Below are 115,530 nucleotides of genomic sequence, written 5' to 3' on the forward strand. Positions count from 1 at the left end.
GAAAATGTACGGTGGCTTACCGAGGGAGCTGTAAAACAACTTGTGAAAAAGACAAATGCTAGCAGTGCGGGGACGCGATGTGAAGAATGATAATTTGGATTATAATTTCAGTGCCGATATGCTGACGTAATATGAGTACTTAGAGTCAACAAACCTTGTAGCTGGATTTTGAAGTGGCTCGAGTTTTTGATGAAATATTGTTGATTAGGGCTCGCAATGGGGGATGCTTAATGTAATTTCCAAGTGATGAGAGACTGATAGGCGAGTAGTGTTACATCTTGATGGGCATGGCGCAGATGGCGCTTTAAAAAAACGCGAGTGTAACGAAGTCAGTGAGTTGATGCCAGCCAGTGAGGCATTGAGGACACATGTAAAAGCATTTGGAGGTCCTATTACGATGGTAGAAGTGTATCAGAAAATCATGTCAGTAAAAGGACAGATGAAATATCACCTATCAAAAAGTGGGCTGCGTAACACGCACAACTCAAACACTACCTTGCAACTTTTCCCGACATTATTGATGCGCACAATTTACAGGTGACCGGAGATATCACAAGAGTTTGCCTCGTACGGCGCCAACATTTACTATATAACCGTTGTGACATCAGCCCAGCGCATGGAATTTACGAAGGGGTCGCTTGCGTATATGTCATAAGCTTCACAATGACGTCGGTACGGGAGCGTGTTTCAAAATGTGAACATTTACTAAAATGTTGAAAATTGCTTCAAAAATATTTTTGCTTCTGAGAAGAAGGCTGCTTATCTGATGGTACGGCTGTAGACGCCCCAGGTGGTTTCCCAGTTTTGTTTTACTAAAAAAAAACAACTTGCGAGCCCGGGGCGTAACATTCAATGAACGCTCTCATACCGAGATTTTTTCTTCGTAGTACACACAAAGCGAGAGCAAACTCTTTATTTTGGGGAGGAACAATCTCATTACTTTCGCAGGTGGGAGGCCACCTCATTCCATGTATGCTTGCATATGTGCTGGTATGACAGCTAACATCCCCCACTTTAACTGGCACTCAGGACGTGGGACTGGTACTTGTCCCCCCAACTTGTGCATAGTTTACGGGTGCATAGCCGCCTCAATCAATTCTTATTGCACCGTTCCCAAGCTTCATTGATGGAAGGTTTCCGAAACATATAGAATGGGCAGTCACCTTCCTTTTTTTTGCTTTTCGCGATTCATTGCATGTAGTTGAGTGCAGTAGAGATAAAGTACCACATCGGTTAAGCCCCTATCACAATAAATTATCCGGAAAACATGCTACCTGATATTAGATCGAAATGCATGGTTTAAATTCAGGCACGTTGTTGTATAATGTCATCAAACACTACACTTGATGAACAAAAGCTGTTTGTGTGCCCTCTTCTCGTGCCCCTGCCCCACCATGGTGGTCTAGTGTCTAAGGTACTCGGCTGCTGAACCGCAAGTCGCGGGGTGAAATCCCGGCTGTGGCGGTTGCATTTTCGATAGAGGAGAAAATGCTGTAGACCAATGTGCTCAGATTTGTGTGCGCGTTAAAAAACCGCAGGTGGTTGAAATTGCCGGATCTGTACACTACATCGTCTCTCATAATCAAATAGTGGTTTTAGGACGTTAAACACCCCGTATCAATCAATTATTCAATCTTCTCGTGACCCTGTTGACCTTGCGCCACTTTCGTTGACGTTATGGGTGTATCTGCCTATAGCTTCTTCTCCATGTTCAGTCTACACATTGTGGCAGGTAGCGTCCTGTCGACGTCCCCTGGTGCTCAGCATGTACTTCGTGATGGCAATGTGAATCACCTAGTTTTCCAGGAAGTATCAATGACTTAGTGTGCAGACAGTAATTTATGCATGCCTTGAATTTAGGCTGAATCGTGAAATATGAGACGTCACGAAATATAAAAGCAAGACCTGTTATTTCGCCAACATTAGCTTATCTCACAATAAAAAATTCACTGTGCGAGTAGCTTGAGTGAATGTGTGCTCACTTAACATTTGCCAGAGTTACTAAGTGTCATTTTCTTTTCTCTCTTGTTCGTGTTCATTGACTCGTTTTAGTGACTCCTATCGTAAATCTCGACAAAATACGACGTATAGCTCTTAGTCTGGTGCCACAGGATATAGATAGCTGCCTAATAGCACGAAAATATGAAATATGTTCACATGAAATGCCTTGGATCATTGGAAAACAGTTTTCCAAAACATGTTCACATGCTTTCGATATTCCGATTACTCGCAACATACAAAAACGTATTGTTCAAGACTGCGCAAAAGATGGCACTTTTGTGTCCACGCCAGCGCAGCTGCTGACCACTAACGTCTTTTGTTAAAGCTGAAACATATTCGTTTTTACGAACAGCCAGCAGCCCGTAAATATAGCCAGAAAGCATTACGTGCCAGAGTGTTAAACCTTTGCTAAAGCTTCTATATGACAGCTTTTAATTTTTTTCCAAACCGGTATCTTAATCATAGAAAAACCTGTGATTGTTCAGCAGCAATTGACCTTCAGACCACCTGGAAGAGCTCTTATACTACGTGTTCCTTGTATTACGAGCGTATGTTTTGATTCAAACATGAAAAATATAAATGTGTTGTTGCCTTTACCACAGTTCTCACTCTAATCCTACGCTCTAGAAATTCGTTTTTTTTGTGTGTAGGGAAGTTAATTGTACTGTGTGTGCTTGTCATTATGTGTCGTCCTTCTTGCTATTATTATTATTTTTTCGCGAGGTAATCTTAAAGAACCATGTGATGCTATAGCAAACAACTCTGCTTTTTCGCCTATTTGCATGTAATGGGATAAACCAAGGCTAGGCAGAACGGCTCAAAAAATACTCCGTGATACAGATATTCAAATACATTGCTTGGAAGCCCAAAATACAAATGCTGAGATCTATTCCCGGGGCGTAGCAGGATATTCAGGAGATACTATTGTAAAAACGCACAAAAAATATTCTAGAATGCATATACAGCAATGAAAGTACTAAATGCTTTTTTTTAGTTTTAAGGATCCTAATACTCCGCAAGGGCATTTACCAAGTGCAGCTAAATGTTGTTTGAACAGTTTCACTATATTAAAATTTGCAGTTTATGAAGTTCTTTATCAAAGTCGCCTCAGTGCCATGAAGACGTTACAAATGGGGGGGGGGGGTGGCCAAGTACTGATTTGGTCATAATGGTAGTTATATATTATATCAACTTCAATAAAACAGTTCACAATTACAACTTGTGGAACCAACATTGGACACCAATACTTACTTAGCAACAATTATTTGAGCTATCCTGCAAACACCATCAGGTATGCAAATTACAAAACGAGGTTGGGAGCCCACGGATGGAAACACGTAGTGGGATAACAATGTTGAATAGTTGAAGTGCCCCAGACAGGCTGGCCGACGTTTCGATAGACCTATCTTTCTCAAAGGCGCCGTGTCATCCTTGGCGTGTTAGTTTAAAGGGGGTTTGTAGTGACGTCCACTCTTGGTGGTGGCGCGTCTCCCTGTAGGTAATCACCATCCGAAAAGAAAAAAAATATAAAGCAGAGGAGTGCAGTCCTCGCTTGTTTTCAAGTTAGGTTGTAGGGATTCAAAATGTTCTCGGTGGGTGGAAGAAAAAGGAAAGAGAAAAATATATAAATCAATAAAACACCGAAAGTACTGGTGGTGTGCTGCAGAGTGGTGGCCGCTGTAGACACAAAAAAATGGAAAGAGCTTGAAACTTCAAAGCCGGCAGATTGTCGCCGTGTATGGCCACCACAAAGGGTTGCCGTCGATAGCGGCGTACACCTATTCCCGAACACCTATGAATGGGACGCATAACAAGGCAGCAGTTAAAAAAGGGAGAAGCAGGCGGCCTACTTTTAAATGCCAAGGTGTCGAAGGTAAGCGATATCCGATGGGGTCTGAAGAGCATGTGTTTAATGGGGAAGGTCATTGGCAAATACATGCTTTCAACATCTCCGTACATGGCCCGCTGAGCGGAATACCTCCGGAATGCTGCCTGTGGTAATACTGAAAGCATATTTTCGACATTTTGCTCGATGATTAGCAATCTAGCAATCTTTTCGGCGGACAAAGAGCTATGGCGCAGCCGGGCAACCGAAAAGGCTACAAGTCCCAGCGGACCGTGCCATGGTGATCAACAGGCCGCAACATCGCCTGCTGCCGACCATTCAAGTCAGAGCATGTACTGCTACAGGCCCCCAAAGCCCTGGACACAACGGGAGACGTTTGGCAGTACTGGAACGCGTGGAGGTAAGCTCTTCGCGACTGCAACTTACCTGATGCAACAGCCAAAAAATGTTTAGGCAACCACTTTTTTTATCAGTATTTAGAACAAGTTTTAGAACAAGAAAAGTGAAGGCAAGTTAGAAGCGCTCTATAAACCAGTGCTAAACATAGCACGCTACGAAGTTTTTTTTAAAAGTCTGACAAGAAAAAAATGAACAATTTAATGACAGCCTAACCCAACTTCGTGCGCTTGCAGAGAGCTGTAAATTCGGTGAGTTGGAAGAACGCATGCTAAGAAGCAGAGTCATTCTGGGAAGGAGAGACAAGAAACTCCAAGAATGACTTCATTCGGAAAGCACGTTATTTGCCAGAACTGTAGAAATGCGCTGAGCTCGCGAGCAAAGTAATAAGCAAAGCCATAAATTCAGCCCTGCGTGAACAGTCAGGCAGAAGTGAACGCAGTTTGCCGAATCGGTCGGTACTGTAACAAATGGGCCAAGTCTACAAACACCAGGAAGCATTTCCAGCTAGAGGACACATGTGTGAGAACTGCAGCAAAAGAAACCATTTCGAAGCTGCATACAGAACTGCGAAAGAGCAAAATGTTGCACTGCTCGAAGCTAATCAAAGCAGACAAACAGGCTGACAGGCAGAAGACTTCTGGACAGAAGCATCGCACACAGCAGAAAAAAAAAAGATGATTGCCGGGCTACAATGGTTAAAATGAAAAAAAAAGAAATACAACCCTTATCGCTGCATGCTTGACGCAGGCGCACACAGGTAAGTGTTGTCGTGCAGTCAACTGAAAAATATAACTAAAACATTTGGCAGATTGCACGTACCTTGGAAATCAACGTTATGCCTAGCATGCGAAGGGAAGGTGATTGTGTTCAAATTTTTTACTAATTGTGCGATGGCTGTTGCGTAACCATGCCAACAGTGACATGGGTATGAGCAGCACCAGGAGCAGTAAGCTGATATGTAGCACTTGTGGCCATCATAGCGGCCCTGGACGTTGCTAGATAATTGAGCTTCAATGCATGGCGCTTCACTACAATTGTCCTTTACCAGACGTGACAGCTCTATTGAAGGAGTAGGTATGTACTGTTTATAAGATTAGATAGCTAGCTCTGCAACTACAATTGTCGCTTCACGAACATTATGGTCTACTTTCAAAACACTGTTGAGACCTGGCGGGGCTCTTTATCAGAATACTTCATTGCCACGCAGAATGCTGGGGTCCGATTTTTTTTGGAACCATGATATTCTGTGTTTTCGTTGAGACAACACCTCCTTCATTTCAATGCCAGTGCAAACGTGAGTCGTCGGTCCGCCTTAGTTCAGGGAATGGTCGTGATGTGGCGCTATGTGAGGGGTCGCGTTGCCTGCGTCACACGTGCGTCTGAGCGCCTTGTCCCCGAAGACGCGGTAGACGTGTCTTTCACACCAATATCTTACGTCTGTCAGATTCGTTCTTTGAAGTTGCTTCTTTCTGGCTCGAGACAATGCCACCGCCAACTCATCACGGTGCAGCGCATGCAGAAACGTTGCAGTGACGTTTCGCTATTAGTTGCCTGCTTAGCACAACCAACGGGGACATGCTATCTCAAAACACCGAATATTTTACAGAGCTAGCGCGACTGCCAATATTTCTAACACGAGGAAAGCAAGACACCGCCCTACATATTTGTAGACAACTGAATAAAAAATTACTTCATATGATTTACGTCATGAGGCACTGCATGAGGGGCTACTCTACCTCTTGACCGCAAAGCACACCTGAAGGCTAGAGCGGGAAACGACTAGAGGAGAAGGTGGTGAACAGCTGTATCGGGCGCATCTGGCTGGCATTGATAAAATAGAGGATGTGTTGGTTGGCACAACGCTACCAATGATATGTCTTAAAGGCAAATATACTTTGGGCCCACCTAGTTGGCGTCCATCACGCCCCACAAAACCCAAAATGAACACCTTCACGATGGCAAACGGAAAACATGTGTGTAAAACCACCTTTAGCTGTACATCAATCAAGTATGCGGCAACGCGATACATAATCACTCTGCCGAGCGTTCATCCGTCCGTGTGTTCATTTGTTAGTTCATTATACTAGTTGTTGACTGCGACATAGACGTTATGGACCTTAGAGCCTATAGCTTCACCCACTTATCGTGAGTCACTTCGTGGAGATGCACTCCGAACGCCCTTGAGCTAAATTTACCAATGTCTTTTCGCGCCGTTCTTTGGTTGATATACGCAGTCAATCACCTTCAGTGCATTGCATTTAACTACAGTTCATGTTAATTCGACGAGATGTCGGTATAGCAGGAGTACACCGCGATGTTCATAAAACTGTATAGCCATCACGGCTCCGCTGTGGTAGTCTAGTGGCTAAGGTACTCGGCTGCTAACGTGCAGGTCACGCGATCGAATCCTGGCTGTGGCGGCTGCATTTTCGATGGAGGTGAAAATGCTATAGGCCTATGTGCTCAGACTCTGGTGCATGTTAAAGGTTACGGGTGGTCGAAATTGCCGAAGCTCCACACTACAGCGTCTCTCGTATTCATACGGTGGTTTTGGAACGTTAAACCTCACTTAGCAATCGATTTCTGGATAGTCATCACTGCATCTCCACTGGACGCTTCACGAAAATTAAGGTCTAATTGAAACATAGCTGTGAGGCCTAGGATGGCTCTGTGGTAGAATACTTCATTGCATAGATGAATGGATGGATATATGAACTTTATGAGGTCCTTCGGAACGTGCTTTAGCACGTTGCGGGGCATTCCCACGTCGGAACAGAAAGACCAAGTCTGTCTGCTGCGTCGCCACTTCATTGCCACGAATAATTCTGGGGTTAGATTCCTGCTGAGGCCCTGTCACGTTTTTCTAGCCTTTGTCAGGTCAACGCTGCGAATGTAATCTTTGTCTCAAAGCTAACGTGTAAAGGTACCCAGGCTTGTCGTCACAGTTGCTGGGTTGATATAAACTGTCAATCACCTATTGCACATACCCGCATACCAATGGCACATGAGTGCCCATAGATATGTGCTACTCGTATGGCGGAAAAGGTTTGACGCTCTACGCGAATAGACTGTGACATATTCAAGTCATGACCAGCGAGTCATATGCGTCCATCCATCTTAGCTTCCCATACTAATATTGGTTTACACCAAGTTAGGGGTTGATCATGAGAGCACCCGCACGTAGAGGGCAAGATAGACAGATAGAAACCGAAATAGTAGGCAGGATGGAAAAAAATGTTTCGCATTCGAAATAAACAAAAATCGCCTTCACTCCAAAGACATTATTCAGATTTCAGAAAGAAGCAGTATGGTGCATTTGCCTTCGGGTGACTGGCCCTGGGGGAACGTTTGAGATAGAACTCTTCGTCGCGGAAGATACCTATCAGTGACACTGAGCCCCTCAGTCACTGAGAAACTGCGCTTATTTCGTCGAATTGCTTCAATGAAGCAACAAGACAATGACGACGTAGTTAGGCATTATGAGGATGTTTTTATCCAACGGGGAGCACTTTGGATATTGTTTGCCCTCAAGGACTTAGTACATATGGGAAACTAGACCACAGGAAAGCAAGTGGAGCGATTTTCATTGTGATGCCAACAGAATGTACCAGCAACCATGAAGGCATTATTTTAATCACATGTTCTGGTGCCTGATGGCAATGTAAGCTTGTACAATGGAATATTACGGCCATATTACGTATCCCCTCAATACAGGACGCGTGCGTTCGTTAAGTATGGAAGTTTTTTTTAGTGCATTTCTAAACAGACGCGTGGCTGTGTGGTAGCACACCTGGTTTTCATGCAAATGGCCCTAGTGCCTCACTCGGACTCACAAATATTTATTGCTTGTTTTATTTCCTTCTCTCTCAATTTTTCGGGGATTGACAAGACATTGTGCTCACAACCTATCACGGCCACGCCAATGACGATGCGAGAATTTCTGCGAAACGAGCTCTTTATCGCTGTCGTGTTAATAAAACAATATATGAAAATTATTAGGCAACCGGATTGCTACAATCACTCAAAGAAGCGTTACACCTGCTTCTCAAAAATATAGCAATGAACGGCATACCGACTGCGCTGGCAGGAAGTGCAGTGATTAGGCCTTCCTAAATGATAGGAGATATTGCCCTGTATTTCCAGACGTGGAATCATTCCCGCTGCTTTTTCCATGACGAGATCTAAAACGGGATTTTAAATATTTAGGTCACTAGTTTATCGAGTGAGTGACCTTGTATGCTGACGTGTTTAGAAAGAGGCAAGTTGAGAATAATGGTAACGTGCGCCTTGTGATTGTCAAAGTGTAGGAAAAGCAGCGCTTCACTCTGACTTATATACCGAATATGCTTTAGCAGAGTGTGACGATGGGCGAGTTGGTGCATAGCCTAATAAAATCTTTTTGGCGCAACAGATACAAGCAAGCAAAAAAAGCAGACAGGACAGGGCACCACATTAGCGCCCTATTCTGTCTCCACCTTTTTATAGTGCTTGTATCAGTTGCGCCACCATTACATTATTATTGTTGACCGAAGTTTTCAACCTAAGCATTGAAGATTGGCGCAGTTTCTCGCATAAAATATGTTTGCTCGAGCTGAGCTTGTATATGTTCGCTTATTCACACGTATATAGCGCCGTCGGTTATTCGGGGTGGGTACTTGTGTCCTGCAAGTGCAACAAGTGTCTTCTCATAGCTAGTGTGAAACTCGGCCCCTGGAGAGCACAACCTTTTAAATCTTAGTGCTGGACTGAATGGGATGTTCGTCATGTGGCTGGTTACAAACTGCAGATGCCTGTGCCTGGCCGTCAGTTTTTTTAAAGCTCTGTTGTCAGATTAGTATTAGACAAGTACACCAAGACGTCGAGAATTGTTACGGTATATTGTGAGTGGGCTGGCGTGAAAGAGATTGATAGATGAGCGTCATTAAAGTATGCGATGAAAGACACGTTCAGCCTTTATATGGTGTCATATGAGGAAAATTTCATCGATGAAACGCTTGTAGTGCTTCGGTTTTTGTACTCTTTTTTCGAAAAACCTCTAAGTTGGGTCTCGAAAAGGTTAGCAAAACTTCTCTGAATTCATTGACGTTATTTAGTGTGATGACTAACAGAGAGGCATGAGGCATGTGCCGGACTCGGAGGCCCGGCGACGGTGCACAAGGAGGATAAAGTCACCCGAGGACACGCACACCAGCCACGTCGATGCAGGAGATTGGTCGGAAAGAGGCTCATGGCACGCGACCCAAACTTTGATGAAAAATTCCAGAGGATGAACTCTCAGAGAAGGAGTACAGTGTATTTTCACTTATCCGAAAAAAGGCGCCCACTTTGTTCTATCGGTGCCCACTTTGTTTTTTTTTTTGGTGCCGCTTGCGCGCCAGTGAAATAAAATGCCAAGAAATAGAAGAGATTGGCTGCTCATGCGATGTAAGTTGAGTATTCAATTTCATGAAGAATTTTTGTTCACTTGATTGAGTTTAATAAGTGAATGTTGTTACTTCAACGGAACGAAGCAATGAATGATGATGGTTACGCAACAAATAATACGAAACGATCTTTCTGTGTTCGCAGTGAGTATTTTTGTGCGTTACGTTTTAGAGCTGTTGAATTTACTTTTCTTGATTTTTCATAATCAGTATTGGTAGTTTTGCACTTTCATGGACTACATTCTGGCAGTAATCATTGTAGATTCCGCGTCCCTTCTGTGGCAGTTTTTTGAATTTTCTAATACAGTCAGTGTAACAATGGGATTCGATAGAAGAGTTCCAAACACGAACATCGAACGAGATCCACCGCCCTGTAAAAAAGAGAAAAATGTGCTATCTGAAAGCCAGGGCAATGATGAACGCCTCTGTGTTGCAAAACCTTGATACTGTATTAGGTATTGTTACCTTTTTAAACATGACAAAAACAAAATCACACGGAGAAGAGAAGCATAACTGAAAAAGGTCCTGAGAACAGTTGCCACTTTCAATATACACAACATAACACGATGATGTGTGGTTGTAAGTACCAAAACCATGCTATTGTTGTGAGAGACACCGTAATAAAAGTCTGGAAATGTTGACAATTTGGTGTTCTCTAATGTTCTGTGTCGCGTGGACTTATCGTTGCGTATGACTATGGTACCGAGTCGTCGGGGTCTAGCAATTCAAGCTCACGCTTTGTGGGGAGTGATGCAGACACGTCTTAACTTCGTACCAAGTTTCTTACCTTTCATCGCTTTCTAGAACTAGAAATGTTTCCCTCCTCACCTTTTCATTCACCATTTAACGTTATTAGGCTAACCATAGATGTAATCACTGGTATGTGTATCTGACTGACGACGGGGGGCGCTGTCTACCTCTCTCTCTATATATTTTATTTCTATATTTCTTTTTCTATATTTCTACTTCTATGTTTACCAGAGTTTTAATTACTACTCCAAAATGCCAACAAAATAGAAGACAAACTTAAAGGCAGCGCCCATTTATTCTCTAGCAGTAGAAAAGTTCCGGGTTTAATTTTTATGCACTCCAACCACCCGCGACCAGAAACGCCAAAGTAGCAGTGCTACTCTTCGAAATCAGCAATACTCCGATGTTGAAGCTAATAATGTCAAATTTCTGTGAGACAGGCAGAAGTTAGGAGAGGATGAACGTGTGAAAAGAAGGGTCATCCAGTGCGCTAAGCGGGCCTAGGATTGTAAGGTGAAAAGTTCAAAACTGCATGTGGGTATTTTTAAAGAAAAAAATAGACTTTAAAAGAGGTAAGAAAGAAGTCCACTTGAGCTACAAGTCAGTTGAAGTTGAAAGCTGATAGGCGGTCAGGTAGTGTTCTTACACTGCTAAGAAAGTGCAACAGAACCCCTACCTATAGATAGCGCAGCATTGTAGCATGAAATGGCAAAAGTGGTTTGAATGCAGGTGCCGGACTATTCATAATTGCATATTTACTTAAAACGCGTGATAAAGGAACCATTTGAAGAAAGAAAAAGAGGTCTTGGGGAAGCCTCACTGGCGACCACCAGTCAGTAATGCACTTCCTCACCAGAGCAGGATGGGCCGCCCTGGTGCAGTACTTGGCCACTACCTCTCATGACTACCGCAATTAATCCTTGCCGTTTGGTGCCCAGCGGCTGCGAAGACTGCCCAAAGCAGTGGTGGGACCTGCAAACCAGCGGAGGGGGCTAAGATGCTCTGTTTCCGGACAGGCCACCATTGGAATCTGAGCTTGGCTCTGGTCAACGCTATAGAACGCCACCTAGTGAGTCTAGTCCAGCTGACCCATTCGAGGAATCAGTGGGTGTTCAATGGGATAGATTAAGCTCAGTGAGTTTAGGAGGACCTGTGGGGCTTATACATGATGAACAGACACGTCCAATGCTACAATAGAATAATTGACCGAAAAGAACTAGGGCGGGGATTCTTATACCCAAGAATATTGCTGGCCACAAAGAGGAATAGAATACTATCGCATGAATGAGAGGGTGGCAAGTATGATTATTATGTTTAACAAAAGGTGCAAGATAAAGGTGGTACAGGCCTACGCACCTACATCAAGCCATGATGATCATTCGGTTGAGCGCTTCTATTAAGAGGTAGGGTCAGCCATTAATAAAGTCACAGTGCAATAATCTGATGGACTACTTTAATACCAAACTAGACAAGAAACAGGCCACAGACCATGCAGCTTGGGAATATGACATCGTCTCTAGAAATGCCAGAGAGGAATTATTAGTGACGTTCGCAGAACGTAATATTTTCGGGATCTTGAATACCTTCTTCAAAAGTCGGGTTAACCGTAAGTAGACGTGGCGAAATCTTACTGGCAAATCTAAAAATAAAATAGACTTCATTGCCCCACTAGGGTGTTCTAGTTACCAAGATACCCGGCTGCTGACCCGCAGGTTGCGGCATATAGTCCCGGCTACGGCGGCTGCAATTCCGATGGAGGCGAAAAAGCTTTAGGCCCGTGTGCTCAGATTTGGGTGCACGTTAAAGAACCCCAGGTGGTCGAAATTTCTGGAGCTCTCCACTGCGGCGTCTCTCATATACATATGGTGGTTTTGGCACGTTAAACCGCACATATCAATCATCAATTGAAACAGACTTCATACACCTGAAATTCTTTTTGGTCCAGAGTAAAACATTCTGGCAATACGCTAATGGCAACAATCCCATTTCACTAAATATTGCCGTGCTATGAAAAATCTTCTATATTGGTTATATTCTTCATATTCGAGGCCATATAAAATTCACGAAACAATAAAAGCTCGTAAAATTTGATTTAGGTAAAACGCCTACGATTGTTGGAAAGGCAAAAGTTAGTGTTCACCTAATTTGGCAAGAACAGATTTTTCGATACCCTGTTTAACAAGCTTGGTTTTGAGCTTAGCAAATTCTTTTCGCTAAAAAATGTTTTGGGGGAACACTTTTGGCTTTAGGCGGATAGCTTGAAATTTTTCACGTAAAATAATTGCAGATACTCGAGCGCCAATGTTGGGCAGTTAGCGTAGAACGACCCAAATCGATAAGTTTAACGAAAAGGTCCACTCTTTGTCATGTTCATGCAGTAAAAAGCATATGAAAATTATAGGTTATATACCAGGCCATTCGTCAAGAAGCGAATCAGAGAGGAAGGAAATTTCGGGCTGCACAGATTGATGTACAGGTTGCTACGCAGTTTGAGGAAAATAGTTGAAGGTGCCTTCAAGGCATGCGAAGTTGAGATTTTGAACTGAAAGTGCGGAAGAGGCTACGAAACGGGTTAAGTATTACTATGCGTGTTGTCAAAATGCGATAAATACTGCACAAAATTCACTCTTACAATCAACACTACGAAATACAATTCCAGGGCGCTGTATAGTGTGCTCTTGCCGATAATAACTGAAGACAAGGAATGCCCTAAGCGCATATCTGCTGTTCACAGGAAATTTTCCAACAGTGAGCGTCGGAAAGCTTTAAGCCACATGAGCCACAGTGGGTTGCTCATTGCCGAAAAATGCATGGAACTAGGTGCATATACTTCCTTTCACTTCAGCGGGAGGGCGCACATTGGTATTGATGATGCTGTGTTCGATTTTCTCGTCGCAGAGACGCTGAAATATAGACCGGCCTACGCCTTATATAAGCTACTAGTGCTCTGTTTCAAGAAAAGTGGCAGGAGTAAATGAAATTTTAGCTTGCGGTCATAAATTTGTGACAAGAGTTTTCGTGCCGGACAAAAACTTTCGACAAGCGGGTTGTCTACGCCACGGCTGCTAATGCAACTTGAAATTTCAGCCTTGAAGAAGACAAGTCCGTAAGGGGAAGCGTCAGCTTCATCAAACGAACTCTGCTTAGAAATTTTTCACAGTGCTATTTTGTCGATGTACGGTACACCTGGCAAACCAGAAGTGGAAAATATTGTTAAGAAATTCAATGGCAAGGGCACTTAATGTATGATTTTCAGCGGTTCGCTGGGAGTCTCAGGAAACTGTAGTTGATATTTCGTTAAGAGATGCACTTCGTAAAGCAATATTTTGAACCAATCCAGATGAGCTGAGTAAGAGTGCTAGCTTGGTTTTCAACCTTACAGGTTGGCACAATTTGAAGGCCGAGAACATGCAAACAACTACCAATAGAGAATTTGTAGGAGACAGATGTTAAGAGGGGAGGAAGGAAGTAAACAGAAAGGGAGAAAGCTGGTAGTTTAACCAGCAATATTTCCAGTTGGCTACTCTACACTATAGGATTAGACAAGCAAACTGGAAAAGTGAGAAACAGAGAGGAAGGTTGAGAACGAAAATAAAAAGGGAGGGTGGGCACCAAGTTCACTGCAGCGTGTGGAACTCCACCGCAAGTCACTGGCGTTCACACAAACTCGTAGTCCTCACAAAAACACAAGTGGGCTTTACTTGCGTTTTGGCTATCCAGAGATGTGAACGGTGATGTAATAGCACCGGTACAGAAAATGCCCGACCATCTATTAGCCGCAATACGCTGGCAACTACTTTCTATTCCATGCAAATAAAGGACAGGGGCACAGCAGGTGTTCAATATTGTTGTCGGTGCCGCCAATATCGCACGTCGCAATATCTGTCATTGTGATAAACGAGATATATGCTTACGTGAAAGCAACTCTTGGCCAAAAGTCATAGAAAAGCGAGGCTTCATGTCGATGTAAACCATATGGAAGCTGGAGTTGTAGTGAAGTGCCAAGTTCATATAGTTTGGTACGTCGTAGGTTTGGTGCGTTTCACTCAGTGAAGAAGGAATCGTATGAAACATGAGGGTGCCCGGTAAGACGTTGGATTCAACTGGTAGCATGTGTGATGTCACATATAAGTATAAAGAGTATACTGCACCCTCAGGAACACCTAGTCCGGAAAATCTATCACGTGAATTTTCGGCTGAGAGCCAGAATGACGCCGTATGCATCATTCCCTCAACAGCGACGGTGGTGCATGAGGAAATGTAGAGTTACTGCTAGAAGATGAAGCTGTAGTGGCAGGTGCCATGTATACTAGGCCATAAAGACAATATCGACTGGCATCATACGGTGCTGAAATAATCAAAATATATTTTACAAGTTGTTTGATGCTTACAGCTCACATTTACGTACAACAGAAGTTTACTACTATTCACTGGCACTATATTATGCTCTACTTTGTTTTTTTTTGCAGCTTTCTAAGAGCAGACTTCTTACAAACGGAATGTATAAAATGTGCGTTGAGATTGTGCGGCTGTACGTGGTACGTTCATTATTAAATTTCGTGGATGTTCAGCATGACATGTTTCGAAACATGAAGTAATAAACATATTTCTATGTCCCTAACTTATTGCTTTATTAATTAAGGTAGAACGTTCTCTTGGTGTGTAAAAGAGATCATTTCTTTCTGAAGTACTCGCCGTAGGATTCAGCAAGGTTCAGTTTTTGAGCAATATGCTACAAAAATCTTAATTTGAATGTAAATTATTCTAGCATATTTGAAAATTAAGTGAGAGTAAATCTAAACGTCTGATTAGCAAACTCACCGGGATAAGGTGCAGTGATCATAAAAACAGCACATTTTTGGATCCAGTTCAAATAGACAATTTCTTCTGAAATGTTGTAGTTCAGTTCTGCAAGTAAAAGTATAAGGCTATAACTTTTTTCTGTGTGTGTGTGGAGGAAAGCACACAAGGGTTCATGCGCCAGTACCCTTGTGTGCATTGAAGGTCCCCAAGAAATACTATCGCAATATTTTCATCGAAAGTCCCCAACAAAGACTATAATAAACCCGCAGAGATATCCACCGCTGCCAAAACTAGCCATCTCATACCAACAGCGTTCGTGGACACGCTGCAATAGTGCCAATTCTTAAGTGTAGTATAGTTCCAGCTTAAAGGGGCCTTGAAATATTTCTTGAGCATGGTCAGAAAACGTTGCCGATCGGTAATAGAGGCTCCCTAAAACACGCCAACCAAATATTGCAGCGCTGCACGTGGCCTGGAATTCACAACAAATTACGAAAGTCGCCTAAAAAAGGCTTTCTCTTCTCTCGAAATAATGACGGAAGACGCTAAAAAATCACTCGTAGAAAGCCCATCTATCAACCATCGGCTGATTTGAACATCGCGCGCTCGGTCGTTACAGAGATCACTGCAGGAGGTTGCGACTTGTCCACGCGTGCGCGTGCAATCACACTAAAAAACCGGGCTATTCAAGAAAAAAAGGAGAAAAAGAGCTCAAAATCACGAGGCGCACACTGCCGTCCCTCCCTGCTTAGCTTCCAGCTCTTTCATCTGGACGAGAGAAGCGAGAATGCGATTGCGCATGCCATGAATCTTTGTAACTCCACTCGCATTGATCGGGTTATAAAAATTTTGGCGGCGTGGAGTTCATGAGGCCATAAGCTTTTTTAGTGAATTTATTCCATAGTTACTTGAAAAAGTGTTTAAAGGCCCATTCATCATTCAAAAAGAAATTTGTTTACCAGCATTTTTTTAAAGCTCCATTGTTTCTGCCAGTGAAAATTAGTTTGACCAAGTGGCAAGTGATAGCTCCATTGAAATACGTCGCTTTTATTGAAGTATGAAAGTAAACGCAGCGTTCCTATTCAAAAAATGGGGCGAAGCTTCGGCGCAGTGCTCGCCCTCCCTTTAATGCCAATCCATGGAACTGACTTTGCAACCCCTCCAGCATTTTCGTGTAGGTCAATGTATGGAGCCGGCTTTGTGCCCCCCCCTCCCCCCCATATTGCACCATGTGTGCACGCCTATCGCGCCTCACAAACATAATTTCCTGCGTGTGGAATGTGCTTAGCAGATGAATGAAGATGTTGTAAGCTTGATGTTTTGCCAGGGTTCGTGAGAAACGGAATAACGTATTTGATTTACCTTTTACATAAATGAACATGCGGGTCTTTTTGTTCTCGTCAAACCTTCCCGTTATTCTGACTTTTTTTCTGCAAAGCAATTAAGAAAATCGTTAAATGAGACTATGACTTAGTGCAGTAGCCACATTTCTGTACATCACCGTACTTCATCCACTTTTCGTACCACAAGTGAAGGTACGTTATATGAGATTTGCTAATAGTCATCAGCAGGTCCACTTCACATTGTGGCTTTCCCACTTTGTCTTCGGTTGTGTTGGTTGTCCATATGGGTAGCGGAGTTTTTAAAAACTGAAAAGAAAAGTATGTGCTTCACTTAGAGCACTATCAGTCTTATAATACTTAGAGCATACATGATTTTCATATCATTTCTCTAAAATGTGGTAATTGCATTGTGGAGTGGAAACACATGTGTTTAACTTGTATGGTCACATTTCTTTTTCTTAGGGTTCCTGTTGCAACTGTAATGATCGGGTGGGCATCATATTTTGCGAGCACAACTGCGTGCATTGTACGTGTAGCACTACGTACGTCCTGATCCGTTTACAAAATACACGTTCTTACACAAAGCAAGAAAAAGAAATCGAACGAAAATTGCTGGTTATTCACATTTTCGGGATATTCAAGCATATCAAAAAATCTGAAAAATTAGGGGACAAAAAAGCTTCGTCCTTAGGAGTGCAACGCAACAGCGATATTCTTTTTCTTGTGCCTACTTCAAACCCTTAATGCATGAAACGTTTTTGAACATGCTCTGCACCTACTACGGGGAATTAAGGGAATAGGTGCCGTAACGTGTGCCGTTTGTTGTGGACGACCGGCTTTAAACCACGGAGCCATTATGATAATCACGTGTGCTGACGCCCGCTGTAATCGAACACTTGTACCACGCCCTCTTTAGTGCAATATTTCATGTTGCAATGCGGAGCATATATCCAGGATGCGTGGGTTTGTAAAGCATGAATGCTACTTCCACCGCATTTTTCAACCAGAAGATGTTGTTTTCATTGTATTCATAAGCAGACGCATGAACGTCTGAAAGAACATCTGCTTGCTACGCGACTGACCCAAGTTCCATCCCCACTCGGACCCAAATAACCCTGGTTAGGTCTCCCCCTGTGACCCCGGATTTTTTATCAACCATTATTTAATTTGCATCGTTCTCAATTATTCGCTCACGCATGAGATGATGATTTTTCGCTCACAACCAACGAAACCTACGCCTACACCAACGCCGACGCCGGAATTTCTGCGAAAGGAGTTCTTTAACGCTATCGCGTTAACATTCACTAAGAATATCTAGAAATTGCGGTTTTGTGATTTCAATTCAGTACCACTAATGATTCTAAACTTAACATAAAGATTGTGTGCAGCTTACGCGAAGAGAAAGAGCGGCTTAATTTGCCCCTGTGCTGATATGGAAAGCATAATTTCGTGGTTGTCGTCATTACGTCAAATGAGCAAGATCGAGAAGTACCTCGTAGGTAAAGAAAAAAAAAAGCTGTGTGTAGCTGCTCCGCTGAAAGCGATAAAAACGTCACTTGAAGAGAATGTTGTCATCACCACATCGATCACTCAGGAAAATGGCTTGATATTTAGTATTTGGTATTCGCAACCATACTACCCAAAGAAGAAAATAGTGTAGCGAATACAAATTTTACGAAATCTCTACTCAAACACAGAGATTTTCCTAAACTAACGTCACTTGCGCTGCATGGTTCTATATTAAGGTACTCCAATTCATAAAACCAAAAATCGCTACCTTTCTGATGCCGTGTGTCATTGACAGAATGTTCCAGTCACAATTCATCATGACGAAATGAGTGCTGAAGAGAAACAATGTTATGAACTTTGTTTCCGTCATCTTTCCATACTGTCAACAAGCGTTATTGCATAGACACACGAACAGTAAAACAGACAGTGCCGTTATCGAGAAGAGTACTGAACACCGGGCGTGTTGTAAATTAACACCTAAGCAGAAAGGCGGAAAAAACAATAGACTAGAAGTGGTCAACAAGGCTACCAACTTATATTTCTGCATTTTTTTTCGATGTGTGACTCGTTCTTTGTCTTTATTTTTAGCGCTCACGAAATTTATCATGTGCTACAGATGGTGGGCGAAAGAATACTGTGGTATGCAATATAGGTTATTTGATTGTGGTTCGCTTGAGTTCTTATGAATGCACCTGCTACAGTTCTTATCATTGTAGCCGGCAAAAATATAGGAGCAAATTTAAATGCTTTTATAAAAGTCGATTCTCCTTCTTTCGGTAGAACGTATAATTCAGACGTGTTTTCAAGACCAAGCCACGAAATACATTGCTCCACGAAAAAAAAAGCTCTCGAGTAATTAGTACTTACTGGAAAAAAGGTGAGCGGGAAGCGCCGCAATTGTGGGGTGAAAGAAAAAAAAATTGGTGGACCCTTAGGCTTCGCCTTTAAGAGTTGAACACGATAGCGAAACTCGGCCCCCAGTGTACCCTTCAACCGCTAGGTGCATACTCCATAATATGTTTTGTTACATACACACGCACGCACACAAACACGCACAGAGTAGATTGGACCAGCACGCGCTATTATCGCCGAATGGGCTCGCTTTCTTCGTGACACCTGTCGAACAAAATGCGTTAAAGGAGCTATAAAACACTTTTTTAGGTAACCAAGGGTGAATTCACTAGAAATGCTTAATGCCTCACAAATTCAACGTTGCAAAAATTTTAAGAATCCGTCCAGTGCGAGTGGAGTTACAAAAGTTTGTCGCATGCTGCAATTGCACTATCTCTTCTCTCGTCCCGACAAAAGTGCTGAAAGCTAAGCAGGGAGGGGTGACAGGGCAAAAAAACTACCGTGCCTCGTGACCTTGAGCACTTTTTTCTTTTAATGCGCGACTTGTTCAGTGTGATCGCGCGCACACGCGTGGACAAGTAGCGGCCTCCCGTGGCTATCTCGGTAACTTGATTTTTTTGTCACAGACGCACAGACGATTTTTCGCTCACAACCGACGAGGCCGACGCCGGCGGTGGGTTTTCTGCGACTCGAGCTCTTTAACGCTCTCGCGTTAAACAGGCTTTTGCGAATGACCCTCGCGAGGTGGCGCAGCCTGCATCGACAAGGTCATCATTGCGAACAGCCTGGTTAGAGTTTCTAGTACACTGTAGCCCGGTAAAGAACAGCCAGAACGCTCAATGCCCGCTTTATTTTGCCCCCGCGTGTGACACCTCATTTCATACAGGGATTCGAAAAGAAGTGATTGCTATCCAAAGTTGCGTTGTTTACGACCTGAATGGCGGCGCAAAATTTATTTTGTGTACCGCTGAAAAAAAAGTACCGCCTTGCAGTCATGGTGCTGGTGGCTGTAGTAAATAGTAGGAGGTGCATAATTTGTCTCAGGCGAATTATACGTGGGTAATTTTGTGCTGCAAAATTAGTCGCAGGAAAACAATAATGGCAGAGTTTAGGCTGCCCTCATGCAGAATAAGTGTAACACTGGCGTATTCATAAATAAGAGGGAATTGTACTGTTATGATAGGCAATTATTTATTGTTTGTCAATACTTTAATTAGTTTGGAATTTGTTTCAATTAGACTACTTTGGCGGTCTCGTGGAATGGCTGTTTACTGTGTATTACAATTCATGTACGTATTGTCATATTGTGAGCCTCGAGTTCAACCATGTCCACCCCCGCATTTCCAGCAAAACTGCCTCTCTACCATCGTCGTCATAGTTCATGTAGGCGTCACGCTGGTCATGGGATTACAGTACGGTGAACAAATGAACATCCTTGGCAAGTAGGTGCTTGAACCATGTTTCAAATGATCAGGGCGGGTATATGGGCACTCCATAAAGTGTTTCTCTTTTCCGTCTCTACTCTCTTCAACTTTAAATAACATATGGCTAATCATTCTGTCGGTGCAAAATACTTGCAAAAGCAGTGCACACTTTGCTAAGAGACTTCCGGGTGCACTTTAAAAAAACCCCAGGTAGTCGAAATTTCCGGATCCCTCCACGAACGCGTCTCTCATAATGATATCATGTTTTTGGACGTTAAACCCCACACATTAATTAAACTGAGAGACTTCCACAATGAGCAATAGAAGACGTCAAGGCACCAGTGCGCTTTTGATGGTCAGGGTGGACGGAAATCAACCACAGCGCTTCTATAATTGCCATCGTTTATCTGATACTTCTGATATAATATTGATTGCAGGGGTCCAGTGTGTGACTATCACGGTCTTCCATTATCGGCTGTTTCTTGCCAACGGCTCCAAGTGAAAAGGGTACGATAGCGTAATGCAACAAAACGCTGCCAAGACACAACCATGGCCAGGCGTTTGTTCGAATTCACCTTACCAGTAACAACATACGCTGCCTTGTAGTAAGGCGGCAATGGGGGCTAGTTGGTACATCTTCAAGCATAAATACGCTGCCTTGTCGTTCGCTTGCTGCAGATATGAGAATCTGCCATGCACTCAATTTACGGCCCTAATCACCTCCTAGACGTGGTGGACTGGAAACAGACGCACATCGACGATGCTTCTATTCGGCGTAGTCGTTCAAACGCCGTTGGCGACAGTGCCGGTCAGTTCTTAGTACCACATTATGTCCAAGCTATCTGAATGTATATAGGTGGGTGCTCTTTCAGGTGCAAAGCTGCAGGGCCTAGCCATACCCGCCATTCTCCCTCAATGACAATAAGGCTGAAGAAGAACAAGCGCGTCACAGACCACACATTCTCTTTCTGACATTACGCCATAGCACATGCAAGGTAGCACGCGCTATACACCAGGACTCATGACGATGACGCTGATGATGATGAAGAACAAGCAAGTTCCAGACCAGGCCTTCTCTTTCTGTCATCGCGGCACAGCCCATGCAAAGTATTCGCTATACGCCATAACATTGACGCTGATGACGTTAATGATCTCGGACAATGACTGGCTTGTGCATTGTATGACGTCTCGATATGCTTTACGATGCGTTTCGTTGGACCGGAAACAACCAACAACCACCAGGGGAACGTGCACCCACCTCGTCTTTACCAACTTCAGGCTAGATGCCATACTAAAAAGCAGTAATATTGAAGGCGAAACAGAAGTCACAACTCAACACAACATGTCAACAGACCAATCAAATTTGTATATCATTGTAAACAATTTTGGCACTTATTTGCAAGCGCGAGTGATCAATGTCGCGAGTATTTTGTCTTAACACTGAACGATCCAACGGCTTCACCCACTCATCACCATTCGCTTCACGGATATGCACAGATTTCCTTTCCTGACAACCACTGCATTTAAGCTATTGCTTGGCAATATGCCAATTAGCATACAATGGCTCACGGAAGTCCTCCATTATTTTCTTTGCGGCTTCATGGCATTACATCAACCTTCATAGCTGAAATGCAACGTCAAGGCATTCACGTTTATAGGAAAGTTAATGGGACACACGCTCCTTGGAATGAGCTCACGAGTTTTAGGGGAAAGGTATTTGTGCTTTCAATAGGATCAAATTAAACCTGTACGGGACATTTAAAACTCATTACTTATTTTTTTTTTGAAAACGTGGGTAGTATAGCGTTCAGTCATTTAAGTGTAACTTCAGTCATTTTAATAAGGAAGTAACGTGCCCTATGTTGCCAGTACTACTACACAAGCGGCTAGCGTAAAAAGTATTATGCCATTCCCGCTATACGTTAGAAACACGCTGTATTCTGTTTATATCACTGGATGGCAAATGTTCTGTTCGCTCCAGACAGCAGAGTACAGATTTATTTTTGTTCTTTTTATTCCCCGAGGATCGTGATTCTCAGTATACTTCGCAGGCTGGAAAAAAGAGAAGTCGGTACAGTGCGTTTTTTTTTAACATTTCCTGAGACATGTTTATGAAAGCAAATGACATGAATGAGGTCTCAATTTTCTAAAGAGAGTATGCCTTTTTTATTTTTGCAAATAGGACTGAAAGGCAAAAGGAAAGAAGACACCACCGTGATTTCTGCAGAGTATACAGCCTACTAATTTTATTCGGACAACTATTGTTGTTCAGTATTTTATTCTGTTCCGGAGTGCATGATATGTAATATAACAGCTCATTTCTCATATACAAAAGGAAGCTATTGCTACGGGGTGCTTTTTTTATCAAACCGATATGTTGCAAATATTCTTTAATTGCCTGGGTCTCGTTACTCGCACGTGTGGACCTTTTATCAAAGCGGGAATGAATCACTGTAAATTGTGTGACCCTCAACGTAACTATGAGCAAAACGCGCTAAAATACTTTTTAATTTACCTCATGTAGCTGTCAATGTGGCAAGGTTGTGACAATTTCTGTCACACACCTCGCAAGTCGCACAACTTGCATGCAATTTCGCAAGCTATCGTGCAATTTTAATGAATATATTCAAGATGGGTGCAGCCGGCGTGCAGAGTGCACTAGCGCTGTTTTAAGTGATATCAAAGGTTACTATGCTGACCAAGCGACGAATTACAATCAAGCAATGCCACAGCCCCGATGCGCCAGAATGGAGTTTATTAACTAATTCGTTGTCGTACTAGGATGGTTGTCCAGATGAAAAGAAAAAAACGAAGGACATGAACTCGTGCTAGCCAATACGTTTATTCAGTAAGCACAATGATTCACTGATACATTGCAAAGCATGCCAAGCCACTTCGATTTATCCAGATCTCTAGGTCTTTTTATAAGTTTTTAGCGGAACTCAATACCCAAGGTACCTTGTTTCTGATGAAAAGGCCACAGCATAAAATGTCACACGCTGTTCTTGGCTGTACACTGGATGGTGCATTGGCATAATTGCTAAACCACGCTTGTGTTTCAATTTGAGTTTATACTTTAATTGTAGCACAAACAAAACCTACTAAACCTAGCTCACAGTATACCAAATCTTTATACAGAACTGTTATTGACTTCAATAATGAATCCAAATATTACGCATAATCTTTTTTACAATAATTTCCGCTCTTGTTTGGGAGACGAAACCAGTAATGGCAGTTGTGCACTCCTATGAGCTAAATTTTGGCAGTCTTCGTCATAAACACCTCTTCCGTAGGGCTCTAATTTCTTGAATTTTCTAATGCAGACATGTGCATTGTTCAATGCAGTAGACAGGTTCCATACTCTCACCTCATACCAAGAGCACATGCCTGCAAAAGGCAAGCAGCAAGTGATAGAATTAACCAGAGACTTTCTTGTAAAAGTCTTTTGAGTTTGTTTTCATAATGCCTAAGACAATATTTTAGAACAAACACTGTTAAACTGGTCATAACTCTGACGTACATCAGGGAGTTCAAAAACTAACGGAGTTCATATGTGATTTTTTTTTTCAGAAAGAGTGAGATGCAGGAACCGAACAAAAACCGAATTTCGTGATAGCGTAAAGCGTGCTTAATTAGTTTTATTTTCAAAACTGTGGGAATGAAAATAAGATAATACTGTCTGTACCGTGATCTGAAAGAGGAACTTTCTCATCAAAAATGGGCCACAACACTTACATTCATTAGGTCAAGTCTGTGTCATCCGTCCAGCTCAGAAAAGCTAACACTATCCCATTCTATAAGTTTCGTTTCTGTCCTAGTTACGTTGCTCTCGTGTCTTCGTCCCACAATTTGTTTTTCAGGGCAAGTTGCCACATATTGATGGACGTCATCTTGTAAGTCAAAACACAAATATAAAGTGGCCAATTTTACTACTTCTCTGAGCTTCGTAGTGTTTCGTTCTACTTATGACACTACTTTATTGTGTCTTTTTTTCGCTTGAAGACGGTATATTTGAAATGAAAGACATATGAAGTGATATCTACCTTAGTGCTTTACGTAGGCTTTAACCACAATATACAATTGAGGTGTTCAGAAACCGGCTACGAACAGGCGAAAAATTGTTGGAGCAGCCCCAACAATATTGTTAGTATCAGAACGTTTGTTTTACTCAGTTTAAGTTCACACTTTTCCGTTCACCATTTGCGTTCACAAACGGAAACGGCAACGTATGAACTTGCCTCAGAAACTTCTAGAGCTGATCTTTCGCACTTGCCTAAATATTGTGAGAGATATACCACAAGTAAAACTATTCCATGGTCGAGTTACTTTATGCAACCACGAGTCACGCGCACGCACATTGCTCTGTGAACTCTTCTAGTAAACCTTTCAAAATGCAGCACTGGATCAATTGCAACGCTATATTTGCACAGGATTCAGAAAAATTACTTATCTCTGAAACAGAATCACTTTTCATCAGGATTGGCTCCCACAGGGACGTTGTTATAGTAGGTCCCATGTGCTTATTTGGATTAACGTGATGTGAATCTGTCACAAGCAGGAGCCCTTACAAAAAAAATGACGAGCAACAGTCAAGATTGGAAAAGGCGCGAGCACACGCACCGTACCACCAGGCCCGATGCCCGTGACCTGAGTTGTGACTGCGCGCGAGCAGCGATGCGCTGACATTGTCGACATAGGCTTGTAAGGAGAAGGTCACATCGCCATCAAACGCACTAGTGACGGGAGTCGCTGGACATCTACTCGGCAATCTGTGACGCGGGCGTCCCGAGAAGTAGATGAAGACTTCGACTTGCTTCGAGGGAGGCTGCTCGGGATGCAGCAACCACTCACAGCAAGCGTCAACCTTCTGGGCGCAAACCTAAGTTGGGCCACTGGGCCCAACCTAGGAAGCCTCCGCCACGTCGCCGACGTCAGGCGACGACGACAATGAGCGACCACGTCGGCATCGACAGGGATGGTGACATTCGTCGAGAGCGTCTAGAAACCCGACAGTGATGCTGCGTGATCGATTCCAGACATTGCGGACTGTCTCCGTGGCGCAATTTGCTTGCCCCGCCGCGGTGGTCTAGTGGCTAAGGTACTCGGCTGCTGACCCGCAGGGCGCGGGTTCGAATCCCGGCTGCGGCGGCTGCATTTCCGATGGAGGCGGAAATGTTGTAGGCCCGTGTGCTCAGATTTGGGTGCACGTTAAAGAACCCCAGGTGGTCTAAATTTCCGGAGCCCTCCACTACGGCGTCTCTCATAATCATATAGTGGTTTTGGGACGTTAAACCCCACATATCAATCAATTCCAGACATTGACAAGCTGCGTATCAGCTGGGTGAAGTGAAGTCGGAGCGAATCGTGAAGGTGCAGTTCCCTGACGCTGTTTAGGGCGGTTGCGTTAGTAGTCGGGTTCGTTGGTAACTTTTGTTTCAGTTTGTGGTTAGTTGCATCTCCTTGTACATTTTTATACTACTATTAGAGAACCACGCCTATCTTCATTAAATGTGGTGTGGTCTTAAGGGAGTCCTGTCTCTGTTCATCACCCACAGGCACCCGTAGTATATGGCAGAATCACTGTGTAAACGAAGTGGTAATAGTAAACGTACGTATGACCTCAAGTTTTCTTTTTTCTTTCAAGGTAGGCGTTGAAACAAAACTTCTTGAATACAGCACATGTGCTACACTTTCTGTGTGACTTCAGCTTTGTGATTTGCTTGCACGTTTAACACCACCTTGCGTGGAGAATAGCATCAACATTTTGCCAGGAAGGTTTATTTATCTGTACGTTGTAGCACCGAGAGAAACCACTTATGAGGAACAGTGCTCATGGAACGTATTTCTGGCATACTGCGATACTGAGATCAATCTTAATTTTAACTGCTACCAAGCAGTGAAACTCACCATAGCACGGGGTTGTGACTTTGAAGACCGCACACTTCCATCTCCAATTCAAATACAGCATTTCGTCTGTGACATTGTACACAGAGCCTGGAATGAAGAGTGGCTTATACTCGTAGGCTTTACGTGAAAACACGTGATATTGCGACTTAAGACTAAAGCCCCATGTGGAATTTCATCATAATTGAGCAGATCTGCTTCTCAACGATGACAGTGTTATTTACTTTGCTTTACCTATAGTTTGTGTACGCTTAGTTTATTTGTAAGTGTGGCGCTCTTACCCCTGAAAAAAAAAGCTGGCTTAAATTTAAATTTCGTAAAAATAGTTCTCACAAGCGAAACATGTGTGTAGCTCATATTTGTAAAGCGTACCCTCAAATGCTGTAAGAAAGGTTCGGGCTTACCCAGAATCTCATGGTAAAAATACCCACTGGTCAAAGTTTAGTTGCGAGAATGCAGTTGTGCGCGGATCTAAACACATGTTCATGGAGCTGCGTGCACGCGCCTGAGACCCGAAACATGACATAGTTCGTTTTGTCACTGCGCTCCTGTCATGGGCTCGTTTCTCCGCGACTTCAGATGGAGGCGAAAGTCCTTGAGACCCCTATATTTAGGTTTAGGCACACGTTGAAAAACCGCAGCTGATCGAAATTTGCAGAGCTCTCTACTACTGTGTCCCTAATAATGATATCGTAGAACTAGAACGTTTAACCTCAGCAACTATTATTAATAATAATAATAATAATAATAGTAATAATAATATTATTATTATTATTATTATTGTATTTCTGTTATAGTAATTATATTAACCTGATAATCCCACCTCTCCAACTACTGCCCCTGATCCGTAAAAAAAGAAGGGCAGGGACAACGCGTACCTTACAGCACATCGACTGGTTCTTGTTCGCCGACTAGATGGCATTTATTGCGCTTGATTTCACCTAATCAGGTATATATCGCTGCAACGGCTGCAGGGTATGCAAAAAAAAATTCGCGGGGTTTTCAATTCATTCACTTAAGGCAACGACAAGTTGACAGCCATCATCTTTTTTTTTCTCCGCCGTTGTATTGATCGTCCCAGGCCAGCCTGTGAAAGTTTTCGGTGCCTAATGTGATTGTTCACTGCCTCCAAGATCAGAAGTCCCCCACCTGATTTTAAATCGCTTCCGTTGTTGCGCTATCTTCAGCTGAGCTAAGGTACCGTAGGGTGACGTCACTATGCCACGTGGCATCATGATGATTTCAAAAACTTCAGAGAACTGTGATATCATTGCGAAGCTAAATTGTGACGTCATCATGGGTTGACAATTTCTCGCATGCCTTTTCACCGACGCCGTGGAACACCAATGGTGCACATTCGTGTTTGGTGACGCATCCAAGGTTTTTGCTCCGATGAATTAACAGAAGCATGTGAGCGTGTTTTGGAGATTTACATGCTGTGATGCCGTGCGTGATCTGATTGGTGACAGCAAATTCAAGATACGAAGAGGGTACGCTGTACATGGCGCAAGGGAGACGCTCAACTGATGAGTACCCATCATGGTGCTAGAGATACAAAAAACGGAAGTAGCAGGGCAGGTGGGGCCGGAAAAAGATGGTATCCTGGGTGCGGTAGTAGCAGCCAGCCGCGTATCTAGCCGATGCTCGCTGCAGGCTCCTATCTGACACTACATCAAGATTCTTTCCGATGGGTGGCATTTCCACATTGTTGCAAAAACACGCTCTCCAAGCCTACCTGCATCTCCACGATACATATCGTGCTTCGTCTGGCGAATGCCGAAAGAGTCTCCGGTCATTGCCCTCCACCGGGTCTAGCATCCGCAGTCATATATGCTGTTGTTAGTGCTGCTGGGCCGACACACCATATGCCATCACTGTCTGCATTTAGCCTTCATTCTACAGCGTTTGTGACTTTTAGATGCGAAGCAGCTTTTGGACTAGCCTGAGCAACGCTGTCCCTCCGTGTGTCCGTATGAACGCACCGCTACTGCACTCCCCTCGCCATAGGTATTGGAGCAGTGCCAAGTAGGGCACGCTGCCCCTGCGAGTTGACAACACGCTCCCCTCTCAGTGCGCACTGACTTCCCTCTTTCCCTCGCCTGCCACGTGCTCGCCACAGCGTCCGCAGTTGCCACCTTGTCCATTCGGCCATAACACCTGCCGGTACCGCAGCTCGCTCCACTACCGCGACCGCCGCTCGTTACACCACCAACTCGTCGGTTCAAGCGCAATAATCCTTTTGCGCCAGCTATCGCCAGACCTAGGCCAGCCATCGCTTTAAAGAAGTCTTCCAGCGTTCACCATGGATGGATGGAAGGATGAATAGATGTGGCTGTACTCTTTAGATTGGGCGGCGGCTAACGCCACCTAGCCGTAATACTTAGTGAACTAACCATTAGATTTATCTTTTTTTTTCTTTAAATATTGAAGTTGAGGATTCGTATTTTACAGTGAATGGTTTAATTTTTACTCGTGCCTTGACTTTAGCCACCAATCAGATAACCTCCTTCAAGTTAAGTCTACCCGCTTAAAGTCTATTTTGCCCTCGCTGTCCGTAAACCCCAGTGCTTTGAAAAACTCTGCGCCATCACTCTGAACGATAGAGTGAAGCCCTTTACAGAACATTATCAAGTGTTCGGCAGTTTCTTCTTCCTCTCCACACGCACTGCATACTGCGTCTACCTCTTCGTATTTGGCCTGATATATCTTGGTTCGCAACACTCCCATCCTGGCCTCAAACAGTAGAGAACTACCCCGAGTATTATCATAGATCCTTTCCTTGGCAATTTCCAGCTTAAAAGTTTGATAGATCTCTAGTGCGGACTTCTTAATCCTGCCAATTCTCCACATGTCAGTCTTCGTTTCGTTCACTTTCTTCTTAACCGATAGGTCTTTTTGGTTTAGCTACCTGCTGTTTTCTAAGTATTTACCAGTCAATTTCCTGGTTCGCTTCCTCCATTTTGTATCAACATTCTTCATGTACAAGTAGCTGAATACCTTTCTAGCCCAACGCTCCTCCCGCATTTCTCTCAATCGCTTCTCAAATTTTATCTTGCTGCTAGCTTCCCTGCCCTCAAATGATGTCTATCCCATATCGCCTTGTACTCCCTGATTTGGTGTATTCCCGTGAGCTCTTAGAGCAAGCCTACCTATTCCACGTTGCTTAATTTCTAATCTTGATTGAACTTCTGATCTCATGCACAAGACCGCATTGCCGAACGCCAGCCCAAGAACCACGACCCCTTTCCATATTCCTCTCACAACATCATACCTATTGTAATTCCACAGTGCCCTATTTTTCATCACAGCTGCATTCCTGTTACCTTTAGTCATCACGTATATTTTATGTTCCCTTAGGTACTCGGTCCGATTGCTTATCCATACGCCCAGATATTTGTATTTATCTGTTATTTCTAGCACGACCTCCTGTATTCTAAGCTCCCTACCTTCGTTATCATTGAAAATCATGACTGCTGATTTTTGCGTACTGAATATAAAATCTAACCTTTCTCCCTCATTATCGCAGATGTCCATCAATCTCGGCAAATCTTCCTTGTTGTCGGCCATTAGCACTACATCATCTGCGTACATTAATGCTGGTAGTGCTGATCAATGCGTTTTCCTTGTTTGACTAAAGAGAGCTTGAAGCCCACTCCACTTCCATCTAATTTGGCCTCTACTCCTTGTAGGTTCACCATGAATAATAAAAGTGACAGGAGACACCCCTGTGTAAGCCACCGTTTTACCCCTGCAGTCCTTGATACCGGTTTTTCCCACTTTATAACTGCCTTATTACCTTTATAGATATCCTTTAAAAGATTAGTGCCTACATGTTCTATGCCTAGTGTCTCCAGTATTCCCAACACTTCCTCTTGAACCACGCTATCGTACGCTCCCTTGATATCCAAAAATGCTAGCCACAGGGGCCTGTGTTCCTTTTCAGCTATTTCGATACACTGCGTCATTGAGAACAGATTGTCTTCCTACTCCCTGTGTTTCCGAAACCCATTCTGCAGTTCCCCCAGCACTCCCTCATCCTCTATTCACGCCTGCAGTTTTTCCTTTATAATCCGCATCGCCAGCCTGTAGACCACTGATGTCACTGTTATAGGACGGTAGTTGTTTATGTCAGCTTTGTCCCCCTTTCCTTTATAGATCATGCTCATCCTGCTAACTTTCCATTCATCGGGAATTTCACCATCAATTACTAGTTTGCTCACTGCCTCTCTTAAAGCCTGCTTAGACTTCAGACCTAATGCCTTTATCAGCATAATTGGAATGCCATCTGGGCCTGTTGATGTACTACTAGGAACCCTTTTCTCAGTCCTTTCCCACTCTCGTTGTGAAAATGGAGCCATTGTACCACTTGATTTACCCTTGTCTATTGCGGTGCGTAAAGCACTTCTTTGTTGAAATTTTTCTGTCACCCTTGTTTTTATATATTCAGTAGCTCCATCCTCTTCGAGCCTAGCACCTTGGGCTGAAATTATGAACCTCTGCTCTAGGCTCGTATCATTATTTAGGGAGATTAGATGGTTCCAAAATTTCACAGCTGCCTTTCTATCTTGTTTATGTACTTCTGCCAGCCACTGAGCTCCCTTTCTTCTAATGTTTTCATTGATCAGAAGGAATGCATCCCTTCTACAACTTAGAAAGGTTTCCCATTTTCTCTCAACATCATCTGTCGGTTGACTCCGCCTTTTAGCATGTCTGCGTTCCCTAGAGGCTTCCTGACGTTTTGCTATGGCTCTCTTAACTTCCTCATCCCACCAACTTTTGGGTTTGTGCCTTATTTTCCGGGGTGACTTGTCACGTGTCTTAGCAAGCTCTAGCTCAATTAGTCTAATTAGATTCGTGTATGTTCACACTGTTTTATTATCCTCCGTGATTACTTTCACAGTTTGTTTAGTGGCTATTTCAATTTGCCTTTCTGGATAAAAATTTTCCTGTAGTTGCTCATCTTGTCTCCTTTCCACTTTCACTGCTCTTCCAAAACTTAGCTTGATACGTTTGTGATCACTTCCCAGACTTCTGGAGCCACCTTGATCTATGTGCATTCACCTGACCTTATCATACATCCTATATGACATCAGTGCATAATCTATGGTCGACTGCAGCCTTCCTACCTCCCATGTTATTTGCCCTTCACACTTCTCGGTACTGTTGCAAATGATCAAATCAAGCCTTTTACACACATCCATGATCATTTCGCCTGTCGGGTCGGTATGCCCATCTATATCTTCTATGTGCGCGTTCATGTCTCCTAGTATAATTATCTCGCACTCTCTTCCTAACTCCTGAATGCCCTGTGATATACACTCTACCATTGCCTGGTTTTCCTCTCTGGCCTTTGTTCCCGTCCGCAAGTACACGAAACCAAGGAGTGTCATTTGACCTGCCACTTTCCCTTTGAGCCATAATTCTTCCTTGCACTCCTGCTTGACCCTTTGCCAGTCTGTACTTTTGTGAATGAATGCCCCAATACCACCCCCCTTTCTGCTGCCTTCTGTTCTGCTGCCTTCTGTTCACCGCAGCACCCGCCTCAGCGCCGTTCAATTCATGGCGCCATACGTGCACAACGCTGCTGCCTCGCATCCAATCAGAGTTCTCTTTGGGAACTTGGTGTGAAATTTTTGCCCCCACTGCGAAACTTTCATTTTAAATTTCTTGCACCGTGTGTTATGCCAGGTTTCTTTTCCCTCCTTGTGTTCCGTGTTTCATACTTGCCGCTGTATGCTCTTGTGCTATGTAATTGTGAGTGTTTGTCTTTTTGTTAACAAATGGCCTCGTTTCTTTCCGTCATCGCGTTCCTTCACAAAAACGAAGCGTCGTAAGGTTTGCGACGCCCTAACCTAGTGCTGTGGTAGTCCACCATGGTGGAGCTGTGCATATGGTGTGCAGCTGCTCTCGCGAACGTCGCTAATGCTATCTCGTCCACGGCTGTCGTATTTAGAAGCACGCGGAAGTGTAGAGGCCTACGTACTTTGCTACGTAAATGCACGTAAAAACATGATCGAAATTTTGGGAGCCCTTCAGCGCGGTGTTTCTCACAATGATATCATGGTTTCGGGGCGTAAAAGCCCAGCTAATATTATCTGTTACGTGGTAATGCAGCACTGAGCAGGGATAGCTTAGCTGGGCTCCAATTACGAAGCGCATTACGTGGCTTGGCGTTATGCTGGCTACACTAGCGCCACAGTTGCTGAAGGTCATTCAAACAAACTTAGTTATTTTGGGAAAGCCTACTAGAGAATTGATTATTGATTTGTGGTGTTTAACGTCCCAAAACCACCATATTTTTATGAGAGACGCCATAGTGAAGGGCTCCGGAAATTTTGACCACCTGGGGTTCTTTAACGTGCACCCAAATCTGAGCACACGGGCCTACAACATTTCCGCCTCCATTACTAGAAAATTCACTTGTAAACATTTTGCTCTGAATATTTGTTGCAAATACAATCCGTGTTCTACTAGAGTGCTAGTCAATTCATTGTTTGCGTTAGCGGGTGAGCGTATCTAACTTAGGATACCTTTGGCTTGGACAAATATTCGGTTCTCATTACGTGGATCAAATGTTCCTAACATTCTGACGTTCTTCCTGTAATGAGAACAGAAAAAAGTTAACAGAAGTGACGTAATAATATCATAATAACCATATAACAATAGTACATATGAATATACTTTTCCAAATTTTCGTAACACAAGTGATGATAAATTATATGAGTTTTGCTTATAGTTAGCAGAACGTCAACGTCACATCGAGTCTTCCCGACTTTTCCTTTCGTTGTGTTGAATGTCCATATGGGAACAGGAGTCTTTAAAAACTGTAAAAAAAGCCCAAAAGGGTAAATATTTCATTAGGAATCAATATACAACAAGAAAGATGTAATTTATTTATGGACAATAAACATCAACATGAATTAAATTGCAATTAATTGTTTCATGACTTCCTTAGTACTATACATTATTATCACACGCAGAAGCGGTTTTAATACGGGACTAGCGGTGATGTTTTTAATGCAAGCGTAAGCGCTGGAGTATTATTATGATGATTAATATTGCCATCCTAGCTCTATCAATATGTCGCACTCAGAATTTCAACGCTGGTATCACATATTCATAAAAAAACATCTATGCCTAAACATGTGCTTATTCCGTAGTCTGCGCTTCGTAGGGAGGGTTAATTTGCACAAAATAAAACGCTCATAGAGTAAGCATATCATATTTAGGCAAACTTATTGGGAGAATGATATGTGGTTTTTTACCAAAACGAGTCACTTAAACTTCGCGCTATAAATGACTAATGATAAATTGGAGTGCGACTTTAGGGGTGCACGTTCTACGAAGAACAGATTGTAATGCCTTATGCGAATTAGAAAAACAGCATGAATGTTTGTTCATCTGTGGTTAAGGTACCATGTGATTTTAATATACAGAGCTTTGACTAAAAGTAACTGTGGGAATATACTGTTTGGGATCGGACTAGTTAGCATTCTATTGTAAACCTGGTTAGCACAAAAAATACATAGAGTACACATAAAAAAGTCGAGGACCTTGTCCTTTCTCATCCTTTCAGCATGTGCATTGTCTATTTTTTGCGCGCTGATCAAAAACCAATGCAGGCTTGCATAACTTAAAATGTTTGATTGGATCAAGTTCTCCGTGAATTGAAGGTGCTATCTGAACATCGTCAACATATGAACATGACGAGGTGCCATAAATGTCGATAACGAGTCCGTGAAACGTTTGCTGTGACGTTGTATAGGTGAAAAAAATCACCATTTGCGAATTCAGGCATTAGTGAAATTGCAAAAGAATGATACAGGTAAATATTGCAGACCCAGTAAATACAATAAAAAGTAATGCAGCACCGCATTTATCAATAATCGTTCATCATGCAGTACAATCACATGCAGCCGATTCCTAGAAACTAAAGGCAATGACCTTCTCCTAAGTCATCGTAGGATTTAATTCGTATAAAACAGAGAAGCAAATGTTGTTCACAAGTCTGTACGCTCTTTTTACCACAAATAGCATAAATGTTTGTCTCCTCTGATCTAGTACGCATTCTTGGACTTTCGCAAACCACTTTCAGCACACGACAGCTAATTTACCTCGTTCGAACGAGCTGTGGTGTAATTTTTGAGTCTTGCGCTCACAAATATTCTTTGTATGCTTCTTGAAATCACTGCCTTTATGACTCGATGATACGGTAGTGATGCTGACACCTCACAACTCAAGCCGTACATGATAAGTGGGGCACATTTAAATTAAATGGGTGGCCAGGATTTTTCATTTCAGCGGTGGCTCATTAACAAGAATATATTTGGCAGCGACAACACCATAGATGTCGAACGATTAGTACGTCAAGTGTCATTTCCGTTTGAATAGAATTCGAATAACTTCAGTAGGCTGTGTATGGTAGTGTGTCAAGCTCCATCTCACCTTGGTGTGTACTGAATATAATAGTTCTTCAGCCATGTATGTACTTCCACTTCATGCAGGACACGAGCGTGCAATAATAACTTACTTTAGCTAGTATACGGCCGTGCACAAATGAGCTCACATCACCCTGACTGCAAAGCATGGGGAATGGGTAAAAGTACAAAAGTATAACATTGCCATTGTAATCTACAGGACACCTAGTTTATCAAAATATACATCTATTTCAGTGTTTCTCTACTAATTGGAGCTACGTCAACCACGGCGCACGGTTCGTACACATAAATAATAAAGCTCAAATAACTCTGCGCAAGAAAATACTTGTGGTTCACGTACATGGTTGGGTTGCCGTAAAAAAAGCGTGTACTACCTTTCTGACACCGTAATTCAGTGGGGAAAATTTCAAATTGCATTCGAACGTTGCTAAATAGGCGCTGAAAAGTATGGCCGTCAGCAGTTTCCTTTCTTTCATGCCTTGTACTCTTAAGATAACGGCAAAGTGACTTTCATACAAAATGTTTCGCTTCGACAGACTCAGAAGCAGCAGGTGGCAGTTTCAGAACAATGCCTAATGCATATAGCTCTTCCTTACTGTTCCCTGAACGAGTGTTTGTAAAGCCAGCTGCCTACTGTCTGGGTGGTACTTGCCACGGTTAAAATAAACAATTGTAATTTTCAGCACTGTGCGCCCAGCAGTTGCTACGCTGACTTAAAAAAAAACTATTTATGGACCAGATGACGAACTTTTTTAAGAAGCTGTAGCTGCGTCTTGAAGAGTGTAATGTGGTCGCGTTATTAGGCCAAGTTTGCAACACACGCTCATTGGCTTGCAAGGCTTTTCTTTTGGCCAGATAAGAAAACTCTGCCATGGGCAAACCAATGGCAGTGCTCATAAAATTAGCCCTGTCTAAATATGTGTGGATGCCCGCTGAAATAGTAGTGATAAAACCCACCAGGCCACTTTAGTGGTTGGACGAAGTACCACTAGGTCGTTAGATAATGCACGCAACTACAGAGGCGCATGCTGTAATTTATACTGCGACGGAGGATAATGAGTAATCATAAATTTGCGTTTTGTAGGAGTTCATGCTCTGAATGAAGCCTTGGTTGCGCAAGTCCCATATTTTTACGCCTGGTACCAGCACACGCAAGAGATATAAGGGAACGACGTTAATCAAGTATTATATGATACCGTGAAATAATGAATGTACGGTTTGGCAATATTGAAACAAATCATTTTGAAAGTCACCCCATTAATAGAATGCGCTGTCCACACATTTTGCGTGCTATCATGTTATTTTTCTGGGAGAATTCTTCTTTATTCTTTCTTTTCAAAGACGTAATTTTATACGATTGTATTTTCGCTGGTACCAGTTTAATTTTACGCGACTCGTGATAGGTGGATGGCCTATCATGAGAAAAAGAAAAATGTTTCTTTTTAGAGTGAAGCTTTCGATGTCTAGATGAAATCGGAATTTCTTACATGCCATTATTACTGCTGGTGCGTGAGTGCCACAGAAACCAGGCAAACAAAGCTTCTCCCCACTTTTCCACTAAAATAAGTTGTTCGCAGTTGGAAACGTACGCCTACATACTATGTGGGTGCATGCAATAGGCGAGTAATACATATCAGTAATTAGCTAAGTAGACACAGATAATTCCACTGAATGAGAGTAAGGTAGCTTGCGTGGAACATCTGCGTTTCCATATTGATGTCTCAAGCCTGTGTGCTGCGTTGAATTCTTTAGTTTTAATGCAGGTTTCGTTATGAGACTGTTGTGAACCTGCAATCTCAAGGTACCTCTAGATGCGATGTCTATCAATCCAAGAACCCCCGGGCAGCAATCGCATCCCGGGTGCCGCGACATGAGCGGTCGGTTGCCACGCATGTTCCGGGAAGAGATTTTGACCTTGTTGTTCTAAAAAGTTTGGTTCTTAGTTGTATAATAAAGAATGAAGCCTTGCGACTGGCATGGTGTTTTTGCGTATCTACATTCGGCTTTTGTAATTTCTCTTTTGGTGATTTGCGGCCTAAGTAAGACATAACTATTTCATACACGGTTTGACTTTATTATTGGAATATTTCAGGCCTGCGTTGGAATATTGTTAAATATTGCGCTTCTCATTTTTATAACTTTTGCCGTAACGCACTTGGTTCGGCAGTTCCAGTTGCTTTGCTGGCGATGTGGTGCGAATTATGTTCTCGCAGGAGCACTCTAAGCCAAAAGGGAGCAACAGGGGTATAGGGGTTGCTCCTTTCAGGGAGCAATTGCATTGCCACTCCCATTACTCCCCTAAAAAGAGTAACTGCTGAGGGACGAAGCGTTGCTCTCCTTTCAGTTCCTCCTTCGGGGGATGAACAGTTACTCCCTCCAGTTCCTCCCTGCAGACGAACAGTTACTCCCACCAGTTGCTCCCTGCGGACCAACCATTACTCTCACCAGTTGCTCTTCTAAGAGCAACAGTTACTCTTTACCGTTCCTCCCACGTGTTCACAGTTACTCTCTCAAAACCAACTGCACATGCTTCCAGTTACTCCTTGGGGAAATGACTATCTGGAGTATGCTTGTCACACGCTTAACACATGGCGAGAGCTCCTTGGAAGAGCACTGCTTGGGTGCTTCCAATACAAAAAGTGGACAATATTGAAAGGAAAATAAATGCTTTATTGTTCTTTTTATGAGTCGACGTGTGAGCACACGTAAAAGTATACTCCGCCACACCACAGCCAGCACTAAACAAGCACCATAATACTTCAAAAGTTTTCTGTGTCATCCGTGGAAAAACAATCTTTAATTTCTAGCATAGGGCAGTCTGTGTCATCATTGGTGAGAGAAGGGCAACTTCTCCAATTCTGAAGAACTCAAGTTTCGCAGCTGGTGTTTCCATCAGGCTAGCGCAGCGGAATGTCACTGCAGGCATATGTGAAGCATCTCATTGCTGCAAGAAAAAAAAAGTATAAGTGTGAGGTTAAACATGCCAGAATCAATACATAACAACGAGTCACACACACTGCAGCAGCGCTTGCATTCTAGGATGTCTACTGCAAAACGAAATGTGAAAAAAAATGAAGGTTCGGCCAAACGTTACTTGGCAAGCTATATAAATGCTGATGTGGTAGACGCTCTTCACATGATGTCTCAGATAGCAATATTCTGGAAGAAAATGTGCAGCACTTCAACAAGGCATATTTGTAGCAGTTAAAGATACCCTTAGATTCAGTTACCTTGTTTCCTATACACAGCTGAGTGACATTTCTATGAGCCCATTCACCAATGGGCATTCTAAGTGAGATCATATGTGTGGCAACTAACACGTACCGTCCGCTCATGTTAAAATACTTATTTAGCTCGTGCACATAGTTGCTCTCGATTCTACTGTTCTATCATACGCTGCTGCGTCTTGAATTGTGCAATACCTGTAGGCACAAGCCAAGCATGCAAAGCCTGCTTGAAAGCAACCATTTACAGAGGCTACATGCATGATAATCTTCAGTATATTTCTTTGTACCTGATGCAAACGGCTGGACAACACTATAGACAAATAAATGTAGATGGTGCTACCTTCAAAAAATGCTTTAAACTGAGTAAACTAGGGTGCGTTTGTTCACTCGGTTGACAAGTCACAGCCATGAGTTATGTGAACGAAGCAATGTATTTTAAGGCATGTACAGATATTCTGATTCTTTGTTTGACAGTGTCACAGTTAGCTTGCCAATACATATATATCTAAGAGCAAGATGTTAAGCTTTTATTAGTTCAACGTCTTGTTGGTTCACAGCCAAACAGGTTACTGCTTTGTTAGACAAATTGGAATAAGCGCACCGCGGTTTCCAAAAAAAAAAGCATTATTAGAAGTTAGCTCCCGGTGTGAATGTCTGCCTATTTATTTTGTACTGTCTTCTACATGTGCCACAAAGACATTTGTTGAGAATGTGCTACCATTCAAGCCAAGATCGCGTACTTTGTCAATGTGGTGGAAATACAAACATTAGAAACACTGCCACCTCTAGTAAGAGCATAACACTTCAGGATCTTGGAACAGCAAGGAGGTGCACAAGAAAGTTAAGCCCACTCTTGCAGAACTTTGAACGCGAATTTTTCAGAGTGGGGGAGGTCAACATGCTGTGGCACTTTTAAACCCACGAAACATCTGCAGAAAACAGGGTAAAGGCAAGTCAAGAAACGATGTTATGAAGGCCTGCTCATGGACAGCTTTGTGAATCTAGGCCCAAGTGTTATGCTTTGTGCAAGCCAAAATCCATGTAAATAGGGAAAGCGTACTTTTAGGAGCACCAGCGTAAACAAATCTTGGCAGTTGGCTTTCTAGTACAAACAGCAATCCCTGCAATGAAAACATAAACATTTTATCTTAACGGTAACAGTGTGAGCACACACACGGGCCAGCGGAGCCATGTCAAATTGTCAGTGCCAGTGTAACCATGTGGCATGATGAACTATTCTCTGGCCAACACATGCACAGTTGGCCCCTAAAAAGCGATGCTTTCATATACGTAGTACAAAAAGTCTACACTTACCAAAATTCACTTGCTTTATGTACTTTAGCACCGTTGGGAGCATCTTTATCTGCAGTATAACCAAATCTGTGTCATATCCCTGAAAAAAAGTAGTAAAAGACATGCATCAAATATTATTTCATTTGGTAGCAGTGAAGTCAGGTTAAGAACAGCCAAGTGGGAATCAGCCTAATTATGTGCATGCGGCAAATCCCAAACAGCGTTATTGAGGTTGCCGAAGTTTTCGTCGATTGGTATTAACGTCGATATGTGACTTTAACGCTTGCCAACTTTTCACAGCGCATAAATATTTCATGATGCAGAATAATGACAACGCTAACGAGAACATACAACATTTATGATTGTCTTTTACAGTATTCAGTTTTCCAAAGGTTTTGCATCACTAAAGAAATCTGAAAGATTTGGGTCATTCCTCCTCCAATTGTTCTGTCCATATGTAAGCTGCTCGCTTGATGGTGCGCTTATAAAATAGTACGTTCAGCGCGGAGGTGAAGCAAGTGACGCAGTGATGTGGGCAGATTTTTTTTTTTTTTGAGGCGTGCGGGGAGGGGGGGGGGGGGGTCCGCTTATCTGAATCGGAGGCCGGGCAAGCGAATATGGTCGTCAATTTGGGCTCCCTACGCCCGGCCTAAACAAATTCCGTGCGCAACCGCCTGGCTATGCCAGTGAAGTGATGCGACAATGATTTGTTCACTTACTGATTTAAATACACTTTACAGCTCTAAAAACTGCGGCCCAAGGCCCCAACACTCAGCCGTTAACGTTACATAATGGTAGAAAAGTGCCAGTATGAAGGCAGCTACAACCCCGCCCCAATGTTTTTTTCAAGCGAGGTAGTGTTGCGGAAATGAACTTTTAACTGCAAAAGTACACTGGCACTGCAGTGGTGACAGGGGAAGCAAGAGGGTATGCAGGCGGTAATAATAGAGGTAATTTAGTCCGATACGGCTAGCAATGGATACGGTAAATAAGAAAGAGCAAATCATTTCTCTTTTAATAGCGCGACCACTCAACAATGTATTGTAAGAGCATTAAATGTTGCTGGAAATGCCACTCACCTGCACGCTGATGCATGCACAGTCCTTTGTCCGACGAGCGAACAGGCTTGCAGATAGCTGAAGACGTGTTTACGATGTGTTTGTTCCACCCAGCAGCAAAATCCACAACAACTTCGTGCTCCATAAAGATAAATATACACGAACCTTCATCACGAATAAGTAGAAACGCAAATCTGGCACACACACACGATCAAAACATAGCTCACAAGCTCGCATGTCCATGTGCTCGCCGATCACAGACCATATGAATATGAGTAGTGCGAACGCGAACCTAGTTGCGCCGAAAAAAAAAAAACGTCAAGCAGTGGCAGCACAGGCGTCAGCGCAATGCTTTCAGTGTGTTCTCCTAATAGACTTATAAAAAAAACTGAGGTACACTAAAACTCATCATTAAATATAAAAAATTGAGTGTAATTTTTATTTAGTGCTAGTAAACACAAACACTGAATAAAAATTGATTTGTAAATTGCATCGCTTGCTACACTAGCGCCACACTTGTCGTGCGGGCGCAGATGGCGCAGATTTGTCATTCTGCCCTCAAACTACACGGTGAAGCGTGCTACTATAAGTGTACGGCTGATGAAAAGCGCGTCTGGGTCCGCTTTTTTTTTCTTCTCCGATATATTTGGGGGGGGGGGGGGCTCCTTATGCACGTGTTTCGGTGCTTGATCGACTTTGACGCCCTTCCTTCGCGAACGAACGGCGTGTCTAGGCTTTTTTTTTTATCGTTGTTTTGCACGTGTTTCGACGTTCGGTCCGCTTTGACGTGCCAATTCTCCATTCTGCTGCTGCGTGTGTTAGGTACTTGCCGTAGCTGTATTCTCAGGCCTTCTGTGTTCAGCCAGCGCTGCTATCTTATTATCTGCGGATGCTAAAATAAATCACTGTTTTGGTTCGGTGAAGTTTGGCACACAGAACAAACAATAATCTGGCCGATGAATATCAATGTGGGCGGCATGCATATTTGTGTGCGGTGTCCTGCCGGGGAGTAACAGTTGCGTGACGAGAGCATTTACAGCGGTTCCTCCTTCCGTTGCTCCCTTACAAACTTAAGATGAATACATTTGCTCCCCCATTCTCGAACAAGTCGGCCATCTTGTTCCGCTTGGTCTTTTCGGAGAGTAACAGTCGGTCTGAAGGAGTAAAAACAGCCGTTGCTCCCATTTCGGCCGTTTTTGGCTTAGAGTGAGGTATTATAAATGCTTTCTCCCCTGGGTTCAAATTTGTTAAATTTTCTAATGCACTTTGATATATCTTTGGATGCAAGAAACTTGTTACACACTCGCAAGTCATACAAATGACGAGTGGCTGTAACAGCGAAAACAAAGCAAATGAGCATTGCAGTAGTGGCGTCAGTGATGTTTATGTATATGCGAAGGCATTTTGAGAGAATTATTGTGAACGAATTGACAGCAGAAGAAGCAACGAAACATAGCACTTTTGCTGAATCTTCGTATTAGAAATAGACAAGTATTTATTAGAAAGACATATATGAGCACAAGAAAGGTAGGTACTATTCAATTTAGTTACTTGACCGTTACTGTAATCATTTATATAACTTAGAACGTTCGATAAACTGCTACAAAATCTCATAATATATGTGAGTTTTAGTGCACTTGAATGTGTCCCTTTACTGAAAATGGGTGCAAAACATGCTGTGTTAGAATGAATGGAATGAAAAAACTTTATTTCGGTCCTGCAGGACGCGCTTAGCGCGTAGCGGGCATCTCCCACGTAGGGACCGACAGGGAGTACCTGGCGGCCGCTTCGTGGGCCTGCTGGACTGCCCATTGCTGGTCGGCGAGAAGTGAGCTCCTGAGGGACCTCTCCCACTTGCTTGAGGTAGAGTCGGGAGGAGTTGTTCTACACTCCCAGAGCATGTGTTCGAGTGTCGCTGTGTGTCCACATGCTGTGTTAGAGATGCAATTCATTCTGGATCTTTTTGAACATACTCTACACCGCATAAGCCTACACTGATCGAATGCCTTTAAAACCAGAACTCCCAGTAGACTGTAAATAAATAGAAAAGCTATGCCTTTAGAGATGTTTTTCTAGGATCGGTGCAATTTGAGCGTATCTGAAGCAGGTGGTGGCCATCAAGAATTTTTCGTTCAATTAACGAACAATTTTAGCGGGTGTAACACAAGACAGTATAGGAGAGAGAAGTAAACGTTTATTTTCGAAACAGTGCACCGAGCAACGCCCGGTGTCACCCTGGGGTGGGAGGGCTCCTTAGTCCAGGAACCTTCTGGCTTCTACTGCCCTCTTGGCCCTGGCCACGAGTTGTTGTTGGTCTTTCAGGTCCTCGAGGGCGAGCTTCACCGCCCACGTTTCTGTTAGGTCTTTGTTCGTCCGTCCGGCTTCATTATCAGTCGTTTGTTATTGCGGATAACGTCTGGCAATACACTGACATGCAAGAAGCAAGTGTGCCAGGGTGTCCAGTACGCTGCAGAGTGGGCACATAGAGCTATATCTCTTTGAGTAGAGACGATGCATTAGAGCATCATGTGTGTATGTGCTGCTTTGCAGGCGTCTCAGTATCCCGCTTTCCCTTTTTGTCAGTTTTTGGGTGTGGTGGAGCGTATACTCGTCGCTCCAGTCTGTAATGCTGGAGTAGGTGTTTGAACAACTTCCGTCTCTTCAACGACGGGTTGGATGTTCTGTGGGCAGGGGGCAGCCCGGCTGACATGCTCGCGGGCAGCTGTGTGGGTCGCTTCATTTCTCTGCAGACCCTTGTGTCCTGGTACCCGTAATATACAAGTGTATGGGAGTGGAGTGCTTATATAAATAAATATTTTTTATTCGAGTTTGACCCGCCGCGGTGGTCTAGTCGCTAAGGTACTTGGCTGCTGACCCTCAGGTCGCGGGATCGAATCCCGGCTGTGGCGAATGCATTTCAGATGGAGGCGGAAATGCTGTAGGCCCGTGAGCTCAGATTTGGGCACACGTTAAAGAACACCAGGTGGTCGAAATTTCCGGAGCCCTCCACTACGGCGTCTCTCGCAATCATATTATGGTTTTGGGACGTTAAACCCTACATATCAGTCAATCCATTTTTATTCGAGTGTAACTAAATGTTGTTGTAAACTTTCATCCAAGTGCAAAAGTAATGTGTGTGAACCTGCATCTATTGAATTGGTAAAAACAGGCATGAGTTCGATGTATTTCTGTATTATTTGATATGAAACTCATGAAGAACATTAGTATTTTGTTGCTAACTTAGGCGCGAAACTTGGTTTTATGGCATTTATTCCCAACAATCCAAGAAAGGCAGCTTCTTAAATTACCGAAACGTTTGTCCCGTTAAAATTTTTTTCTTTGTAGTTGGAGACTTAAGCATATCTAGGCCCTTCGTGTAAGCGAAAAAGTTCGACATCGGTGTAAACAGCCGCTTAGCATCTTCATACACAACCAGTGCAGGATATGTTCAGCTCGTTCCTCGCCGACTGATCTGCAATCTTTACCTTGCTCTAGTAAGCACTTTGGTCACGTTCACACTGATTTGGATAGTTTCCTTCCCACGACAGGTGCTGCGAAACGCTGAGTCACGGGGGCAGTTGACCACCTCTCGCCATACGCCGAGTCTGCTGTACTCTGACAGCTACAGCCCGCGACATTACTTCCATTGTGCTTCATCGATTTATTTTCCGTCACTGGCCTGCTCAGGATCTGCACAGTGACCTCAGTCGTGTCTTCAACTTCTAAGTAATTAGGCTATTCGTAATGTGTGCCAAGGGGTTGATCGCACGAGCATGGCGTACCACCCTCAAACTAAAGGGAATAAAGACAGTTTCGACCACATGCTCAGTGAGGTGCGCTCAATGCACAACACATCCGATCCAGTAAATCGGGACGCTATTCTATACTTCGTGACCTCTTTCGGAACACTGTGTATTCCCTATTTCTTACACTGTGGTGAACACCACTCGACCTAATTCGGCCACACTGGTTTATGCTTATAAGTATGCGCCCATATATGACACAGTGAGGCACGCTGAAGAGTGCCGTCACCTTGAACGGACCTTTACCACAATCGACCAAGAGTTCCAGAAGAGAATGGTCAGCGTCACCACTTCCGCGCCCACCCGTCTTTCCTCTTTTATTGCTTGTGTGGTTCTGATTTCCTACCACTGTATCTCGTCTCCAAGTGCGGTTAAGTAGAAATTGCCGAGCGCACTGACCCATAACCTATCCGAGTGAACCCGGCAAATCATCTTCGAGCATGCACAGTGGTAGCACTGTCTTGGAAACTGTCAATATCAAGCATCGCAAGCATACTACAATCCACAAATTGTGACGAGCTACCTAGATGACGCTTGGCTCCTTTTTCTTCCATGACACCATTGCATCAAATTTTTTTTCAGTGGTCTGTCTGTACCGTGCATGGTTCGTTGATGTTGTGCGCTCTTAGGTTTCGAAGCCCGTCACTTTATATAGTTGCCAACACGTCCTAGGCACGCAAGGCATTGAGAACAGTGGTGCGCTTCTTGCGGGCTAGTGGTCTGTAAAACAGGCTGTAAGCAGCGTCATGGATCGAACGAATACAGGGCACTCTATTCCCTGACGAAGGCAGGCCCTCCTGTCGAAACGTACGAAGTATTGAACAATTTCGCACGTTCGTCCGTCGTTTCTCAAAGCATACACACCTCTGGATCCGCGGAATAAATTCTCTCTCTCTCTCTCTCTCTCTCTCTCTATATATATATATATATATATATATATATATATATTGTAGCATTCATTAAGCACATCTACTTTCTTTACACATGTTCATAATCACGAGTAGCCATCATCTTCATCTGCTGTGGGGACTTGGCTTGCCTGAGTTCTGTGCCTTGGGTGTGGTCGCTTCATCGTGTCTTCTGGGCCTAGTAAAGGTTGCCTTCACCGTTGCATCACAAGAGGTGGAGTGTGCTCTGCGATCTTCCTTCCTCGCCCAGCCCGCTCTACCTCTTGGAGCTCCGCTCATGTCGTCGTCTGTGCCAGGTGTCCGGTTACATGCCTCCGGACGAGCCAACCGGAGCTTCTGCATCTACCTCCACGGCCCGGCTGCCACGGCCTATCCGTTTTGGATTATCACCGCGCACCAGCGTGAGCCACCCACGTTCGCCAGATTTCGAGGTGAAGATGTGGAGCATTGGTTCAACCACTTCAATCAAGCGAGTTCCACTAACAACCAGGATGATCCTACCAAGCTTCTCCGTGTTTCCTTTTATCTGACAGGCGTAGCGAAAACATGGTATTTCAATCATGAAACAGAAATCACGGACTGGACACATTTCAAGCAACAGCTTCGCCAAATTTTTGGCACCCCGGCGGTTCGTTCAGCTCTCGCGAAGAAGACACTGAATGCTCGCAAGCAACAATGCGGTGAGTCTTACACCTCGTACATGTAGGATGTGCTTGCTCTCTGTCACCGTTTCAACACGTCCATGTCTGAATCAGAGAGTGTTCGTCATCTATTGAAAAGGATCGGCACCGTCGCGTTCAATGCCTTAGTCATACAAAACCCGACCACAGTCGCTGACGTTGTTGCCACGTGCCAATGCCTAGAGGAACTTGAGTCCCAACGGTTACCGCCGGGCAGCTCTGAAAACACCACCATGACTGATGCCTCAATGCGTGCTATGATCCGGTCGATTATACGGGAAGAGCTGCAATCTTTCGGCCTCTCAACGACACCAAGTCCACCTCCCCCCTCCAACACTGCTTTGCGTGACGTTTTAAAAGGCTTTTGGCGTCCATGACCGGGCCAGCGTATGTAGACTCTCTGGTAACTCGAGTCCAGCTGACGTACGCACAAGTCCTCGGTCGTTCACCACCTGTCGTACAACCGATGCCCGCACACTCGACGCCTGTCCCACTGGCTTCGTTAACTCCGAGTGCACCTAGCCAGCCCTTTCACCCACCATGGCGGTCATCTTGTCCGATCTGTTATTACCGCGGCTACCAGGGCCACATTTCACGCTTCTGTCGGAAGCGTCAGCAGGACGAGCGTCATGTATTCGACCCCTACGCATGAGATGATGGGACAAGTGGGTCCGCTTTCCAACGTCGTCCTTATGATCCACTGCTACGTCGCTCACAGTCTCTGACTGCGACATCTGAGCCAACTCCTTCTTTATTGCTCTACTAGACGCCGCTCATTATTACCCCTCCACCGCTGCACGTCTCCATTGCGACCTGTCTCGCAATTCACCAACCAATGCACGGAAAACTAACCTCTGCAGCTTTTAGAGGAAAAGCTGCATCGAACGAAAAGACAGAAATTTCTCCAGTGCGTCCATGTAATACGATATCTGTTTTAATAGAAGGTGTGAACGTGGACGCTTTAATAGACACTGGTGCTTCTTTGTCTGTGATTGATCGTTCCTTGTGCTCACGTCTGCGAAAAGTCCCCACCCCTTATGATGTACCTGCACTGCTCGCTGCTCCAGGGGACGTCATTAGACCTGTCGCTATGTGCACCACTTGTGTTTTCATAGCTGGTCTTCTCCATTTTGTGCAATTTGCCGTGCTTAGTTCGTGTACCCACCAGCTTATATTAGGCTGGGATTTTCTGTCTATGGCGAACGCTTCCATCTGCTGTCGTGAAAATGTTGTTCATATGATGGAAACTGACTATGCCCTTTATGAGAATGACAAGCCCGTTCGCTTGCTCGCTGCGGAAGATACCGAGCTACCACCTTGTCATCAGCGAATAGTTACCATCACTTCTAATGTGATCGACTCTGGTGACATGTTTGTCCAACCATCTGCACGCTGTGTCGCAAAAGGTATAGCCCTTGCTTCAGGTGTAGCGCGGTACCACAATGACTCCGGCCTTCTCTACGCTACAAACCAGACGTCTGAGAAAATTCTCATTCCTAAAGGCACCACAATGACTTGCGTTACCGAATGCCAACCTGTCTCTGTTGAGCCGCTTATGCCAGCGTGTTCTGACCTTCCTTCTATTGGACGTTCATCATGCGTTTCTGTTCTTGCTGCGACTATTAGTCCAGAGCTGACCTCTTCACAGACAGATGAGTTGCTTGCCTTGCTACAAAAGCATAAGAGATTGTCTGATGACCATTCCTCATTTCTGGGACAGACGTCCATTATCACGCATCGTGTCCAGACCAATGGCACTTCCATCGTACGCCGTCGACCATATCGCGTCTCTTCGTCCGAGCGTGAGGTCATTGAAGAAAATGTGGCCGATATTCTGCAACGGAACAATACACGTCTCTCCGCGAGTACTTGGTCATCCCCTGATGTTTTAGTGAGGAAAAAAGATGGCTCGGTGCGATTTTGCGTGGACTACAGAGCACCTAATAAGATTACCCAAAAGGATGTTTACCCCATGCCACGCATAGACGATGCTGTTGATTCACTTCAGTGTGCCGAGTACTTCTCAAGCCTAGACCTGCGTTCGGGTTACTGGCAAATACCTTTGCCTTTGCCTGAAAGCCTCGGGTGACAACATATACTATCTCAAGAGCACTTCCTTAACCTCGTCATAGCTATCAAACGCTTCCCTCGACATGCACGTTATTGCGTCGGACACTTCGCCGGGAAGAAGAGCTAACAGGTTATGCGCCCAAAGAGATCGCTCCAAAGCATTTCGCTCAAAGACGTGTTCAAACTTGCCGAGATTAGAGACTTGCTTCACACAGCCCTTCTCTAAACTACTATAACCTAAGCTAGAGTAGTCTGGTGAACTGAGGGAAAAACATCAGGCACTTACCGCATCTATGTCTCTAACGCCAGCTGATCCCGCAGCTGCCAACCACTGTTACGATAGACGGGGACGCCAACACGGACCCGAAGGCGCCACTGCTCCGATCTCCGCCGACATAATCACCAGCCGTTTGGTAGCGTAGGTTTCTTCGTTCACAACAACTTCTGCGCAGAGCTGATAGACGAGCGGCGGGACAACGGTGAGTTAAAGCAAGGTTTATGTACAGCATAGAAAGAGAGGCGTTACAAATTCGACACTGGGGCCGACAGTTTAGAGACTCGAAGAGCCAAGCTCTCTTCTCTGACACATAGGTGTACTGCTGGTGACGCGCCGCAGGGCTGTTTTTAAGGCACCGGGTGGATCCTTTGAGTAACCAAATGTCCAACCAGAAGCGCTGCTGGCCGTGAGGTCAGAATCCTATAATGGGGCTCGCCGCTGGGCCGCGTCATTCTCATTAAATCTGGAGCCACTGCGCGTGGTTGCAGCCAAGGAAGAGTGACGTCGCCACACATTGCGTAAGACTCGCCAGACTGGAAGGCGCCGATTGCTTCGACGGTCTCGTGGGCTGAGAGGCTCGCTGTGCGTTGCGCAACAGACCGGCGCCGCCGCGTGATGACGCCGTTCGCGTCAGGCGGGCTCGCATGCTGGCCTTGACACAGATTGCCTTATATATATATATATATATATATATATATATATATATATATATATAATAAGGAAAGAAGTGTATACCTAAGGGCTCGTTTTTCCGTGTTTTAACACAATATTATTGAGATCTAACAGACAGTAATGCCAAGGAATGTACAGGGGAAGTAATTAGAACCAATGGAATGTAAATAAGAAGAAAGAAGAAAAAAAAGTGGATGAAAAAATAACCAGCCGTGAGCAGGAATCGAACCTACGACCTTCGAAGAGCATCGAACGCGTTATTCGAAGGTCGTAGGTTTGATTCCTGCTCACGGCTGGTTATTTTTTCATCCACTTTTCTTTCTTCTTTCTTCTTATTTACATTCCATTGGTTCTAATAACTTCCCCTGTACATTCCTTGGCATTGCCCCGCCGCGGTGGTCTAGTGGCTAAGGTACTCGGCTGCTGACCCGCAAGTCGCGGGTTCAAATCCCGGCTGCGGCGGCTGCATTTCCGATGGAGGCGGAAATGTTGTAGGCCCGTGTGCTCAGATTTGGGCGCACGTTAAAGAACCCCAGGTGGTCAAAATTTCCGGAGCCCTCCACTACGGCGTCTCTCATAATCAAATGGTGGTTTTGGGACGTTAAACCCCACAAATCAATCAATCAACATTCCTTGGCATTACTGTCTGTTAGATCTCATTATATATATATATATATATATATATATATATATATATATATATATATATATATATATATATATATATATATATATATATATATATATATATATATATATATATATATATATATATATATATATATATATATATGCCTCTAAAAGCACCATCTACTGCACTCCTGGCCTGTCTAGCTTGCAGAGCTCTACGGAGCTGCCATGCGCCAGATCTTGTTCCGAACTTCGCCGCTAAGGGGGCTCTGAACTTACCACAGCTGAGCGCCGGTGGATGCATGTCAATGCACGGGTTGTCGCCGGTTGATAAGAGTTTCATCACGTATCGTACTTTAATGTGCCACGTACCTTCAATCGTGTCATTTATTCTGATTTGCAGAATCTTCCTTTGCATCTTAGTGGACGTATCAGCGCATCATTTTTTCAATTAAAACCAAAAATCATATTGGAACTTATGCATCAGCGTGCAAAACTAGAAAGGACAATGAGAGAGGCAGGTTGGAAAAAGTTCTGACCACTAATTGTTTATTGAACTCGTAATACCTGGTAGATGTGTACGCAGTGGTAGACTTCTTACTATAGGCGTACACTAAGCTGGCCTGCAGGTATTGTTGGGGCAAGAATGGGCAAAGACTCTGACATTTGAAAGTGGCCGCGGCCTATTTTCAGCGAGCATTGAAAACAAGCGAATACAAATAGAGTATTTTGCAAATAAATATCGTTGTCCCGAACGGCAAATGTGGATCCCTGGTGCATGAAACATCAATGAAAGAAACTCTGCAACTATTTCGAAACGAATCAGCGCTTACAATCACTTATTCAACACCTATTATTAGCACAGGTTATCCTGTGGTGTAAACGAGCAAAAAAGATTCGTTATGTCTGTTGAAAAGGCTGACTGATTAAATTTTTTCTGGAGTCATATACTTAACCTTCTCAGCATTCCTGAATGAGAATTGGGCCTAGGTTCTTTGAGACAGTTTGCTTATCTTGATTTCAGAAACATAACTAGAGATATTTTGGCAGATAAATTCCTCAATAACCACCAAAAGATGCATAGAGGTTTATAGCTCTTTGCAAACAAAAATAGATTACTAAACTTTCTTGACAACTAATTGCATTCCTGAACGTTTAGAACTTTCGTAACTGGTTCCTAGGAGCCCCTAAAGCGTACGCAGAAATCGAGATTTAGTTGTGGTGTTGCCTACAGTGAATTAACTTATGACCGTGCAAATGTTTTGAGACGGTGACTTAATGGAGCAGTTACATGCGTTTGATCATCCAAAAGAAGTTCTCCAGTTTCGGCGTTTGATGATACGTAAGAAGTGATCACTCATTCCGTTCTTCCATTTCTTCGCTATGCTCCATTCATCGGATCGTTTCTTTTTCTTGGCTAAGTGCGACTCTTCGCTGTATGAGAAGCGAACGCGGCGAGCGCACGCACCTCTCAGATTTAGGCTAACATCACACAGTGAAAACTTCCAGAACCCTTCGATGTCCCTAGTAATAATGTTACTGCCAAAGGCAATGTGACCTCTGCCATAGACAATGTGACAAAAAAATAGTCACATTGTCTTTGGCAGAAGGATGAATGATTTTGTCTCTCACCAGAAAATGGATAATAAACGACACAAGTGCGCCATTGTTTCGTCGGGAAACTGTTAGAACGTCGTCGGGAGATGAATAAATGCTATGCGGACGTGGAAGAAGAGCGATGAAGTGGAAGAAAAGTGATCCACATGCGGAAATCACTAGGCACCTTCATCTACGGTGAAACTGCTGCTGTGACTGTGGCTAAATAGTGCATATATGTTTGTTTATCCTCATGTAACAACATAACGACACAAAATGGCACTGGGGAACCTTGTATTACATTGATAGTCCCAGTAACTGGAGAGAGCGTGGGTGCAAGGACAAATATGCACGGATAAAGGCTGCAAATAACAACGCTGTTCAAATAATGCATTCGCTCACCCGTGATCACCGCTTCGCAAGCATAACGTAGGTTTAGCTTCCATAAAGCTTCGGAGTTTATTTTGCCTCATACTGCTCGCTTACCATTGATGACAATAGTGACTAATCGAGATCGATGCTTTCTGTTGCGTCGCTTGTAGTTGTCCCCTTATTGTATTTATGCGCCCTTCATTTTACAAGAAACAGATGCACAGTTAAGAAAAAAGGTATGTAACTTTATTGTAGCCAAGTTTTTTATTCCATTCTGTTTTGAATATTATAAGGTATTTCAATTTTCAATTTTATAACTTTTCCCGTGGTGGTTGTGGATTCGGCAGTTCGAGGTGTGTGGCTGCTGCACTGTTGTGAAATACATTCTTGCAGGAGGCGTTGTAAATTTTATGACCATGGGGTTCAAACTTGCTAAATTTTTTAATACAGTCTTCTAAGTGAGGGGATACAACGGACTTGCTCCACACTCGCAAGTCATACAAGTAGCGAGTCCCTGTAAGAGGAAACAAAATGCGAAGTGGAGTAGAGTGCAGTTGTATGCGTAATTGAAATGTTAAAGCCATATAATGACATCACGGTGAAGCAGGAAGAATCATGGGACAGTGAAAGAGCCATCAGAAATAAATTGTTTCTATTCTACCCTGTGTTTTGTTCGATATAGCACACTATTTGTCCGAGAAAGAAAGAAGCAAAGGGAAGGTGGGCACAACGCTATGTGACTCAATTGGCTCCCAATATAGTCATTGTGGCAATGGCGAACTCGTCATACACGACGGTAAAATTACATAATAGCTGTCATAAATTCAACAGCACTAAGTTTTGGGCTGTTTGCAGTTTTACATCTAATATGCGATTCGTTTTCAATAAGGGGTCACAAAATCTGACACGCGCACTGCTGGTACTTTTCATCACAGGAGATGATTCGGTTGTAGCTCATGAAAAAAAAAAACACGTAGTATACAAGGGGGGTTCATGGTTGCGATACATTTTCGGTACCAAGAAACAAAGATGTCGCCACCAATTCTACCACTTCAAAATGTATTGCTATCTCACTAGCGTGTTTGTTCGTATGCAGGAGGGGTTGCAATGTGGAGTGGAAACGCGTATGTCAATGTGATGGTCAAGATCGCTTCTGCGCCATTTGAAGGAGGCTTGATGAGGCAAATTGTACGGTGCAGTGGCTGCGTCGTCGTTACATGTTTATAGATCTATCTATCTATCTATCTATCTATCTATCTATCTATCTATCTATCTATCTATCTATCTATCTATCTATCTATCTATCTATCTATCTATCTATCTATCTATCTATCTATCTATCTATCTATCTATCTATCTATCTATCTATCTATCTATCTATCTATCTATCTATCTATCTATCTATCTATCTATCTATCTATGTATCTATCTATCTATCATCTGCCTGCTTTCATGTCAATCGGTAGGTGGTCGGCCGGTCAGTCGGTTGGTGCAGATGGGATTAGGAAGTTTGCGGATGTAATGCGGCCGCACGAAGCACAGGACCGATTGACAGGCGGATCATGGGAGGAGCCTCTGTCCTGCAGAGGACGTAGTCAGGCTGATGACGATAATAATGATGATGATGTCTGGGTGCTCTCAAGCTCACCTTCTTACTTTGAATAGATTAAGCCTACTATGGAGGGTATGAACGTTCGCAAAAATATCTGGCCTGCCATGACATGAATAACGTCCAAATCCCGTGGTGTACGTCGTCAAACTCTATCTTTCAAACACTTGTGGCACATACACGTATACCATGAGCCGTGGTATGCAGGCATGTTCCACAGGTGATTGACACCAGGTGGGCAGATAACTATATTAATATCCAGAGGCAGCACTCAGCCCCTTTATGAAGCTGATCCCGGTGGGCCACTATCAATTATATCTTGCCAAGTAACAGCGAAGACATTAAGAATATAAATGCGAGAATATAAAACAATTAAATCGGCAGCATTGACTCGCCGAATGTAAAGTATATATAGGAGGGTTCAAGCAGAAATCAAAGCCAAATGCTCTGCGTTGCAATCAAGCATTTTAGGATGGAGCCACGCCAAGTCACAAAACTGCTTTTGAAAAGAACCTTGTACAAGTGTAAAGGTGAATTGTAGTTGCAGGGCTAGCTGTTTTTTTTGATAAACATCTCATTTGTACTCCTATGATGCAGGCGTCACGTGGGGTAACGTCATTTGTAGTTAAGCGCCATCCACTGAAACAGTTTGTGTAGCAAAGTTCAGCGCAATCTTCTTAGCAAGCACAAGCCCGACACATAAGCTTATGCACTTCCGGTGTTGGTGCTACCAATGCTGTTCTCGATATTGTTACGCAACTTAAAAACAGCTGATTATATAAAACTTATGCGGTTTTTGAAAATATATCTGTGCTTGCAACATTGGTATATATTTTTAGTGTCAATTTGTAACATGTTTTTCCATAAAAAATTTAACAACAGTCACCCTCCATTTTGCATGTTACGAATATTATCAACTGCAGTAGTGTGTCGGGCCCGCCGAGTTTTTGCAAAAGTTTGTCGCATTGGTAGATGCGTTGCCGTGATTACAAAATCAAGAAACATTCTCAATCAAGAATTGATTCTCATCCGTAAGGTCTTCTTTACTTGGTATTCCGCACTTCCTTTAAAGCGATGTAAAAAAGTGTCACCAGTTCGCGAAAAATCTACAACTCACTAGTACTATATTTCGCTATGTCGCTATGTTTAACAAAGAAGTTTCTGTAGCAGCCAATGTTTTCGATAAAGGCTCCTAGTTAATTCACAAATGGCATCGAGAATCAATTGAATCGGTTACATGAATAAGTGTTTTGTTCTTTAGCTATTTCGGCAATACTTCATTGTCTTCAACCCACGTGGCTGCCACATCTGCTGTCGTAATCCTTCCTGATCAGGACAGTCCTTCATGCTCTTTGCATCATCATCATCCACTCTTACCCACGCTTCTGACTGTCACAGAATTCTCGCTGGGGAGGTGTGGCCCTGTAGAGTGTTGTGACATTCAGTGTTCAGATGAGAGTAAAAATATCCACAACACACGTAATACAAAGTGACTGGGTGAGCTAAATATTCATGACTACAAGATAAAAGGAGGAGGGGGAGGAGAAGGAGGAAGAAGGGAATAAATGAAAGGCAAGGAGGTCGACCCAGACGCACGTCCAGTTTGCTAACCTGCACTGGGGGAAGGGTTGAGGGGATCAAAGGATAACAGAGAGAGAAGTGAAGGGCAACGTGTGTGTAGATGTGACCTTGTCCATTGCACGCTTATAAGCGGTCGCGTAGTCCGGTCGTCTTTAGAAAACTTAGCAATGCCCACGTCGCTTTGCTGGCCTGTGACGCGTAGAGCCATGAACCAAGGATCTTCTCTTCGGAAAAAGGTGTACCGTCTAGTGTCTCTAACGTTTCGCGTAGCAAGTTGCGTTCACTCGCAAAACGTTCACAAGAACACAGTAGGTGTTCTATTGTCTCGTCCGTGTCGCACGATTCACATCGGGAGCTATCCGCCATTCCTATGCGAAAAGAGTACGCCTTCGTAAAAGCTACTCCTAACCACAGGCGGCACAGTGAAGTTGCATCCTGGCGGTAGAAGTCTGATAGAACTTGAAGCTTTCTCGATGGGTCAAGTTTGTCTAGGCGGCGGTTTCCGACACTGGGGTCACTCAGCCAAGTTTCCGACATAGTGTTAGCGAACGAGTGAAGGCCCCTTGCAGGGTCATAGGAAATCTGTGGCATCTTGAGCAGCTTTCGCCTTACTCTTCATGTGAAGTTAAAGTGCATCTTGTGGAGAATAAGCAGTGACGTCTGTTTGTTCTCGCAGTATGCGTCTTAACAAGGGATGTTCCAGTCTGTTGAAAACAATGCCACTTGCCAGACAATGCTGAGCGACATGGATTCGGTCTTGTCGTCGCTGATTGCTTTGACTTATGCTTATATTCTGGCTAAAGTTACCTGCAGGGCCACCTGTATACGACTATAAAAGAGTTTTTGTGCATCACATATAGTCATTAAAGCAGTGCACCAAAATTTAGTCACTACGGTGAGCAAATAAGTGATCAAAGTGGTACGAACTTTACGAGAAATCTACTTCATAGGAAATGTCTCGATGTGGTGATATCTTTGCAAAGTGCCTAGACACTGGTGTATATAGATGAAAGCAAAATAGGTGAAAAAATTTTCAACTTACGAAATAATGGTAGCGTGATTCTGATGACAGAGCACATACATTTTCTATTTAGATAGACAATTTCATTTACAGTCGCAATAGTGCCCACTGAAAAGATTTACAATATCATCGGAGGTTTATGTACTGCAAAGAATGACTTACTAAATTCAATAAATTTCATTACTCAAGGCAAACCACCTTTTTTTCTTTCATTTTATTAACTTTCTAGCAACAAGGTTACCCTAAATCAGTTGGGTTTCAAAAACAAGTCTCTAAATAGTATACTAAAACAGCGCTATCAGCTTATTTCACCAAATATATATAACAAAAAACATTGAGGCTGTAACATTATAAATTACCATATGACGATGAGGGGTTCCGTAGTGAATGACTATGAATATTTTTACCACCAGACTTCCCTGCTTCTCAACATGGATAAACATGACTCGATCACTTCGCTTCAGGTTTCATGCAGCTGCTGAGGTGAGAATTTTTTTTCTCACCCTTCATATATATATATCGCTACATGCAAATAGCTTGTGCAGTAAAATAAAAAGAATATGCTCGTATAATTTGTCCACATCAAATGATGAGAAGTTATTTTCTAGTCCAAAGCATTTTATGACTCAAGAGAAGATTTCTACTGACTGGAAAATACATGTAGGGAGGAGACTTAATTTTTCAACTGCTAGGTAGATCAACTTGACAACCAACTGAGTGGTGCTTTTGGTAGCCCATAATTAAAACACCCCGAAAAACAACTGTTTTTTGAATTACGTATACATTTCCTAAAATTACCCACAAGTAGTGTCCAGCTGAAGCTATCCAATACCCGCAATAGCTGACCTGGAGACTCACCCTTTGTTTTATACATTAATCACTGCCATCCCTAGCAGCAGCACGTTCTCTTTTAATCCAGTTTAATTTCGTAACGTTTACCACATACATAATATTAAAAGCATCTCCTTAATTACCTCTGTCTTACTTGCATGTTAGTTTCAAATATTATTGTGCTTAACAAAGAAAAACGAGCCGTTAGCATTCCGCTTTTCAGAAACCCCTGCATGTGTTGATTGAAAAAGTTGAATTTGGATCACCATTCATAAATTAAATTTGGAGATAAATGTTAGAGCAATCTTTAGGTCTTAGTTTCATACTTCTTTAGCTGAACTGTCAGAGCGGCCGACTGGTTCAATACCGTCACGCTGCAAAATCTCGTGATGGTGGCATAATTGTCCGACTGCGCAGGTGACATTAAACCACCTGCATGTTTTTCCAATGTCATTTCATTAGGTTGCGAGCTCTATACTCACCATTATAGGCTTGACTTTTGTTACATTGACAGAGTCACTGCTGTCACGCAAAGGTATCGTCTGTGTGGTTGTGGCTTTAATGGCAGCGTGAAATACGTTCGAGCCATTTGAAAAAGACGCAGATGCAGCCATTGCGTGGAACTCATTGCCTGTTTTGTTATTTTTGGTCTTTGGCTATTCCTCAGAATTCTTGTTGGATGCTTTTCACCTGTACTATTGGAAAGCCCCAACCAGAATGCACTTTCCTCCTTTGAACGTGGCACGTATCGCGCTTACTACGGCCTGGCCAATCCGCTTTGGGCTATATCGAGGAATTTCTTGTATTAGCAACTGCTTGTTTAGTGAATTATAGATCTGTCTAATACGCTCTAGTATTGCATTGATATATGCAGAAAATATCTCTGCGTTTGTGGTGTTGCAGTAGCTACAGTGCTTAACTGCTGACTCGAAAAACTCGGGTTTCTTCTAGGGTGCAATCGTCTGATGTTTGATGAAGGTGAAATACTTGAAGCCATTCTGTGAGATCTTACGTGGTTTCCCGAAGTGAACGAAATATTCGGTGGTCTACAACGCGGGTTTGACTTTCAATGGTAACTTGGTTTTGGTACGTAAAACGCCTGTCACGGCATTGCAGTAGACACGGGGCTTGACTGCTGATCAAAAGGTCAATAGGATTGAATTCAGGCAGTGGGGTCACGTTTTGGATGGAGTCGAAAGTTCTTGAAACCCATGTACTTAGATTTATTGGAACGTTAAAGGACTCAAGATGGGGGAATTTATTGGAATGCTCCTCTCATAGTCATATCGTGCTCCTGGGACATTAAACCACAAAAGCTGGTATGGCACGTTAGAGCTCAAAAATATATAATCATGAGCAAACATCTTGTATTCCTGCAATATATAGGCCACTATGGCATAATATAAAAGCATCGAGTTCCCCGAATTAGAAGACGCCACTTTCAAAATAAAGGCTTCATGAAGTAGCATTGTTTCCAACTAAAATTAGGCGTGGTGCTAAATCTTCGAATTGATCGTTTCGCAGTGTCATCAAGGATTTTATATTCCACAAGTTCTCAGAGGTGTACAACCCTTCCATACAAATCGTTTTTCGCATGCAAAGCCTCTCACTTACTCATGCCGCAATGACAGAGAGGGCCTGTCGAAAAACACAAATTGAATCGATAGTGCAATCAAAACAAGCATTCTATAACAAGAAAAAAAGGGAACACGTGCTTCAGTGATACATCCATCACGCTCCTCGACAAAGAAATATCGTTTTATTGTGAAAGCAACTGTACGAACACTGTCGATTGACCTTCGCTGTTGCTAGCACGTCCCAGATATGTATATGTATTTATATGAGTAAATAGGCATACAAAAAATTAATCAGGAGAAAAAAATGAAAGCAATACACCCGAAATTTGAACCAGTGGCTCTCAGCTCCGCAGCCCGCTGCGCTAGCCAACACAGTCACGTGCCATGTGTTTGTCTTGTTCTCTCTTACATGGTATTTGTTTCAATTGCGGTTTAGGTATATACATAGCATACAATACACTTAAGGCCTCTTCAACAAATGTACAATATGCATTACAAAACAATCCCATACAACACAGTGCCAGAAAGGGTATTGGAGCAGCACACTTCATGAACTTTTTTTCGATAGCAAATATATCGACACTCTCGGCTGGATGTTGCCACCGGCGTCAACGTGGGCATCGACGCCAATGTTATGCACCGTATATGTATACGGATCTATATATATCGAAACGCAAGCAAAGAAATAATCCAGAAGAAAGACTCCGGCGCGCGAAAATAAACGTAGGACCTCCTTTTTTGTTATTGATGAGCCACCGAGGAGTACATTTTAAACCTCTAAACGGTAAACTATTTATATCAACCACCTACCGGTGTTGACGGGCATTTAGAAAGGGGGGGGGGATACTTTCGTGTTGTCAGTATTATCAGAAAGATGGCACAATGAGCACGTGGTGTCTCTCAGCTTTCATGCGTGCTTTGGCCCGTGGAGAAGATGGAAGGGGGCAATATCTCGCGCGCCCTTACTCTCGGTGAGCAGGATTATACGTTTTCGCTAGCGTTGGGTGACTGGAGCGATTATGTTGTAGGTATGGGGCGCACAAAGGTCACTGCAATTGTTGCACAGCCTTTTTGCGGAAAGGGCGTGCTTTTCGAACGCGGCGAAGTAACAACTGAGACGCCTATTCGTGTACATCTGTACCTGTGAGAACGTTTCGGGCGTCATTTGTGCGTTAGAAACACGGGGCACGTTTGATCTGCTTGGCATTCTGCACGTGACCTTCCAATGTGTTGCTATCACGTTCATTGCTTCGCCTTTTTGGCAAAGCTGTGACTTCTTTTTAATGACTCTTGATACCAGTTTGGTTAAAACTACAGTTGTTCATGAAAGTCTTTCAGCTGCATAGTAACTTGTACAAAATGGGATTGCTAAGATGCTTGTGCCGGTGATATAACGGTGAGATATTCACAAGCACCACTTCAAGCTCACTGTGCGCAGATCTTGAAAGAACCTCAGTGAATTTGCATTAGCCAACGCGTTTACATTTTTTTTCAAAGGAAAGATTGTCAGATTGTCCTCTAGGTGCACAAGAGAAGGTATCTCTCTAACCTACAGCTCGTTATGTAGAAAAAAATTGGGGGACCCTTTAGCTTCGCATTTAAGTGTTGAACGCGATAGTGAAATCCGGCCCCTAGTGCGCCCTTCAACCGCTAAGTGCATACTTATTAATATGTTTTGTTACACACACACACACGCACGCATACACACATGCACACAGTAGATCGTACGAGCGCGCGCGCGCGCAAATGTTTCATACAGGTTTTAAATCTTAAGCGATGACTGGTGTGTGAGGTTTTACGTAGAAAAAACACCATATAATTATGAGAGACGCCGTAGTGGAGGGCTTCGGAAATTTTGACCACCTCGGGTTTTTTAACGTGCACTCAAATCTGAGGCCACGGGCTTGATCTTAAGCAAGAGTCGCATGGCCTCCAAGATATACGCAGCGCACTCGTCGTAGAGAGTCTCATAATGCCTCACAGATGGCAGTACATTATTTAGCGTTTGCTGTTTGCTTGATCAGTGCCTCTGGAAAGGCATGATACGTTTTCCGCTATATGGAGAAAGTTGTCTATTTTGAGAGCTGTTTTAAAGTTGCTGTGTGTTTTTAGCGGTGATGGCTGCACTATTCCGGTCTTTTTCGACTTGGTTTGAGGCTTACGAAATGCGCCCCTAAATCACCGAATGGGATTGTTTTCATCGTGACACCTGTCAAACAAAACGCGTTAAAAGGGCTATGAAACAATTTTTTTAGGTAACCATGGAAGGAATTCACTAGATGAGCTTATTGCCTCACGAATTCAACGCTGCAAAAACTTTAAGAATTCGTCCAGTGAGAGTGGAGTTACAAAGGTTGGTCGCATGCTGCAATTGCACTATCTCTTCTCTCGTCCCTACGAAACCACTAAAAGCTAAGCAGGAAGGGGTGAGAAGGGGCAAAGGAACTACCGCGCCTCATGACCTTGAGCACTTTTTTTTCTGCGAATGCGCGGCTTGTTTAGTGTGATCTCGTGCGCACGCGTGGACAAGTAGCAGCCTCCCGCGACGATCTTTGTAACTTGCTTTTTCGCTCACAGATGCACAGACGATTTTTTGCTCACACGCAATCGGGCCGACTCCTGACAGCGGGATTTCTGCGCCACGAGCTCTCTAACGCTATCGCGCTAAAAAGAAAACCTGAGGCACACTAGGTGTCAGACGCCACCGCGTTGCAGGAGAGGCATGATGGGTAATTCTACGTGCCACCTGTTTAATGGGGCCCTGAAACACTTTTTTGAGTAACCATGAAATAAATCACAGGAAAATCGTATTGCTTCACAAATTCAACGCCACAAAAATTTTAATAATTCGTCCTGCACGAGCGGAGATACGAAGATTTGTCACACGCTGCAATCACACTTTCTGTTCTCTCTTACCGACGTAAGCGTTAAAAGCTAAGCAGGAATTGATGAGAGGGGCAAACAAAAAACGTCACGCACGCCTGATGAGCTTAGAATTTTTTTCTTTTGTTTCCTTCGAATAAGCAGCTTTTTCAGTGTGATTGCGCGCACACGTGTGGAAAAGTGACGGCCCCTCGCGGTGATCTCTGTAACAGCCGAACGCGCCATGCTCACACAAGCGAATGACTGATAGATGCACAGACGATTTTAAGAATCTACGTGTGGTATTTGAGCGTCTTCCATCAATTGTCGAGGGAAGAGAAAACTATTTTCAGCTGAGTTTGATAATTTATTGTGAATTCCAGGCCACGTGCTATGCTATAACATTTGGCTCACGTGTTCTCGGGAGCCTCTACTACTGATTGGTCGTGTTTTCTGACCATGCTTGAAAAGTGTTGCACAGCCGTTTTAACTACAAAGAAAAGTCATGCAGCGTCGGCTTCTGCAGAGTGCTCATTTTCAGCGCATACGTGACATACGAATACGTAAAACTATGACAGTTGTTTGTTCACACTTGTGCGTTATCTTCGAGAGTCCTTCTTTGTGGTGCAGTGGCGGGCTGATGATATCTAGCTGCTTGTCGTTTGTTGTGTGACATTCTAATTTTTTGCTATCACATTCAATGCTTCGTCCTATATTGACAAAACTGATTTTTGCTGAAGGGAAGCGTGTTATCTTGATTGTGGCCAACGTTTATTATTATTCCGGTGCTGTGACTATTTGAATGTTTATAATTTTGTTTCTTTTCAGTGCTTTCCTTTAGTATATAATTTGTGACACTATAACCTTGTGCTAATTGTTTGTCCCTGCCTATGTTATATGTTACATCTGCTTAGTTCTATTTTGTGCTGTTTCCGAGTAGTACACATGTTTGTCCTTCCAATTAGACCACATTATCTACTCCGAGGCTATTTATCGAACTAAGGCGAGCTCTCTGTATGTACATGAAGATATGGGGCAGAAAAAAATTGCAAATTTATTGGTCTGCTCTTGGGCCTTTAGAGCGCATGCAGTGATGTGGCCAGCTATAATTGCAGCGCAATTTTTTGTACCAAATGAACATTTAAACAAGGTTCACCTCACTCATGTCTCGCAAACCGTGGCGCTATGTAGCTAGTCACAACGAGAACACATTGAAGTCGTCGAGCTTAGACTACGGCCAAAAGTCACTAGTTTGCATAAATAGCTTGCCCTTAGTGTTGCGAAGAATGTACGATTTGTGGCCGAGTCATTTTGCGCTGTGTGTTGTGGAGCGAGAGGTCGTAAGCTCGACTTCTGGTAGCGGAACGTACTTTGTAGTTTTTTTTCTTTGTCTTCTGTAGGTGTATATTTCACTATGCCATACCAGTGACGCAAATACATGAGTGGAGCCATGCATGACAGCGCCATAAAACACTTTCGTGATAGGAAAGTAGGTTGGATAACTGAAACCAAAAGACGTAGGTGAACCTATCAGAAGAGTTAAAGAAAAAGAGCATTCAATTAGTACGCAGAGCACGTTCTTTAAAATTTTTCAAATTTGGACAGTTTTCTGTTATAGTAATTAAGCCTGGAGAGATGTTGCATTGACTGAGTGTTAAGCTTGCAATATGCAATATTCTGGAAACTATTATTCCTTGTGCTCCAGTGCACACCTCAAATTTTTTTTTTGCATAGCTATAGAAAGACAAGTAATGCTATGTATGCTGCTGAAATGCGAAGCAATCCACCGCAGCTGAACCCGGAGACCATGCCATCATATCCTTTCAAAATCTAGTTCAGATTTTATCTTTCGAAATGCGTTACGAAACTCACAATGCGTTAGGAACGTGCATCAAGCGGCAGTGCTGAGGCCCTCAAATGAAAAGCCAACATTAGTTAATAAGGTTGAGGTCTTTCACCTCATCATATATGTAAAAAGCGAATGCACTGCCGCAAAATATGCTGTAGAGGCATGGTGACTACGAAGAAAAAAGAAAAGACTGAAAATAATTTTAAACTTCGTAGCAGGATCTGAAACACTGCAACGTATCAGTTTCTTTAGTGACCATGAGCAAAGTATTGCTTAGTTTTCATTACCTTTTGGTCTAACTATTATTCGGTTCTTTTTGTTTTTATCAAAGACTCCCTCCATAATGACTTTGTTTCTGAAATGTAAGTAATATGTGGATAAGTACATGTGCTTGTCATCGCTAACCAATGGTAATGTTTGTGTGTGCGTACCTTTGGTGCCCTTCGTAAAAGAAGTGATGGTATTCAATAGAATGTGTGGTTATATAGTGCTTTACGTCTACTTCACATCGACGCTTACTCCCTCTGGTTGTGTACATCGTCCAAATGGGAAACGAAGTATTTAAAAACTGGAAAAGAATCGTAATTATCGTAAATCAGTAATTAAAATACTTTGTGGCACAAACCCCACTATTGTAGATATGAATCATAATACAGCTCATCTACACTGCGGTGTACAGCTATCATTACAATTACATTACTATCCACAATAATAAGCTCAATGTAACTACTACTACAGCAGGACACCGCTGTTACAAGTTTTCATTCCTTACCGCAATGCGCCGACAGTTACGGAGGTGAGGTTCGGACAAGCGCGAAATGCTGTCAACGTTTCATGTATCATCGTCATACTCTACATACATGCACTATAGTTGCTGGCTATTTTTTAAAACATCTGAAGAGTGCCGCTAATCTGAGCCAGCGCAACCTATTTTCACGATGGTTTCGAAGCCATTCGTGACGATGTTATTATTTTTGTTAGTTGTTTCTAATTCAAGTTGGTGTTTGAACATTCCGCTGTACGTTCCGATCTGCTCATCGTTCTTTGGTTGCCTCTGAAGCTTCTTACTATCGCATTCACTGTTTCGCTCTTGCGACAAAACTGTGGCGTGTTTGTTGTGTCGATCAGCAGTATCGTGTGGAACAGCGCATAAGCGACTATCAACGTGATAGCAATAAATAATTCGTTTCGTGGAAGTTATGTCATCGGTGTCGGTGTCATTAGTAGATAGCGAAAAGTCATCATTGTGGTCGAGCGAAAACTCCCAATATATACACGAAATAGGCAAGAGTTTGCATCGGTTCAAGTGAACAGCTCACTCAGGACCTCTGCAAAAAATATATAGGTGCTATACCACAGAGCGATAAGTTGCAAGCAAGAATTGGCTTCTGTTCAAGAGAATAGCACACCCAGGACCTCTGCGTAAAAGCATATAGGTGGTATACCACACAGTGATGAGTTTCTGTTTGACTTTGTTTCGGAACATTGATAATAAATATTGGGGTTTAACGTCCCAAAACCAGCATATGATTACGAGAGACACCGTAGTAGCAGGCTCCAGAACTTTCGCCCAACTGGGGTTCTTTAATGCGCACTTAAATTTTATGCACACGGGTGTGAAGCCTTTTTGCCTTCATTAAAAATGCAGCGGCTATGGCCGGGATTCGATTGGTACTGACTTATATAAAATCCATGTTGTCGGAGAAGTCTCCTAATGCATGTAATATTGTGTTGCATAAGTCTGGAATCGCACCAAACGTTTAAACACCGGTTAACCTAAAGGTCCACCTGTTGCAAAGCATACATGCATAATTGATCATCTTTATCACCTACAGCAGCAACATAGTGTGCAGCTGCGAGGGTGCACATGTTGCCCTAAGAACGCATATTGCAGGCACTTAACCAATTCGGAAAAGGAACAATTACACTGTAGTGGGCACTTCTCCACTCTACACGTTGCAAGCCAACTAGGGTGGCTCACAACGGCCAACTTCATGCACAGAGACGCTCCTTTCCTTGCGGCACTGAGCCTATTTAGCAGCGAAGCCAGGCTAGCGATTGAGAATGCCATGCGAATGTGACTCGATTGCGGTGTAGTGTACACTCGAAGGCAAAAATCAGGTATCGGTAAGGTTGCCGTAGCGTGAAGCATTTGCGAGCTACTGCCTCAATATCTTTCGGAAATTCTTTAAACGAAAGCATTTTGCAGAACCCAGCCTCCACTCTACTTTCTAAACGTTTGCAGAGAAAGGGTACAGTAATGTGTCTTTTTCCAGTCTCTGTCAAAAAAAGTATAGAGTAGAGAATGTCATCTCTCTTTTGATGAAGTACTTCCTTTTTTAAAGCTTGCCTGAATAGTGTTGAAAGAACCTCAAAAACTGTCCGTATAGCAATAAAAGCTGCGTCGCTCACGACGTGTTTCGCTGCTCTCACAGAATAACATGGGTGATTTATGCATCGGTATTATCAATACGTTTTCTATTTAGCGGCTTAGTATAGATTGTCGCTTCTACATAGCGCAATAAAAACCTCGGAGTGTTTTTGCTCCGGCATTTATATCTCTTAAACATTCGACGGTTCAAATAACTAAATATATATAAATGGAAATGCTACCTTTTTCATGGCGTAAGTCTTTTCTGCAATGTTCCACTTGCATTGTAACGTGGTGAAATGGGCGCTAACTAAAACGACAATTAGCGATTTGCTTCCTTTCATTCTTTTGGAGCTAATACAAACGGGTTACAGAGAAGTGTACGTGCGAAACAGAAAATGAAACACAAGGTTTTTCTATGCCACATGTGGTCGGAACCACAATACCGCATTGTTAACTCTATTTACGTAGGTGCTTCTCTGTATATCTTCTATGAAGTTGCTGTACCGTCTTTCACAACGCCGCCTAATAAAGATGATATACTGAAAAATGCATGTTTTTTTTTTTTGGCCTAAGAAGTAGTGCCTATGTTCTGTGGCATTTTTTAGACACTCGCTCCATAGTAATACCGAGCGCAAAAATTTCGTTTTCTAAAATATGCTTACAATGCAGTCTAATTGTGCAGCCAGGTGGCAGAAGTGCAGAACGCTGCTAATAGCAGTTTAAGATTATTCTCGAGAATATTATTTGGCAATTAAAAAAAAGGAATTGCCGTGCACGGAGTGATTTGGTAAAGTGTAGAACGTTTTAATTTGCCTAAAAATTACCCGTTGTGCCTTCAATCTCCTCTGTCACGCACATAGTACTGAATCTGCGTTGCTCCTGACAAAGTATTTCTAAAAACTTATGAATTTTACTGCAGTGGAAAGGCAGTGTCATATATGAACTAATTTTTTTTCTCAAGTAAGAAAAAAATCACAAGACTTTTTTGCTATAGTGAAAGAAAGAACACCATCAAGACTTCGTCGAGCTCCATTACTAAAGAAATAAAATTTTGACCATAAGAGAAAGTCCTTTCAAGAATTACATTATTATTTCCCGAAGAACAACATCCGTATTTTCTATATTCATTTTAGGAAATAAGACAATTACCGTTCTCTGCTTTTTTTATTGGAGTCCGCAAAATAATGAATGTAAACGCAAACAGAACAGCTGCAAGAGTAATTATAAAACTGAAATGTTTTGTGAAATCTGTGCTTAAGCCATAACTATAAATTTTAAACCGTAACCACCGTAACATCACTGTAACACCATAAGAATAAACTTTAAAAATATCTTCTATGCTCTTTGGTTATCTGCTAATTAACCTGGATGTTCTCCTATAAATGTACTTGAAACGCTGGTTTTGGTGAAATGACTCGGTTTGTGAATTCAGACAATGCTTCATCCAACCAGTGTTTTCTTTAGGGCAAATAAATTTTGCTTTTCGCAGCATTTCATGCAACCCGGTACAAACCACGTTCCACTTTCTATAGAAAATCACTTGGTTGCCAGAACAAAACACATACGCGCATGAGTCTTTGCGGGAAGTATACAGTTGAAAGGGGAAGGCTACCATCTAGACAAACGAGAAAACGTCATTTATTTGGTTGGCATACTCAGAACGCTGATTTTCAGCTGTTTAGAAAAGATATTGGCACCTTGGTAAAAAAAAAAACACTTGTGCAAAAGTGCTTCCACTTTTAACTGTGGCAGTGACGAAATAATTTTGTGAGACTCTCTCTCTCCAAAAAAAAAAAAACGCTACACCTGCGCAGAACGCGCAGTACAGTCACAGCGAAAGCTTGAAGAGCGGCCTTTCAGACACTTTTCTAAACTCATTTTGGTTAACTAATACAGCACCCTTGCTGGATATGCGTTACGCCAAGAACAATCTTAAGTTCAGAGTAGTATGCCGGCATTTACTATGATATATCCTTCGTTATTCCGAGAAGTTTGGTATCCGCTCAACATTTGCATGAAATTTTGTGCCACTTGTTCATGCAGTCACTGACGATGATGAAGAATTATGCCTGAATTGGGTATGCGCTCTTCCCATGCGTGTTTTGCCCCATTGAAGGGGGAAGGGGGGATCGGTATACGCTCCCGCGTCCCCGCTTCTCCTGCGGTGGCGGAAAAAACATGCGCCTTCGTGTTTCACTGGCAGAATTGCGTTGTAGTTGCCGGGCGCACAAAGGTCACTACGCTCGCTCACTGCACAGGCCCCGTTAGCGAAAAGAGCGCGCTTCACAGACACAGCGAACTGACAACTGGGACACTTTTTAGTTTGCACGCATCTGTACCTGTGATTCCGTTTCGTGCGTCGTTTTTTTTTTTTGCAAACAGCTCATTGAATATTGAGCTGTAAACTTTGTTAGTTTGCATTCGTCCTGCATGTGTTCTTTCCACGCGTCATTTGAACGTGAGCAGCGCGCAGCACGTTCCGATCTGCTTGCCGTTCTCAGCGTTATATTCCAAGTTGTTGCTATCGCATTCATTGCTTGGCTCCTACCGCGAAACTGCGACTTTTTTATGTGCTAGTGCAGCCAACTACGCAGAAGTTATGTCTCGACGTCACCGAGCGCCAACACATTCGGTAAATCATGGTGAACAACACACCCTCCCATGAAATCGCCACGCTCGCGGGAACGCTGCTTGCGAGCCCGTCTCTGCTTTTGACCCATAGGGGCAGGTAGCATTGTCAGGGCTTTGTGCATTGCCTATATACTGTACCTTCGTAACGACCCTCCTCACCCCGTGCAATGCATCTAGGAGGCATGCATAATTAATAAATATATACTTATATAATGAATAAAAAATAAATAACTATTCATTCTGGGCTCACAGAAAAACTGGACTCAAATATTCGCCAACTTTATTATTGTTTCGTCGTACTGCATTGAACTTTCTCAACTCCGTGTTTCGTTTTAGGCATTGGTACGATGCTTTTTACAGAGAGCATTGTCACGCCAGTTCATAAACATCAACAATTGTATTCTGGTGTCCATCATATTATCTGTTTGCTGTGCTTTGTGCAGAGCACAGCAATTCTTGACAATCATAGAGACTCTTCGACATTATTTTGTTAACATTACTCGCAGGACGCCAGTGGTCAAGTGTATTCGAAAACTAACACGAGCACGAACAATAACGCAGAAAGGTTTGATTACCGCCCTACAAAAGACGATGCTCTCAGCAGATGATGACAATATCGACGGCCAACGTTGTGTTACCGGCAACCAGTGCCCAGCGTGTATTGTTTTCATGCAGTTTAATTCTCCGTTTCCCAGCCATAAGTTCTTCCTAATAAAAGTTTTGTATTTCCCACTCCTGCTGTAGCTTTCTTCACCTTAGGGCTACGGAATAGTATATTTGTATTGTTGTTGTCATTTCTCCCGATTACACAATTTAGCTGGTTGTAAAGAAATGGCAACTAGATATTATTGAGTGTGGGCAAATATACCGTACACAAGTCATTAGGAATTCACTCTGGAGTAGCAATCCTGATAGTATGTTCCGCCTCTTCTATTATTTTATTGAGAACTTTACCCTTTAGAGGCCCCACAGGCTTTCTTTTTCATAAGATGAAGCCTCGAAGGAGTTGCAAAATAATTATTGAAGAAAATACTAAACGTTGATACAGAAGTGACGTCTTTAGTCGTATATCTCAGAATCACCAAGTGGTGTCACAATAACGTATTCGAATTTGCTTTATAGATGACGTTATGGTTGTAGATACGTTTACAAAAAATACGTTAGCGCTCCACTTGGTCAATGGCTAGCCTTCGACTGTGGAATTCGACATCGTTCCTGGTTCTTTCCCGTGGAGTATGCCTTGACACATTGGTCTGTAGATCACTTGTCCTCTAAGGTCACGCCTCTTGAATTTTCTAACACAGTCTTTTCGAGGCCCTTTTGCCACAGATGAATTTCTGAGTCGCAAATCATAGCTGCGAAATGTACCTAGGAAAAGAAACAAGGATGTTCAAAAACGGTTATTTATTAAGAAAGCCAAGAAAGTTTAAATATTCATAATACTGCTGCTGATCATTAAAAACATACGGGTATTACTATATCCGTCTTCTTGTACTTGGCATGGTTTGAAATTGTTCCTGGCAACTAATATGTAAAACAACTACATTTGATTTGAACAGAGTGTTTGAACAAGCAGGGACGTTTCGGCTTCTCTGCTCATATGAGTTGAATTAAGCCATAACCAGCTCAGACAATTCTCGGTGCCAGTATAAGAACGATGGATATGCAGATATTTCAAGAAGACTTGACATTCATGCTGAAGCGTGCCTGATTCACATTAGAGTTTTGTAATTCAGTTATTCATTCTTGTCGCTTTAAATGGTGTATATTTATTGCCAGTACTGTTACAGTCCCCAGCATGCTAGTTTGTACAAAAGCCTTCACAATAAAGCAAATTCAACTATCGATTTTAGCATTGATGGTCAGGTGTTGGCAGGAACCGAACACAAGGCACTAATAAGATTTTCTTATTCGTCTTCGTGTACCAGGGTTAAATGCGGTAATACTAGAAAAATGAAGGTTAGTCCTAGATGCTCACCCTGAGAAGCTGCATGTATAGGCAATTAAGAGCACACGGGGAAGGTAAGCGCCAGTCTTCCTTCTATACTTTATATTTACTTGCAAAGAATACGGTGCAATGGGATATACCATACACATGCATTGAATTTGCACTTGTTGCACCTTGTAGTCCCGTTTAGCCAACCATGATTGACGTCGGCAGTCTCAAACATCTTTCCTTGAAAAGATGAAAAACCTCGGCGTCTGAATATATAGAGCAATACTTGGACTGAATTTTGGTATCTAACTTTTTCAAGTTATATGAACATGAACAGTGAAAAAAAAACAAAAAAGCAAAATAAAGGAACTGACCGCCAAACAATCTTGTGACCATGAACACTGCGCAGCTGTGATCAGAACTCATGTAGAGCATCTCTTCGTGCAAGTCATAAACACCCCCTGAAATTTCAGATGCATAGGTGGTATTTAGAAGAATCTGATTAAGGATATACCAGGTATATCACACATCAATATTTTGTGTACGACGTACTCAGCTAATATCGTTTCATAAGATCGAAGGTAGAAAAAAATGTTGAAGTTTGAGCAAGTTTTCTCAGTTTGCCCTGTATCACTGTGTAATTATTGTGATTTTGACTCCTAAAAAGTAATATGCACGTACAAATTGAATTCTGGTTTCAATCTTATTCATGATATAATGTACAACTTCAATGATGACAAATGTCGCAAGTATACATTTAAAGCTGAGCTCGAAGCATGCACCAAGTTTTACAAACGCGAAAATGGTAAAACCAGCATAATTCGTAATAAGCAGCTCCCTAAGAAAGGCCCGAGCTTTGAGCGGTTTAAAGAGATTAGCCACCGAAGCTGCATTGTTGCCAGATCTGCTTTTAACCTGCACATACTTCGTCAGAATATGTGAGTAATAATCATGTATTTTCAATGAAACTTCACTAAACGGCACTGCGAGTTTTACCAGGCTGAAGCTCGCATCTGGGGTCATCAGGGAAAAGTCTCACTATTTCTGGTATACAAACAACATATAAAAAATCTAGAACATAGTGGCACACATTCAGCACCTGCACAAAAGTTTCATACAATGAACGGGGAAGGGGGGTGTTTCCTTCAAGCGAAGGGCGTGTCTGTACCATAGATGTGACAACGCCATGAAGTCGGAAAGAACAGCTAAATTCTTTAGAAGTGCTTTGACTCTGTGCTAAAAAAACTACTAGGTTTGCTTTTTGTCCCGAATTACGTTCTTTGATATAGTTATGGCGTTTATTAGCAGGCACACAGCGAGTATACACAATGGCGACAGTAACAGCCAAGCACGGACTCTCAGCGCGAGCGGCGTCCTTTTTTTGGGTAGACCCACTAGAGAACACTTGAGAGTTTGACCCACTTCAGTGTTCGGCGGCTTCTCTACAATTACCCCGGGGTCGAAGAGGGAGCCGCCTGGCGACCTAACAGCTTGTCACTACGAGCGGGTCATAGTAAGCCTTCAGGAGCTCCACGTTGACTATGTCGCGCCCGCGACGGCGCATGTCCGAAGATTGTTCAATTGGCTCGACAAGATAGTTGACTGGAGATGTGCGCTCGATCACACGGTAGGGACCTTCATATTTCGGGAGTAGTTTGGAAGAAAGGCCAGCTACAGAGGTTGGGATTGAGAGCCATACAAGGGAAACAGGAAGAAACGTGGGTTCAGAAGTGGCGGAGCCATCACGAATACTCTTCTGCTGCTCTTGCTCATGCGTCGTAAATGTCTTGGCCAGCTCGCGACACTCTTCAGCAAGCCTGGCTGTCTCGGAAATAGGTGCACACTCAGATGGATCCGGCGTGTACGGGAGTATCGTGTCAACGGTGTGTGACGGGTGCCTTCCATACAGCAAGAAGAAAGGTGAAAAACCGGTCGTGCTCTGAGGGGCGGTGTTGTAGGCGTAGGTGACGAAGGGAAGTATAGTATCCCAATTCGTATGGTTGGCGGCGACGTACATCGAAAGCATGTCGCCGAGGGTGCGGTTAAAGCGTTCGGTCAGACCATTCGTCTGCGGGTGGTAAGCAGTTGTTTTGCGGTGGACAGAATGGCACTCCGTGAGAATGGCTTTGACGACTTCTGACAAGAAGACAAGGCCTCGATCGCTGAGAAGCTCCTGAGGTGGACCGTGGCGCAGTATAAATCGATGCAGTAGGAAGGACGCAACATCACGCCCAGTAGCCGCAGGGATAGCAGAGGTTTCAGCGTATCGCGTTAAATGATCTACGGCGACGATGGCCCAGCGGTTACCAGCCGACGTCGGAGGAAGTGGTCCATACAAACCGATACCTATGCGCCCAAACGGACGCTCAGGGCAAGGTAACAGTTGCAGACTGGCTGACGACATGTGTGCTGACAGTTTGCGGCGTTGGCAAGCGAGGCAGAAGCGAACAAACTGCTGCACGTAGCGGTACATCCCGCGCCAGAAGTAGCGTTGTCGAATGCGACGGTAGGTTTTGAATACCCCAGAGTGCGCGCATTGCGGATCAGAATGGAAGGATTCACATATCTCTCACCGCAGACTGCGGGGTATCACGAGTAACCACTGCCGGCCATCGGCGTCGTAATTGCGTCGGTGTAGAAGGCCGTCACGGATGGCGAAATGGCGAGCCTGACGACGCAAGACACGCGTGGATGGCGTTGCGGATGAATCAGAGAGCAAGTCGATGAGCGGGCCGATCGAATTATGCTTTCGCTGTTCGGTAGCGATGATGTCAACATCAATGGCAGAAACAGCATCCGAGGATACTGAGCAGAGCATATCACCTTCAGGCAGAGGGGAGCGCGAGAGGGCGTCGGCGTCAGCATGCTGGCGTCCGTTGCGGTACAGCACGCGGATGTCGTAGTCTTGTAAGTGAAGAGCCCAACGGGCGAGACGGCCTGAAGGATCCTTCAATGATGAAAGCCAGCATAGTGCATGATGGTCGGTTACGACATCGAATGGGCGACCATACAAATAAGGTCGAAACTTTGTAAAGGCCCAGACGACCGCCAGGCACTCTTTCTCCGTGACGGTGTAGTTTGTCTCGGCTCTCGTGAGCGTACGGCTTGCATATGCTATGACATATTCGGGGAATCCGGGTTTGCGCTGCGCCAGGACAGCGCCGAGGCCTACACCACTGGCGTCTGTGTGCACCTCCGTCGGTGCCGTAGGGTCGTAGTGGCGTAGAATGGGAGGAGACGTCAGCAAACGGCGGAGCTTCGCGAACGCGTCGTCGCACTCAGACGACCACGAATTGAGGGGCCCGTTACTTCCAAGAAGCTTCGTCAGCGGTGATATAATCGTAGCAAAGTTTCGTATGAAGCGTCGGAAGTATGAGCACAGGCCCACGAAACTACGCAGTTCTTTGACGGACGCAGGTTTGGGGAATTCAGCCACGGCCCGAAGCTTGGCTGGGTCAGGAAGAATGCCATCCTTAGACACGACGTACCCTAGGATGGTGAGTTGCCGTGCTGCAAAGCGGCACTTCTTCAGATTTAGTTGCAAGCCGGCATTGCTCACACGTGCGAAAACTTCTTTCAGACGTTGGAGATGTGTGGAGAAATCTGGGGCGAACACAACAACGTCATCGAGGTAACACAAGCACGTGTGCCAATTCAAGTTGCGCAGAACGGTGTCCATCATGCGCTCAAAGGTCGCAGGTGCATTACGTAGACCAAGCGGCATGACGTTGAATTAGTACAAGCCGTCGGGTGTGATGAACGCAGTCTTCGGTCGAGCGTCATCAGCCATGGGTACTAGCCTGTACCCCGAGCGCAGATCGAGAGAAGAAAAAAATTCGGCTCCGTGAAGGCTGTCAATTGCGTCATCGATGCGCGGCAGTGGGTAAACATCCTTGCGAGTGATCTTATTGAGCCGTCTGTAGTCCACACAGAACCGCACAGAACCATCTTTCTTCGCGACAAGAACAACAGGAGACGCCCATGGACTGTTCGAGGGCCGAATGACGTCGCGTCTGAGCATATCATCAACCTGCTCATTAATTTCCCGACGTTCCGCAGGCGACACGCGGTAGGGACGTTGCCGTAATGGTGGATGGGCACCAGTGTCGATACGATGTGTAACAGCGGACGCGCGACCGAGAGAACTGCGCCCGACATCGAAAGAAGATTGATATTCTCACAGCAGGTCCAGAAGCTGGGAACGCTGTACCGACGTAAGATTGTCATCAATGTAAGGGCCAAATACATCAGGAGATGATGAATCATAAGTGGAAACAGCGCTGACGGTACACGAACTGGGACAACGCGAGTCATCAGGTACGTCCAGGACTTGTGCGTTATCCACTGGTTCCACTCTGCCGAGACATTCCCCTCGAACCAAGGTAACAGTGTACGGGGATGGGTTGGTCACAAAAATAGCGGCGTTGCTCTGGGTGATTTGCACGGTCGCGAAAGGTACTAGGAACCCTTTTCTTCGGCAAGCACGGTCGGATGGCGAAACGAGTGCAATTGTGTCGGAGAGTCCAGCGCAGTAGACAGATACACCCATCGCCGAGCTTGGAGGCACTATGGTATCGTCTTTCACGAGAATCTTACTCAGTTTCGAGGGACTGTCTTCCGGCGTCAAATGCGAGAAGGGTGAGAGTTCAATTTCGGCAGCAGCACAATGGATGACGGCGCCGTTGCGGGAGAGAAAATTCCACCCCAGGATGACGTCATGAGACCATGCAAGAATGATGATGAATTGGCCGACATACAGAACGTCCTGAACGACAACGCGAGCTGTGCACTCTGCTGAAGGATGGATACGATGTGAACCGGCAGTACGGAGGGACAACCCAGAAATCGGCGTCGTCACTTTTCGAAGCAAGCGGCAAAAGTTTTCGTCCATAACGGATACTGCAGCTCCAGTGTCAATAAGAGCAGATGCATGAACACCGTCCACAAGCACGTCTATGACATTAGATGAGCGGCTCTGAGGGCTTTCACATCGCAATAGCATCGCAGTCCTTGCCTCGAGGACTGCGACGACTAGTTTTCCCGCTCATGAGTAGCCGAACTTGGCCTCATGGGGGACAGAGAACGACGTCGTGGAGACGGCGACCTTCGAGGAGATGGACCTGGGCGAGACGGCGGTGGCATAGACGGTGGTTCGTCGTGACAGGGACGGCTGAGGTGGCCAGCAATAGGCGAAGAAATTGGAGCCAGCTGTACACGATGACAATAACGGGCTACGTGACCGGCGTAACCGCAGGCAAAGCAGACGGGCCGGTTGTCGGGTGTGCGCCATCGGTTCGCTGGGGTAGGTCTTGTCCATGACGCAAGAGCCGATGGACGGAACGGTGGCTGGAAAGGCTGCAGGGGGTGCTGGAGCTGAGTCTGAGAGGTCACGTTAACATACGTAGCCGGCATAGCCGCTGCAAAAGATGGAGGTCGTGCAACAGCTTCGGCGTAAGTCAGTGGGGCGGGTGGTTGAACGACTGGAGGCAGCCTGGCGACCACTTGGGCGTAACTTGGGGCGCAGGGGCCGGAAGCTGTTGTGGTTGGTATGCAGGCATGACCTCCGCTATTTTCTGCTCAATCGCTCGGCGGATGGGTGGAAGAATGGTAGTGGCCGATTGTTGAGCAGCCGGTGGGTGGGCAAAGGGCAGGAGAGAGAACTGCCGCGCGATTTCCTCACGTATGAAGGCCTTGAGGTCTGCCAGCAGTGCCACCTGATCACAGCTCGCCTACAAGCCTGCAAGCCCTGCATCTCGTGGTGTGGAGCGACGGGTCATCGAACGCTGCCGGCGGAGCTCCTCGTAGCTCTGGCACAGCGTGATGACCTCAGCTACTGTGCCTGGGTTTTTGGCAAGCAGCATCGTGAAGGCGTCATCGTCAATGCCCTTCATGACGTTCCGGATCTTGTCTGATTCGGACATGCTGTCGTTGGATTTCTTGCAGAGGTCCAGGACATCTTCTATGTAACTGGTGAATGATTCACCGGCCAGCTGAGCGCGTTCGCGTAAGCGCTGCTCGGCTTGCAGCTTACGAACGGCAGGGCGGCCAAAAACGTTGGTGATAGCGGTCTTGAAATTTGACCAGGTTGCGAAATCGGACGCGTGGTTGTTGTACCACAAGCTTTCAACGCCCGCAAGGTAGAACACCAAGTTTGTCAACTTGCCGTCCTCGTCCCATTTGTTGGGGACGCTCACGCGCTCGTAAATAGCAAGCCAGTTCTCCACGTCAGTGCCATCGGCGCCCGTGAAGATGGGTGGATCTCGGATCCTGGGGACACCGGGACAAGGGGGTGGCATGGAAGGAGGCGTTTGCTGAGAGGCGTCGTGGGACATGGTAGATTGCAGGGTACGTGAGCGCAGTTCCCAGGGCATCAAAGGGGATCGTAGCACTCTCCACCAATTTGTTATGGCGTTTACTAGCAGGCACACAGCGAGTATACACAATGGCGACAGTAACGGCCAAGCACGGACTCTCAGCGCGAGCGGCGTCCTTTTTTTGGGTAGACCCACTAGAGAACACTTGAGAGTTTGACCCACTTCAGTGTTCGGCGGCTTCTCTACAATATATTCACTGATAGTTTTAAAGCTGCCCACGAGTTGCACGCTGAACCGCTTATCATGGTGCAGCAATAGTGTGGAGGTAAAGCATACGTATCAGATTGATTCTCGTTTACGCAGAATTTTAGACCAGCTGAAAACAATGCGCGCGATGTTTAAACAAACCGGAAGAAGTGGCCTAGTATTGGTGACCAGTGCCGGTGACGCGCTTTCTCACGATGCTTCTAACAGGAACCCCAAAAGACATGGACAATCGCATCTTGTATCCGTCTTAGCGTCCATGGTGTTGTTTCCTTGGGTGTTACGCACTATTAGGTGAAGTATCATCAATCGGCAACTCACGAAATTAGCCACTCTTAGAAGTCCATTAAAAAATTACTGGCCAGTTTCTTAACTAGGAGGTAGCAAAATGGGAACGTGCCTCACCCTCCGCATTTTTTTTTGTTGCGGTCGCATACGTGTTCTGCCACAATTCGCGTGTGACTCGGGATAACTGAAAGCAACAACATGTTGAAAAAGATATGTGTTCTTAGGGTCGGGATATTTTTATGCAAAACGCCTTATATTGTTTACAGAAAAACAATTTATCAGCCAGGCATTGGTGCTTAAAAGATAAGCTGAATACAAAAGAAGCAGTGCAACCTTGGTCTCTGTAACTGTGGTTTCCTACCTGGCGTCACGCAGTGAATTCCACACATAAGGCACGAGAATGCAAGCGCGTCCGGGAAGTCTGACAAGAGGCATGTTTGAGGTGGAGAATGTGGTCTTCAACGTGGTTTTGGTGAACATATATACACCGCTCAGTGTGCGCCTCAGTGGTGTTGTCATCAGCGATATACCGTGGTGTACTCTACACAGTAGTTTGAACGTTACTGCCGACATTCATACTTACACCTTTGTTAACAAAGCAATCTCCGCCAGCCGCTTCATAATCTCAAATAATTCTACTGCGTTTTCATCCTAAGTACCACAGCCGGAGCTCAGGTGTTTTGTAATCATTCGATAGGCCTCAGCACTTCCTCTCTCAGCGCTGCCTTTCTGCCCAGTGTCTTTGCTACAGACATTTCAACATTGTTCTCCTTCCCTTCTTGCTCGCAGAAGTTAGCACGCCAGAGGAATTGAGCATGATCAGAATTTTCTAAGTGCCTCCATCAATTTGTTCGAATCATCGCAACTGCAAAGTGTCAGTTTTCAAAAACACAAAAAGGTGCTCGCTCTGTGTTGTGTAAATTTCAAAGCACCTGTAGGAAGCAGACCAAAATAATAGGAACAATTGAGCCCAAGTACTTGACCTACCTTCTGTGTGCACAAGCATGTGCTTCTTTCGGCGTTCGTGGAATTCACCATGCAATACCGCAGATGTTCTGTGAAGACAAGATGCAAAACAAGAAGTCTGATTCACAAAGTATGTGTGCGATTGGGGAAGACACAACTCATGCTTATGTACTGCAGTTGTGAATGAAAAACGTACACCTGTGTTGGCCGAGATATTATTATTTTTCAATCGGCGGTCAAAAATTTCATAAGCAAATGTGATTTAGGCTGGTAACTCGTGCTTTACAAAGCAAATTCAAGCATATATTTATAATCGAACATAATTGCTCACCTTCCTTTGCGGTCGTAAGACGCTCTAGTGAAATTTATTGCAGTGGCGGAAATGTTTATCATCACATCCACTTCGCATAAAATGTCCGTGCGTCTGCTCGTTGTGTACGTCCATATAGGTTCTTTAGAATCGAGGAACTACACGAAGAAAAATAGTAGGTTCATTGGTATAGAGCATCTCATAATCGTATGTTATATATGTATATTTCTGTTAAAATCACGAAATGCTGCTGATAAAATATTGAAAGTATATCATTGACATGGTAAACATATACGCCTACAAACATTTGATTGAGACATTGTAGAAGAGCCCATTTTATTTTTAATAAGCATGAACTTATACGAGCCGAGCCGTAGAAAACCCGATAATGCAACATTCTTTCCACAGGAGAGAAAGTCACTTCTATTATCAGAATTCGCATGAACTGCAACATATATTTCGTCTAGTTCAGCAGTCATGTTATCATGCCTTCTTCTAAGCTGATTGCTCCGCATATGCTAATAAAATTTGCATACGTCCCCACAAGAAAGCTTTCACTTTGTCCTTCCATATTTTGAATGTGCTGCCTGATGGTGTCTTGTCTTGCGTACCAATGATCAGAGCACAGGGGAGAGTGGATGCGCTACTCTAATGTAACGAGCAATAAATCAGTGTCAATGTGCACGATCGTGTATATGTCCAGTAATAGAAACCAAAGAGGGCAAGTGTAACAAATGTTCGACAAAACATGACCAGACAAGGATTTCAGTATGAAGAACGATACAACGCCGAGAATAAAGTCAACTTAACACTAACACATTCCTAGCGATTGGGTTAAAACGGAGCGTGCTACGTATATAAACGACGCGAAGGGGAAGTTTACCAATACTCTATCTCACAAGCTGGCGGTAGCACTATGAAAGCTGCGGGTGCACGGCGGTTGTATCCCAACGAACCACAAAATTGTAGGCTCTTTGGGCATGTATCTTATGTTGGTCATAAGTGCTTTTGTGCGTGCTCCTGAAATGTGGAACCAACTAGAAGCCTGCGCTGTGATTACTTCCGCTTTAGTATTGTATTTTGTTTAGTATTTTTTACCTTCTGCCAACGTCATCCATTAAACAGTTTCCTGCACTTTCACGAATTATGTTGAGAGCATTCTAGAAATTTATGAATTGAGCACTAATTAATTAGAATTTTCAAAAAAGCAATGAATAAAGCATGTGGGCAAACAAACGCGAGTCAAAAATGGGAGGCGAATGCTGTAAAAAGTGGTGCACCGTCCTTGGAAAACATGGCTTCATCAAGTGTATAGTCGCGTCTAGTTCATGCCATTGTTCGAAAGTTAAATTTTATTCGAAAGAGGCGAAGACGCTAGTGCTAACTGTCCTAGATACGCTTTGGAATGATTGCGTAGAAGAAGCCAGCATGACGTTTCTCGTTAAGAAGACTGCAAAACCAACGATAGTGAGCGAGTGGATGCTGTAGAAGTGGGCGTCTGAGAAAGATAAGGCGGGCAGAGTGTTGGCATCGAAGAAGCGTTGTGGTGAGAAAGGATGCCAGTGCAAAGATAAGCTGGAGAACTTTGACCTGGGAGTGCTCCGCAGGACTGTGCACTGTTTCTTTCACGGAAACGAGACCCACACTGCCACCAAGCTTAAGCGCCCCATCGCAGAGGACAACGAGTTGACATCCCTGTTGGCAGCAACTAAGTGCAGGATGTTGATAAAGCTTGTCTTCCGATGTAATAAGCGGTCTATAAAATGCGCTATGGCGTGTGCCACGTTGGCGCATATGCTAGGAAGCTGTCGTATTCTCCCTTGTCTCTTTCTATTGGTACGTGTAGCGACATGACGATGCGCGAAAAATAAACCTGCTGGTACAAAAAGACGCTTGCTGACAATTTGGCTCCATCCATTTCACGCTGACTTTGTGTAGATCGTAAAAAAGATCAGTCATGGCATCACGTTTTTTTTTTGTACGCCTCTAAATGGTAATTACTTCTAATATTGCAAGTGGTAAACATTCCCACAGCGGTTTGGGTGTCTGAACAGTCACGCATCACATAATTTGGGTAACGTCAACATTTTCTATATATACCTCTGTTACGGGGGCGCTTGTTAAGAACAGACATTCAGGAATTATGTCACCGCCCGTGATTTTGTGAACTGTGCATTCTGGAATACGTTGCGGTGAGAAAATTTGGAAGTCTTAACATTAAAGAGCATTGCTTTAAAACAGCAGAAGACTCAGTAGAGACAGGTGACCTTCAAATGTTTTTCTCGTATTCCGCGAGGAGCAATTGCAATAACAGACATCTAAATACAAAAACTAACAAACCCAGTTCTTGAACAGTGTGGTGTGATTCATTTGGCATCAGGCAGCAAGAAAAGGTTAACGTCAAAATGATAGTTTCAAAAAATTTCCATTCACCAAACCGGAATCGAACTTTGGTCCACTGAGTTGCAAACAATCTCTTGGTGCGGGCACTAAACTAATTAGGCCACAGCTGACAATGTTCGTTGGTTAATAAAACGTGGAAGAACTTGAAATCGCCCTCACGTTCCTAGTGCTGCAACCAGCTTGTGAGACGGAGTATATAATTTCCGTTCTACACTGTAAACATATATAGAACTGTTCTTTTGCGCGAATTTCTCTGCAGTTTAACATTCTTTGATCCTTGCTTCACACAGCGCCGCCGTATTTCGCAGGCTTCCAGAACACATTGCTCTGAATTGAGTGATTTACGTAAGAATAGTATGCACACACACACAAAAAACAGCCTAAAACTTCCGACTGTGATATTGACGAGTATGCGTCCTTAACCAATACGAACCGAAGTAGCGCTTATTTATTCTTCAAGCGAGTATGTTATTTCCTAAGAGTTTTGGGTAAGCATGCATAATTGCCTCTTCACCCCAATTGCTGCTGCACTAGATCAAAGATTTAGCATTTTATTGGTTCACACTGAGGCCATGCTGAGTCACATGAAGAACATGGGTATGTCCTTGTGGAATTTGTCGTTCACACATATCATTAGGCTCAGAAGATCGAACGCGCTCGTAGCACCGCGTTCGGAATACTGTATTACTGCTATGCTCCCTGGGTACACATTGTAGAATACTTCTGGGTAATTTTTTTTTCAGTGAAAAACCACAAGGCCGTAAAAGAAGTTGAGCTTTACAATCCTATTGTGCTGAGTGCTATATTTTTTGCACCGTCTAGCAGCCCAGGCGGATTTAAAACAGGTGCAAGCATGTTATTCAGCACCACTCAATAAACAAAGAGTTGATAGAAGAGTAACGGCAAGCATTATAGAAGCTCGGAACGGTAGAGCACTATATTGTGCATGCAATGCGTTTACGTTTGAGCAGTACTTCTGCAGCGGCGACTTCACTGACATGACACAGTAAAACCCTCTTCCATAGAGAATTAACACACAGAAATTATCTCACCTTAAGCGAAAAGGATTATTTGAATGCTCGAGCGGTCTGGATTTCCGTTTTTCACAGTACCACGCTTCTTAATGTCGTGAAGTTGTAAGTGACAATATCATGAATGTCGAAGTCGTAAAGTTCTAAGCGTCAACAACAATTTGCTGCTTGACAGCAACAAAATGTTATTGAGCTATTACTGAACTAGGTCCGATATAACAGTTTGTAATTATGGTGTTTCTAGGAGCCTTGTCTGCAGTGTTGTATAAGAGCGAATAGATTACTTTTGTAGTCAAGTCTGCATGGTCACTGATTAAGCAAATACAAAATATTAGCGAAAAACTAGCCTTCTTTGAAGGTGAAAACTCGAAACACTATTGTCAATTTTAATAAAGACATTTATTTTCAAGTGGTGTGTCGCGAAGATGAAAACTCCAAAGTGAAATGTGCAATTGGTGTCTATATTGCTAGCACAGTAGTGAAGTGTTGCTTCTGAAGTACACACTACAAGGACAAGCTTGATAGTGATGTCAAGCACTCAGAAGGGCATTATTGATGTTGTAGGCGACATGCTGAAGTTCGAACAAGCTTCCAAATAAACGTCCTACCTTATAAATTTTGTAGGTCTTTCTCCGAAAGAAGTTGAATGCGCACTCCAACACGGTCAACGACGAGGCAAGTAGAACTAAAACGAGAATAAGTTTTCTCGACATTTTTGGGATACTAATTTATGCAGGGATACCGGAAAATGTACAAAACTTAACCCAGCAGCCCACGTGACAGTGAACGTACTCAGATACTGGTAACGACATACTGCGTTCCCCGCCTATTGTTTCCTAGGACTTGCAGCTGTGCGAACAAAGACAAATGGCACTGGTAAAGGCCTTGCAGCGTTTTGAAAGACAAAATTTTTGGCGCGACACATAAAAAAAAAAGCGCGATATTGTTGGTGGGCTTTGAAAATCTATTGAACCTTGTTTTGAGACAAATCTGGTCACAATATTCTTCTATTGTATATTTTAGAATACATATCTTGTGTGCGCAATTCATAAAACAGAAATGTGGTAAACAAGCTGCCAAAGTGACTGCAATACTTTTTTTGCATTAAATATGCTGCATGAGCAAGACTCCTAAAGTTATAAACATTACGAGAATATCAGGAACCATGCCTGCACCCTCTGTTTGGTAATCGGTATTACATGAAAGTGAAACGTTTCTTCACAGAGGTAGATGGGCGTTTATGGTGCATTGTTTTGCCGCAAGCGCGAAGGAATAAATGTTACAGCATCAACTTGCAATGCCACGCGAAGAAAATTAAGCAGCTGGAATTTCGCAACACGCACCTCAAGCGCAAAGCACGCATAAAATGAACGAACAAGTATACACAGGGCGTGTGCAAACAACAATCACAATATTTGCTTCTTCGTGTGAGCAGCGCACTCTTTTTATAAGCGTGGTCACATGCCATGAACGATGTGATTGTCGTACAGTCTTTCACCGCTGCAATTTCAGAGTAATCCTGCGGTTGGTGCACAAACGTACTTAGCGCCTCATGAACAAGGTAAGTGTGCTTGATCCAACAAGCATGGCCTGGGGAGGCGTGCGCGCTTTGCAACGCGTGAGGCGACGACTTAAAAGGCTGGTGCGCACCGGCGACTAACAGCGGTCACGTGACCATTTGCGACTGGTCGCAAACAGTCGCGACCGGTCGCAAACGGTAGCAAAGCGACTGCTTTAGGCTAGTCGCTTCCTGACCGATTTTTCAGTCACGCGACTGCGATTGCAAAGCTGCTGGAACCATTCAGCGATGCTGAATTTTTGTTGTTTGTTCTTTCATTGCGCTGGCGAGAACGGATAAAAACAAGAAATGTGGCGCGCTCAGTTTGCTCCGCTCACTCAGCTGGCGGCGATCAGCTGATTGGCGCCGGTCTCCAGAGTTCTAACTGATAACAAGATCCGGACGTGACTCTCCGCTATTGCGACTTCCGGTCGCTCGCATGGAGCCTGTGCCGGTGTTAACAACAGTCGCTTTTTGGTCGCCAGTCGCAAATGGTCGCGCGACCACTGCTAGTCACCGGTGTGCACCAGCCTTTAAAGAGCGTGTCCAGCCCGCACCCTTGGCGCAATCTCGCTACTGATGTGAAAAAGCACTGAAGTTGCTCAGCTCTGAGGATCGCTAACAGTGTATGATGAATATAAATAGCTCGCCATTAGTGGCATATTCAACGTATTCTCCGTGGTCTCGGGCCACACGCTTACGAGCGAGAGGGCGTAGTTTCGACGCCCCGTGCCAGAATATTTTTTTCAGGTTTCTTGTTTCTCTGAAATCTTTTTGTTTATATTCAAGAACGTCCAACCTGCGAGAGGGAAGGGGAGAGGATTTGTCAGTGAATACATAGAGAACCCCAGCTTAAAATACTGCTGGGGTAAGAAGAGGGCATCACTTTAGTCGCTTAGCACACGCATCTAAAGGTATGCCATTTGCATAACTTTATATGTACTAGCACACGTGTTTGAGACTATAAATGATAATGTTCGGGCCAGGTGAAAGAACCCCAGGTGGTCAAAATTTAAGGAGCCCTCTACTAAAGCGTCTCTCCTAATCATATGGTGGTTTTGTGGCGTTAAACCATGCTAATCAATCAGTCAATGTTTGAGTGTATATCTACCACTGATGCTTCACGAGTATCACGCTCAGACGTCCGAGTATTTATTCACCCTTTGTTGGTGCATGAATAAGGGTTCTATATTTCTGTAGCTCCGGCAGTCAATTGATAACAATAACAGTGTACCACCCACTGTTGTGAGCATGCATGCACTCGTTTACCCTTTCATTCCCGGCTTCTTTGACAAAAAGCAGAAAACTCATCTATTGCCTTATCAAAAGCACTATAAGTCTACGTCCGCAATTACAAGCTTATTCTACTCTTGTACGTAAATAATACCATTGAACTACTGCTACACACTTTAAGGGAAGCACCTCGCTAATACAGTTGAAAGTGAGTTTATTGGTAATATGCTATGCTCGCACCGTTTCATTAAATGGAAAAAAATGAATGGGAGATGTTTAGTGTTTTAAAATAAAAAAAAATCTATTGTATCGACACCCAAAAACTGTCATGTGATTGTAATAATGCCAACTTATTTGAGCTTGCCCCTGTCCCATATTTTTCGGTGTTGTTTTTGTTTGCGCACACCAGTTTAGCTTGAAATTACGCCTGCATGTCGCAAAAGGCTGGCAGGGTGGCAAGACATGAAGCTTCGTATATCACAAGGAGATGCTGTTGCGGGTCTTGTCATTAGCGAGTCTTGCATCAAACCATACCCACTGAAAACAGTTGCCAACGCTGCCTTCCCGTCACCCGACCACAAGAAAACCGTACGTCAATTCCTCGGCTTCCGTGCCTCCTGAAGACACTTCGTCAAGAAAACTGCGGAGATCGTAGAGCCACTAACGTACTTCCTAATCGGCGGCGTGGACTTTTAGACGCAAACTGTGCAAGTTGAAGCATTTCAAGAACTGAAAGGACGCTGGCAGATACTATTGATACTTGAGAATTTTGACGGACATGCCGATATCAAAATTCGGGGTCTGCCGCAGTCGAGCTAAACGCTAACGCCAAGAATTTTCAATCGAAACTAAAATAGTCAAATGCTGTAAAAGAGAAAATGGCTTTGCGGGCAGTGACGCTGAATGTCATGCCTATAGGATCAATGGAATTTCGCATAAGTACGTGCTACTTAGCTATCACATGACGCACAGCTTACCGCGTACGGATAGACATCGCATATCGAGACGAAGCGTATCTCATGATTAAGTAAAGCTTTCAGCGCAAACAGAGGGTAGTGGGCGTGCAATATAGAGAAAGGTTAAACAGCATGTGAGCGTTTAATAACTTAAATAAATAGATGGGAATCGTGCATTTCACGATTCAATACAGCGTGTCATCACCTTCGTAACTATACATTCGGATCAGCGGAGCACTTTGGTTCAAGGAAGTGCCTCTAAATGTTGGGAAAATGAATGGTCAAAGTGAATGTATAAAAGTATCAAAAAAAAATAAAAGTAACCTTACCCATTTAAACACAAACTTTGTCAAGGAAATATTTAGTTTCATTTTAATGTGTATTGAGTAGCGACATGCAAAGTTTTCGACAAAATCGCAAAGTTTCGGTTTCTGCTGCACGAACCTAAAAGTTACCGGAATCAAGAAAATTTCTCTGTACTTCACAGCACTGAATTCCTCCGCGCCTATGCTCATCATCAGCGTCCAGTGATGGACACAGCTAGTCCGCGGAGCCACCGCGCTAAGCTTGCCTGCGGCGCGAGCAGAGTATACGAGCAACGAAAGGTCCGCGCTTCTACCGAGGGCGCCCCAGCCAGTGTTGAACGTTAGATCTGGCGGTCACGTCAAGTCCCCATGGTCAACCAACTTCACCGTTTCCTAACGTTCGCATGCACACTGTAATCTTAGCCCTATTTTTGTTATTTATTATAGGAGCGATCGTTTGACGTGACATAGGCACGCACTAGCAGTTTTCATTTTTGTGTTGGGTTAGTATGTGTGTGCTTGAGCATTCGAAGTGTAAGAATAGCTGAATTCATTCGAAATTAAGAGAGCGCAAAAGACGGAGGCCAGCGAAAAAATGACACAGACAACAGCGATAGCTCACCACAAAGTTTATTTCTCACAAGCGGCAATCTATGTCTGCGCATTCAAAAAAAAAAAGAAGAATAGCTATTGAAAAAAGGCCTCTCATTTTGTCAATTTCAGTAAGGGGTACCGAACAGCCTATGCACCTACTTCAGCTACGTTTTTCTACCGGATTTTCTTCTGTTGTAAATTTTACAAAGCGGAGAATAAATAATGTAACTTCTAAAACATAGCCATTGAAATTACCTGCTCTAAGGCTTTAAGACTCGACTAGCGCGAAGTGGACTTTTCATTTAGAACTTAAAAAAAAAACATGGTATCTAATGTAAATCAAGTGAAACTTTAAACGCTCGTTTTCTTATTATGAACAATAATGATGAGAACTAACAAACAATAATGCCGAAGAAAGTAAAGCGAGTGTAACTAGGAATAAACGTAACACAAAAATCAAGAAAGAAAAGTGGACAAAAAGATAACTTGCTGACAGCAGGGACCGACCCGGGGATTTTCGAATAACGCATCCGATGCTCTAACACCGAGCGACGGTGGCCGTGATGCATCTGTCCACTTTCAGGTTATATATGAGCATTTAAACGTGGAAGCGTCAGTCTGTGCAGCCGGTAGCCAATACTGCGAGTGTAGAACAGTGAATATGCCGACACTTATATTAGTTCATCTAATAGCATTGTTGAAATATATTGGGTCTTTATGTATCTTAAAGTGGCCTTCAATCACTGTTAAGTACTAAATCAGATGCAGTGACATAAATCTAACGAAGATGGTGTTTTCTCGGTACTTCTTTCCCTTGAATGAGAATTTGTTGCTCTATCTTCGTGTTGAGTATGTCTTGACATCTTGGCTGATATACTTGAGAAGACACTCTAGCGAGCTTCGCGAAATTTTTTATACATCCATTGCTAGGTCCACGCGATAAAGAGGAGTTTCGGACTCTCAGGTCATAGATGAGTTCAGGACCTAAAACAAAAAAATAACTTTAAAACAGTGTTTCTATACGGGCCAAGAGCATGGCCATCGCATACCGGTCAGTAATAAGAAAATGTGTTTCTCTAGCAGGAGCAAAAGGGGTTAGTTTGTTCCAGCAAAGAAAATGGAAAAATGATTCTAGGTACAGTATAGAAAGTATGCCAGAGGCTGACTGCAATCTTCTGCGCTGTGCATTTATTCTGATTACCTAACAGCATTTGCATTTGTTGAATTAAACTAGAATGAACCAGTACTGGTTTCAGTGGAGTGAGTCTGGACGATGCATTGCATGTGTTTGAGCAGCAATTTATTTCATTCAAAGATCACTGTAAAAGATGGGTTAGAGTCTCTTAGAAAAGAAAAGCGTTTATTGAGCATAAATACTCCTGCAACAGCGAAAATGGCCAAGAAAGTATGCAGCGTCTTCTAGAATATCCTAATTTAGTGTTTACAGATAAGGTTACAATTTAAAATAGGGAAGCATACTTGTAGAACGAGGGGCATCACGGCATTAGTGGTGGTGCTGAAATGGTCTTGCCTCAAAAATTGATGCAAGGTTTGTGCATTCCACCAGTATTCATAACAGATATGTCCGTACGACCACTATATAAAAATTGGCCCAGTGTTATGTCTGAAAACCCTGGTATGGTTATGACGATCGCCGTAGTGGACGACTCCGGAAGTTTTTACCCCCTGGTGTTCTTTAACGTGCACTGAAACCGCAAAGTGCACGGGCGTCTAGCATCTCACGTTCATCGAAAAGCGATCGTCGCAGCTGCAATCGAACCCGCCACCTAAGGCCCAGCAGCCGAGCAAGTTAACCACTTCACCAGAGCAGTGGACATATGGCCGCTCTCAAAGACGTTATGCGCTTTTCTCTGATCATGCGCCTAAATATTTTAAAGTCAAAGTCACTCTAATTACCTATGCGGTTTAGAATTGCTTGGGTTTATTTGAGAAAAAGAAGTACTTATGTTTTCTCTTTGTGTATTTTTGTTGCACTGCGTGCGACCAAGTTTTTGTAATGAGTTCTCGCAGTGGCATTTTTATTTGTGTATGCCGGGCCAACGCAGTTCTTGTAAAACTTAAAGACAACCCCTTTGTAATCATAGGTCCTGCTTCGCAGCTGCGATGCTCTTCACGCAAAATTGTAAATATTAGAGCTATATACACATTACAAAAGCGTTGTTGACAGTTTATTTGATTTATTTCAGATATGCACTGTGTTATGAATAGATACAAGTTAGGAATGTTTATTTGCCTATCGCGGTGACGAATGTTGTGATTCCTATAGCTTCCTTGATTAACGCTTTTAAGTAGTGAGTGCGTTGGGCAAGCAGATGAATTCTGAACTATGCTGATTATGAGGGGAAACCTTTCAACTTTTGCCATGATGATATAGTGTTTGGGGTGATCATCAATAAAGATATTGATGCTGATGAACGCGCTGGCAGAGCTGACGGTGAGCAAGAGTGTTTATTTGGTGATGATTATGACAGTCATATCAATGAACGCAATAATTAGCATGTTAATGATGGCAATTATTTACAATAATCAATGTTTCGAAGCAGAACCGTTAGCAAGCGAAATCCCAGAAAACAATTTTGTGAAACGTTGCAAGGCACCTTATGAATTCGGCTAAGGTGACTCGAAGGTTAAGTATAACTTCTTTTTTCTTTCAGTCTAAGAATTGATCCTTCCTGAACTTTGATTCTGTACGCGAGGTTTCGAAGAGCCTCTAATATGAGAGGCGTTGCAAGTCGTGAGAACCTTACCTCCTTTTGTACTACCTCCATTATCAGCCGCACCTTTTATCAAGACAAGATTGCTCGTTATGGGGCGTCAAAGTGACTTGATGATGCCGTCACTGATTTGGTGATCTGTGCCCAAATGCTTACGTCACCTGGTGATGTCATCTCGAGAACGTGATCTTTGCATCACTTCTGTTTACCGTGGCACCGGTGACGCCCAGGATAAATTCAGACGTTTGAAGGGGCACATGAGGATTTTGCATTGATAATTAATGATGATGTGCACCCTGAGCGTCATGATGAAGCCGTAGATTATGAAAGTGAATAACGCACCTGGCAAACTCATCGGCAGGCAAACTTCTCATGGAGGATGAAGCAAGGGTCCAGGCAGTGGGTGGCACACACAACTCGTGCCTCCCCCTCCCCTTCCCCAAAAAACTTTTTATCTGCGGTTCCATAGAATGTGCAAAATGATCACTTCAAGAGGGTGCCCCTCCTGAAATGAAAAAGGTGGCTTCCCCGAAAAACATTTCTGATGGGTCGACCTCTCCCATAGTCACCTACGAGGAGGGTATGCAAACACAGCCCCCTCCCCCCACACATTCACATAATAAGGCGGGGGGGCTCTGAGAATTAGGAAGGGGGTGTGAAGTCATACTCATATATTGACATAATAGGAAGGGGGTGCACTGCGATGAACCTTCGTGTCCCTGAAGGGGAAAACTGCGCAAGTTTACACTCACTAGCTGCAGATTCATAGCACTCGGGGAAACTTTCGTTGCCTAGAGTACACTTTGGAGGTGAGGTAAAATTTATTGTGAACGTTTGCTGCGCCCGCCAGTTCGAGTGGAGTGTCCTAGCCTACAGAGGAAACGCAAAAGAGGCTCTTCTTAGCCGAGAAATTTTATGGCACCACCCTATTAACCGTTGTGTCAGCAAGCGCATCAGTGAAATTTACCGTGGTGTAGTTCTTTCTCACCATTTGTAAAAGCCAGCATCGCAAGATACGTAATTCGCATACAATGTTTCAACAATGTATTCGCCATGTCTGGTCGGTTGAGATTATATATAACAATTTGGGCGAAAATGATGAAACCTTAAGCGACATAAACAGCTGAAGTGTGCTTTTTTTGTCTATGCACAGAACTTGCACCTAAATCTTTCAATAGCCATCTTTGTCCTTGTGTAGTCATAGCAAACTGATTATGAGAACTACTTAGAGCGTATTCGCTACTTTCTTCCTGAATCTACATGAGCAGCCTTATCGTTACGTTGAGCTCCCAGAAAATATATTAGCTTTTCGTAATGCACAGCTGTTTCAGAGAGTTTAGTTCTTTTCGTCACATGAACCTTACGTCGTCTGCATTAGCATAATCTGTGTGTGTCCTATGATATAGAAGACAGACTGCATGGCATAACTACTACTAGGCAGCTGATGTGTGTGGATGCCACGAATGCTAAGTCAATACTTGTTAGGCCGCAACATATATGCCGGACGTGCTGCTTTAAAATTCTTTCCCAGCACTAAAAAAACAAATGCGTCGAAAGTAAAATATTCAGCATGACTGTGAGCATTGACTGACTCATTTCACTGCATTATGAAAACGCGTAGAGAGGCCCATGCTGACGCTGGTCGCCAACTTCAGCGTTACGTGCGCAGCAGATTCGAATCATAATGCATTCAGCTTGTATTCTTCTGTGAACTAAAAAAAAAAGAGAAACAGGTAAAAGTATCATGCTCATCACTCATCATAACAACTGTTTGGGTTCTTGAGGAGTGAATGCCATTATAAAAAGACCACTTATCTTGGTCTACGATTTTAAGGACAAACATCTTCAGAGTTTAACTTTTTTTCTGTATTGCTGGCTCGACATTTGTTCGAAATCTCCCCGGCATGAACTGTATTCGAGACCACCTATGTGTATGAGGACTTAACCTACTGCACTGTAGTGAGTTATACGTCATGTGCATTTACGACTTACCTGCAGATTCAAGACCTAGAAAGAAAGAAGAAATAACGTGATTTTCATTTTATGTTTATTGTTATATTGAAAACATATAATAAAAATATAACAAAATAATCAGCACAGACTGAATAAGCCCTACAAGACTTCGTGGCAGCATAGCTGGTGGTAATCTAGCTTCTCCTGACTTGGCGAGGCTTTTACCCACTCAGCTGTCTTTTTTCCCATCCGTTTTTACTATAAAATAATAATACCTACCACTTGCTTGATCTGTTATGCTTATATATATATTTGTTATGGTACCTGCAGGCCACTCGGCCACAGCAGTTCTGCTGCAATCGTTATATAGTGCATATGTGCCAAAAGCATTCGGAAAGTATTATCACTTTGGTCTAGCAAAAAAAGAAAAAGAAACACGGAAAAGTACTGCAGGGGAACACCAATAGCGATCCGCACTTTGCAACATATTTTGTTAACCCTATGTATCGTGTGCTTCGATGGGAGCACGTTCCGGTTCGTAATAACGATAACTTTTCATATACGCTGCATGCAGAAGTCGAACATAATAGCTGTTCTGTAGCAGAAGAGCTCGATACCGATAACAATAGATATTTTTATTCACCTACAAATATCGCGCCTATACCCAGCGACAACGTTTCCTGAGAGCATGCTCTCAAGAAAAGTTGTCGCCGAGATGAAATGGTGGCACCGAAGTGCCACTTAATTTATTGTGAGGGTGAAACAATTGGAGCAAGTCGTAGTAAAACACATGTACTGTTCACTTTGTGAAAGTATTCTCTTTCTTCCTTTCGTAGACGGCACCACATTTTCAGCGCACGCATTTTCAAGAGTGAACCAAGCGCCCGTGACGTAGTTGTTGATTGAGCGGCGGGAACGCGCTATTTGAGGTTTCCAGCAAATACATATACTCCGGTCAATTTACATGGGTCGTGAGATTTGGAACGAAAAGTGTCGAAAACGTAGTACCACAGGCATCAACGCCCGCCGACGATTGAAGCGTGACTAGGGGAAAAAGGCACAAAGAACCGAAACTGAAAGCTCGATATTTTTCTTTTTTAAATAACCGTAATTTTATATATGTCAAAGTTAACTGTACAATACTTTGCGGTTTATCTGACATTTGGCGAAATGGCTCATTGCCTCATTTTGTGATCGAGGGCCTGAAATCTGGGGCGTATCTAGGCAATCTGCTATCAGGGCTTGTGTTTAGTTCAGTGCATAGCCGGGTCAGCGAGGCATCACCTACTTTTGCGTGGTGGTTTCGTGCGCACCTACCTTGGTTTGTTTGCTTACGTGCTGTTCACTAGTGTGACAATTAAGTGCTCAGCTAGCTCTGCCAGAATGTGTAAATAGCTGCTCCTGTGACAGCTGACTGCCTTCTCAGGCGCAAGGCTTTTGGTGACAGGGATTGCGACATGAAAAGCAACGAGACGCTGTACTCTACGACCGCCAAAAGCGATATTTTCAAGGCTACTCCTAACTGCCGTGGTTTTCCGTGATTGGTAAGTCCCACCGGGGTGGTCTTGTGGCTAAGGTACTCGGCTGCTGACCCGCATGTCGCAGGATAAAATCCCGGCTACGGCGGCTGCATTTGTGATAAAGGCGAAAATGCTGTAGGCCCTTGTGCTCAGATTCTGGTGATTTTGCTGCATTAGTGATGAAGGCGAAAATGCTGTAGGCCCTTGTGATCAAATTTAATGGAGTCTACCACTACAGCGTCTCTCATATTCATATGGTGGTTTCGGGACTCTAAACCCCGCATATAAACCAATCGTGCTTGGGAAACGTAAGTTTTTGAACTGTTGTGCGATTGTGCACGTGATATCACAATTTATTCATCTGCCAAGTTTTTGGTGTATGTTGATCATACGCTATTCGGCTAATGAAACAACCCTGCTTCCTCAGTCTTTCCTTTTGATATTTTGGTCTTCCTTTTATTTTGCGCATGCGATCACTGAGCAACAATGCGAAATAAGATCGTGTATTTGTAACGCACGTAGAAAGTCAGAAACAAAATCAATTTCACGTCATTTATAACAAATGCAACACGTTGCTACTACTACCGGTTGGGACGACGTATCTTATTTTCAATTTTTCTTTGCTGTTAGTTCTCCCCTCCATACGTAGATGGCGACGCTGGCAATGGGCCGCCAACTACTGGATACATGGGCTTCTATAGAAGTTGCGCCACCAGTTACATATACCTTGCGTAGGGGGGTGTATCCAGGCAATCTGCTATCAGAGCTTGGTTTTGTTCGGTGTGTTCTCTCTTTCGGCCTATTACCGGGTCAAGGAAGCATAGCTCACTTTTCCGAAGTGGTTTGGTGCATACCGGCCGTAGTTTACTTATTTTCTGCTATGTTGTTGACTGGTGTGACATTTCAGAGTTGAACTAGCTCGAATAATGTGTGAATTGCCACTTCAGTGACTTCCGACTGCTTTCGCCGGGGCCCTGCCGGCGTGCCTCCTCCCTTAGCGATGGTGAACGTGACACGCTAAGCAACGAGACGCTGTACTCTACGGTTTCCAAAGCTACTTTCTCAAAACTGCTCTTTCACTGCAGTAGTTTTCTACGATTGGGCAATGTGAGTTTTCAAACAATTATGCTATTATATTCGTGAACACTAACTGCATCTGCCAAGTTTCTGTGCGTATTTCAAGTAGGAAATTTGGCTTATAAGATGACTTTGCTCGCTCAATGGTTTTTGTTTTTATTTCCCACATGCAATTATCGAGCCCCAAGGCACGAAAAAATTGCGTATTACTAACAGAAAGTAAAAGATCAGCAATTAAGAAAAATTACGATTTCGCGCCATGTAGGGCAAATGCACGATATCGCTACCGCTTGTGGTAGTGACGTCATATTTATTGTTCATTTTTGTTTGCCGTTGGTTGTCCCCTTCATACGTAGATGGCGACGGTCGCAACAAGCCGCCAACTAAGGGGTTCATCGGCTTCTATGGAAGTTACGCTACCAGTTTACACATAGCTTGATATAACACTATAATGAACACTGAGCTATCGAAATGTTTGTCCCATTCAAGTTTTCGTGATTGCTTTTTAAGCGGTTCACAATGCGAGAGAGCGTAACCAAAAAGAGCCACAAATTGTCGTAAAACTTGCTGAGCAATGCGAACGGGCGGGATCCCCAACTCCACAGCCTTCGCTCCAATGTCAACATAAGCTGTCACCTGTGGGGGTGCTGGCACCCCCATAAAGTTGTTTGCGCCGCATGACGCACATGTCTCGCCCAAAAGCCACGTTTCGGGTTATAACCACCGGGCGATAGGTGGCGTTGTGTTCGGGTACAGTACCATTATCATCATCATGGTCGTTACAGTGGTAGTGTCGGCAGTGACCCTGCCGACACTACCACTGTAAATTGATTGATTGATTGATTGATTGATTGATTGGCGGAAGCAAGCCCATGTGGCGGGCGAGAGTTGAGCGAGTCTCTTCGGCGCGTGGCGGTTGTCGCGAACGGTTGTCTCTATCGTGGGCCCTCGGCCCGTGGTACCGCGGCCTGCGCGCCCGGGGTCCTCGTGGTAAGTCATGCGTTGGCGACGCCGCCTTAGGTGTGTTATAGTGTTTGTCATGCTATTGTGTGTTTGTCATGACGTGTATGGTAATAGTATGTACGGATGTCCTAGTGTGTCAATTAGAATGGATGTATCGATTCGGCGACAGAATCGTCGTTCTAAATTAGGTAAATAAATGTATGTCGTTCTTTGGTTTGTACCGCCCGTGTCAACTCTGGGCTTTCACTTCAAGAGCGTGGCGTGTGCTCGCTCGCTAATTCGATACCCCGCACTGGTGCCTCACGTGGGGCCTGAACTCACGACCCTGAGATTAAAAGTGTCATGTTCTACCGACTGAGCTAGCCCAACGTGGGGCTCTTGGAGTATTGGACAACAGTTTTTGGCGGTTCGGTAGAAGTTTTTGTTAGAGCTGGGGTAGAGTAGGCCTAGGTGAACTTCTCGTTGCTAGCGTCGGCGGTGTTCTTTCTTGAGAAGCGAGGAGATTGGTTCTGTGACGTGTTTGAATTTGTCGGCAGGTTGAGTTCTTTTTTTTCTGCTCGCAAGTTCTTTTTTTGTTTTCGATTTTCAAAAACGTTGTTCAGTTAGGACGAGAGCCATGCGGTCTGCATCCTGGGGTGAGCAAGGCTTAGAGCACGTGGATTGTAGGCCAGGCCCAAAGCGAGGGAGTACGTAAGCCTCGTGGGTGGTCCGATTTTCTGTAAATAACTTCTTCTTTCTCTTTGGGTTCAGGCAGCCGGGCGACGTTGCCGTCTTGTATTGCGGCTCGATGCCGGGGCGTCGTAACACCGTCCGGAGCGGTGGACGCCGACCGCTCGGTAAGCTGCTGTGTGCGGCGAGCGATAGGGCCACCTCACAGAGTGGATGTATCCTCACCACTGCCTCTTCTGTGCCTAGGCTGAGCGCTGGGTGGATGCCGGTTGTTGTTGTGCGACTCGTTAAGCCTAAGGCTCTGCGCAGCCGACTGCCGTGCGTGGCACAACTACGTCGATCGTGGCGTTGAGGTGTTGCACTCTGCTTCTCTCACTTTTTTTTTATCTTGCGATGCACGAATCAGGAAAAGTGTCCTTTGTTTTATTTTGAGCTTGGCGTCTCGGCCGCCACCGATGTATTAGTTAGCAGTACTGACCATCGTGCCAGGTGGGCGAAAAGCCCGAAGCTCCTTTCCCTAGACCATGCTCCATTGTTTCTGTCGAGTGTTTCGGAATGTGCGCAGCGAGAGTGTTGTAATCCACGGCTGGCTGTCTCATGCACATCGTCAGGGCCTCTGGCCAGGAATATGGTCGGAAGGTCGGGTGATGGAGATGCCTGGGGACTGCGAAACTGCCTGCAGTACGGCGCCCTCGTGAGTGCTGGTCGCAATCGGAAGACGTGTCGGCGAGAGTGACGGTTCGTTGCGCCGACTGCAACATCGCTGTTGCGGGACCGGTACTGAGGTGAAGTCGAGCTGGACAGTGCAGCATTGTCGACCGGCGGTGGTTTCGTGGTGCATGGACATATGGGGAAACGTGTGATGTCATTTTTTGTGAGAGCTTGTGTAGGTGATTTTTTTCGTTCTTAGAAATATGGTTTGAATTAAGATTGAGGGAATGTGGGGGTGCTGACGTGCCCTGTAAAGTTGTTTGCGCCGTATCGCCCACTTCTTTAGCCCAAAAGCCGCATTTCGGGTTACAACCACCGGGCGATAGGTGGCGTTGTGTTTGGGTTGAGTGCCACTATCATCATCATGGTCGTTACAGTGGTAGCGTCGGCAGTGACCCCTGGCGGAAGCAAGCCTTGGTGGCGGGCGAAAGTTAAGCGAGTCTCTTCGGCGCATGGCGGTTGCCGCGAACGGTTGTCTCTAGCGTGGGTCCTCAGCCCGTGGTACCACGGCCTGCGCACCCGGGGCCCTCGTGGTAAGTCAATCGTTGGTGACGCCGCCTTGGGTGCGTTATTGTGTTTGTCATGTTATTGTGTGTTTGTCGTGTTATTGTGTTTGTCATGGAGTGTATGAGAATAGTGTGGACTGGTGTACTACTATGTTAATTACAATTGATGTATCGATTCGATGGACAATATTGTCGTTATAAATGAGTTAAAGAAATGTGTGTTGTTCTTTGTTTTGTACCAACCATATCAACTATGGCCGTTCATTCGAAGAGCGTGGAGTGGCGCTCGCTCGCCAATTCGATACCCCACACACCATGCAGAGTTATTAATAGATGAGGTTTTTTACCTTCCCTTGTAAACCTTTGTTTTGAAATCTACTCAACGGAAGTGTTGGAAACCCTCGGGTACTTCAAACTTTGCAGTTATTACAACGTAAGAAATGAACAATATTATATGCCAAGAAGAGAGAGAGAGGGGGGTGGGAGAGTAAGATTGGACTAGCAAACACTATCAGCGTTGCGAGTCGAGAAAGAGGGGAAAGTACGAAAAATGATAGGCGAAGGGGGCCAAATAAACAGTAAGGATGGTCATGCCGCACACTGGATTGAGCTCGACCCCTAGATGCTTCGGACCGAAAACGTCTATTCTACTCTAACGCAGTCGCATATCGTCTGGCTTCGCCTCATCACGCAAGAAGTCTACTCAATACGGACTCTGATAAAGTCGTCAGTGCGCTAGCAGTGGTTATTTACAATAATAATAATAATGATAATAATAATAACAATAACAATACTAATAATATGATGATGATGATGAAAGAACAAGAGATGGCCGGGAGGGCAACGAGCCGCATGCCCAGTTGGCTATCCTACTGCTACGGCTACCTTTACAAATAATAGGTATACTGCAAGTTTCACATGCCGAAACCTAGATAAGTTTATGAAGCACACCATAGAAGTGGTCTGCGGCAATTTCGAGTGGCACCTCAACGCGCCCATAAGTGTAGGCTCACGGATGGTATAGAAACATTGTTCATTGTATACCGCTGATCTCTATAACCACTTGTGACCACGGCGGCCAAGAAAAAGAGAAAGAATTTTTTTTTTAAGTTGGCCCCGTATTTGTATCTAATCTGCAAATGTATCTTGCGTGTACAGAGAGTGAACAAGTATTTGATCTTCTGCGTAAGGAAATCGGTGAATGGTATTTCGGAGGTGCTGCATTAGAGTGCCTCGAGCGTGCAGCGGATGCGAACGAGCACATCAGGTCACGTCGCACGTGAGACATGAGCGCCACCTGGCAGTCTTCTTGCAAAACGAAGCGCATGGCTCTGAGACGGGTGTGCGCGCCCGTCTCAGAGGTGATAAGGTGAGGAACGCAAGGCGAAGGGTAGGTGCCACCACCATCGCGTCTTTGCAAAGCGTTGGAAACACTCACCTTTTCGTGCAAGCGTTGCATGGTCAGCGCAGCGTGCTAAGCGCTACGTTCCTTAAAATTGCTTATGTATGTATTTTCTAGTAAAAGATGCACATGCACAGTATATACGTGTTGTTATGGTGCCCCAGACTTGCGCAATAATTGCTTATTATAGACAATTGGACAAGTATGAACGCTAAAGCTAGAACAACATTGGTGTGCGCTGAGAATGGGGTTTGCCATTTCAAATACCCGGTGCCATTAAGAAAGGACAAACAGACAAATGTACAGACAGACTGACCAAAATTTTTGTGTCGAAGGTCTCCAAGAAAGACTATCGTCTTTAAAAACAGTCCACCTGTATGCCGTGACGTTTACTCCGCGGGAAAAGAAGTGTACAGCCAAACTGACCTGGAAGTACTGTAATCCTAATGACTGCACATCTTGACTTCTTGCTCAGATACAGCAACTCTTCAGTAACGCTCTGCACAATCGCTGAAATGTTAATAGAGAATTGAGTTAGTTCACCCTAATGACCATAAATTGGTTTTATTACACTTATAGGTTTTCGAAAAATTGCACTATATTGTGTTTCTGTTGTTGTTACCTTCTTACGGTGTCAGTTTTATCAGTACTGCGTTACCGTCCAGACTCCGTAAGCTTTCCTCCAGTAGTGAAATAGGCGATAACCGGCTACTTATGCAACACAGAATATAATGTCGCAAAGTTTGATTATTACATTTGAATCGTTTCCTATCGCTTCAGTTTGGATGGTTCATGCTGTTTTATAGTGTATAGGATCATTCTAGCATAAGCAAAATTATAAATTGATGTCAGTTGCCAAGTACAGATCCCGTCACAAGGCAATCACTGTACTCTTATTTCGTAGGTTTATAAGCAATCCCACAAGATGCTTTCGAAGTGGGAAAAAACTCCTACCTTTTGCTTCACGCGGAATCGTAATAAACATTCGATTTTTATTACTTGGATCAAACGTCCCTTGAATATATACAGAAACCCTGAAAATAGAAGCGTTTGTGTCAACATGGAATATCTAAAATATAGCATGAATTGTGAATACTTTGTTTTGTTTTCGTAGTAAGATCGCATCAGAAGAACGGAAAGTCTGCTTATCATCGCCATTTGATCCACTTCGCATTCGCGAAGAGCGCTTGATGTGGTGTTATATAACCATATTGGCTCATGCGTGCACAGAAACTGAAAAAAAGCAAGAAAGTTATAATTAAGAAAATGTCATGGTAACTAAAATTACATCAACTTCCGCTAAAGGCGACCATAAGGCGATGCGAAGAAGAACAGTGGGTGCATGCACTACGCGTCTGCATCGGGTTGAGTGGGTGTTTCCGTTAATGTTTCTATTAATGTGGCGTATTTAGTGTTATCATCGTATTCGGTGTTATTTGGTGGAGTTGGCATTGTCAATTTCAGGGTGTTGAAGTTGTCTAGTGAGGTGTTCTGCACGGGCGTTGGACTCACGTCATCTGTCCGCAGCCGATGCATGCGCTCTACAATGACGCTTGGCTTCGACGTCGGCTTGCGTACGGTGGGTTTGGCTTAGCGAGGCTGCCATTGTGTTTCGGCATCTCCAGCCTGTGTCTGATCCGTAGCAGTTTACCGCTGACGTTTCGGTTTGTGCTCGGCTTCCCAAGACCGGAGATCGGCGTCCGCTTGCCGACGTTTACGTTGCGCTTTGGCACGTCCAGCCTTCCGCTGCTCCAACCCTGGCTACGTGATCTTGGCAGGCATCTAACGCTTAGAGAGTGTAAGAGGGGAAGCTTAAACGTCTTACGTAGGCCCTTACTTATGCAGGAATGCTATTGCGTGTGAGCGCGTTATGGCAATGCCTTGGCCAGCTGTTGCGAATGCGAAGGGTGGCTGCACACCGGGTTTGAACCCCTCTCTAAGATGAATTGCATCTAAAAAAAGCAGCGAAGTACAAACAATGTAAGTAGATGGCCAAATTAGCACATAATTAGGGACACATAACAACAGGCTTGTATGCGAGCCCAATTCAGCACTTCCGAAGTGTAGGACCCAGTACTTCTCAAGTGTAAGTTTCTAGACTTCGTGTTTTTCAAAACTTCATGCAGTTGAAACACGATTTAACGAAGCTATGGCCTTGTTCGCAATATCAGTGGAAGTGGGAAAGTTAATCATATTGGGAACTTGGTTTGAGGTCCTTCAATATATATAACTGTAATGCATCAGCACCCGAAAGCTTTAACAGCATTGTTTTAAACATCCAGCAAGCCTGGACATGTGAATAAAATGCGCAGACATGTTCCTGTGGTGCAGGCCTTGTAGACCATCAAGTGAGGCTATGACAGGCCATCAGATACAATAGTTGCGGGGGCAAGTGAAACGAGCAAGTTGTGAGAAGATCAGTGCTGTCTCTCACACAAACACAAAATAACGAAAGCAACCATTACTGCCAGTGGCGACATTTTTGTACATACGAGAGGTGCCGCATGCCGAGTTTGTTGTTTGGAGCAGAAGTGTGGAGTGCAGCCTTGTAAAAAAAACGCTAAAATTGTTACTTATGTGCTTAGATAGTTCAATGCGAAAGCGTTGGAGCAGGTGTTCGTTGAAAAGCCCACACACGCCAAAATTAGGAGGGAACTACCGCTTTTTTCGCACTTAAAAATTAGTTTGTAATTCAGGTTTAATAAAGCATCTGCTTGATGAAAGCACCTGATTTGTCACCTGCTAAGGAGAAAAAAACTTTGTGATGGCGGCGCGACCTTGGACTCTCCCATGTTCGGCGATACAGCCAGGTAGACGCTCATGTGAAACTCCACGAGTTGGTAATTTATGAAGACAAGAAGAAAAGAGCTAGACCGCGGAAAAAATTCGCAAAGGAACGGTCAGTAGCATAGAGAGTGAAATAACAAATGGTGTTACTCTGCGAGTATTTCCAGTGACAATAATGGCCGCCTGTACCGCCATCTTGTACGAAACGGCGGTGTCATTTACTTGGTTGGTTATTTAGCGTGTGGGTGCGATATGAGGCCTCACGGAAAAAAAAAATCTTGCGGTCATGGCTAAGGTGTCTAGATCTTTTCAAGACGATAGTGTTATTGAGCACGATGAAAAACACCGCCTGTGCCAAAATTATTCACAAAAGATTACCCCTTCTTCACTGATTTACTGTAGAGAAAACTTTTATATATTGTGTATAGCGCCAAGCGGGTCTCGATCAATCAGCCTATAAGTAGCTGCCGGGAAATACAAATGCCTTCCCTAGATTCGCCACTTTGTAAAGTCGGCTTTTTTTTCGGTCGAGTTTAGGTGTACTGAACCAAGTAACAAAAATAAATAAAATGTGGGCCACCTCGATGAAACATTTCTGTGTTGAAAGCTCGCGTTGGCACATGATATGCAAAACTTCTCAGAAGGATGCTAAAAAAAACTGCATTGTCTACGAAACTGCATAATATCAATTATGTGTGAAGCTTTGTGTCGGGCCAACACGAAAGTTTGATTTTCGCATCGCATCGGCTACATCTTAAATCGTGATTTTTGGGAAGTGGGACTGCATCCACTTGGCCAGTATTAATCTCCTGTGCATAAGCGGGATACCCCCTACACATAACTAAACGTATTATATGCACTTGTCGACGAAGCATTCAGCTGAAAGTGAAAAATGTCGGTGGAACACTTAGCAGTTGGTGAAAAATAATAAAATACACGCTCGTTGCTACTGAGCATTGTGTGAGGATTAGTCGTTTTACTCTCCTCCTAAGATATATTGCATTGATCAACGTGACTTTTTGCCTGACATGACACCTGAGCTCCAAGCACCAGCGTAGTTGTATGATAGACTGCTCGGTTTTTATGCAGGGAGCCCGTATTCAAACTGCGTTTTATTTTGGATTTTTTTTCTCCTTTCATTTCATCCTTGTTGCGTTTTTTGCCGAGGTCCACCAAGATTTGACTGACGTAGTTCCATCACAGATATAGCGTTATGAAAACTTACAAATACAGAACAGAAAAAAATAACACAGAAGAGAAAATTTCACAAATTTGAGATCCCCAGAAACCGAACCCATGACATTTCCGTTCGCAGCTCTAAACAAATGGCGTTTAACCAACCGCATCGCGCGTTTGGGAAAAGTACTTCAGACGCGCCTTTTTTACTTTACAATCCTCTCGGTATACCTGCACTCTTGGTTTGTCGTGGCAGTGCCACTGCCTGAGAGTGGAGAAAAGAACTACTGCATTATGATAATAACGAGTGCCGGCAGAGAACGCATGCGTAGTATAAAAACTACGGTACACAGTACCTTTATGCAAGAATTCGTGAATACGCTGGTATCAGGGAGCCCTGGCCGTGCCACCTAGATGGTGTTAAGCCTACTCATCAAGGCACAGCGTCAGGAAGCGTGGCCTCCATGATTATTAGCTACACCATTGTTTCTGGAACCACGGGGAGCCACGAGCAATTTGACTCGGTGACGACGCAGTTAGGTGCTTTGTCATTCGCCTTGCGCTAGCACGTACAGCTTTCATAAGCACCAACTGTGTTCCATCGCCGTCTACTCATACAAGCGCGTGAGCACCGACAACGAAAACTGCTACATTAGGCGCCACTGAAAGACAGTGGCGTTGACTTACCAATTTCACGCAAGTGATTCGGGTGTAGTGAGGGACACGCAAGGCAATGCGGGAGGCTTTCGCGGCTCAATCTTGGAACTCTGCCTCTTGCGTTTGTGAAGCTGAGCACATCACAACCCAACTGGCTGCTTTACACACACTGAAGCAGGGCCGAGGTGTCATACCTTCGCTACAGTTACCCACCAGCCCACTGATGGTCGCCTTCAATGCGCAGAATTCCAAGTACACCCACAAGATGGTCGCCAACCCGTGAATGATGCAGCGTTCGCTGCAGCAGACCGTCACTTATAACAAAAACGAGTTTGTTAAAACGCGTTTAGTTTCACTTGGAGGTTTTGCAAACGCGTGCAGTCCACGTTGGATTAGCGCGATGCCACTGTGCGTGCAATGCAGTATCTTGGACATGTATTATGCAAAAGAAATGCGAATGAGCACCAATATACATTACATAGTAATCTGCTGCAAATATACAACCACTTCTCTGAAGACACATTTCACTTTTGTGTGATATACTGATTTCTGTATAACGAGGATCAACTACACTTTTTTTATATCTTTCGGTTACTTTCTGAAGTCTATCAGAAATAGCTACGATGACACCCCTGAAAAGAAGGAACGGGCGCCTAATAGCTTCGTTCTAGAAGTAACAACAGAGACAAAATTGATACAACCGACACGTGGCTGCTGACGCAACAACAGCTGTTGTTGCGACAGCGGTCACGTGTCCGTTGCTGCGTGCTAACGCTGCTTTCCCAAATTCACGACTACGCACCAAGACTTCAATACTGTTAGTTTGATTTATGCAAGTGGCATCAGTGGCGAGTAAATTTTGCCAGCGAAAGCCTTTGCAACTTTCCAATGCCTGTCACAAAAGAAAATGAAGACTATTAATATGTGGTGTGCTTTTGGCCAAGTGTGTTAGCATCCACGCATAACAGCTCGCGTTTAGTGATAAAAATGGTGCAAAATGGAGCATCTCAACAGCCACCAAAGTCTTCGCAAAATATCATTACCATTCGAGGGAAAAAGACAATTTTGCCTTGAACGCTATAAAGCGAAAGCAATAACAGCAGTTTCAAAAACTGTAAGTCAGGCTATCAGCTCAGTCATCTTGATTAAAACCTGGCAAGGCTTGTGTATTGTGCGATTTCAGTGGACATGAAGCAACACCAGATGGCGGAAGTTTTCAACGCCGTTCACTATAATACGTGCTTCATATTCATATTGCCATTTTGGCACGTGAAACCCTAGATAACATTACTGCCCAGAGTGAAGCGGCCTGCATGCTACGTAAGGCTTCAACGAAAACGCAACGACATTCTTGATGTGTGCGATGGCATGAGCCGTTAGCTCATCTCCTGCATAGATACAGTGCGCGTGACTGCAGCGGACTGTGGTGGCACGCGAACGCTCATGTGCAATTATATCCACACTTTGATATACGAACATAACCTTTGTCAGAACAGCGTGCTGATTTGCAAGTGCGGTGCCAAAAATATGCAATGCCTTGCTCACCCTTGCCATGCTGTATTCCTTGTACTCGGTCAAATTTTGGTGATTAAATCCCTTCACACGGTTTGGTTTCTGCAAATGTTATAAGGAAAGTTATTTAGTTGGTATCTCCGTGCCATGCGGGAATCCTATTTTTTTTCAAATAATCTATTATTTTCCAAATATATATCAACGATGAATCGCTTCACGTGACCCGGCTGTTACTTGATAACATCAAAATTTTCATTCGCAGTGAGCGAAACATGACTAGAAAGATGATATTGTTGTTTACGCCTTGCAATTTTGACTCGTAAATATTTTTACCTTCAAAAGTTCGCAGAAAAACAGAAACATGGGGTCCACTGCTTGTTCAATTCTTTTCCTATTCAGGTATACTTTCTTACAGTAGTCTTTCACATGTTTTGCTGTCAATAAGATTTACACCTTGCTAAAATCATGTCTTGAGTATCAAGGGTCAGCGAAACACATGTCTTTTAGACACATTTTACATGATGATATATTTTCGGTAATAAAACTAGGCGTACGCAAATTAGTAAGTCAAACATAATTGTTTAAGGCAAGCAAAAGTTGAAACAGTGGCGATCGCAATAAAATGACACGTGAGAAAAACCACCCGATGTAAATCCTTACGTCGTAGGCGCGTAATCAGTACTTCGTCGTTGTCGGCACATTGATCGTACTCTTTCTTAATGTATACTGTTACTTGCAAGAGCATGAATAGCATTATTCGGACCGTTTACATTGTAAAATTTATGGGCTACTGTGTGAAATAGTATGGCCAGTCAAGCTGTGAGTTATACAATATATTTTTATATGTACATTTACTTGTGTCTTTAACTTAGCAAGACAGCCCCGCCGCGGTGGTCTAATGGCTAAAGTACTCGGCGGCTGACGCACAGGTCGCGGGATCGAATCCCGGCTGCAGCGGCTGCATTTTCGATGGAGGCCTAAATTCTGTGGGCCAGTTTGCTTAGATTTAGGTGCACCTTAAGAAACCCCAGGTGGTCGAAATTGCCGGAGCCCTCTACTACGGTGTCTCTCGTATTCATATGACGGTTTTGGGACGTTAAACCCCACAAATCAAATCAACCTACTTAGGATGACGCAAAGAATACGTCAAACGGACGTCTACATAACTTGGTAAAGAGGAAAGTTAGCACAGAATGTACCGGCATGCTGGACATAAATGTTAGCTCATAATATGTATACTATAAAAACCCTGTTGCACACGTCACAAAAATATTTCCCTTAAGAGAGTGTGACGCCGCAGTGACATGTGGAACGTGGGCAGTGGTATGCGAATGTGCACAAGTGATTAATAGTTTAATCAATAATGAAACAGAATGTGGTGCTTCTAAAGCGTGGATGTTCTGCAGCACGTGTCACAATAAGTTCTGCGTTAACGTAGCTATTTCAGAGTGCAAAATGTTAACCATTTAGAATACATGAATTTATGATCCGAGTAGGAATTAAAACCAAACAATCTACTTGTCGTTCATGCATTCTACCACAGGACCACACCTGTGCTTTAGAGCGCTTTAGAAATAGCTTGCAGGTTTGATGTCCTTCATATGAGAATTGCGATTAGGGGGTTGGCTTTCGAATTTTATATAAAGAGAATATATAGTGGATATATACTGCTATGGTTCTCAAAGGTAATTGAGCTGTTGCTAGACCTACACGCGTTAATCGCATCATGACCCGTAGCTGGCCTTTCCTTATTATAAAACCGACGCCTGGGCTCCAACATGGCTGCACATGTTACGGTAGGTTATCATTTAAGTAGCGGTGCAGTCCACACGTCTCATAAACCCGTGATAGACCTACGCAAACATGGGCAACCGCCCCATATCAATTCGCTCAAATCCAAAATGTACGGCATAGATACCTACCCGGCGTCTGCTGAAATGCTACGGGTTCTAGCAAGAAGTGGTCTTTGTTAAATTTCGGAAATTTACTTACTTTTTTTTCTTTTATTTGATGTGCGAGTCATGCTTTTTAAAGGAATTTCAACATGATTCACAAAGAACAAAAACGGAGAGCACAGCGGAAGATAGCTGCCTATTTATGGATTTGTTGATAAGATTATTTTGTCTGAAGTTCATTTTTTTCGTTAAAGATTTTTATACACATACATTTATTTACTTTCTTCTGTTCATTGTGGCCCACTGTTGCGAGCGCCAGTGGTGAGATTGGCCAAATTTTTTTCTTGCTGTGCGTTTTTATATTGTGTAGGTAATTATTGACAGGGGAGCTGTTCCAAAACTCTTAATACGTTCATGTTCTCGCGATCAACCTTCGACCGAGTTTGACAGGTCATGGTGGCTTTTTTTTTTCTTTTGAAGGCAAAGGAGGTGGAAATAAATAATTTGAAGGACAGGAAATAGCCAGGTTTTAGACCAGATTGTCACCCTTTGCTGGGGAAACAGAGTAAAAGATGAAAATGGGTGTTACAAAGGACGAGAGAGAATACGAAGGATAGCGAAAGAGCTTAACCAAATTAAAAAGAATGCGACAATGAAATCTGTCTATATTTTCTTGTTGGAATGGCTACCACTTCGACAAGCAACTACTGCAAATGCAAAAAAACAAAAAAAAACAATCACCCATCTTCTGTACGAGTGTACCCATTTCACTGCGCCACGACAAGAACTTACCGAAGCTCTAGATAGACTCTATGATCGGCCTTTGTCCGAATAAGATTCTTGTTCATCGGCCGAGTGAATGAGTTCATGCACAGCCCATAAGGCTGTGAAAGCTTTAATACATGTTTTTTGGGGGTGAACGCAAGAGATATTCATAAAAATTGGCAATCATTCGCGGAGTTACGAATGGTTTAATTATATACAACGATGCTGAAAAATGGGCTTTAAATGAAACGTAAATATTGTGCCTATTGTTCGCAATGCACATAAGTATCAATATGCAATTATCCACATGACTGATGGCATGCTAGGCGCATTTGCTGCGTTTCGGGGGTTCTTTTAAATCTCCACCACTCCGCAGTCGAAGAAAGGAACTTTCGAAAAATGTGGAGGACACTTTGCTTTTGCCTTCTGGAGTACAATGTGATCGCGTAATGGGGCTTCTATAGCACCGCCTTCAGCTATGCCGCAGAAAAAGAAACGTTCGTGCGCATAACGTTGGCCTGTTCAAACTCTCCCAGAATGTTTGCTGCAAAAACGCTTGCGAAGTGCCCACGACATCGTTATTCTTTCCTTTGCTCATTGGTTAAATAATCACTACGCATATGTAAGGTGACATGCGAACATCTGCAACTACGAATTTTTATTGGGTGCGCCACTCTAAATATCTCGCTTTTTGGTGGTTCACATCTTTTGACGCATGGTGGGATCGTACGATTCTGCCGCGCACAATATGACAAGCTTCAAGGGGACTCCTTGTGCTGCTTGACGTTCATGTAACATTTTTTTTTGCGAAACAGTTTTAAGCAATTCTGTGTCTTTGTGGCAGAATTTTCACTTGCGAAGCAGGAGTAAAAAGTTGTTTCAAAATTATTTATTTGTGTCTGTTTTATAGTTAATGAATTTTTCGCGTTGCTCACAAGCAACGACAACGGTGCCCGCGTTTGCTGGAAGCTAGATGGTGCAAAATGAAGCCTTTAACTCTACCACAATAATGTCAATACACGAATGTGAGAGATGTGCAACGGGAGTTCCTTCATTATCCTGCTAATATATAACATTGCGGCTGCAGGGTATGATGATGATGATGAACCTTCAGCTTTGCTGGCACTCGCCCACAAAGGGGGATGAACTGCGGCATTTGCCGCATGTGCTGCAATACGTTACTATAATGTTCAGTTTGTCTTATAATTACACTTGTTGCCGTACAAAATATCTGTAGCGTTGAAATGTGCCATCTGCCACTTATTTCTGTAAGAGTGCAACAATTATTGGAATGACTTACGAAATGTTTCAGGAAGGATATTCAATTGCAGTAGAGGTGTGGGCAATGTGTATCCAGCAATATTCGTATGTTTGCAGACGATTGCGTAATATACCGTACTATTACTAACACATCAGCCCAAGTTGCATTGCAAGATGACATTAACCATGTGCTTAACTGGTGCAATCGTTGGCTAATGACACTAAACCCTAATAAATGCAAGTCCCTCTCGTTTCATCGTCGGTGCAGCCCCCTCAATTATTCTTATCAAATCGGTAAAGTTGCATTGGAAAAGTCATCACATACAAGTACTTGGGAGTCACTTTGAGTAACGATTTATCATCGCGCGTCCACATTACCAATATTATATCATCAGCTAACAGATCGCTTGGTTTCTTAAAGCGGCGCTTACGTCATGCTCCCCCTCCTGTAAAACTACAAGCTTATAAATCTTCAATTCGCACCCACTTTGAATACGCGTCGCCTATCTGGAGCCCTCGTCAAGCATACTTAACCGACGCACTAGAATCACTCCAGAATAGAGCAGCTAGATTCATTAATTCCTCGTATCCGTATAACGTGAGTGTTTCATCTCTTAAACAAGAATCCAATCTTTTAAACCTTAACATTCGTCGCCGAGTTGCCAGCCTCATTTTGTTTCACAAGCTCTATCACAGTCAACTCGGCCACCCGCCCTATATCTTGCCTCCTGCCAGGACAACTCATCGCACCACTCATTCCTTTCATGTCGGCCAGCCGCGCGCCCGTACCACGACATTTTCCGCCTCCTTCTCTTTTCGTGCAGCTTCCGACTGGAATGACCTTTTCACTGATCTCGCCACCATAATGTGCCACTCAACATTTACACAAAATGTCACTCGTTTCTTTTCAAATTGAATACATTACATTGTTCTTTTTTGTGCTACTGGTTCTCACTTTGTCTTCTTGTTTTGGCAAGGTGTTACGCCTTTTAATATGTATACTGATCCTGCACATATGTTATTTTATTTCTGTATTGGTGACCCCTGTTCATACTCTTCCCATCCTGCATATGTATTACATTTGTTGTATGTTTCCCACCCCTTATGTAATACCCCCTCTAGGGGGTCTTTAAGGTAATAAAGTGAAGTGAAGGCGCTGATGTCATGAGTCCAGTTTTTTTGTTGCCCGACTAAAAGAAGTTAAAACGTGCTTTATCACCGTTCTAAAAGCACTGCATAAGCTGCAAATCCTTCAAAAAAATGACGCCAGTTGACGTAACGCGAGTACTGTATATATTCAGAACCGAAAAAAGAAAAGCCACACGCTCGTGCATTTTTTTTATGATTATCATCTTGTACATTATACTGCCCTGACATAGTGGTGTCACCACTATTGTGTTACGCTGCTGAACCCGAAGATGCGCTTAGCGCAGCCTATTGCCTGTGAAGAACCTCCATGTTTGGCAAATACTGTGTGCAACCGAGAAATGCGTATTTTCTACATTAATAATAATATTAATAATAATAATAATAATAATAATAATAATAATATGTACTGTTTCACGTTCCCAAACACCAAATGACTATAAGAGACGCCTTAGTGCAGGACTCCGAAAATTTCCAGCCCCTCGGGTTCTCTAACGTGCACCCAAATCTGAGAACGTGGGCCTGCAGCATTTTCCTCTGCATAGAAAATGTAGGCGCCCCTCGACATGCGGGTTAGCAGACGAATGCCTTAGTCACTACACCGAAACGGTGGGAATATTATTCTTCAATCAACAATGCTTTTTGCGTGTGTCGAAATTTAAGAATCCTAAAATAGAGTTAAGTAAAAAAAAATGTCATTGTTGACTTCCTGTTATATTTTCAAAAAAAAACACACACAACCACAATTATCCTAAGAGCCATATTAAAGCGAATCTCTCGTGATCTCATGAATATCAGTCATAACTGATAAGTGGCTTTTTAATAAAGCCATTATGTATAATACTGAAAATGTAGAATAACGCTTTACATAGTCTTGAGAACACTAGCTAACGAATATTGCGTAAAGTTCGAGCCCTTCAATGTCAGAATGATGTCATAAATATCTAAGTGGCTTTTCAATACTTTGGCCATATGGACAGCTTCTCATTTTGCGAAAACTCTCCGGTAATTCTCAGCAGTGCGCACGATACAACCCGATCCTCGTCTGCTGCTAACCTCTGCTTTCGTTTATTTGTATTTTGTGGCTTAGAAAGCATTTTCTAGTTCTAACTGCACTGCTTGGACTGTCCTGAACACGTAGCTTACTAACAAGGGTGACATTTTTGCTCTGTTTAGTATTTCTTTAAGCAATTTTAAAACTTTCAATGCAAGGTAATGAAGAAAAAATTTGTTACCTTTATACTAAGCGTCTTCCATCGAAGGCGATGAAAGCCAAATCGCAGCACACACAATGAGTTTGCAACCAGAAGGATCAGAATACATGCATGTCTGGTCATTCCTAGCTAAGAAATCGTTACCTCAATGAGCTTCGAAAACGTTGGACAGGTAGTGCCCAAGAAAAGCAAATTATCACAACGTGAAAATCAATGAAAACTCCGCTGGCTATTGTCACGTGGGATGAACAGGTGCGGCACACATGCACACAGGTCAGTGCATTTTATTTTAAGATTCAGGTGCTTCTGCATTATCTGAAGATTCTTTTATGTAGACAATAAACGACATTTCGATGCAGATGCCTCGCTGGTAAGAAGTTCTACCTTTGTTTCGTAACTTGTGTGTGTTGTACACGAATAGGAGTAATCATTGTGTGCGTTGTGTCACAATAAACTTTCAGGCAAATTTAAGCACAACACAGCGTGTGGTAATAATGCCTATCCATGCCTATCCATCTAAAGCTCAAGCTTGGAGGCACGACTGTCGCGAGGAGACTGCAAATAAGCGCGACCCGGGGTCCTACGCACGATGGCCCGAGCTGTTCAAGCAGTTGCGTTTGCTGGAAGCTTGATTTACGGAGGCCATGGCGTAAATATAGTGCGAAGCCCATGACAACAGCGCTGATAAACTGACTAGAACGTGTGTGGAATCAGAAACGCATGTGGGGCATTTGAGGTGGTTATTAATTACACAACGCGAGCGTACGCGTCAGCACCACCACTCAGTTAACACTTGATTGGTGCAGCGACATCAGCGTGATTGTCGCGCTACATTTCGCCAACTCAACATGCGCCTCCCACAAGCGTTTTCGTTGGTATTTGCCATTTCTTTATTAGAATGATGAAATAGGAGAGGTTGGCGCCATTATGGTGGCACCAGCTACTACTTTTTTCTTAGTAGACAAGATATGCCGTAAGATTAACAATGAGCGCACAAAATGCGAGACTGTACAACATACGATGTGAAAGAACACAATAGTCAAACTTCACACGTCAGTTCAAACACAGCTACCAGGTTCATATGTTCCACACACAAGGTCAGTTAACCTCACATGACAGTTAATATTCACCTAATAGATACAAATGTACACAATTTTCACATACAAGGTCAGTTCACACTAGATACTTATGTTCACAATTTCTACATTCACATGAAGACAGATGATTACACATATGAAACACGGCTATCTAAATATTACGTATTTCCTTTTCCATGTAGACAACATCGTATACGGCAGGTCAATATTTCTATACAATAATTTATTCTTCGAAAATTTCTTTAATGCGACAAGAGCTATAATCTGAAGACCTGCAGTTGGCCATAGTATTTTCGTAAGCGTGAAGGGCCTCCTGTCTAAAAATTGCAAACTTCCTCGTAATACTTGTTTTTGTGTTTCACACTTCGGGCACTCCAGAATCAGGTTAAGCACATTTTCGTTAGGATGGCTGCAAGAGAACTCTGTACTATATAGGCCCACGTTTCATACTGTGTAGTAACTGGTCACGTAAATGCTGTACCCAGCTGTAAACGGTAGACCAATGTTTGAAATCTTCTATTTTCTCTTAGCTCTGATGGGATGCTTAGTTGTATGCAAGGGTCTCTAAATTTAAGCCTGAGTTTTGAGATTTTTCCTCGAACAATTTGTCTTGGGTGACGCTACAGGTTATCGGTCTGAGCAGTAGACGCATTTCAGTTGCACTCTTTCAGGTAGGTTCTTGCGTTTCACCTGCTGTATGGAAATTTCTGCTCTCGAAGGCAGCAATTGTGCACGCGCAGCACCGTCACGCTGCTCGTTTCGCTTCTCTCAATCATTGCAGATAAATATTAGGTGAGGTTGTCACCATGCAGGGGCGCTAGCATCATGGCGGCTACACGTCTATGAATCGACACGTTGTGAGTGCTGTAAAAGCCAGTGCGAGACATCGAGGCCACGTGGTAATATATATTTCACTTCTGCTGGCGTGTGTGTATTGTCTCCGTGATTAATCTGTCAGTAAAAATTGCCAACTGCAACATGGGTATTACCATCATCAGAAGCGGCAAGTTGATATGCAGCGCTTGCGCTTATTGTAATGGTAGCCATGAATTTGACTACGTAGGCTAACTTCGGTGGATAGCCGATAGCTACAACTGATGTTGGCCCTACGTGACGCCTACTTTGTAAGCGTATATATGAAATGTTCTCAAAATTAGATGGCCGGCCCTGCAACCACAATCGAAGTTCCACTAACACTGCGCCTGCACAGGGCGCTTTTAGAAAGGAGTTTCTAGACCTTGCTGACAATGTGGTAGAATGCTTGATTTTCATTCAGAATGATTGGTTGCATTGCTGCTGGCACCAAAATGTTCATTTATTGCATTCATCGGGTCAACGCGGCCGATATCCATTTTTCCGAACGCTCTCGCATTTAAATTAACAAAGTCCGTTCATGTCATTTCTGGCCAGATTAAACTGTTATTCATCTTTAGTGGAAACCCGCATACCGCATCTTGGGCTATGCGGGTATGTGTCACGAAAGTGTGCAGAAGAAGGTTTCCCGTCGTACGAGGCCCGATTTCGTAGTTATTATTCTTCAAAGTGTTTACCATCCCTTGCAGATTTAGGACAATCTTAAATTGAGGTGGCGACCATGACAATACCCAGACGTAGGCAAATGGATATGTAATACTACGCAGTTAGAAGCGCTCAAAGTGCCTTCAGTGCGAAAAGAAATGCTTCTCATGTAAACTATACTCGTTTGAATTTTCTCATTCTCTTGGTCTGCATAAGAGGACCGCATACAATCTGCTTTTGCTTGAGTATGAAAGCACGATACATATTACGCGAACTGTGAAAAAGGCAGTCTGTGTGTATACATATGGAAGCTTGTCGCGATGACATTAGGACTTCTCTACAAGTTTCCAGAATGTAGCAGAAATCTGCATTGTACTGAGTAACTATGGGTAAATAAAAATATTTTGTTGTCACTAGAATACGTGATATTTCATAACGATTTCAACGAATTAGCGTTATAAAACTTGTTTCACAGACATTCCGGCTTAGCCATCGGCGCTGGCGTCGATATCGTTGTTTGTAAGCAAAAAATTGTCCCGTTGGGCGTGACTGAAAAGTCGAGAAATATGCAAATAAAATAAAATAAATTACCCGAAATCCCTGGTCCAAGTGGGAGTCGAACTCTGGTCATTTGCATGGCAACGGTTGTTCCATCACACACTCACTTGTCTGCTTGCGAATACAGTGAAAATAGGTTCCTCTGCTTCAAAATGCAGTGAAGGTAACTTTTATGCAATACAAAAACATTCGTCCTGTATTGCATGCTTCACGATACAAGATGAATATTGCAGTAATAATGCGTAGTACAAGTGTACGTCGTCATAGGCCCTCAGAACATGTGATTATCATGATGTCTGTTTGAAGCCGGTCACCTACTACAATAGACACACATGTTATTGCGTCTATTCCCTTAAGGTCATCTCGTGGGCGCATAACAAGTTGAGAAAGGCTTCAGGCATTGTGTATTTGAAGTACACACTAGAGAAAGTATATCGCTATCACGTTCCACTCTTATAGGCAAAGGTTAAGGATTACCCAATTTTTTGCAAGATAAACTACCCTAACACTTCATACGAACAGCAACTTTCTAGTCCGACGATGTAAGACGCCCCCTTTGTATTTAGCTATCCGAAATGCCATATGCCTGGAAGCACGGTGTTTAAAATCTGTTACAACTTTTATGTGGAGCGCACTGAGCCCTGCTGCTGGGATAATGTAATTCGCTGTCAAGAAATGCAAACCTATATATCCAATGGAAATATTCAAAACAGCCCGCGCATATTATGCTGACACTGTTAGCCAAACAACACGGATGTTTTAACCTTTAACGTCTATAAACATGTTCAGTTTGGTGGGTGATCAAGTGGTGCCAAAATCGACGTCAACTTCTACGAAAAGAGCAGACAAGCTCACAGACGAGTGGGTGTATGTAACGTAGTAGTTCCGGCTTGCGAAGTGCGCACACTGATTTCTTAGCTGCCACAGGAGAATTCTGGCTGCTGGGTGACGCCTTCAAATAAGAGTGGCATCCTGGCCACGCTGTTGTACGTCAACCTCAAGCAAGTCAGCTGCAGCTCTGCCTTGCTGAATCGGGCTTTGCAAGTCTGGGGCTTGAATTCGCGAACTGCAGAGCCTTACTCTCGCGTATTATCCTTTTTCACAAAATGAAATGTGACTGCAACTTTTCTACTTTTTCTTGTTTTTCATCTTCGAAACATTATCACTTGAAATAAATGCGTCAACATGACATGAATGCGCCAGCCCATTTTTCATTTTATGTTTGCTATTTCCGACCACTTTCTCGCAGCGTTGTCGCATTTGAGCAGGAAACCACACCTTCAATAGAAATTTCCAAAGCACACGTTCCAGAAAGGGCCTGCGTACACTGTATATCTTTCTCCTGTGCCAGTTAATATACATTGAGGAGCAAGAATGGTTGAAATGCTTCATTGTCACTTAGACTCGAAGTCCTGTAAACACGTTTTGTTTATTTATTTGGCGAAAAGAGAGCGAAACAAAGACCGCCTTTAAGAAAAGTTTTTTTTTTGCCGCAGATTTCAAAAGTATATGGCAAATAAATATGGCTTGGTGCCACAAAAACAAAAAGCTGCTGTGTACAGTAAGAAATATATATAGTGTGTTGAGTAAGGTAGGCGACTGACATCGTCGCACAGAAACAGGTAAATCAAAACTCAAGCGTTTCACACAAAGCGCTGCCGCGAAAACCTCCTCTTCTTGAACTAAAAGTGCCTTTTACTATTTTACCTTTTTTCAAATGCACTCTACTCTTTTCAAGGTACCCGCTGAGCTTTGGAAGTGAAACATCCTTATACGTTGTATTAGTACCATCCTGCCTTCATGTCCTCCTTGGAGATGGTGCTAGAAACTTCATTGTATCCACGAAAACCCTCAGGTTCAATTAATAATCCAGATGGGAGCCGAAAGTTGAAAACAACGCAATGGGATAACCAGGGTGAACAGTGGAAGTACCACAGACTGGTTGGTGAATGTTTCGATATGATGACCTATATCTCTTTGCAAAAGATAGGTACTTCTATCGAAACGTTGGCCAGCCAGTCTGAGGTGCTTCCGTGGTTCACCATGATTATCCCACTTAGGTCCAATTAGTGTTTCTGCTCACTCAAGTGAACTTTAAAAAACTGCTCACAAAGGGTACACATAAAAAAGCATGGCTGATCCCTCCATCATAAATGACACGAAAGAGAAACGTGTCTACACTGAAATAGTGCCGAATGTACACCGATATATGAGAGCTTTTGCGATGTGTATAGCTGTTTGACAGATATGGGAACGTTTGACTTCAATTTATTCACGATGACGCCAAGTGGCCCATCTCCGTTACGACGACTAACTCCCAACACATGAGCATGATTTAACTGCTGTGTTAGCTGAAGGTTTTAACACATACCTGCACACAACTCATGGTGAATATCATGCAAAGGGGGCATAAAGCAGCACACACAACACACTTGTACTCCGGATGCACTTCAAGGCATTGTAAATAAAATAGAGAACCGAAATGGTGCGTGCATCTGAATAATGAGTAAACCTAGGCATGTGTTCATGCAAAAACACTACCACATTGAGCTTAAGCAACTCGGCAGGTAGAGGTTGGTAGCTTGAGCTGTGGACGCGAGAAATTGTTCCATGTCCCTCGGTCTCGCTCCACGAAGGC

At 43.7% G+C, this 115,530-nt stretch overlaps 4 protein-coding genes and 1 long non-coding RNA gene across 5 annotated transcripts; all 5 read right to left on the reverse strand.

Moving 5' to 3' along the window:
* Positions 1 to 9,699: 9,699 nt before the first annotated feature.
* LOC119168438 (uncharacterized) lies at positions 9,700 to 18,521 on the reverse strand. Its single transcript, XM_075885647.1, has 5 exons — positions 18,343 to 18,521; positions 16,729 to 16,871; positions 16,585 to 16,652; positions 15,241 to 15,327; positions 9,700 to 10,040 (listed from the first exon to the last, which is right to left on the reverse strand). Exons 1-5 carry the CDS (start codon positions 18,442 to 18,444, stop codon positions 9,853 to 9,855), a joined length of 588 nt encoding a protein of 195 aa, XP_075741762.1. The 5' UTR covers positions 18,445 to 18,521; the 3' UTR covers positions 9,700 to 9,852.
* Positions 18,522 to 23,330: 4,809 nt separating this feature from the next.
* Positions 23,331 to 35,178, reverse strand: LOC142792544 (uncharacterized). Its single transcript, XM_075885648.1, has 5 exons — positions 35,067 to 35,178; positions 32,936 to 33,078; positions 32,785 to 32,852; positions 26,258 to 26,344; positions 23,331 to 23,737 (listed from the first exon to the last, which is right to left on the reverse strand). The coding sequence occupies exons 1-5, from the start codon at positions 35,166 to 35,168 to the stop codon at positions 23,538 to 23,540; spliced, it is 600 nt and encodes a 199-aa protein (XP_075741763.1). The 5' UTR covers positions 35,169 to 35,178; the 3' UTR covers positions 23,331 to 23,537.
* Positions 35,179 to 51,502: 16,324 nt separating this feature from the next.
* LOC142792548 (uncharacterized) lies at positions 51,503 to 65,358 on the reverse strand. The gene is made up of 5 exons (XR_012891012.1): positions 65,222 to 65,358; positions 63,040 to 63,176; positions 62,896 to 62,963; positions 55,511 to 55,597; positions 51,503 to 51,792 (listed from the first exon to the last, which is right to left on the reverse strand). It is a non-coding gene; the product is annotated as an uncharacterized LOC142792548 (long non-coding RNA).
* A 3,294-nt stretch (positions 65,359 to 68,652) lies between these two features.
* On the reverse strand, positions 68,653 to 81,932 carry LOC142792543 (uncharacterized). The gene is made up of 5 exons (XM_075885643.1): positions 81,734 to 81,932; positions 77,713 to 77,849; positions 77,403 to 77,470; positions 69,924 to 70,010; positions 68,653 to 68,981 (listed from the first exon to the last, which is right to left on the reverse strand). Exons 1-5 carry the CDS (start codon positions 81,836 to 81,838, stop codon positions 68,797 to 68,799), a joined length of 582 nt encoding a protein of 193 aa, XP_075741758.1. The 5' UTR covers positions 81,839 to 81,932; the 3' UTR covers positions 68,653 to 68,796.
* Positions 81,933 to 85,791: 3,859 nt separating this feature from the next.
* LOC119167976 (uncharacterized) lies at positions 85,792 to 103,592 on the reverse strand. Its single transcript, XM_075885650.1, has 6 exons — positions 103,473 to 103,592; positions 98,404 to 98,540; positions 98,262 to 98,341; positions 97,734 to 97,817; positions 90,499 to 90,513; positions 85,792 to 86,755 (listed from the first exon to the last, which is right to left on the reverse strand). The coding sequence occupies exons 1-6, from the start codon at positions 103,479 to 103,481 to the stop codon at positions 86,550 to 86,552; spliced, it is 531 nt and encodes a 176-aa protein (XP_075741765.1). The 5' UTR covers positions 103,482 to 103,592; the 3' UTR covers positions 85,792 to 86,549.
* Between the last annotated feature and the right edge of the window lie 11,938 nt (positions 103,593 to 115,530).

Source organism: Rhipicephalus microplus, unplaced genomic scaffold (genome assembly GCF_043290135.1).
Source record: "Rhipicephalus microplus isolate Deutch F79 unplaced genomic scaffold, USDA_Rmic scaffold_226, whole genome shotgun sequence".
Taxonomy (NCBI): domain Eukaryota; kingdom Metazoa; phylum Arthropoda; class Arachnida; order Ixodida; family Ixodidae; genus Rhipicephalus; species Rhipicephalus microplus.

Excerpts from the sequence above, each read along its gene's own strand:
- LOC119168438 (XM_075885647.1), bottom strand. The coding sequence starts at position 18,444 with ATGACGGAAACAAAGTTCATAACATTGTTTCTCTTCAGCACTCATTTC. Across the intron at positions 16,653-16,728 it reads TGGTACGAAAAGTGGATGAA|AAAAAAAGTCAGAATAACGG; the intron begins GTACGGTGATGT and ends ATTGCTTTGCAG. Across the intron at positions 10,041-15,240 it reads GATCACTGCACCTTATCCCG|GGCGGTGGATCTCGTTCGAT; the intron begins GTGAGTTTGCTA and ends TCTTTTTTACAG.
- LOC142792544 (XM_075885648.1), bottom strand. The coding sequence starts at position 35,168 with ATGAAAGAAAGGAAACTGCTGACGGCCATACTTTTCAGCGCCTATTTA. Across the intron at positions 33,079-35,066 it reads TGAATTACGGTGTCAGAAAG|TTTTTAAAGACTCCTGTTCC; the intron begins GTAGTACACGCT and ends CTTTTTTTACAG. Across the intron at positions 32,853-32,935 it reads TGTTACGAAAATTTGGAAAA|GAAGAACGTCAGAATGTTAG; the intron begins GTATATTCATAT and ends TTCTCATTACAG.
- LOC142792543 (XM_075885643.1), bottom strand. The coding sequence starts at position 81,838 with ATGTCGAGAAAACTTATTCTCGTTTTAGTTCTACTTGCCTCGTCGTTG. Across the intron at positions 77,850-81,733 it reads AGACCTACAAAATTTATAAG|TTCCTCGATTCTAAAGAACC; the intron begins GTAGGACGTTTA and ends TTCTTCGTGTAG. Across the intron at positions 68,982-69,923 it reads GGTCACAAGATTGTTTGGCG|GTACATTTCGCAGCTATGAT; the intron begins GTCAGTTCCTTT and ends TTCTTTTCCTAG.
- LOC119167976 (XM_075885650.1), bottom strand. Across the intron at positions 98,342-98,403 it reads TACTACGAAAACAAAACAAA|GGTTTCTGTATATATTCAAG; the intron begins GTATTCACAATT and ends TTCTATTTTCAG. Across the intron at positions 97,818-98,261 it reads GATTCCGCGTGAAGCAAAAG|CGATTGTGCAGAGCGTTACT; the intron begins GTAGGAGTTTTT and ends TTAACATTTCAG.